The sequence below is a fragment of the Ctenopharyngodon idella genome, chromosome 5, assembly GCF_019924925.1.
Source record: "Ctenopharyngodon idella isolate HZGC_01 chromosome 5, HZGC01, whole genome shotgun sequence".
Classification (NCBI taxonomy): domain Eukaryota; kingdom Metazoa; phylum Chordata; class Actinopteri; order Cypriniformes; family Xenocyprididae; genus Ctenopharyngodon; species Ctenopharyngodon idella.
The window spans coordinates 38,701,715-38,830,053 of NC_067224.1; the positions used below are offsets into that span (position 1 = coordinate 38,701,715).

Below are 128,339 nucleotides of genomic sequence, written 5' to 3' on the forward strand. Positions count from 1 at the left end.
TCACCCAAAGCTTAATTTAATTCCTTCATACAAAGATGTATTATTTTAGCTGTAAACTTTCTAGACAATGAACCTTTGGTTAGGGTGCAAGGTATTTCTGACTATATAGTGCATAGCATAAATGAGTACACCCCCTCTGAAAGTTAATAAATTCAGCAATTACTCTTTACTTAGAAGACATTCTTTAGAAGATATAATGTTCCAGCAAGTCTGCTTGATCAGTTACCAAAGAAGCATGTCAAATTATTCAGGAAAATAAGATTTTCTTATCAAAGTGATAAAATGTTGTGTTGCAAAAATGAGTACACCATCCTGAAAGTTACTAAATAAAACTAAATATTTTTTTTCTGGTGTTTAAGGCAATTTTTGATCAACAGTTGAACCAAAACATTTAAAAAAGTGTTATAGCCCACTGAATCATTCTTAGACTTAATGCTGACAACAAAGGAACCACTTTGAGAGAGAATCGTCAGGAGACTTGTTTCTTACCACAAAAGAGGACATTAGTACAAGAGGATTACCAAATCATTGTTTTAAGTGTGAAAATATAGCAAAAGTAACGCAGAAATTCAAAAACAATGGACTTGTGACAAGACCATAATCAGGCCTTCATTTTATGCTTTAATTTAGTGATGAGTGATATTTTTAGCTAGACAAAGAGCAGGAGAAATACCAAGCGAGTGTCTCAGAGCCAGCAAAAGCTATGAATAGAATGACTGTTTTTCTCACAGAGTAAGATGCAGCCTGCAGAACTGACATGCATGGTTGTTCTCACTGGAACTATACCTACTGTAGACAAAGCACAATAAAGTCAATTAGCCTTTTTCAATTCCCATATTTTCAAAATATAGACTTCTGGGAATCAATACTCTGGTCTCATGAGACCAAGTCAATCATTTCGGATCTAACAGCATCCAAAATGTTATGGTGTTGCTAGAGGAGGAGTACAGTAAGAAGTGCCTGGTTCCCACAGTGAAGTTCAGTGGTAAAGCTCTTATATAGGGATGTATGAGTGCTGAAGGGAGTTGTGCTTTATCAATGCTGTCATGAATTCCCACACCACTGTGTGATGTAATACAAAAACATGAAACAGAAGATGATACCCTCTCCTTATTCCCTGCGTTGTTGGGCAATGACGATATGCATTCTCCCAAGGTGAAAAACTTTTGTGGGCATGAATTTTATCCAGTCTTAAAGGGTTAGTTCTCCCAAAAATGAAAATTCTGTCATTAATTACTCACCCTCATGTCGTTCTACACACGTAAGACCTTCGTTCATCTTCAAAACACTAATTAAGATATTGTTGGATAGCTCAGTGAGGCCTCCATTGCCAGCAAGACAATTAACACTTTCAAATGTCCAGAAAGCAACTAAAGACATATTTAAAACAGTTCATGTGACTACAGTGGTTCAAGACGAGAAATACTTTTTGTGCTCCAAAAAAACAAAATAACAGCTTTCGTTTCACGAATCTTTTGTTTCGAATCAGAGGTTCAGAGCATGAAAGTCACATGATTTAAGTAAATGAGGCTTCGTTACGTCCTAAGTATTTTGAAATTTCAATGGTTCACGTGACTTTGTCAGTTTGATTCACGCTCCAAACCTCTGATTCGAAACAAAAGATTCGTTAAGCGTCGAAGCTTCATGAAGCAGTGTTTTGAGATCGGCCATCACTAGATATTTTTGAATAAAGTCAGTATTTTGTTTTTTAACAAAAAGTATTCTTGTCGCTTTATAATATTAAGGTTGAACCACTGTAGTCACATGAACTTTTAAATATGTCTTTAGTAGCTTTCTGGGCGTTTGAAAGTGTTAATTGTCTTGCTGTCAATGCAGGCCTCACTGAGCCATCGGATTTTATCAAAAATATCTTAATTTGTGTTCTGAAGATGAACGAAGGTCTTACGGGTGTGGAACAACATGAGGGTGAGTAATTAATGACTGAATTTTCATTTTTGGGTGAACTAAGACTTTAACATTCGTGAGCACCTGTGGGGGATTCTGTAGAGACGGGTTAAGCAACACTCCCCATTAAAGATCAGGGCATCTAAGGAGGTCATTATCCAGGAGTGAAACAGGACAGATTTGTCATGAACTTCTACACTCCGTGCCAAGAAGGGTCAGAGCAGTATACTTAAAATTATGGAGGACATACTAAGTACTAGAATATTCTACATTTGTTAAATTAAATCTAAGGCGTACTTATTTCTGCAATCCTTCATTTAAACAAAATTTACTTATTTTACAGATATTAATGACATATATTTCTCTGTTTTTATTATGTATATGTTTAATACATTTCAGTCTTGCCATCTTTCCATGAATATTAGCGATAGTTAAGAAAATACATCTTTTGCATTTGTTTAGAGTGGGTGTCATTTATGTTGTGCACTGTATATATATATATATATATATATATATATATATATATATTAATTCTTTCATCCAAAATGTCATTTGAGCTTAAACTTTCTAGACGGATGAACCTGCAGACTTAATTCCTATGAGTGGATTTTCCTCTATGTAAAAGCCCTGGTATTCCTGGTGTTATCAGGTTTACTGGATTTACATGTTCATGACAGAAGTAAATATTGGATTTAACTTTCCACAGAAAATCTGTAACCACTAATCTGTCACACTAGTATCATCATGTTAACACAAATTATGTTTAAGTATTGTGGCTATAAAGCATGTCTGTATTTTATCATTTACCCCAGTGCGATGTCTTACACTTTGCATGTTTTTACAAAATAAAGTTGGAATCATGTTTGTATTCTATTTGAATTATATGTTGAGTTAAGTGAAAAAAATTGACAGAAAATCTATTCAAAAAGTAAGACCAGCCCTGAAAATCTCTGTATAATTCACACACTGATAGAAGTCTATGGGACAGGATATTTCTTTTGGAAATAATTATATCTAATAATAATAATAATAATAATATGAATTTATTTTTTGGTAAATCTTTTGGGTTTACCAGCAGAGGTGCGAAGCTCATATTTTTTGAATCAGTTTTTATATTTTCAATTTTAATTTTAATTTTAGTTTCAATATTTCTCTTGTGTGTTTGTCATTTTTTGTAATGTCCATATAGCTTTTAATAGTTTTTTATTTCCGTTTTAGCTTTAGCTACTTTAGTACATCAAAATTAAAATGAAAAATTCTGCCTTGGTAACTAGCTGAAATAATAAAATAAAAAAAATGTTTTTTGTTTTTTATATCTTATTTCAGTTAGTTTATTTTATATTATTACAAGTAATGGTTTTTGTTTTACATAACTACTAACCCTAAGTGTAAGTGCATAAATTTAGCATGTTTTTACAAACTGATGAATGACTTGGAATAATTGCTTATTGCTTAAAACTACTGTCAAGATGCTGTCAATAGGGCTGCACTTGTATTTAACCTGGAAAAAAGGTAGACCTTCTTAGACCTTTCTCAAAAAGACCATTACTTACTTACCAAAACTCAAAACTGTACTTAGTATCTTAGTCATCACGGCCTGTGTCCAGATTTGAACCCACTGCATGTGTCATCAGCTTGAAAGAGATACGTTACCTTATGCAATGGAATATTTGTAAAAAACGAAGGTATTCCTAGGATTGACGTGACGCCAGAAAGACTAATGGGAGTAAACAACACAGAGGTTCCTCTCACAGTAAACTGGACCATCTGGTGGAGAAAATTACATTCCCAGAATGCCTCTTCCTCGAGATTCTGCTCACATACTCGCACAGGACAAACCGCACAGACCAATTCACTCCTGAGAGCTGAGTTCGCAAAATCAACCATTCCCATTCATTTGTTTGGTGGGGCTGGCTTTTCATATGGCCAACACAAAACTAATAATGCTACTTTAACAGGAGAGATTGGTCCTAGAAATCAATTTCTTGAGATCAACTCACACAACAGAGCGAAAGAAGGAACTATGTCATTAACTCTATAAAGGCTACTGTTTCATATTTGATTATGCAAATTTCTAAGACCTCTGAATTATCAACATAACCAACATTTTGCTGAAAAACACAATCTACTACATGCCTCCTGTCATCTGATTGATAAGTAAAAGACCTTTTAATATAATTGTAAAAATGTCCACCTTCATGTCTTTCTGATGTGAAATCTTTACAGATTTTTATGTAACAGTAAATTTCATGTTGTTAGTAATATTTCAAGATGAACACTTATTGGACTGAAACAACTTTTACTTGATTATCTATTTTTAAGAAAAATCATGTTAAAATGTATCAAATATGATCCATCAGGCTTTTGAGGGGAGTTTATTTGTTCATCTCTTAATCATTGTTGTATTCATTACATGTTTTTTATGCCCCCAAAATAAAAACTACAGAGCTTTGATCTTAAGACTAAGCATTTAAAGTTCCCCTAAAAATCAAAATGTTTTTTAGCTTTTAGCATGACTATATATTAGCCTTAATGTTATGAATAAGCTGGTGTGTTCCAAAACAATGACAAAATTCACATTTAGGAGATTTAAGCATTCAAAACTTACAGTCTCTCACTTCCGCTAAAATGTTTCACGGATTTTCATGACATCACCGCGCACTTTAGCTTTTTATCAGATCTTCTGTCCAATCGAATGCTCTCTAGAATCTGAAGTCCCGCCCCTCCTACACTATAAACAGACGCTGAATCTGCAGCTAAAATCGGTCATTTGTTCACAAATTTACTAGTTTCTATATAGTGTATGGCACATAGTGCAATATATAGAGGATAGGGAACTATTCAGACAGTGTAAATATGCTTTCCATTGACGCGAATGAAGTCTGTTTTCGCGTTAGTGTCACGTGAACCGCTGCAGCGCGAGCAGTCTGCTCTGGTCTAGAGACACAAGAGCACAGAGCGATCATATGCGCGAGTCAGCACAGACCACAAAACGTATTAGACCCATTTGAATTCTGCACAGAATGCTGTATTTTAAAGTGATATAGAGAAGATTAGGAGGAGAAAAGGTTAGATTAGAAGAAAACCAAAGCTTTACCGAGCTCAGCGGCTGGCTAAGCTATGATATAAACCGTTAATAATAATTTCAACGGTTCTGATATAAACGAGACGCTATTGGCTATTTTAAAAAAAAGAGGCGGGGCTGTTCGATATATCCTGCCCTGTCTTCCTGTTTTAGTTGAAATTGTCAACACATTGAATAATGCTGCGCTTTCCAAGACTCTTTAGTGGGCTTTAAAATATCATATTATTGGGAGATATTGGGAGACAACTGATATTTATATGCTTTTTTCTGCAAGTAGTCTGTTATACTCACTGATTTACATTACAAGCTATCAGAAATGTTTGGCCATATAAATATATAATAATATAAATAATATAAATATCAGTAAATGAACCAAATTGCATATTTTTGCTCAGTTTCATATCATTATCATACTATATGAGCCATAAAAGCCTTATGTATCAAATATGATACTCAACAAAAAACACATATTTGATATTTGTCAGCCATTACAAGGTTAATATCTTGTATTTTTATCAAAAATCTTTTCTCTATAGAAATCTTATCTTCATCTCAAGTGATCTGCACCTTGCAAACCCTCTTTTACACTAAGCAAAGCAAACTGAAGTGTTGAGAGCATTTAGATGTGGTATTACCCTCAAAGCTTTCTTGTTGATGGTGCAAAATTCTCAAGACAGGTTGTTTTGTTCTCGTTCTTTTGCAAAAAAAAAATGAAGCTGGAGTTTTGAATCACTTTTCCCCTTTTGGCTTAAAGGAAGTCTCCTACTGTGCTGCTCAGAAATCATCTTTAAGCTTTAAAGTCTCACCAGGACAGCGTATCCTCTGTGCAATCTCAAATATAACATCAATATACCTTGTCCTGTGAACTTAGGCCTTGGTTTCCTAAAGGTCTGATGTTTATAAAAGCATGCACAAACTTCAAAGCATGCTTAAAAAAAACGTGGTCTACTGAGGATTGCATTGCAAATGAGCAAAATTGCACTTCTTATCCAAGTTTGAGAGTCTCCTGTAATGAATATGTAGTTTGGGATAGTGCAAAATAAAAGGCAGTGTCAATGCAAACAGATTAAACAAACTGATGTATCAAGATATTTCAGAAATGGTAACAGCATGTGCAAATTAATATGACAGAAATGCAGGTACTAATCTGATTTGAGTTATGCACCTGGCTGCTGTCATTTGTGGCAAAATGGAGACTTTGCAAACAGAGAATACAGAGCCCTCCACAATTATTGGCACCCTTAGTAATTATGAGCAAAGGCGGCTGTGAAAATAAATCTGCATTGTTTATCCTTTTGATCTTTCATTCAAAAAATTCACAAAATTATAACCTTTCATTGAAGGAAAAGAATTGAAAGTGGGGGGAAAATCACATTATGAAATAAATGTTTTTCTCCAAAACACGTTGGCCACAATTATTGGCACCTTTTTATTCAAAACTTTTTGCAACCTCCTTTTGCCAAGATAACAGCTCTGAGTCGTCTTCTATAATGCCTGTAATGTCTATAATGGAGAACACCTGACAAGAGATCAGAGACCATTCCTCCATACAGAATCTCTCCAGATCCTTCAGATTCCCATCTCCATGTTGGTGTCCAGGACCTCCAGCAGAAAAATAGGCCCACAACATTGATCCAGCAGTATATTTAACCGTGGGCATGGGGTCCTTTTTTTTCATGTGTGCACCAAACCCATCTGGTGGGTTTGCTGCCAAAAAGCTCTTTTTTTAGTTTCATCTGACCATAGAAGCCGGTCCCATTTGAAGTTCCAGTCATGTCTGACAACTGAATATGCTATAGAATATGCTCAGAAACCCTCCCGAACAACTTGTGGGGATGTAGGTGCTGTTTGAAAAAAATTTTTAGGCTTTCTGAGACTCAAGACTCAACTGATCTCTGTAATTCTCCTGCTGTGATCCTTGGAGAGTCTTTGTCCACTCAAACTTTCCTCCTCACTGTGCATTAGGACGATTTAGACACACGTCCTCTTTCAGGCAGATTTGTAACATCTTTAGTTGATTGGAACTTAATTATTGCCCTGATAGTGGAAATGGGGATTTCAATGCTTTAGCTATTTTCTTACAGCCATTTTCTATTTTGTGAAGCTCAACAATCTTTTGCTGCACATCAGAACTATATTCTTTGGTTTTCAATCCCAGAGTTCTTCTGATTGGTCCACTGTTTTGGAACTGACATTGATGAGCGGTGCTGCCTGTAAAAGTTGAAATTCTTTTAAGGGGCCGTTCACACAGAAAGTGTTTTTCTATTCCAATGCGTTCTTTTTCCATTGTTTTTCTATGTAAACACGGGCTAGAATGACATGTATGACTGTTACACTCACGTCTCACGTCTTTTGCAGTGCCTCACACATGAGCGCCATGTTTTTAAGATGCTGTAGCTGCGTCCGACATCACGTACTGTTAAGTAGTAAATTTACTTCACAAGCATTGAAAAAGTATGTTCTTTACAGTACGAATGCGTGTAGTATGAATGAATTTGGACGTACAAAATCCGCTATGGTGTTACTGTCACATGACCTACCAGCGTCAGTTACGTCCCTTCAACACAGACTATATAGTATAGAAGTATTCAATTTTGGACACAGCGCTTGTCAAGTTAAAAGAATTTCAACTTTTACACGCAGCACCGCTGATCAATGTCAGTTCCAAAACAGTGGACCAATCAGAAGAACTCGGAGGCAGGGCAAGTGTTGCGAGCTTCTGTTTACACTAGCAAGTTAGCATGGCAACTGTTTTATTTGTTCGTTATTGCATCATGTCTCAAAAGCGCGTCTCGAGACCCTCGTGTTCTGAGCTGCACTTTTTTTAAAACCATTCCTGAGTGCTGCGTCTCACGTTTTTAGACGCAAAGACATTTAAAAGTGCGAGACACTGGCAGTGGAATGGTGGAAAAAACACAAAGGTCTTGAGATGCGTTTTTTAAAAGTTCAACTGATTTTAACTTGAGCGCCGCGTTTTTAGAATGCCATACCATGCGTGAGACGCTGCAAAAGATGCAAATGCAACGGTTTTGCACGTCCATCTAGCGTGTTTACATAGAAAAACAATGGAAAAGTAGTGCGTTAGAATGGAAAAACAGAACGCGTCTTTGAATCTAAAAACGCGAGACGCAGCGCTCAGGGATGGTTTTAAAAAAAACGTAGTGTAGAACGCGAGGGCTTTTGAGACGTTATTGCATCACGTCTCAAAAAAGAGACACGCTTTTGAGACGTGATGCAATAACAACAATAACAGAAATAACAGAAATAGGCAAACAGCAGAATTGATAGTTACGAGTTTTGACTTGGAAAAAAAGAAAATAAGATAATAATGAGTGCCTCATTCGCCATATTGCCATCAAATAAAACAGTTGTCATGCCAACTTGCTACTGTAAACAGAAGTTCGCAATGCTTGCCCCGCCTCCAAGTTCTTCTGATTGGTCCACTGTTTTGAAACTGACATTGATGAGCGGCGCTGCGTGTAAAAGTTGAAATTTTTATCTTAAAAACGCAGCGCTCATGTGCGAGGCGCTGCAAAAGACGCAAACGTAATGGTCATGCACGTCCGTCAAGCACGTGTTTACATAGAAAAACAATGGGAAAGTAGCACACTGAAATAGAAAAACGTGTTCTGTGCGAACGGCCCCCAAGACTGCATTTATTGGATCAAAAATACAGTAAAACAGTAACAGTGTGAAACATTATTACAATTTTAAATAACTATGTTATATTTAAATTAGTGCTATCAAATTGATTAATTGCATAAAAGTTTGTAAATATTTATGTAGGTGTTTAATTTTTAATGGTAACACTTTGGTATGGGGAACACATATTCACTATTAACTATGACTTTTGCCTCAATAAACTCTTAATTTACTGCTTATTAATAGTTAGTAAGGTAGTTGTTGTAGCGTTTAAGTTTAGGTATGGGGTAGGATTTAGGGATGTCGAATATGGTCATGCAGAATAAGGCCTTAATATGTGCTTATAAACAGCCAATATGCAAGCTAATAAGAAAGTAGTTAAAAGTGAGAATTGTTCCCCATACTAAAGTGTTACCATTTTTACTGACCCCAAACTTTTGAATGATAATTTACTTGTAATGCCTAAAGTGTTCTGCATGGCCAACATTTGGTATTAATCCATGCAAAACCTCCCTTAAAATGTGGGTGCGTGAAAGATATCTGCACAATTATTCTTATAATTCACCCACAATATGCTTCCAAAGAGCACAAGCAATCTGTTAGATTGAACGAGTCAATTAAAGTTAACTTTATGCAAAGCAACTTTAATAAAGGGGATTGATAACTTAGCATTTTTGATCTTAGTATGCCAAGGTGTGTTGAGTAAGCCAGCCAGACCCAGTAGCTACTAATTAAATAAGTTCAATGAATGGTACATGACTAAAAGTAAAAGTAATAAATTGGTTCGTGGTCCCAAAATTCACTGAACCTGCCGTTCCTGACCCATTTAGGCTGTACTTCATCTCTGAAAAGAGCTGTGAAGAAAGAACCTCTTCTTGACTGGGTTGCTCTGATCCGTTGTGGTAGACATCGTTAAAGAACTTGAAAATACTAATCTGGCAGAGCCTTTGTCCCCGAAGGCTAATTTCATTCTCAAGAGTTTGTCACAGAAGCACAGAAAGGAAAGTGTTCAGCAGGGACACGGTGTTCTGTGAAGCAGCTCTCTCTGAGGGGTTACCGGGCCACATCTATTTAGTCTAGCAGCTGCAGTTGCCAGGTGTTCTGACAGCATGTTGAAGCAGCATATGAAGCCTGGACTGAAAAACTCGAACATCCCTTTAGCACCACGTTTAGCAAACAATGTTTGGGGTAATTCCTCCTAGCAGTCCAATTATTGCAAAGTTAAAAGCATTAAAGGAATAGTTCTCCCGAGAATGAACATTTTGTCCGTGTATCTTTTGGTCATTTGTTTTTTGATTTAATATTGAAATCAGAAAATGAAAAAACAGCACCTTTTTCGTTTTTCATTTTTTTCAAACAAAACTAAAAACAAGAATTCGGCTTGATTTTTCGTTTTTTGTTCAGGGGTAGAAAAGGAATAAATAACTTGAATATTTGATCTCAACATGTGGGCGGGAATGAACACCCCTTTCTGCTGATTGGTCAACCATACATTAAACGGTGCCGTCATCAGTTCTTCCGCAGTTCAGTGCAGCAGAATAATAGTCCTTTGCTGCGATGGATTCTTAACACGTTTATTGCAACTACATTTAATCTCTTTGTCATCAAACATCCAGACCAACGAATGGCTTGACACAAACCATACCGAGGCAGAGCCTAGACAAGGCTTTCTTCTGTGTCCATAAATTCGGCATCTTACGCGTGTTTATCTCAGAAATATTATCATTATACTAGTTTATCTCAGAAATAACACCTGCACTCACGACTACCTAATAGCCAACACTTTTGGCACACTGCCTGTTTTATTATTGCTGACCACCTATCAAAATCTGTGTGGCAACGCTTCGCAACTCACTGGACAGCACAGAGTTATGGTAGTGAAGCCCAGACCAGTATCAATTTAAGTCATAATGCACAGAAGTCAAAGTAAATTAAAGCTAAACATAGGGGTGAATTCAGGTTGATTGGGACACTTTATGCCATTGAGATGACTGGGAAAAAGTCCCAATCATTTTTAACAAATTTAACATGACGGCACATGCTAGTCGATGAGTTGAATCAACTCCACAGCAACTACATAAATTTATCCACACTGTAAAACTCAAAAAGTTCAGAATACTCAAAACATTTGAGGAAACTTATTACCTCAAAACATTTAAGTTAACTAACTTATTTTTTTTAAGTTGGTAGAACTTAATTTTTTTGTGACAAGTGGGGCGGGGCCGAGAGCCGTGGAGGTGGAGCAAGGCCAGTGTGGTGCACAGGTGTCTCTCATTAACAATCACATCACTGGCATTCCTTCGCTCCCACGGTTCTCAGCCTCGCCCCACTCAAGTACATATAGTTAATTTACATAAACATCACATTCAGATCTTGGTTAAATGTTAGTTAGCAAAAAACACATGCTATAATAACTATCAAAGAGACTGTCAATATATACTTGCATGTATGTAATCAAACAACATACAGTATATGTGGTCTTAAAAGTTTTGCAGCCTATCCTCAACCTAACCACACGGTCTACTCTTCACCAGAATGGTAACCCTACAAAACTAACATAACAGAACCCCTGTCAATCCCAACATAACACAACATTAAACACTAACTTATGTCTCCCTATGTTAATCTTATGCAAAAACACACAAAATAACACTTAATTTCAACATTTATACAGTCTGATGCAAAGCATGCTGGGAATTAGAAATCTGCTGCAACTCAACTCAATCATATTAAGTTAGTGGCATAGTGCCATGGGCCAAAACAATTTAGTTTACTTGAAATATGTCAGTGCTGTGAACTCAAAAGTAAAAGAAAGTTTTAAATACTCATAACAGTTAATTTAACTGAATTAATTTGTTTAATTTAAGTTTGTCCTACTCAAACGAATTAAGTATTTTGAGCGTTAGGGTTTACAGTGCACTAACCATTCAGAAACATCCATTCTAAAAGTTGTAACTTCTTCCTGAGCCTCTCCATCAGTGTCCGACTCCAGTTTGAACAATGTAAGACTCATTTTGGCTGCATGAGATTCTCCAGCTTTGTTGTTGTTGAGCAACCGCAGCACGAGCTGTTAAAGCTCCGCCCTCTTCTGGAAAGCGGGCCGGGAGCAGCAGCTCATTTGCATTTAGAGAGGAACACACAAAAACGACGTGTTTTTGTTCACACCCAAATGGGGCAATTTTGACAAGCTATAATAAATGATCTGTGGGGTATTTTGAGCTGAAACTTCACAGACACATTCTGGGGACACCAGAGACTTATATTACATCTTGTAAAATGGGCATTATACAGTAGGTCCCCTTTAAAAGCAGATGATGAGAGGCTGTCTCAGTCTGTGCGGGTCAGATCTTTCCTCTCATTCAATGGTCTCAGGCATCAAACTAATCAAAAGCATCTCTCTCGCCGAATGCAGACGATTAAAGATGAATGGGCCTTTTCTGACACGCACATAATGAGAGATCAAATTTGCACAACAGAACTGATTAGCGAGACTCAAGATCGCATATTACAAAGGTCTGCATCCATCTACAGATTGGATCAAGAGCCAGTTGAGAAAAAGAAATAAACTTTTGAAGCATGCAATCCATGCCTTCAGGTTGGACTTGTACCATTTCATAAGTCAGAAGCCATGGACAACACAGGTCAATAGCAACACATACTCCTTCAGGGCCTTCAATTTGAGTGTTGACAAGATTGAGTTATGTGGTCACTGTCCTGTCAAATGCAATAACTGCAATAAGGCTGAAGGAAAGCTGAAGGTTTTATTTTTTTTTTTTTCCCGTACTATGCCTCCTCCTCTCAACCGTGTAATGCTTCCGCTCAATACTAACCAGAGGCCCTGACACAATAGGCAGGTCTGATACGATCATATTCTCCAGATCTGTGTGTGTGTGTGTGTGTGTGTGTGTGTGTGAGAACAAGGAAAATCGAGAGAGTGCAGACATAAAGAGAAAGGGCTTCACAAAGGAAAGCAAATGTATTACCTCCTGTTAATGAGCCGATCAATGCGCCGGTCACTACAGCTGTCAGGATCCCTTATCAAAGCTTCAAAAGGACACCTTCGTCACGGACACACATAGACGCAGATGGAGGACGTCCTGTCTGATACGCCATACATTATCATCTTTCATCACATCAAATGACAAACAAAATCAATACAGGTGTGATGACTATGAAATCCATAATCAGCCTTTTTTTGTGTTTATTGTTCTGTGGAGTTGCAGGCAGACAGATGGAAGATGTGGTTGGCATGGAAACAGAGATTGCCAGAGAGGTTGCAAAGCTGTTGAACTACAAGGAAATGGCACAAAAGCTCGAGGCATCATTATCACGCCATCATCGTTCGGAAAGACCAGGGAGGCCGCACTTTGGTAATTGTTTATTCAAAGGCTAACACTCACTGTTGAAGTCTGGACCCCCCAGAGTCATTGGGCTGATTTCAGTGTTTGAAGAGATGCTCGAAGATGAGATGCAGTGGGCGGCCGGGATACAGGTAGTTTGGCATAAGCATCTGTATGTCATTACAAGCACAGTAGCGCACTAAGAATCTTTAGATATGCCAGACTTGTATGACAGAGTGTGGTACAAATATTTAATGAGAATTCTAATTTGAAAATTCAATTAAAGGAATTCAAAATTCTATTACTGAATTCAGTTTCTCTTTCTCTTCTCTTTCAGTTTCCTTGCCTTAAAGGGTTAGTTCACCCAAAAATGAAAATTCAGTCATTAATTACTCACCCTCATGTCGTTCTACACCCGTAAGATCTTCATTCATCTTCAGAACACAAATTAAGATTTTTTGATAAAATCCGATGGCTCAGTGAGGCCTGCATTGCCAGCAAGATAATTAACACTTTCAGATGCCCAGAAATTACAGTGGTTCAACCTTAATGTTATGAAGCGACAAGAATACTTTCTGTGCGCCAAAAAAACCCCAAAATTACGACTTTATTCAACAATATCTAGTGATGGGCGATTTCAAAACACTGCTTCATGAAGCTTCGAAGCTTTACGAATCTTTTGTTTCAAATCAGTGGTTCGGAGTGTGTATCGAACTGCCAAAGTCACGTGCGGTTTATTTATTTTGCAATTAAAATCAAATCCAGGTTTGCTGTGCTTTTGTTTAGGGCTACTCAATTTGGCCAAAATGTTGTGATTATCAGTATGATATCAATATGGCTATATAATAATAATAATAATAATAATAATAATTATTATTATTATTATTATTATTATTACTATTACTAAAAATATATATAAATGTTACTAAATAAAAATAAAATAAGAAAAATACTATTGTAACATTTAACTGTAAAATAAGTAAATAAAAATAATATAACAAATAAAAATGATAAATATTATAATTATTACTCAATAAAAACAAAATAAGAAACTAGAACAATGTAATATATTTTGCTGACTTGTGTACTTACATTATCCCATACGTTTCCAAGAATGTTTAAATACAGAGAAATAAGCAATTTTAACCAGCGCTGCGTCCGAAATCGAATACTTCTCTACTATATAGTAGGCGAAAAACAGTATGCGAACAGAGTAGTATGTCTGAATTCATAGTATTCGAAAAACTGTAGGCGAAAAGTACCCGGATGACTTACTTCTGGTGAGATTCTGAAGTGTGCATACGATGGACACTTTACTATCCCATGAGGCCACAGGAGAGGATTTGTGAATGGAGTTGAAGGGACGTAACTGACGTTGGTAGGTCATGTGACAGTAACAACATGGCGGATGTAGTACGTCCAAAATTATTCATACTTTATACTGTATAAAACATACTTTTTCAACTGTCGTGAAGTAAATTTAAATTCAAATGTAGTACTTATTCAACAGTACGTGATTGCGGACGCAGCTTAGGACACAGACCTTGTCCATGCGTTGCCTATCAATGACATCATACCTGCGTTACCCTCGATTTCCGGTTTTATTTTGTAGAAACCATGGAAACACCAAAGACGCTTCAATATATTATGTTTTATTAGACAAGGGAACAACTGTTTGGATATATTTATAGACAGAAAACTAATCATTGTTATATAGCTCAACATGTTTAGTCTTATTGTTCGAATCTCGTTTTCGTTTATATTAATATGATATTCTAATATTGATCTAGCTTACTGCAGTGTGCAACACGTGTCTCATAGCAGCCGCCGAGCAAACGCACAGAGTAACGTTATAACAATTTTCAACTCACTCAAATGTATCTAATATGATAAACAGCGCAGCGTTACCCCACATACGCTTGACCGGAAGAAGCGGAAGTGCGTCATAATAAAAGCTCCACTGTCATAATAAAAGTCCTGCTCTGCTTCATACTACAATAATGTTAATAATCTCATCCATGAACATGATTCCTGCCTGAGTCCCGTCGGATTCGTTTCCCCTGGCTGTGAGGTGAAGATGACAACTCCCACGATTCAGCGCTCAAACTCAACGTCATCAAGCTACGCCTTTGTTTTGAATAGGTGACCTCTAGCGGCGAAAAACTGCCTTTATTGTGCCAGTAAGCAAATTCTGAGAAATGCTGTTGATAGTGGATCAGACCGAGCACCAACACACTTGTAGTCAATTAGCAGTAAAGGGGGCGTGTCCACTCATGAGGTGGGAGGTGTCTGTGTTGCATAGCATGTTTGTGAATTTGGGGGTGGAGCTATCAAGATAGGGGTGTGGTCCTTTTGGGTAGGGGCGTGTTTTCAAATATCAACAGCGTTTCTCAGAAATCGCTTACTGCACCTTTAAACTGCCAACATCCCACCAACAAATGTTAAGCATTTAACAAATTACATTGTGGAGAGATTAAGACTCAGATTTAAGGTTTTCAGTTGGAAAATTTTTAAGATTTAGAAAGAGCAATCCAGACGTACTAGTTTTTAGGACTGATGCAAAAACTGTCTGGATTGCTGTTTCTGAATCTTTGAGATTTTTCAAATAAAAACCTTTATGTTTTGGTTCTGAGTGCAATAGTGCAGAAGAGTTCGTTTATTAAAAAAAAAAAAAAAAAGAACACTTTCACTTTTCTTTGACTCTGATCTTGAAATGAATGCATGTACCATGCTCTGAAACCACTAAAGCTTTATGTAATACACCCAAAAATGAAACCTCTTTTTTTCTGGGCCATAATGCTTTGTTGTTGCAGGCTACTGAGTTACTCAAAGTTTTGAAAAGCTTGAATAAAACTCTAGTGTACTGATAAGAACATCACAGGGCAATATATTCAGTGGTGCTCAGAGTTTACGGGTGGATTTCCTCAAAGCTTGATCTCACGGTCTGAGCAGAATGCTCAATGAGATCTCTATGAAAGATATTCAATCTATTACACTGGGCAAATAGAATTAGAGGACTTAATTTACTCCGCAAACGTAATGTGAATATGCCTTATCAATGAGTTACCCATCAATGCTTGATAACATCAGAGACTTGTGGGAATCTTATTTTGTGCCTTTTTTTCTCCAAAACCTGACTTTCAAAGATTTCCCCTCAAAACCTGGTACAATATCTCCTATATTTTCAAAAGAATAACTAATCATCTCTATTCTCTCTGATCCTTCCAATACTCCTTGAGGTTTGATGCCCTGCCAACCTTTAATTAAAATCCAGAGCAGCGTCCCCTTGGGCCATGATCCCTGCTGAGAGGAAGAGCTTTTCTGTCGCACTTCCAGCTATCTGATACTTCGCCTGAAAATATTACAGATATTACAGGTATCGTAAACCTCTTTTTGGAGATTGATTTGGTGGACAAGCAAATATGTTGCTTTGAAACTTCTCTGTCTCGTGGCATCAATTACGAGAAACTCCAGGGGACTCATGAATAAAATGTTGCGAAATCAGTATTGTTGTCTTGTTTCTCAGTAAAAACATCCTTAATACATTTACCCAAGAAAATCATTATTTTATAAGATATTAAGAGAATCTTGAAACATGTCCATATATCATAAAACTCAATTCACTGACCTTAGAAAAAAATATGTGAATGTTTTAAGGATGTTTCAATATTTTGTCTGGAAACAAAAGAGAAGCAGGTTAAAAATGTTTTGCAATATTTTAGCAAAATATACTGTCTAAAATTAGTAGAAATATTTTTGTAACAAATACACATTCCACTTAACCAATCTTATATTATTTCCAATTTTGAATTTGAATGGCAGTTATATAAAATAAAATGAGTATGAAAACTGTCAGCATATTACACCAGTAAAACACTTGGGGCCTTATCATACACCCGGCGCAATTTCACACCTGGCGTCAGAAGTGTTTTTTCTAGTTTCAGCCCGATGCAGTTATCATTTTCACGTCCAGCCCACATTGTTTAAATAGCAAAGGCACTCGCCCACATCTGTTCGCCCATGGGCGTGCTGGTCTGAAAACGAGTTGTGCAGGTGCATTGTTGGCGCATTGCTATTTTGAGGCAACTGAAAACGACTGCAATATTTTTTTGTTATTTAAAGAGTGCGTTAGTAATATGCACCTATATGCGGGTGCATGACGCACGTACACTCTGCTTATTACACACACAGGGATGCGCAGCAGCACACAAACATGCCAAATATTAAAAATAAAAGGATTACAATGTAAAATATTATTATTGTGTACATAAAGATAAAAATGCCTACATATCATAATGTATAGTCACTGCATGTATCAGAATTACCTATTTGCCGTAATGACGAATGAAATTGACTAATTATTTGGCCAATCGTGGCAATACACACTTGTATTTAAACTGAGTCGTCAGGTTGAGAATGTCTATATTACACCATGTAAATAGCGAATCCACCATGGTGCGAGCGCACCTGGAATGGGAGATGAGACTCTGATTGGTTTATTGCACGTTACGCCCAAAACACACCCATGACTCATTAAAAGACTAGATACAACACTTTTGGATGACGTGCCGACCATTTTTCCTGTTGTTAAAATAGCAAAAGTGGATTCAGACATGCCCTAAGTGCACCTGCGCTATGTGCTTCAGACCATGAGCTTAGATCATTAAAATAGGGCCCTTGGTGTGCAAGACAGTTAATTTTCTAAAATCCCAATGTGTGTGAGAAATGGCAGCTTTTGATGGCCATTTTGTTCACACGCAAAGTTTAAACATCAGGCTTCATGTAGAATGATCATAAATGTGAACGTGCAATAGTTTCTGAAATGAAATGAAATGTCCATATTCACATCTCATATATTAAATTCATGTGCAATGTGTACAAGCATATTAACTCCACCTAAACTATATATATATATATATATATATATATATATATATATATATATATATATATATATATATATATGCAAAGCAGTTAAATTGTTGATCATTTTCACATTATTATATAAATGCATATTGTGATAACCTATCTATCTTTGTATATTTTTACAAACAATGTTGGATTAATTTAATTGGTAACACTTTACAATAAGGTTCATTAGTTAACTACATTAGTTAACATGAACTAATAATCAACTGCACTTCTACAGCATTTATTAATCTTTGTTAATGTTAATTTCAACATTTACTGATACGTTATTAAAATTTTGTTAACATTAGTTAATGCACTGTAAACTAACATGAACGAACAATGAACAACTGCATTTTCATTAACTAACGTTAACGAAGATTAGTAAATACAGTAACAAATGTATTGTTCATGGTTAGTTCATGTTAGTTAATACATTACAATAAGGTTCATTAGTTAAACATTAGTTAAAGGGTTACCATTTAATTTTTTGGTATATGAGCACAAACAGTCCCTACATATTTTGGAACAACTGGAACAACATTCCGGTCCGAAAGCATAGTCTTATCCTCTAAACCTAACCCTAACTTATTCCTAAAATCAGAGTGAAATGATTAATAACACTGATGTAGAAGCACCTAACCCTGTTGTAAGCCTAAACTTAACATAAACTGTAAACTTGTCCCTCAAATCTGATCAGTTGATTGGAATGTTGTTCCAGGATCAACAAAGATGCTGATCCAGGAACATGTTGTACTGTTTGGTCAGTTCGGAACATTCGGAAAGAGAGTGAGGACCATAAAGTGACTGCCTTAAATTCATGACCATAATTGCTATCATAATTTGACAATATATGTTTAGAGAGAGACAAGCAAACTGACTTTGGTTAGCTGTTATTGAGAGACATTATTGGATCCACTTCTGTTTGCTGTTGTAAGTAAAAGACAATTTGAGAATCACACCTGTTGAAGAAATAGAGAATAATTACATCAATATCTAATTAAAAACCTACTTGTCTAACAATAATATATCATTAAAATATCTCATTCTTTGATCCCAAAGAAGTAATAAAGCCATGTGGTTTTAGAACGGCATGAGAGTGAGTAAATGAAACATTTTAGGTGAACTAAACCTTTAATAAATATGGTTGTCAATCTCAAACACTGACTGTGTGAACGCAGCCAGTAAGATGGCAAGAAATACCTCTGCAAAATGAAAGGATCTATATATCTTTTCATTGTAGAGATGAAACATGAAATTTGCTAGACTTTTTTCCTCCCTGGTAGCGTTCCAGTAATCCGTTATGATTTTGTGTTTACAAATGAGACATGTTGTGTCCAGGTAAGTAATTGGCAGGCTTCTTAATGACGCATGTTCTCGAAGAGATTACACACTGTTGGAGGACTGAATTGGAATGTCAAATAGGAAACGATGCTTCCTGAGTCACGTCGTCTACAAGAACTAACCTACCCACCCACCGGCTCTCTAACCCCCGCTGCAGTGTTCAGCCAGACGTTGCTTCAGCAACATTTCCCCTGAAATCCTCCCCACGATTCTCATTTCAAAAGCTCAGAGATGTGCCGCAGTGACGTGAGAGAGCAGCAGGAATATTATTCACAAAGATTGAGCAGCTCTGAGCTTCCTATTTCTCAGCTTGAGCAATTCTGGTTATTATTGTATTTCAAATTTAAAGACAAAAAAAGAAATCTCTTCTCATGAGATGACTCTGAACATGGGGCTGAAGTCTTTTGAAGTTAATGAGTGCAACAGTATTGAGACTATTTAAAACTGTATTGTTAGTCTTCTATTCTATAAACATACATAAAAATGGCCTAAACCTCACAACCTTTGACCTTTTAACCTTGACCTTTCATGTTTCAATTCGCACATGTTTCTGCAGCTGTTTAAGAGTTAAACTCACAAAAATTAACATGTCCAGGTTACATTTCATCCCAAAATCACAAAGAAAAAGAAGAAGAGACTGATTTTAATTCAAGAAAATGTATTAGCTATTATTTCCAACAATTAAGCAAAAATTTCACCCGAATTCAGTAAAATTCTGGGTGTTTTACTATGGAAGCTTGTTTCCGAAATAAAATAACAAAGGTAATTGCGACTTTTTTTTCTCACAATTCTGACTTTTTTTTCCTCAGAATTGTGAGATATAAAGTCAGAATTGCGAGTTATAAAGTCAGAATTGAGTGATATTAAGTCAGAATTGAGTGATATTAAGTCAGAATTGAGTGATATTAAGTCAGAATTGCATGATATAAAGTCAGAATTGCGAGTTATAAAGTCAGTATTGCGAGTTAAAGTCAGAATTGCAAGTTATAAAGTCAGAATTGCGAGTTATAAAGTCAGAATTTTGTGATATAAAGTCGGAATTGAGTGATATAAAGTTGGAATTGTGAGATATAAAGTCAGAATTGCGAGTTATAAAGTCAGAATTGCGAGTTATAAAGTCAGAATTTTGTGATATAAAGTCAGAATTGCGTGATATAAAGTCAGAATTCGGATATAAAGTCAGAATTCGGATATAAAGTCAGAATTTTGTGATATAAAGTCAGATTTGCGAGTTATAAAGTCAGAATTGCGATATAAAGTCAGAATTTTGTGATATAAAGTCGGAATTGAGGGATATAAAGTTGGAATTGCGTGATATAAAGTCAGAATTGCGAGTTATAAAGTCAGTATTGCGAGTTAAAGTCAGAATTGTGATAAAGTCAGAATTGTGATATAAAGTCAGAATTGTGAGTTATAAAGTCAGAATTGAGTTAAAGTCAGAATTGACTTTAAAATGTCCAATTGTGAGGGTAAAAGACTGACGTTTTTTCTCAGAATTGCGAGTTTATATCACGTAATTCTGACTTTATAACTCGCAATTGTGAGTTTATATCTCACAATTCTGAGAAAAATAGTCAGAATTGTGAGATATAGTCAGAATTGCGTGATAAAAACTCGCAATTATGAGAAAAAAAGTCAGAATTGTTAATTAACAGAATTAACTATTTAAATAATATATTGGGGATTTTTTTAAACATTTTAGGAATGAGAAAATATGCATAAATGTCTTTAAAATAATGTTGCAAAAAACTGTAAAGTTAAAAAAGGCTTTATTTATTAATGCAAAATATAATTTCTGGAGCGTGACCTGGACATGTTTTCAACTGATATTGTGGGATTTACAATAATATACAAAGTGGGGAATCACAAGTGAATCATATGTTGTTGTTTTTCTATACATTCATCTTGATTCAAACAGTTCTGGGAAGGATTAAAATAGCAGATCTGCATGCAGTATTAATGACTTAATGAAGAGCATCAAACAGCACGAGTTAAACACTGCTGAGGGTAAATATCTCATTAGCATTTGTAAGGTTACAAGGAAGGTCTTTTATAGATGAGTAATGGTGTAAAGGGTGCATATACTCTGATCTGAACGCTGCACACAAACAATCCGCGATGATCATGCTTTATAATCTAAGCTCATATCTGCTTGTCTGAATACTGGTATATTTGGGTTATGCACTTTAGGGAACACAGTCATGATGATGGAACCACACACAGCTCAATCACAAAAAAAAATAAAAAAAAAGAACTTGATCAAAAGTGGCACTGAAAGCTAACAATAATATATGAGCATGCCCAGAGGAAATCCACAAAATATTTCACATTTTCTGCACTAATCGAAGGAGAAAATCTGGGGAATGGATTTAGATGTGGTAAAATGTGTTAAACGGTCCTTAGGGTAATACTCTCTAAGGTCAGAAACATTAATACAGTGCACTGGTCCAACTGTGCTGCATTCTTAAAGGGATAGTTCACACAAAAATTAAATATCTGTCATTAATTACTCACCCTCATGTTGTTACACCCGTAAGACTTTCATTCGTTTTCGGCACACAAATGAAGATCTTTTTGATGAAATTTGAGAAGTTTTTTTTTTTTTATCTCCCATAGAAAGCAACGTAATTACCACATTCAAGGTCCAGAAAACTATTAAAGACATTGTTAAAATAGTCAATGGCACTACAGTGGTTCAACCTTAATGTTATGAAGTGACGAGAATACTTTTTGTGTGCAAAAACAAAACAAAAATAACAACTTTTTTCAACAATTTCTTCTCTACCCTGTCAGTCAAAACACAAAAATCGTAAATATTATGACACAGTGGCGCATTTAAAACATCCTACCAGCCCAAAATCGACAAACAATGGTGTATGTTTTGGGTGAGACAATCTGTTTGGCAAACCAAAGGCAGACAGGGAGCCCTCAGGAAACCTGTCATTAATTTTGCAATTTTATTTGTTGGCACTAGTGGAGTAAAACACTTCACCTTTAACACCATTTAAACTTGCCCTGATTTGAGAACATGCATCCTTGTCCATTTTCCCTCAAACTGTCCAACCCAATTTCCCTGCCACGGTAGTTTTAACTTGTTTTTCTCTTCCCTGCCCACCATCCATTTTTCACACATCCTTTTTTTCCTTTCAAACCAATTTCAAAGACAACGTGGAGACAGCAGTGGCTTCAGAACTGGTCGATCATGTTTTCCCATTAATTCGGCAGTGCTGGAGATGCCTTCCGATTACGGGATGAATAATAATCAGATCGCCACATTTCCTCCCTCTTCTCTTTCTCTCCGTCTGTGGTTTAATTCAAATGTATTAAGGAAATAGCATCTCCTGCGTGAAAGACTTAGAAACGTGACACTGTCGTTCTTGACATAATAAACAAGTGAGTCAAGTCCTGTTTTCAGAGGGACATCCACAGGGCAGTGCTCCAGTGGCGTTACATGGGTTTAAACTGAAGATTAAATGCAAACTGGCATGTCTAAGCTGTTTTTCTAACCTCCAATGAATTTTCTGTCCTTGTTTCTTTGGCTTTGAGTTGATGATGCAGCTGGACTTTCACTTTAAATTATGATAATTTCTACAGTACCAGCTCAGACAAAGCTGGGTTCAAAAACGCAAAGTCATCGTGATCTTTGTTCACTAAACGGCCTTCATTTTTAACACCAAAACAAATTTATTGGTTCTTGCATTTGCAAATTATACTGTATATATATATATACACACACACACATTATTATATACTCTACTTGAACCTTAAAATGTACTGATATCCACCATAATAAGAAAGCCACATAATAAACCATAGTTCATCATAAGCGGCCTGTCTATAAAACATGGCCAATACTCACAAGAGACTAAAATTATGCAATAAACATTAAATTAACAGAAACAAACGTTTTTCTTTACATAAAATGTAACAAAACTCCCTAAAGTGCATTACTGATAACAAAAATAAGAAGAAATTAATTTAATATGTGAAATATAATCATATCTATGGAAGTCCACCACAAAAGAAAAAAAAAAAAAAAAAAACATGCCCTGGCAAGTCATTATGACGTAAAAAGAGGAAATTATGACAAAGTCATATGACATAAAAAGTCAAAATTATGACATACTAAGTAGAAATTATGACTTAAAAAGTCATAATTATGAGATAAGTCAAAATTATCTCATTATTATAAATTTGTATCTAATAAATATGACTTTTTGGTCATAATTTTGACTGATTTGACTTTATAATTTCATAATTTCAACATTTTAAGTCATAATTGACTCACCAGAGTCATAATAATAATAATAATAATAATAATCATATCTATGGAAGCCCACCACAAAAGAAAAAAAACATGCTCTGGCAAGTCATTATGACATAAAAAGAGGAAATTATGACATACTAAGTCATAATTATGACATAAAAAGTCAAAATTATGACATATGACATACTAAGTAGAAATTATGACATAAAAAGTCAAAATTATGACATACTAAGTTGAAAGTATGACTTAAAAGTCATAATTATGAGATAAAAAGTCAAAATTATCTCATTATTATAAATTTGTATCTAATAATTATGATTTTTTGGTCATAATTTTGACTGATTTGATTTTATAATTTCTACATTTTAAGTCATAATTTTGACTCACCAGAGAGTTATTTTTTTCTTATATTGTGTAAATGGGTTTCCACACATATCTGATGTGTCACGTAGGGACTTCTTTCCTTTACTGTTTTCACTGTAAATGGTATGGTAATTCATTAATTTTTTACTTGTAAAAAACAATCAATTTTACTGTATTTTATCATAAAATTACATATAATGCAATGTTAAATTACTTACAATTTTTCATTCATTGTATAGGGTAAGGTGACATTTCTACAATGTTTTTCTGTAAAAATTACAAACTTTTTTTTTACAGTGGTATGGTTTCAGCCCCTTCTAAAGTTTAAGTATCTGGGATTTTTTGGGGGGGATCTGGGGGACTTGTTGAAAAATACATTACATGATTTGAGGTATCATTCATGCCCATACCATAAAACCCTAGTGTGAACGATACAGTACATGCCTTAGAGAACACAACTAATGAAATATGTACAATTATTGATCAGTGAAGGAAAAAGCTCAAAACTGAAGATTTGTAACTGATTTTCCATCTTAAGGGAACTAAAAACCATGCATTACATACATATTTAATTCAAAGTGTTGGAATACAGTAATTTAAAATCTACTCAGGTGATACTCTTCATTACAAGATGAATATACATGCTTAAGAACAAGCATTTCATAAACACAATTTAAACCTCTTGTGAGATTTTCTGCCTACCTACAGCACATCCTCCATAGTGAGGTGACATGCTTCCCCCTACAGCTCAAAGGAGGCATTTTCAGTTCCAGCATGCATACCTGACTCTGCCTTTCACATAAACACATGCATTCATAAATCCTGGATCGATAAGTGTGTTATGATGTAATTTAATTCATACCACACCATAAGCGACTGTACAAACTGGCGCAATAAAGAAATTTTGTCGAAGTGCTATCTAATAAGAGACTGATGTCAGACTGGACACAGTAATGTCATCATCTAGCACAAATCCAGCTCCAATTACAATTTAATGAATCAGCCTACATTAGAGAGAAATAAGACGCATTTATCACAAAGCAAGTCTTGTAGTAGCATTAAAGATTCAAATGGGGATTGGGCTAAATGAATCTTGTTGTCTTGCACAGTTTTTTTTTTTTTTTTACAACTCAAGAGTTTCATCATTTTGCAAGTTTCCTGTTTTCTCTCTTCTCCCAAAAGACCAGACCCAAATAATTATGGCACCAGCCAATCACAGTTTGACGCTGAACGCAGAAGTATTGTCTTGGGGAAGTTACATATTCTTTATGGAATGCCATCTAAGAGAATGTTTGCAAGTGTTTAGTTAGCAGATTTAGTTAATGCAAGCATTTCCATTACTATTGCACACATTTAGGGTTGGGATTTGAACTAACTTCTTTACCCAAAGTATTATGGACCAGGGTTATTATTGTTAACTAAATCTAAAACAAAAACTATTAAGCTGACATACAATAAAATATATAAAATATATGGTGTGGTATGAATTATATTAATTATATATATATATATTAAAATTCATACCACACCATATATTACATACATACATACATACATAAATACATACATACATATACCGCCCAAAAAAAAGGTCGCTGTTGAATGGATCATTATTACAGTGATTATTATGTTTCTAGCATGTTATATGTTTGGCAACGGTTCTTTTAACCCTTAAAGATGGAGTGTGTAGCTTTTCATTTCTTAAACAGCCATGTGTTAAGATGTATCATAGCCATATTCCAGGATGACAATGTCAAGATTCATCAGGCTCAAATTGTGAAAGAATTGTTGGGAGGGAGCATGAAGAATCATTTTCACACATGAATTGGCACTGACCTTAACCTCAGTGTAAGTTTTTGGGATGTGCTGGAAGAGACTTTACAGAGTGCTCACCTCTTGCATTGTCAATACAAGATCTTGACCAAAAAATGATGCACCTCTCGATGTAAATAAATGTTGTGATCTTATTTCCATCAAGAGGTGCATCAATTTTTTGTCAAGATCTTGTATTGACAATACAAGTCTCCTCTAGCACATCCCAAAGATTTTCAATGAAGTTAAGGTCTGGACTCAGAGGTGCCAATTCATGTGTAAAAATGATTCTTCATGCTCTCTAAACCATTCTTTCACAATTTTAACCCTGGTGAATCTTGACAGTGTCATTCTGAAATATGGCCATGATGTGTCTTCCTACATGGTTGTTTAAGAAACGAAAAGCTACACACTCCATCTTTAAGGGTTAAAAGAACTGTTGCCAAACACATAACATGCTAGAAACATAATAATCACTATAATAATGATCCATTCATAGACTCTTAAGTATTTGCCTATTAAAATCCAAATTTTTTTTTTTTTGGCCGGGCAGTGTGTATTTATATATATATATATATATACACACACACACACACACACACATACACACACACACACACACACACACAGTCAAACCAAAAATTATTCAGACACTTTGACCTGACCATGTTTTGCTTAAGTGTTATCTGACATAAGATTAATTTTTTTCTGACACAGTTTAACTCTGAGATCTCTTCATATTTTATTACCATTTTTTTAAACTATAGTGAATAAACTGTATTAATGAATGAAATGTTCAAGGTGTCTGAATACATTTTGGTTTGAAATATATATATTATACTGTATATACAAAATACTAAAATAACACTGCTACTGACATAAATGATACCTCAAATTACGCATCTTGGTGAGAAGATGTGTTACTCGTCTAAGAGCTCAAATTTTGCATTGAACATGGTTAAATATGCAAAAAATCCTATAAATTTACATTGAAGGATGGACTAGAGTCAAACGGTATCAACAGACCGGTAAGAATGAATTTGAATTGGTCCAGTAAGAAACCAAAGTCCCTTTAAGACAAGTCATTTCACTTTGAAATCTTTGAATTTGAAATGCCTCTCGGGCATGCAGCTCCAATCTCTTTGAATGGGGAAACATCAAATTCTCCAAAGCTGTTTTTGATTAAATTTCATATTTGAAATCACCAATGAAATCTGACAACAACGGTCTCATAAATTTTGTTTTTAAACGCTTAAATCATGACAAAAAACGGTATTATTCAGGCTGGATCAAGCTAATGAGCATGCGCAGCCCTAAATGCGCGTCTCTTGTGCCTCATTTCGGTGGCGCGCATCAGAGCTTCTAGCGGCCGCTGCAGTGACGCGATGACTTTACCAATCGGCGATTGGCTCTTATTTAGAAAGCAGGACTTATTCCCCCATATTGTGTGTTGCACTTTCTCCCATTCAAAACAATATGAGTGACGCGTCTTGTGTTATAGAAACCACCCAAAACATCCTAGCAACTACCCACCAATGCCATGGCAACCAATGACAACACTGTAGCATCACCGTAGTGAATTTTGCACATTCAGGATCCACTTAACTAACACAAAAAACATTGTTTTTGGCAAAAGATTAAAATAAATGTACTTTATTCAGATACCAACAATAGTCCAACATATTTACACTAATAACAATAAATATTACTATAAAAACGAGTACAAGCATGAAATCTCTCACTGAGCTGTGTCAGATGGATTACAATTGCAAATTCTTTACATTTTTCCCTCAGCAACCCTCTGTGATTCTGTCTTTTACCTTTTCCTCTATATTTGTGAAGTACTTCATCTGGGCCAGGAGCCCTTTGGCGGTCAGCAGATCCCCTGTGAAAAAGAGGCTTGTGAGGCAAAAACAGCTATTTTCCCACTTGCGTGCCATGGAAATGTGTGTGCAACAGGGAAGTTATGGAGAGAAAGAGTGAAAAATACCTTTGTTTAGGGATGAATTCATCCGTTCAGTCAAGTCTTTCAGTTTCTCTGGTGAAGGAAAGTAAAATACAGTATATAAACAGCAAATAAGTCCCACAACCACAATGTTTAAGCAGTGAAATCGCAAACATAAAACCACAGAACCTTGAACTTTCTGATGGAATGAATCTAGGGCCGCACATGGTCAAATAAACAAGCTGCAAGTGACATGAGTGGGCACAGAGCAATATTTCATCAACCACTTCCGGTTGGAGCTTTTCTTTCTGGCATACACACCTCGCACAGACCGCCCGATAGCATTGACCTCGTCTTGGCTCCGCGTCTCTGCAAGGCTCTCGTTGATCTCCATGACCTCTAGGAGAAACGCGGGGTCCGCGGTGGCGTCTGCTCCCTCCTTCAGCAAAACCCCTTGCAGCTCCAGCTAGAGCAGAACATGCAGGTTACGATGGGTAAAGCACGACTCAAACAGCACTACGGCCTCTTGGCAGCAGTCATAACAGTCTACAATATAAGATTCAATAGACATCTTTAGTTTCAATAGTTTCTGTGCATGGCAAAGTGTAAAAATATGGAAAATGGCAACTGTTTGTATATGAAGTGGTCACAAAATGTATTTGGATTAGTTCACCCAAAAATGAAAATTCTGTCATCATTTACTCACCCTTGTAGCGTTTCAAAACCATAAGACTTTCATTCATCTTTGGAACACAAATTAAGGTATTTTTAATCTGTCCTTCCATTGAAAGTCTATTAACCCAAAACTCTGACGAAGTTCACAGAAATCCATATGCAGTTTATTCCAAGTCTTCTGAAGAGACATGATTGCCCGGTTCAGACTACACGATTTTAGCCCGATTTTGCCACGATCTGCTTGACGTAGGGTGTCATGGGGATTTGTAATGGGTGTCGGGATGCAAGATTCGATCGTTTCAGCTTGTGTAGTGTGTCATAGTGGACGACAACTGATGCCACGTCTGTGATGCTTCACGACGTCATGACAGAAAGACTAGCATGTTAATTGTTTTGTTCTGTCATGCCGGTTTCAGAATACATGATATTTTTGTCAGTTACGATGGTCACTGTGTCAGATTATATACTCCTAAAATCTTGTCGTGTCATTGAAAAGAAACATGTCAGACTACACGTTGCTACCCGACCATTCATCGCGTTCCATGTTTAAAGGGTTAGTTCACCCAAAAATGGAAATTCTGTCATTTATTACTCACCCTCATGTCGTTCCACACCCGTAAGACCTTCATTCATCTCGGGAACACAAATTAAGATATTTTTGATGAAATCCAATGGCTCAGTGAGGCCTGCATTGCCAGCAAGATAATTAACACTTACGAATGCCCAGAAAGCTACTAAAGACGTATTTAAAACAGTTCATGTGACTACAGTGGTTCTACCTTAATATTATAAAGCGATGAGAATACATTTTGTGCGCCAAAAAAACAAAATAACTTTTCAACAATATCTGATGGGCGATTTCAAAACACTGCTTCGAAACTTTATGAATCTTTTGTTTCGAATCAGTGGTTCGGAGCGCTAAAGTCACGTGATTTCAGTAAACGAGGCTTCCTTACATCATAAGTGTTTCAAAATTTCAATAGTTTGCGTGACTTTGGCAGTTTGATACACGATCCGAACCACTGATTCGAAACAAAGTTCAATTCGTAAAGCTTCGAAGCTTCATGAAGCAGTGTTTTTAAATCACCCATCACTAGATATTGTTCAATAAAGTTGTTATTTTGTTGTTTTTTTTTGGTGCACAAAAAGTATTCTCATCGCTCTATAATATTAAGGTTGAACCACTGTAGTCACATGAACTGTTTTAAATATGTTTTTAGTAGCTTTCTGGGCATCTGAAAGTGTTAATTATCTTGCTGGCGATGCAGGCCTCACTGAGCCATCGGATTTTATCAAAAATATCTTAATTTGTGTTCTGAAGATGAACGAAGGTCTTAGGTGGAACGACATGATGGTGAGTAATTAATGACAGAATTTTCATTTTTGGGTGAACTAACCCTTTAACCAAATATCTCAAAATTTGACACACTTAATTATCACTTATCACTTACTTTTCAAATATCTCAAAATTTGACACACTTAATTATGGGCACGCATAATAAAAGAGGTGGGACTGCGCCTGTTGGTGGCGTTATAATTGAACAAAATATGAAATTGCCACTAACTACAATAAAGTATACAAAATAAAATGCTATATTTTACTTAGTTTCCTTCTTTGTGCTTGGCCCCTTAATGGCTGCTTGCAGCTATATTTGAACAATATATCCATTGTTTGCTCATTTAAAAAAATCTTTATGTGAAATACTTTATTTGAAAAGTATGTTTGGGTTTCTTTCTTTAAAAATACATGGTATATATGAAATTCTTATGTATCCAAATATTTTTTGGGCCATTGTTTACAACCTATGGCTGCCATATACACAACAAATATTTACTAAACAAATAATTACCATGTAGACGGCCCGACTCAGAGGTTTCTGCAGCGTTCTGTAGGCTTTGTTCACCAGTGCTGATTGTTCTTCTGAATATTCCTGCTCTTTCTGTAAACAGGATCAGACCACAAAGTCATTCCAAATTAAAGTCATTCTTCTTACAGGCTACAAAAACAATTTCAACAGCCCCTAAAGGCACAAATACACAAAGCTCCAGAGTATAAAGCAACCTAAAGAATACTGTGATTTTATTTAGTAACAAAGGAAGTCTCTGCCCAAGTTTTCTAACTTTTCCCAATGTTATATAATTATGTGCTGTCGTCACATTCATTTTAAGATATCATGACATGTTCTTTGTTTGTGGTAAGGATTTCCTCTTGGGAATGAGGAGAATTGTCAAAAAACGAAACTCCAGCAATGCTGATAATTGTGTGGGGGCTTTTTTCGCTGAAGGATCTCACTGTGTGGGCAGACGCAGAGGGTCTGAGCTGTGTTGGGATTCGTCAGGTGAAATAAGAGGTGAGAAATGAAAGAAATGACTTGCAGAGGAGAAACATTTTCAGCTGTCAGAGTTGCCAAAGCCTGGAGAATCAACATCCGGCTTGCTGCTGCTGTCAGGAGACCCAACTGGACACGCAAAGCATGAACCAATCACCAAAGAGCTGTCTGCTGCCTTATATGAACAATGATGTGCTGTATACCTTTTACCCGAGCATCTAAATAAACCTGGACATTGATTACTGAAAGTGTGCTAGTAAAGTTTCAAAAGAAAAGGGTGAGAAGGTGAATCTCACGTGTCACATTTCACAACAAAATTAAAAGACAAGAAAAAATACAATTTGCCTAAAGAAGATGCCTATTTTTAAGACTTTAGGATTTTCAATTATGACAATGCAAAAAAATAAAGATTATTATATTATTATTATTTTATTTATTTGTAGATTATTATTATTGTTATATTATACATTATCATACATTAATTTCTGCTAAGTTAAATAAAACCATTATCAATAATAAGAATTCTACCTTCCTAACTTACCTTCCTGAATAAAAGTATTAATTTCTTTCAAAAAAAAAAATCTTACTGTCCATAAACTTTTGACTGAGTGTGTGTGTGTATATATATTATATATACACTATTCTATATAATATATATATATATATATATATAAACATATTTTAACACAGTCAAACCAAAAATTATTAAGACACTAGATATAAGTTTTTATATTTTTTTACTAGTGGGTGCAGGACACTATAGTTAATTTATGTAGAATTGATAAAAATTTGGAACCAAAAATTATTCAGACACTTTGACCTGACCATGTTTTGCTTAAGTGTTATCTGACATAATAAAGATTCATTTTTTCTGACACAGTTTAACTTGAGATCTTGTCATATTTTATTACCATTTTTTTAAACTATAGTGAATAAACCGTAATAATAATAATAATGAATGAAATGTTAAAGGTGTCTGAATAAATTTTGGTTTGACTGTATGTATGTATGTGTGTATATATATATATATATATATATATATATATATATATATGTGTGTGTGTGTGTGTGTGTATGTATGTATTTATATATATATATATATATATATATATATATATATATATATATATATATATATATATATATATACACACATACTGATGAGCCAAAACATTATGACCAGTCACAGGTGAAGCAAATATCGTTGATCCTCTCCTACCAAAGGCCACATATTAAAGGGATAGTTCACCCAAAAATGAAAATTATCCCATGATTTACTCACTCTCAAGCCATCCTAGGTGTATATGACTATCTTCTTTCAGCCAAACACAATCGGAGTTATATTTCAAAAATATCCTGGCTCTTCCAAGCTTTATAATGGTAGTGAATGGTACCTGAGATTTTGAAGGCCGAAAAAGTGCATCCATCCATCATAAAAGTAATCCATACGGCTCCAGGGGGTTAATAAGTGCCTTCTGAAGTGAAGCAATGGGTTTTTGTAAGAAAAATATCCATATTTATAACTTTATAAACTGTAATCACTAGCTTCCGGTAACGACCGTCTGTGTGTTCACAAGAGAGTCGAGTTGCGGCGGAAGGGTGACCTCTGACCCGACGTATAACGTAGCTCCTCTTCGCTTATATCGAAATCCTCCAACAATTTACTTTAAAACTTCTCATTGTAGACTTCTAATTCGTGACTGGTGTTCTGTTTTGCTCTATCCTCTGCGCTTCCATGTTTGCCAATTCTCAAAGAAGCTTATGCTACGCCCATTTCATACGTCCCACATCATACTTTGGGTCAGAGGTAACCCTTCTGCCGGAACTCGGCTCTCTTGTGAATGCGCAGACGGCCGTGACCAGAAGCTAGTGATTATGGTTTATAAAGTTATAAATATAGATATTTTTCTTACAAAAACGCATAACTTCGCTTCAGAAGGACTTTATCAACTCCCTGGAAGCGTATGGATTACTTTTATGATGGATGGATGGATGGATGTGCTTTTTTGGGCTTCAAAATCTAGGGTACCATTATATGGCTTGGAAAAGCCAGGATATTTTTTAATATATCTCAGATTGCGAAGAAAGTCACATTCACCTAGGATGGCTTGAGGGTGAGTAAATGGAATAATTTACATTTTTAGGTGAACTATCCCTTTAAGGTCTGGGTAGATTAGATGGTAAGCAAACATTCAGTTCTCATAATTAACGAGATTGGATGCAGGAGAAATGGGCAAGAATAAAGATCTGTTACCAATGATTTCTGTCCGAAGTTGTCAGGATGGAGAGATCTTTGCAGCTCCAAGTATCTTTTCTGAAGTTTTTGGGTGTCCAAAGAAAATGTTTGTTCACTAAGGAAAGACAAACATGTTCAGTTACATATATGTCAGGATGTGAACTAATGAAGTTGAAATACAATGACAGTTACATATATGTCAGGATGTGAACTATAATGAAACCAAGATCTGTATCTGTACAGTTCTAACATAATGTAACAACAACTACATCATATACATTATATGACAACAATGTTATGGATTTTGAGGAATGAAAGTAAATAAAGAAAGCACCTTTTTGTAAGCTCAGGACCAAGAAGGCAGAGAATAAACAACCATTAATCCATAAGAGATACATTCATTACTATAACAAAGATTTATAAACTAAATCGCTAGTTAACTCACCAGTTCAAGATGTCAAAATAATTAGTCTTGTAATCAGCAGGTTGTATCGCATTACAGGAGGAACAGAAAAATAATTCAGCTGAAGATCCACAGTTCCAACAGAGTCTGTTGAGTGTAACAGTGCTGAATGATTTCAGATTCAAATGTCCTTTAACTGCATTCCGACCCTTCACATCTTTACTGTAAGAACTGACCGCTCTTTGTGAAGCGAAACACGGATGTAAGACAATGTTAAGACGTTGTCCGTCTGATATACATTTGTGTGCGTGATTAAATCCGGAAGATGTTAACAAAAATCGGAGCCTGTATAGAGTTATCATGGTTAAACCACAGAAAGAAACCGGGCTTATAGAATATGATTGCGCTACTTCCGGTTCTGAACAGCAATAATTTGTCAAAATAAAAGTTGTACTTTTAAAACACTTCGTCGCATTTATTTGACTTTATTGTATTATATTAATTTTTCTGTAGTTATCTGGGAGTAATGACTGTAATTACTAGGATGAGACATGATCTGTGAGGACTAACGTTATGAGAAGCTAAAAAATAATGCGTTAACTAATTCAGCTAAATAATTCATTTCCCTTCCACATTAAAATATAGTAAGTGAAATTAAAATATATAACTTGCGTTGACAAATATTTGAGAAGTTGTCGTAAACCCTTTTTTATACTTTATTTGTTTTACGATGGACGTTATTGCGTTTATTTTCTTGTTATTTTTTTCTGGATTTTATCTATCCTGAATTATACCTACTACTCTTGTATGTGTTCTTTATTTTAATCAAATGGGACGTTGGAACGTTTATAAACTACATTTCCCATGAGCCTTTACTCTCGCTTCTGATTGGCTGAATGATGTTATGGGAAGTTCGTGGATGGAAACGAGTGGCTTTCCCGGCAGATTTGATGAACCGTTCACGTGGCTTGCAGAACCCACATTTGTTCAACCCACTTTTGCAACATTGATACTTTTCAAAAGAGGACTTGATTAAGGTATGCATTACGATAAGAAATTTAAAAAAAACATCGTTTGATGTTCTGACGGACATGTGGATGTTCTATCAATGAATATTCTGAAAACAAGCAACAGTTTCCTTTATCGCTTAAGTGCTTTACAGTGCAGCTCTTATTTTCACTGTATTTGCGTGCTGTCATAAAGTAATGCACATTTGAACCAGCAAAAGTAACTAAAGTGACTTTATCCTCAATAAATATACAGTACAAATATATATACAAATATATATAATATAAGTCTTGTTTAATTTACTTGGCTCATCAATCTGTTTCCGTACCGAGTTTCATCTGATTGCATTAGTTTCGGTTGTGCATAAAATTAGTCCGATCTAAACACTTTCAGAAATTGAACTTTGAAAGGTCACTTGATGTAAAAGCAGTTAATTTCCTTAAAAGCACATCATTAATGCACATCTGTCAATCATTTGACCTTGACAAAAAATCACAGGTACTCTCCTGCATTCTAGGAGAAATGATTCTTCTAATAACATCGTATAAGGTCATTTGTTGTTATACTTTAAATATAAAGGAAAGGGAAACGTTATTTGCTGGGAAATTAATTGGAGTTTAATTTGAGGCCAGTTGTTAAGCTCTCAGTGAAACTGTTGCTTGTAAAATGTGCACTTTCACATTTGGGTTATGTGGAAGGGTCATTAATTGCAAAAAAAAATGTGCAATTGAAAAGTGTGATATGATGCACTGAACACCTTAAGTCCTCTAGTAAATGGGATTACTGTAGATAAAAAGTGTGTTTGTTTGATGTTCTTTTTTTGATCTGTTAAAACTAGAATATAAAGCATAAAATATGAGTCAACAAAACTTCTCAAGCCATGAAACACTGCAAAATGACTTGGATATGTTCAAAATAATACACTAGTATAGTAGTAATTAGTATACAGTGCACATATCTGTGTCATAGGAAACCTGGAAATATAAGGACATTTTTAAAGCATAATTATATAGGCTTGAAAAATCATGGCAATTTCTATAATGATTTTTTTTATTATTTTTTTTCTAACATGCTCAGATAATATTTAATTGGCAGAAATTGTTTGGGCTTGTCATTTTTTTAAACATACTTTTCATTTCACAAATGACTAGAAATCACATGCAACATGTTAACGACGACAATGTTATATGCATATACTGTTTGAAACGTTTATCATGTACAATATATATAAAGTTCAACAGTCCGGTTTCAAAAGTAGAAACTCTATTCAGTTTCTCCACAAGGAAATTGATTTTGAACGATAACTTTTAAACCTTTAAAGACAGACTTACTGTGAGACACAAGGTTGTTAATTGATGGTGCCTCTGCTGAAGCTGTCAGCCCACATTATTTCAGCTTATTTTTAAAGTAATCGTATTTAACAGCAGAATTCCTAGTGAAAAACTACATTACCCATGATGCTGTACAGAAAATTACACCAGTCAGTGAGTCGAAAAAAGCAACTTGAACCAAAATAGCTCTTTAGCTCCGCCCACTCCCATGAAGCACTGCGAATGGTGTAATCGAGTCTATCTCTCTAAGCTTTTAAAATACGTAAATATTTGTGTATATATATATATATATATATATTTATATATATGCATATTTGTTTATATATATAATCAACATTTGTACATGAGAAGTTTTATATTTCTCCATTGTTTTTAATTCAGTTATGCTTTTTGCAATGCTTCATGGGATTGTAGTTCTTTCCCTCACTAAAACCGTCTTGTACCTTTGTCATTTTGTCAGATTTTCAAAAACTTTTTTGCTTCAAATCAAAGTTTGTAATGTTATGATTCACCTCATAGTTGATTGGCTTAGTTCATGGCTTGTAACTCTTTAACAAAAAGTTAAAGACTTTTTTTAAAAATCCCTATGGGAAACATTAATGGAAAAAATACTTTCGGAACCAGCGACGCTGAAAAAGGGGGCGGAAACTTTTGAACTGTTTTGTGCAGAATTAAGTGAATTTTTTGTTTTGGGCTTTAATCTTATTCTTCATATGAGTTTTAGTATGTTGTTGACATTTTGTTCATTTTGCTGTCTGATCTTCCAGAGTGAAAAACATCATGTCTGACGAACCTGGACCCAGTGGTCAATCACAGTCCCAGAGCCAGTCCCAAACACAAACCCAATCCCAAACTGGATCCAGCTCCTCATCCGCTCCAACATCGTCAAGTCAGGGCTCTTCCTCAGGATCAGGAACTCTAAGTTCTGTGGATACTTTACCTGTACAAGAACTCCAATCTATTCCTGAAGACCAGGAGGAAGCCCAGCCTCAGGTGTGGGGCCGGATCATTCCCCTGATGCATGGATTCAGTGTGCTCAGTTAAGTGTATTGTCTTACTCGCTTGAAGAGACTGAATAATGTCAGTGCTATACAGTGCAAACATGAATTGTAAAGCATTATATTTAGTTTCACAAGTATTTTTGAGCAGGACAGGAGTGGCATCAATATCTATGAAAGATTGTTTCCACCACAAAATAAAATAATAATAATAATAAACAACTTTTTATCTCACAATTCTGACTTTTTTCTCACAAATGTGACGAGTTTATATCTTGTAACTGCAAGTAATTGTGAGTAATTGTGTAAATTTTGAATTTACATCTCGCAATTCTCAAAGTTAGTTTTTTTTTTCCCTCGCAATTGCAAGTTTATCTCTTACAAATTAAATTTGGGTTTTCTTCTCAGAATTGCGAGTTAAAGGATTAGTTCACTTCAGAATTAAAATTTCCTGATAATTTACTCACGCCCATGTCATCCAATGTCCTCCTGAGACCCAGGAATAAAATTTTGTCCTCTGTAGTGGACATTATATTTTAGTGAATTTATCTGACATCTTACATGCCACCATTTTAATTCTGGATGTCCTGTAAAGAGCACATTCAGGGCTTTGCAGAGATACCAAATGTTTGGAAGTTTCACCATGACAACTTCTCCTTGGTCTTTAAATATGACTGACATTAATTTAGTAATTAAATTTAACACTCTTATGGAAATATAATATTTTGTAATTATCATTTAAATCGGATTAATTTCCAAATTGTTTGTTATAAATCAACATCTCAGGAAAACGTTATGGGGTTTCTAATCAAAATGTGACTTTATGTTACAAAACAGGACATTGATTTCGTACATGACCTCTGTAGGAGTTAAATCATGATTATCAGGCATTTTGGGAGACACAACAAGTGAATAGCGACATAAATTATATATCAATATTCCTATTAATTATTAGATATTATTATGAAAATGTTGCCAATTTTTACTCCCATTATTACACTTCTTTTTTCATTACAAGTTGCTCCAAGAACACATTAATATGCAAATTAGATTCAGTGTATAGGTGCATTGCATTGAATGGGAAAACCGATGTATGGCCATTTTACCCACATATTGCATAAAGTAAAATGGTATATCGATTTATTCCGTTCTGTCTTTCATAACATAGTTGAGAATCATCTTTAAACAAAATTTAGTTAAAAAAGAATCCTGAAACCTAAAAATTGATTGCTGAATAAAAAAAATTCCATTGTTTTTCCCTATACATATCATTTAATGTCATTTTATTTTTTTTAAACAACTTAGTCCTGGTGTCCACTACAGAGGACATAGCATAAAATATGAATAAAATATAATTTTTCAAAAATGTTATTTTTAAATGTTTTCCTTATGCTCTAAACAATGTAATGATGTGGAAAAAAAAATACTAAATTCAAATCTTTTTTTCTGGGTCCCAGGAGGATATGTTTATGTCTTTCTTTCTTCAGTCGAAAAGAAATTAAGGTTTTTGAGGAAAACATTCCAGGATTTTTCTCCATATAGTGGACTTCAACAGGGTTCAACGGGTTGAAGGTCCAAATGTCAGTTTCAGTGCAGCTTCAAAGGGCTACAAAATACAAATTTACATACTTTTTAACCACAAATGCTTGTCTTGCACTGCTCTGTAATGTGCCACGCATTATATAACCGTGTTGGAAAGGTCACTCATGACGTAGGCGGAAGTACCGATCCAGTGTTTACAAAGCGAACGTGCAAAGACTAAGTCAAATGTCCTTTACAAAAAAAGGTAACTATCAGCTTTTTGAACCCTGTTGAAGTCCACTATATGGAGAAAAATCCTGGAATGTTTTCCTCAAAAACCTTCATTTCTTTTCGACTGAAGAAAGACATAAACATCTTGGATGACATGGGGGTGAGTAAATTATCAGGAAATTTTAATTCTGATGTGAACTAATCCTTTAAGGCTGGAATAGGCTGTTTTGGGTTCAGTACAAGTTAAGTGCTGTTGACAGCATTTGTGATTGTGAATTTTGATACCACAGATCACAGAAGATCACTTCACTGTCATGAACATGTAAAGCCATTAACTGATACAATACGTGCAAGCACTCCAGAAAAGCACATGACGGAACTATCTGCAAAGCACTGTTTACATGGTGTAAACTGTACCCACAAAAATAACATTAGAAATGTGTAACAAGTTTATCTGCTTAGCAAAGTATTCCAATAACAAAAAAGCATTTAAGTGCTTTAAAATAAACATTAGCCTCCCATTTTTGATTATAAACCCCCTAAAACGCTGGTCACATTGTATGTGCATTACTCTAATGGTGGATTTTATTTTATTTATCTACTGTATTCATCATGTGCTTGTTTGGTTTTAGGGCTCCAGAACATTCTAAAATGGCCAGTGTTATTTAAGTATTATTTATATACTATGATAGTATTTATTCATATTTTATTTCAGATTTATTTCAATTAACAAAAAGGATTTTAGCAATTTTAGTTTTAGTTAACAATAACAACACTGAATATGGCTTCTTTTTTATATTTTCCAGATTGCACAGAAAACCAGTATAGCTTTGGAAGGGATAGAGCATGTGATTATACTTTCTCCAACTCCATTTTAAAAAAATCAGCACATTTCAACACATACAGCAAGAAACACTTTAGGATTTTTAAGGTAAGACCGACAAAGAAGCTATTCATTAAACTTGTTTTCGTCTTGACGAGGGGTGTAACAATACCCTCATGTCATGATTTGATACATATCAAGATACAATATTATTGCGATACTCCAAGACATATGGTAGAAGGATAACAAAAACTGTACTGTTGATTAAAATGCTAAATTTGTTATTACATTGGGGTGGAACCTAATAGGTGCTGGTGCTGGTAACCTAATGCACGGGATAATGGTGACACCTGAATAAAAATATTCATGATTCTGAAGCTGAAAATACAGAAAAATTTAAGACAAGTATGCTTGCACTCTGTCACTGATTAGATATATCCAAAATAATGTAGGCCACTTTTTACTGGTAACATTTAAGACATTTGGCATTATCAGGACCCACAAATATTCCCCATTGCATTATTACACATTATATTCAACATTATATATAGTAGTTTAATGTAGTACTAAACTTGATTTTTGAAAGGCTGTTTTAGAAAGAAAAATGTAATAGATAAAGAAAAAAATAGTGAGAATATGTTTATAAAGGGTATAATTACACAGAAAATTGAGAGGCAAGTTTTTGTTTTATTTTGATATTTGTTTTTAAATGTTTTTAATTTTACATTGTTTTAGTTAATTACTTGAATTATTAATAATTATTACTTCATTAATTATTACCTTTACATCACCTTACCGAAATCCTATTCAAATATGACGATCACAAGTAATCAAAAAGTAGTCAGTTTATATCACCTAAAATGTGTAACGTAATAGATTATCTTATTAACTACAGGTTTCATCATGTAAATTGTATTTAGTAATGGACTACAATTTCTAAGTAATCTACCCAGCAATGCCAGTCAACTCAAATATGACTTGTTTTATCTCTGTAATCTCCCTGTTATGGGACAAATTTCTCTTGCTGAACAAATGAATCATGGCTGACTGTGAATAGTGCATTTCTGCGATGGAGTCAGGTGTCAGTCAGCACAACATGCATAACTATGCATTAAACATGTGGTCTATTTTACCTCCCTGCTGGTTCAGGATGAGAATCTGGTCTACCTCGAGGACCTCAGCGGGAACGGCACGTGGGTGGACGATGAGAAATTAGGACAGGGGAAGCAACGACTTCTTAGCAATAACTCCGTTATTGCCCTTGCAGAACAAAAACATCAAGGTTCGTGATTTTGGTGAAGTTTCTTCAGGAGTTTTTGAAAGTGGTAAATATGATATTTTTGGCACAAAAATGTATAGCTATGACTCTGAACTCTGATTGATTGATTGTTTGTTTTTCCACAGTTTTTATGTTCATAGATAAGATGGGGAACGATCAACCAAACCTTCCTTTAGAGTTCAGCAAAAAATATCATATTGCACGAAAGATTGGAACGTAAGTGAACTTTTTTTATGTACTGATTTTTCTGATGATAGTGGAGTTACTTTTAGCTTCATTATATTGCATGTATGCTTTTAGCTAACATTTCTTACCACAGTGACTAATATCAGGATATGAATAAACAGCAGCTTCCTGCACAATGCCGTTTTATTTGATAATTGAATACTTTTGTTTTTTGCAGTTTGTTGTACCTAAAAAAAAAACTCTGCAAGCCTTAGCCTAGCCTTAGTTTTTGTTTGGCTGTTCAAATAATTTTTTAATGTGGCCAATATCAGGTTCAGAATATCAGTCTGAACGTTGCTTATTTGTATTTTCTGACAGAGGTGTCTGTGGTGAAGTGAAGCTCGCCATTGAGAAGGAAACCTGTAAAAAAGTTGCACTGAAAACTATAAATAAACATGACTTCCCATCAATAGGGGTAAGAACCAGCTGTATTCACTTAACTGTGATGGCAAGTGAACATTTAGTACTTGTATATATGTATAGCGCTTTTCACAATAGGGTCAACTCAACTAGAGGTCCCCGGCTCAAATTTTTGATTTTGCTAATATATTTTTTCTGTACAAAGACAAACAAAAATAGTAATGAAAGTCAAAATTTTAAATGTCACAGATGTATATTTACTGAGTAATCCACTATTTTGTAGAGGGGGGTCAAAATGACAATTTTGTGTACAATTGTACAAAATGTGTACAATTTACTCATGGAGCCACATTAAGATCTCTGGGATTGAACCATTGAGGGCCTTTAAAATGAAGATACCAAAAGGAAAGTTTAAGAACCAGAATCTAAAAGGATATTAAGATATCTTTAATACTTCTTGTGTTTTTTGCCTCAAGTTTGCATTCCTGTAACTCAAGAAGTGTTTTTTGCCATTTTTGAACGATCACTGTTGGCATATAATGAAACAAAGATTGCTAAAGTCAACAGATTTTTCTAATAGACCTAACTTAACAATATCTGTGTAAAACTAAATAATGATGCTGCCATCTTTCTAAAGTAATTTTTACACCTCTCTAGTTTGGCTCCAAATCTCAGGTGAAAATTGTCATTTTGACCTCTCTCTACAAAATAGAGGATTACTCAGTAATCATACATCTGTGACATTTAATATTTTGACTTTCATCACTATTTATGTTTGTCTTTATACAGAAAGAATATTAACAAAAATTTGAGCCAGGGAAGTTTACGAAATTCGGTTGATTTGACACGGAATGACCCAATGCTAAGCAATTGTACAAAAATTCATACTTTTAATATTTATAATACTTTAATGCCTTATAGTCTACATTGAACAGTTTAGTACTGGGTGAGAAGATTATATCATCTATATTTAGTGATGATCAACCACTTGAGATTTGTGGGATGTTTAGGTTTTATGTTTTTGAAAGAAGTCTCTTATACTCACCAAGCCTGAATTTATTTGATCAAGAATACATTAAAAACAGTTATATTGTAAAATATTATTACTAACCGTTTTAAATAGCAGTTTTCTATGTTCTATCGGAAATCATTCTAATATGCTAATTTGCTGCTCAAGAAAGACATTTCTTATTATTATCAATGTTAAAAACGTTTGTGTTTCTTAATATTTTTGTGGAAACTGAGATACATTTTATTTTTCACAATTCTGATTAATTTAGTTTTAATTAATTTAATTTTAATAAAGTTTAAAAGTACCGCATTTATTTGAAATTTTTATACATATGATTTTCATACATTTTAGTTGTCTTTCACGTTCACTTTTGATCAATTTAAAGCATCCTTCCTTGCTGAATAAAATTATTAATTAAAAAATAATACAGTTTTATACGTATAATAGTTTTTGATTTGAAGTTAATATTTGTTTTTGCTGTGATATTAAAGATTATGGAATCTATGTTTTTGATTTATAATTTATATAACATTTTGGTATTGTGAGAAACCTATTTCAACTATAAGGTGATGTGTATCCATGATTAAAAAGATGGTCATATACACTTGTTTAAGTTTTCTCATACCTGATTGATATTAAAATGTTCTGTTTGCATTTCACAGACGGCCACACGGAATGCTGAACGGGAAATTGAAATTTTAAAGAAAATTGATCATGTAAGTCAGAAATGAGACTTTCAAATGGTCCTGAGCTATTGATAGAAGGTCTCATTATTTTTCTCCCTTCTGCAGCCGTGCCTGATCAAGACAGAAGATTTCTACCAGACAGAAGATTCCTACTACATTGTTTTGGAGTAGTAAGTCCTTGTGGTGTTTTATTAAGGAATAGTTAGGAACATGAACTCGCAGGTAGAATTTACTGGAGTACAAAGAATTTCTACCTGTATTATATTCATAGATACTTTTAAAAGTAGTTTGCCATGAGTTACTGGGGAGGGAAATACATTTTCATAGCACTGCATATTCTTAATCCGTTTATGGAAGCTTGTTTCCAGCACAGAATTAAAAAAAAAAAAATGAATAAAAAATAAATAAATAATAAAAAAGTAACTTTTTTTTTTTTTTTTTTTTTTTAAAGCGACTTTTTATCTCACAATTCTGACTTTTTTCTCTCGTAAGTCCGAGTTTATATCTCACAATTCTGACTTTTTTTCTTGCAATTCCGAGTTTATATCTCACAATTCAGACTTTTTATCTCGCAATTCCAAGTTTATACCTCACAATTCCGACATTTTTCTGGCAATTCCGAGTTTATATCTCACAATTCTGACTTTTTTTCTGGCAATTCTAAGTTTATATCTCACAATTCTGACTTTTTCTCTTGCAATTCCAAGTTTATTTCTCATAATTCTGATTTTTTATTTTTTTTTCCTCTCGCAGTTCTTAGTTTATATCTCACGATTCTGACTTTCTTCTTGCAATTCTGTGGTTCTCACAATTCTGAATTTTTTTTCTGGCAATTCCAGGTTTATATCTCACGATTCAGACTTTTTTCTGGCAATTCCGAGTTTATATCTCACATTTCTGACTTTTCCTCAGAATTGTGAGATATAAACTCGGAATTGTGATAAATTATATCACAAGATATAAAAAAAAAAAAAAGTTTATATTCCGCAAATCAGATTTTTTTTTTTTTTTTTTTTCAGATTTTGAGAAATAAACACAATTGTTATAAATCCGAATTGTGAGATATAAGCACAATTCTGAGAAAAAAAAGTCAGAATTGTGAGATAGTCACATTTACCTTTATTCATTTAGCAAGACCTTAAGCTTAATCATTTTGCTAAATCATTGTTTGTTTTCTCTTTACATGAACAATTTCTGCACAATTTGTAATCAAGAATGACTGCTAAAAAAATTCACTTTTTTTTTATGAATAATTTCATTAACTCTGTGCTGTGTATAGTATTGAAGGAGGAGAGCTGTTTGGCAGGATCAAGGCCAAGAAACAGCTGGAGGAAGAAATCGCTAAACTCTATTTTTATCAGATGCTCAGGGCTGTGGAGGTAAAACACCTCTAAAAGTGTTTTTTAAATGAACACAATGTACAAGGTTGTTGTACCTTAATAAAAAAATAAAAAAAACTTCCATCTTACTATAATATGTTGCTATTTCTTTTAAGTTAGAGCAAGATGATGGCAAAAGTAATCTAAATATTAAATATCTAGCATTGGCAAATACTGATATATTTTATTTAAAAATTTGCATATATTGTCTGAAAACCATTGCTGTGTATTCCTTGTAACTAGCGAGTTGAGTGTGGCTATGTAGCTTTTAAAAATGCATTTAGCAGATGCTTTTATCCCAAACAAATTTCAATAGAGAAACATAAGCAATTAGTCATAGAGCCAACAATATTCATAGTGTACAATGCATAGAAAAATGTAGAAAAATAACAAATGTTCTCTTTCATTCTCCCAGTATCTCCACAATAACGGGATCATTCATCGAGATCTCAAACCTGAGAATGTTCTGCTGGCTTCACATGACGACACCTGTTTGATTAAGGTGTGTTTACCAGTTCCTGACATCGCTTCTCTTTTAACTGTGGCAGTTCCAAAGTTCAGAGATCCAGCCAAGCCTTTGTCTTTGTAGTTAAAACAGGATGCACAGAAATAGTCCTGAACCTGAGATAACCTGCTTTCTCAATGCTTTGCAGATTACGGATTTTAATCAGTCCAAGATTTTGGAGGAATCCTCCCTGATGAAGACGCTCTGTGGGACACCCACATATCTCGCCCCGGAGGTGTTCACACATGCTGCGACTGTGGGATATACAAAAGCAGTAGATTATTGGAGCCTGGGGGTCCTACTGTTCATTTGGTTAGTGGAGATTAAATATGAATCAGTTGGCTCCAGCATTAGTTTAAAAGCTCTTAAAGGAGTAGTTTACCTAAAAATGAAATAAAATTGGCATCATTTAATAGGAGTGCACTGATATGAACATTTTGGCCGATACCGATAACCCGTAATTCTTTATATTTGAAAGCCGATAACCGATATATTGGCCGATAAATCTAAATAAAAAATAAAAAATTTAGATAATTTTTGAGAGATTACAAAAGCAAAAGTCTCACCATTAAAAGCCATGTCCCAAGCACACAATTATAATGTTCTCATTAAAATATTATGTAGCCTTTATGACAGATTTACGCTGTACATTGTACTTAACTGTATTTTCCTTTTTGAAGTGATTTCAATCATATTTCAAGCAATTCAAAACCATAACGGTGGACAGTGCGCATCTGAAGTGTCTCAGCTGAAGGAAAAATAATCCATTATTTATCGGCTTTAATATATCAGAACGTGAAAACGTGAAATACAGACATGTGGAGGATATACTCTCTATTCTTTTAAAATAAAATAATGAAAGTAAATGAGGACTGAGGCTGTTAAGCTTCATAAATGTAGCCAATTTGACAGGTACACTATATTCTAAGACTTTTGTATGAGGAACAGACTGAAATTTAAGTTGTTATTCACTGATAATCATCATCTCCAGTGAACTGATAATTGCTTTAACTGGATCAAATATAAAGAATTATGGGTTATCGGTATCGGCCAAAATGTTCATATCAGTGCACTCCTATTAAATGATGCCAATTTTATTTCATTTTTAGGTAAACTACTCCTTTAAGAGCTTTTAAACTAATGCTGGACCCAACTGATTCATATTTAATGATTAATTGAAAAAAAAAATGATTTTTTTTTTGTCATGAATGATTTCCAGTGAGTAAAATGGCTTCAATTTTGGTCTGTTTCTAGCATAAAACCAAAATACAGTACACAAGTTGTAAGGACTATTTATTTTATAAAAAAAAAAAAAAAAATCATAATTTTATTACTTTTTGTCTAATTAAAATCAACCACTTTTTTTTTATACTCAGAATTCACCTGTAAGTGATGCAATAATTGTTTTAAATCTGTTTATTTAAATGATGGTAACTTGCATAGAAATAGAAATCTACGGAATTCTCCATAAAAACGTTTACAGTATTATTATGATATTATATTTTGTGCCCATAATCAAAACTTGAATATGTATGATATTTATTTCTAAAGCTGTGTGTATCTCTCTCGTCATAGTTTGGGTGGTTATCCTCCCTTTAACACCGAGTGCTCCACCATGTCCGTGCGTGAGCAGATCATTAACGGCCATTATCGCTTCATCCCGTCTCAGTGGAAGAAGGTTTCAAACGAAGGTAATGTCTTTGCTCTGTACTAACAACTGGATAGTGATAGTCAAATAGTGTGTATATTATTTCAGTTTATATTGTCAGAAATATTTGAACTTAACAGCATACAGTGTAAGTTGTATATTAACTTTATATTTCAGCCAAAGATTTGATCAAGAAGCTCCTGGTTGTGGATCCTCAAAAACGTCTGAGTGTTGAAGATGCACTGGAACATCCGTGGTTGAAAGTACGTGCTGAATAACCCACCAACTACTGTAAAAAAAATATGATTTTTCGAGGTTGTAAATAAAACAAAGTATGTTTTACAAGAAAATACTATTTCAGTCTATTTCAAAATTTCACGTTTATCTCAATGTGTTACTTGCAGCTTCTTTGTAATTATTTGTGATACTAGCAATTTCTGAGTGAAAATCATTAACTAGTATTGAAAGTTGTGAACATTTAAATATTTAAAATGCAATTTATTTAAATACAATAAAAAAGTTTTAAAAAATCATTCTAATGTCTGTGCAACAGGATGATGGGATGAGAAACACTGCAAACCAACTAATGCACCCTGAAAACCAACCGATGCGCCCTGAAAACCGTCCAGTTGGCCCTGAAAACCGACCTATGCGTCCTGAAACATCCAAGGTACAACAACAAAAAACACAGCTCTTGAGTCTGCTCTTGGATTTTTATTTAAAGACCCCTGTGGTGAAAATCAAGTTTTTAATGTGGTTTATGTGGCTGTGTTTTTTTTTTTTTATATATATATATATATATGCTTAATATGCAACACATTATTAGCTGTCTTGATAACGTAGTCAAGCCAAAGGCCTTTCATATCAGTTACCGCTGTGTCGATTTATATTCAAATTCTGAATTGATTATATGTAGCCTAGAAAGCGTGCAAAGACAGCTTACTTCATATTCACTAAAAAGCTGTCACTCATCTCAGTTCGCAATCTCTCATAATTCCGTTCAATAGGGGCTTTCGCACCGCAGGAACTAGGAATGATTTCAGTTCTAGGAACTTCTTTTGGGGGAACTAAATTAGCTCCTACTTCAGAGTAGGGTCTAAACCAGCTCTATAGGAACTATCAGTGACGTAAGTGTACGTTGATTGGCCAAACACATGTCAAACACCGGCACCCGGAATTTTTAAAAAGCTGTGTAAACATACTTACTTCATGAACATGGAAAACAGCGATAACGGCATTTACCTGTCATCTGCAGGGTTGTGTTCTTTTCTCCGCCTCAATGATATGTACTGAAATTTGTCATAGGAGATTTCGTCTCTTAGCCCCACTTTTTGTTCTTTCAGTCGCATAAATTATGAGTTTACGTTCCATCTCCGTTATCACGAAACCCACGACACACAACAAACACAGCGTGATCACGGCATCCTCCATCCACTGGTTTTTAACTTTTGTAAATTTCCTATCCCGGTGCAAATGCAACCAGAAACATGGCCCGGGGGAGAAATTAGTTCTCGGGGAACTATCCTAGTGACTATTTCCTATAACTGAGATCCTAGAACTATTCAGTGCGAAAGCCCCTAATAAAGTTGTCTACACTGCACAATGAATCTCTAATTCACATTGTGTCTACACTTTGTTAATGAGAGGATTCGTGAACGTGCAGAACTCAGTGCTGAACAAAAACTCTGCCGATTTGAGCGGTGAGTGGACTCTGACTAAATTAAACATCCCTGATTGGCCATTCAAGAGATCAGAAACATGTCTGTGATTGGCTACATTGCTCACTGCTGCAAAAACACGTTGTAAATAGAAACATTCTCCAGAGCCCAAACACAAATACACTCTGGAGCGTTTACCAAATCTGTTTAGTCAATATTTAACAGTATCAACTGAGGGTACCTTTGCTTTTGTTTGAGGGTGAACCGGGCCTGCCTGTATAATTGACTCTTCGTCGTCGTCTTCTGAATCAGTTTCTGGTTCAAACATATATGGCTGAATTAAACCTAAATTCCACTTGCCATTGTGCAGCATTTACTACAGTAAAGTTGACCGAGTGGATCTTTGAGCTGGTGTGATTGAGTAGAGGCGGGGCTAATTTGCATATTCATGGTTCCGCATAAACTAAATGAAGCAAAGGTGTAGGGTTACATTCATGCTTTAAGTCATGAAAAATTATTTTCACTGGAAAAAAAAAAAAAAATGTTTAAATGTCATTGTGATTATCAAAGATGAGTTTAAGGGATAAAATGATTGAGATACAAGTTAAACTTGAATTGTTTTACTCTTACAGAGCTGAAGTTCCTTACAATGAAATGTGGCAAAATGAATTTATATATTTGCTTTTTACATTTTACAAGTCAAAACACATTACAAAGCTACATTTGTTATTAAAAACTGAATGTGATTTTAACTGGACATTTTCATCACAGAAACGCAAGGCACAAGAGGGAGAGGGTGAACCGTCATCCAAGAGGAAACCTGGGCCTTGATGTTCACACACTTTTATTTCACACACCTGGTGGCCTTTTAAAAGTTCTTTCATTTGACTAATTAATCCTAAATGTCTAACACTGTACTGCTCTTGTAAATATGTATTTTTACCATTTCCTGCCAACAATAAAATGTTTTTACATTTTCTACTTTTCTGATTTTGAGTACTTTTAACTTGTCACAATCCATTGTTTATTAATTTAGCAAACTATTCTAACACAATGTGTAAAAAGGCACAAACTACAGCCACAAAAAGTTACAAAGTATACAAAGCTGTGAAGGAAATCTTTAATTAGTCATAACTAACATTCCTTTTTCTTACAGGATTAACATTTATATGATTTTGAAAACTAAATATCCCCAACACTTGGGCCAAAGGTAGTGTGTCTGAATATAACAAAAGAGGAAACAAAACTAGACAGCTATCTGAATATTTATATTTAACCTCATGACCCTATCAACAAGATGAAGTATCAAGGAATCCAAATTTGCTTTTACCTAGCAACAGGGAATTATACATATGAAGAACCAATCATATTAGAGAAAAATGATGTAATGCATCACCTTTGCCATACACTTATTTTATGTAAACTGTTGTACCCTTTTGGTTGTGGGGGATACTCTGATTGGTATGAGGTCCTTCCGGCCATGATTAAAGCATCCGAAGCATAGACTGTAAAAAAAATATAGTGTCTGTGACATCACCCGTAGATTTCTGAAGAGCATTTTTGAAGCGAAAATGAGGCTGCTGCCATCTTAGCAGCGCGTCACCGCACGTCACTCCCGGATAACTGAAAATGGGCAAAGAGGCGGGAACTGAGGTGCCTGGTTACTGAAACCACGCCCGCCTAGCTTGATGTGATCATGTTAGCAGGCAAAGGAGCTATCTATCTATTTAAGATAGATAAATAGATAGATAGCTATCCCGACTAAGCCTGGTTTCTCCCAAGGTTTTTTTCTCCATTTAAACACCTATTTGCCACTTGTCTGCCACCTGATGTCACCTGATGGAGTTTGGGTTCCTTGCCGCTGTCGCCTTTGGCTTGCTTAGTTGGGGACACTTGACATTTGACTTGACATTTGATATTCAACAGTGCTTTGATCTGCCTGCATTGACACTATTCTTTTAAGAGCTGCTGTGCAGCCAAATAATGTACCAGTTATCAATGTAAAGCTGCTTTGACACAATCTACATTGTAAAAAGCGCTATATAAATAAAGGTGACTTGACTTGACTTGACTTAAGATACTATCTAAAATATTAATCAAGATAAGTTATATCATTTGAAAATTCTAAAGGTTTACTGTCAATCTACAGTGTCTTTTTTACGATATAGATGCTCCAACACCAGTAATTGTAATTCGTGTCAGGTGTGCAAATAACAACATGAAAAATCAAACGGGACTCCATACCTTCACAATGAAATAGCGATCGCGAGATGCATCCGTGGCACATGGAAAAAATGTCCATGTGCCACATGGCTGTGTCCGAAATCGCCCCCTATACCCTTAAATAGGGCACTATTTGAGGGGACAGCCATTTGTAGTGGTGTCCGAAACCATAGTGGACGATGTTGAGAGCGCTCATTCAATCCCACAATGCACCGCAATAACGAGTGTACAGCCGATGCACGCTCAACGGCTTGAGAATACCCATAATGCACGGTGAGAGTCGCGCGCTGAATGAATTCCCGCGTCTCGCCAGGAGATGGCGCCCGCAGCTGAATCAATCATCCATTCATTTTCCAAACCGCGCTGGTCTAACATAGTATAAATTCTTTTTTAAATTGATCATTAAATCGTTTAATTAAGGTTTGTACATGCTAGTTTCCATGGCAGAGTTCAACATAAATATTCATTACCACTGGAGCTGCCAGTTTGCTATGTTTCAAATTATTATTATACAGCAAGCACAAACTATGCGAAAATGGCAGCCCTTCCGGCGCACTCAGTGTCCGAATTCACTCACTCATTTCATTCACTTCTTCAAGTGGACTATATTAGTGAAGTAATGTAAGGAATAGTGAATGAGGGTATAGGGGGCACAGCACATGAGTGTCCATTGAAAAACAAAAAACAGTACTTTTTGTCCACAAAAGCGTTAAATCCATGAAATATTGATATATTATCCATTGTTTGCATCACATTTCTTCTAAATGATCTGCTCTCCATTATCTGTATATGATCGTATATATCTCACAAACAAATGAGCCCGCGTCCAAAGTATAATTTTTCAAAATGCAGCAGTTTTAGTAATAATAACTAAGCAATGCTGTCGGAGTTTTACATCCTCCCGCCATTGTCATTGTAGTAAATCTCACGAACAAAACTTTTAGCCAATGCCAAGACCCAACAACGTGTGTTTTGTTTATCTTCCGCATGCGAGCACATCTAAACAGACTCACATCTGTCTCGAGTATCGACCATTAACGCAGCAAGCCATATTATTTTATAATTGTATATATTATTATTTTATAATTGTATAAAATAATCCCGAAAAAAAGCACAAACACGGCAGAGATGCCAAATTCTGCGGCTGGAATTAGCTGAAGTGACGGCTCAGAGACAACAGCGACAAACCTGTCACTCAAGTGACCACGTCCTTAATTATGCAGAACTTTAAGGCTTAATATAATTTAAACAGACGAGTTATAAAAAAAAATTGTCATGAAGGGCAAAATTAGCTGTTTAGACCAAAACCACAATTTGATCTAGGCTGTAAACATGTTTTTTTCTGCTGTAAAGTTGGCCATTTTAACATGGGACTCAATGAGATTCTGCTCTCTTTTGGAGCCTGTCCCTAGCGGCCAGTCGATGAATTGCAGTTTAAGTCACTTCCGTATTGGCTTCAAGAGAAACTGGGAGAGGTTGCCGCTTGATCCGAAGGTGTCTGGAGTCTGTCTGTTACTGCTGCGCAGCGGGTCAGTGGAACACTAGAGAACTCAATGTATACAATGGGCACATATGAAACAACAGTGCATAGGAATGCATACACTGATATGAAATAAACTAATGTCTCAAACTGTATACTGGATCACTCAAATTATATCAAAAAGAAAGATTAACAATAAGTACTTGCAACATAGAAAAAATGTGTGCGTGGTAGTTAACGCATGGTAAATGTACAATACACATCAGTATGAAGATTCAAATTAAATCTTGCGCTAAACACAAAATAGAATCAAATATTGTTTAATCATATCTTAACATAAACATACCAACGATGATTCCCGACAGACAAGAAATAGCAGATGCAACCAAGGTGAACTCAACCAAGACACCTGAGTTCACCAAACTCAACCCCATGCAAAAACTGCCAGTGCTGGAGGACAATGGATTCGTTCTCACTGAGAGGTAAAGAGAGAGTGAAGCTAGAAAAACAGATGAAACCTTTGCTTAAAAGAGCAAATGAAAGCCTGGAATATAAAAACATGAAGCCATAGAGATCAATAAGCATTTAAAACACTGAGGACATATGAATTCTTATGTTATTAGGGCCCGAGCACCGATGGTGTGAGGACCCTATTGTAATTGCTCAGTCAATTATTCTTCTTCTCCAAAATGAATTGTATTTTTGAGGGCCTAAACATGCTCGAAAATTCATGAAACTTTGCACACGTGTCAGAAGTGGTGAAAATTTACGTCTGATATTGTTTTCAGAATTTGGTGTTACAAAATGGCTCGATAGCACCACCTACAAAATTTCAATTGAGCGCCCTTCGCGCTATGTTTCACGTACAGGTATGAAATTCAGTATACACATGTAACAGCCCAATACCTACAAAAAAGTTCCTGGGTGCAAAATCTGTAAACCCAACAGGAAGTGAAATATTTTGAATTTTGTCTGCAAAATTTTTGCAGTTTTTGCCAAACGTTGTACTTTAACAAACTCCTTCTAGAGATTTTATCAGATAAATGTCATATTTGGTCAGCCTAATCTTAAAAACATAAAAATGTTGATGTTTCAACCTTGAAACAGGAAGTTGTTGTAACTTGGGCATACAATTATTACATGTCTGATCTACACGTTTTATTAGAGTCCTGGCCTGAAGACATCTACATGCCAATATTCAGTTACAGTCACAGCGCCACCTGCAGGCAACAGGAAATGACTTGTTTCACACTGTGATTAACTCCTTGTAAAGATTTAACCAGATCAACATCATATTTGGTCAGTCTAATCTTAAGGCTTAAGTGATGTTAAATTGCAAAGATCTTGAGTTTTCAATGAAGGCCTTGTCTGTGGCGGCCTGACAAAGTCTAATGTTTCACCATGAATGAGGAAGCTTGCATACAATGTCCGATCAGCCCCAAACTTCACATGTGTGATAAGAGCCCTGGCCTGAAGACATCTATATGCCAATATTCAGTTAGTCATAGCGCCACCTGCTGGCAACAGGAAATGGTATGCTTTGCACTGTAATTCACTCCCAGAAACACATTTCAATATGCCACGAACTTCCAAACATGCTAAAAACACGTTAAAACTTGAAACACTTGGCTAAGTGCTAATGTGTGCGATGAACGCCACGAAACAGGAAGTTGTTGTAACTCAGGCATACAATGTCTGATCAGCTCCAAACTTCACGTTTGATAATAGTCCCAGCCTGAAGACATCTACATGGCAATATTCAGTTGTAGTTAAAGCGCCACCTGTTGGCAGCAGGAAGTGTGGCACGACGAAATGACTTTGCCATATTTCTCCTGTATTTACTCGCTTACATGCATGTTGCCCACTGTTCACTGTTTTCCTAAGGCCACAGGTGGCGGTGGCCCCGGGTGCAAGGGCCCTTTCATCGCTGTTTGCAGATATCTGTATTATTAGTACAAACCTGGAAAAAAATGATCATTTCTCATTCATTTACTCAGAATGACACAAGGCTGAATAAATTATGACAGAATTGTAATTTTTGGGTGAAATATTCCTCTGTCACAGTGATGCCATATTGAAGTATCTGGCGACAGCCTATAACGTCCCTGATCACAGGTACCCCAAACTGCCGGAGAAGAGAGTGCGTGGATGAACAGTGGATGCATACACTGCCTGGAATCATGCGAACACACATTTCCACACTCTTCTTGCATGAGGTACAGGGTTTGAAATGTGGCTCGTTGATTCAAGCATTTCAAACAGTGACTTTATCTCCATCTAAAACTATTTAAAACAACATTCACTGTTTCATTCTGGCAGACTTTACAGGTTTTGTATTCCTATACAGGTTTTACTGCCACGCATGGGACATCCAACAAATCCTGCGAAGCTCGAAAAGGCGCTATCAGACCTGGATGGCACACTAGACAAGCTAGAAAACATGTTTCTGAAGAGACAGGCCTTCCTGTGCGGTGATGACATCTCATTGGCTGACCTGTTAGCAGTTTGTGAGCTCATGCAGGTAAATACTGCTAAACATACTGTGAATGATTACACAGACCAGTTAACAAACAGTCAGCCCCTGTGTGGCGGGAGGGACATTCTGGAGACCAGACCCAAACTGCTGAGCTGGAGGAGTCGAGTCCAGTCAGTGCTCTCTGACTCCTTTGATGAAGCTCACACCATTGTCTAAGAGAGAATCTAAACGCAGCTAAACTGTATACCGCTATTCAAAACAATCCGCTATGTAAATATATATTTCACAACTATTTATAATTAACATGGCAAAGTGTTTCTGCAGTTTACCTTATGGGATCAGTGATGAAGGTGTCTGACATGTGCAGTTTGCTCAATGTCATGTTTGAATAATATGTGCTGTGAATTGAAACATGTTGAAATATGTGCACAAAACATTTTGTTAGGAAGGGGTTTTTTTATGTATAAGTGCTATGGTTTGCAATGATACATTTTTAAAAGCAGAGAAGTATAAAATGTAAAAACACTATTGTTGACACACAAAACTGTACAAATATGTATATAATAAAGTGGTACAGTGTCAGACATTCAGGATGAATATACATTGTAAGATTTTCCAAAAAATTAAACGTATAAATGAAAATCAGACTCAGTGACTGGACTGATAGATTAGTTTGCAAAGCATCACAGTTTGCTGTACATTGACAAGGTTCACAAACAATGTTCATATTGGTAACAACACCAATATCCTATAAACTTCTTTGATCTATTTTCCAATAAATAGCCTATACTAGACAAATTATAATAACCTCACCTTTTTACCTATGATACTGTATGAATAGCAAAAAAGTCTAATGTCAGAGTTGCCAAAGTTTTGTAATGTTATTTTAAAATGATCAACATTATTATACTACATTATACTCTATATTATACTACTATACTAATTGCTTAGTTGCTAATAAAACGTATTTAAAACACACACACACACTCACACACACATATATCATATATATATATATATATATATATATATATATACTTTATTTATTTATAGGCCTGTATGCGTTACAATATTGTAAAAGTATTATAACATAAAACATTATAAAAGTAATAAAATATTGCATTACTCCCTAAAAAAGTAACTAATTACATTACTTAGTTACTCTTTATAGAATGTGATGTTACGTTACTTTTGCATTTTTCTCACCTAGGCATTCTTGTTTGTTTTTTAATAACAAGAGTTCTATAATTGGCAAATGTAAAGGCCCTTTCATCAAAAGTGAAATAAATAAGCCTCAGGCTGACGGAAATGCAAATTCACGCCTGTACAGTAGAACAGTAGAGGGCACAACTCAAATAAACCTTTCAGCTGTGCTGCCATTCTGGATTGAAGAAGAATAGGATTTTCACCCCCCGGCTCTCAATGCATCATGTTTCCTTCTGGAGCATCAGTGAATGTTTGAACCTTTTTTAATAGTTGTGTTTGAGTCTCTCAGTTGTCCTCGGTGTGAAAAGATGGATCTCAAAATCATTCAGTCACTGCTGGAAATGGTTCAAATACGCAAAAGATGCTGGAAAACTGAAGAATTTTTGGGACCTGGAGGATTTTTCTGAAGAATATTGGGCAGTTTAACTGTTCAGGACAAACAAGCGTCTCATGAACAACAATCACAAAATGAAAAAACAGTCGTGGATCATCCAGGTAACCACACACAGTATTAAGAATCAAGGGTTCATAAACTTTTGAATGGGGTCATATTTATAAATTCAGCTATTTTTTTTGTTTTGTGGACTTTATGTAAACATTGTTTATGTAAAATATCTTATTCAGGACAGTACTAAATAAAAAAATAACATGCACATTGTATGATCCCTCTTATTTTGTTAAAATTATTCACATTTTCACAGATTCTACAAGGGGTTCACAAACTTTCAAGCAGCACTGTATATATAATATATATATATATATATATATATATATATATATATACACACACACACTATGATACACATAACATGATACAACCATAATATTTGACCACTTTTACCCTCAGTTTCACAGGCAAGGCTTAAGCTAGTCCCAGACTAAAATGCATGTTTGAGCTTATTAACTGAAAGTAACTTGTACTGACATATCTTAAAATATGTCAGAGCCATTGTTTTGTCTCAAGATGCACATCAGTAATGTTTTTTTCTAGTGAATGAACATAAAAGCTACTTAAATGTCCTAATCCAGGCTTAATCTAAGCCCTGTCTGTGAAACCGGGCCTTAAAGTTTTAAAACATTTTGAATCCACACTGAATCATCCCAACTTGCACAGAACGGTGGTGCCAAAGCACAATGTGTCTTCATATCAACGTCTGATATTAAAAATCTATTCTACTGTTAAAAAAAGAAAATTAAAACACTAAATCCGATTTTGGAGGAATGTTGCTCATTAATTTTTGATATTTCATTTTTTGTTTCTCATATTCTTGTGTAGAAACCTAAGCACTTTTCCACATTAAAAAACGTTTTTTATAAATATGAACGTTGGTGTGGATTTTAACACATTTTATTAATGAGGCCCCAGAAGTTCTTACAATGTCTTTAGAAAAATTATTTTAAAAATTTACTTTCAAAAGCCATTGTTTACACATCAGGAAACATTACAAAATTTTGCATATGGATATTATGTCATAATTACCCTAAATAAAGCTCCGTATGCTTTCAAATCGCAGTACTCTGATGTCATACACCATACACGACATGGCGTGAACACACCTTTACTACAGTTCGCATCAAAAGTGAATATCATATGCAACTTTAATTTTATTAACTGATACAGTTTTAATTGGACATTTTCATTACAGAAAGATAAGGCACAAGAGTGAGAAGACAAACCTGGGTCTTGATGATCACAAACATTCACTCTTGTAAATACATATTTCTACCATTTCCTTGTCAACAATAAAATGTTTTTACATTTTCTTCTCCTTAGATTACAAAAATGTATTACTTAAATCATCACAAACCATTCCATTTATTAATTTAGCAAACCATGCTACCATTTATTATATCCAAACTTATGGATAATTAATGCCTCACTTCAAATCATATATTGATCGAACTGCATATCCATGTTAGACAGATACATCCTTAATCCCATTAAGTAAATGGCAGAAACGCCTTGCCATGTTAGTCATATTGAATGAATAGTTTGTGAAATATATCAACTGTATAGAATTAATTGCTGTGAATAGAGAGACTTGATCTTTCATAGTTTAGCTGTGAAATTGTCTCTTAAACGGTAGACAATGGCGTGAGCTTCATCAAAGGAGTCCGAGAGCGCTGACTGGACTCGACTCCTCCAGCTCAACAGTTTGGGTCTGTTCTTCAGAATGTCCCTCCCGCTGCTCAGAGGCTGAAAGAGACAATCAAATGATATCAAAGATGCAAAGGCTTGTAGGAACATGGGTCTATTTATGTTTTTACATGTACAACTGTGGATGAGTATTCAGTTTCGTCTTAATGAATGCCACATTACTATGGAGGACCACAAGCGTCTCAGAAATAGTAAATACTGAGTCTGTCACAACCTGTCACATGAGATCCACCAACAGCAAACCACAACCATCCAATCATTTCCCCATGGACAATATCAAGTACCGCCCTTCTTGTTCGAGAAGCCGTTTTACTTAGATATGCATCACAATATGGAAAAAAAGACTATTGCAACTTCCATTTCATGCTGACGTAGCTTAAAATTAGGTTGTTTTCTAATAGCAATAATTTGTTCACTATTCGCCACGTCATAGAATAGCAGCTCTAAGTATTTACCTGCATGAGCTCACAAACTGCTAACAGGTCAGCCAATGAGATGTCATCACCGCACAGGAAGGCCTGTCTCTTCAGAAACATGTTTTCTAGCTTGTCTAGTGTGCCATCCAGGTCTGATAGCGCCTTTTCGAGCTTCGCAGGATTTGTTGGCTGTCCCGTCATGAGTGGAAATAAAACCTGTACAGGAATACAAAACCTGTGAAGTCTGCCAGAATTAAATGTTTTAAAGGTTAAAAGGTTAAATTAGGTTAAATGGTTTTAAAAGTAAAAATTTTAAATGTAGTTTTTCACTGAATATTTCTGTCATGAAAAGTCTCGTGTTTGGCATTGTAAGGGTTGACAATGTTGATATGTTTGGTCTTGGCGGAATAGATATGCAGAGCAAGTACGGGACTTGCTACTTCCAATACATACACAACATACTGCTGTGAGCAAGTAAGACATGCTGCTGCTGTACAATATAGCATACATGAATTACCCATAGCAGATCTATACAGGTGGAGCTGGGGGAGGTGGAGGGTTTCTGAAAGCGTGCAGCAACTGCTACAGGAAATGCTGAACGTTGAAGGTTGAGCAGCGAGCTCATTGGCTACTGATACAGCAGGAACCAATTAGCTGTGCCCTATAGAGAATGATGTGATTGCAAGCAGATTGAGTTAGGCTATGTTCACACTTGGCATCTTTTTTGAAGCTGCCAGAATCTGTTTTACATCATAATCCTATGGAGTAAACAGTGTTTTTTAAATGCCACCGCCGACGTCTTTTTCTGCAGCTCGGAGCGTCTTTTCTGAAAATTTTCTGAAAAAATGCCCTATTTCAAGCACCTTTTTGACAGCTGACCAATGACAAGTGAGTAGCGAGACCTGACGCTTCCATAACGACAAGAAAAAAAATGGAGAAGGTGCCGGTAGATGGACTTATTGTCAACTTATAAAGAGGCTGTATGGGCACAGATTGACGGATCCTTGGTTGTTCAGTTAAGTGTATCATCTACTACTTGTTGTTAACAAAACTATCACCTGCTCAGCAACAGTTATTAATACCATAACCAGCTGATTAGGCGACGCTTGCCGTTATACGCTAGCTGTTGTTATATCAACAAAGACGCCCTTGTCAGCTTTTTCTTGTCAAAAAAGACGCCAAGTGTGAACACGCCCTTAATGGGTTAGTTCACCCAAAAATGAAAATAATGTCATTTACTACTCACCCTCATGTCGTTCTACAGCCGTAAGACCTTCGTTCATCTTTGGAACACAAATTAAGATATTGTTGATGAAATCTGATGGCTCAGTGAGGCCTCTATTGAGAGCAAAGTCACTGAACCTCTCAAAATCCATAAAGGTACTAAAAACATATTTGAAACAGTTCATGTGAGTTCAGTGGTTCTATCTTAATATTATAAAGCGACAAGAATACTTTTTGTGTGCCAAAAAAACAAAATAATGACTTTCAAAACACTGCTTCATGAAGCTTCTGAGCTTTATGAATCTTTTGTTTCGAATCAGTCATTCTGATCTCCTATCAAACAGCTAAACTGCTGAAATCATGTGACTTCGGCGCTCCGATCCACTGATTCAATTCGTAAAGCTCTGAAGCAGTGTTTTGAAATCGGCCATCACTAGATATTGTTGAAAAGTCGTTATTTTGTTTTTTTGGTGCACAAAAAAATATTCTTGTCGCTTTATAATATTAAGATAGAACCATTGAACTCAAATGAACTGTCCAAATATGTTTTTAGTATCTTTATGGACCTATGAGTGTTTCAATGGCTTTGCTCTCAATAGAGGCCTCACTGAGCCATCGGATTTCATCAACAATATCTTAATTTGTGTTCCGAAGATGAACGAAGGTCTTACGGGTGTAGAACGACATGAGGGTGAGTAATAAATGACATAATTTTTGGGTGAAATAACCCATTAACGACCCATCAGCCTGTGCCAGTTTCATGACAGAACTTTGTATGTAAGCTATTTAAAATCCTTTTTTGATAAAGTATAGCCTGTCACTGACTGCTCAAACCCCACCTCATGCAAGAAGACTGTGGAAGCATGTAAACGTGTGTTCGTATGATGCCAGGCTGTGTATTCATCCACTCGCGCTCTCTTCTCTGGCAGTTTGGGGTACCAGTGATCAGGGACATTATAGACTGTCGCCAGATACTTCAATATGGCATCACTGTGACAGAGAATGATAAATAATAGAATAGGTTAATACCAGAAACAATAATTCTAACTACTACTACGAATAGCAATAATAATTTCCAATTTAAACTTCCAAATGCTCTTTTTTCCAACTACACTCACTAATTACCTCTCAGTAAGAACAAATCCATTGTCCTCCAACACTGGCACTTTCTGCATAGGGTTGAGTTTGGTGAACTCAGGTGTATTCTGCTGCCCTACAATTTCATGTTTAAGGGCATTAAAGTTGTGAATGGTTAATTTAGAATAAATTAAGTTAACATTAAATGTATGCAAAGTTTTGAAATATATACAGGACTATATAAATCGGAAGGTTAACCTTTGTACAGGCTTGGATTCAAGCCATCTGGACTTTACGAATGCATTGCACTGCCTCCACTGAACAAATTCCTCACAATAATGTTGCTCACCTTTTCGTAACGCAATGTGTTCCACCGTATGTGGGATTTTGTTGTTTTTCAGAAATATCAGCACAGCCCTGCATGGCTGCGACATGAGATCTAAATAGGCTTTCACTGCCTGTCTGCCAGCCATAGTGAACTTCAAGTGTGTCCCCATATACCGTAGACAGAAACAACATGTATTCCTGCTTTGCCGCGTCACTGGTCGATAGTCCAATCACAACCTACTTAAAGAAAACGACATAAAGGTGTCTTCCTGCAGGGGGCGGATAGTGGCTCACAAACGCTAAACGCATCAAAACCGAAAACGTTATTTGAGACATTTGAACTCTAAATAGTATATTATTTTAAATATATTAAATTCAGTGATTAAAATTGTTATTCTCCTCCTGTAATCTCTATAAAATTGTATATTTAAAAAAAAAAAAAAAAAAAAAACTAAAGTAATTGTAAACTACAGTGATTGGTCGATCCTTATCAGCGTTGAGAAAAATAACAGATACCACGCGGGAACACGGCGCTCTGAATAACTTTCGTCTGAAAAAGACACTGCCAGACTTTAAATTAAACGTTGATTATTTCCTATTACTGTTAAAAATTTGGGAAAACGTTCAATAATTTTAGAATAAAACATTTATGAAAACATATTTTGTTTATTTGTCATAGTTTTCTTTGTTGACATTAAAATGAAGCAAATTCAAGCAGGATTCATGCAGTGATATTTAGAATGTTGAGAGTAAAAGATAACTGACTGAAAAAACAAAGCATCATGTGTTGTGCAAACATTTCCTTTATTGACAATTTTTGTTGACATTAAAACAATTTCAAGCATGATTCATGCAGTGATTTCATGAAATGTATGTTTCTCGCTTAAGAATATGGATCCATTTTACAGAATTAGAGATGAAAAGTAATTACAGAAACCTGTATCATACAAGTACACTGATTCTAAATAGTATCACTGCATAGAGTTTTATCCATATTCATTTCTTTTTAAAACACACCTAAAATGTAATACTATTGAAAGTCCCTCATCATGTGACTCTCCTTGATATAAAAGACAGTATTCATTTTGAAGGCACATGATTTAGTGCAGTCTGTGTGTGTGAATAACTGATCACACACTTACAAATTACTATATATATATAGTACAGCATTACTTGTTCAACATAAGTATCTTTATTTCGGATATTTGCTGGTCTTACATTTCCATGTATTTCTGGTACATTTTTTATGTATTTAAATACACTGACTTTATAACGCCCTTTCAAATATTAAAATACTGTGCGTTGTGAATGTTTTGTGTGTTTTACATTGGTGTGGACAGTAGAGGGCCGTCAGGACCATTGGTAGCAATGATTTTCTTTCTAGAGCGAAACTCACTCTGAATCTCCAGAAATGTCTTGTTCTTGGTCTCAGGGACCACAAAGAAGATGTACGTGGCCACCAAGCAACAGATAACCAGGAAAACAAGGAAGCAGTACTGCTTCAGGCCATTCTGGGAGAGATAAAGAAAAATTTACCACTGTTAAAAACAAACCCTTTAAATTCACTTTTTTTTTTAATAACCATCATGTGTAAGTAATTAACGCTCATAATTTTACAACATATGCATGGTAATAATATGGTCCAGTATCTTAGACAAATACAGTTGCTTTTGTGAAATTCTGAATAATACAAATTTAGGGTAACCCTTTTTTAGCACATAATACACAGTGTAGCACCAGATTTTTGTGTAAACTTGCCTCACTTATCCAGCCCTGTTAGAAAGAAAGACCAATCATATGCACTTCTCTAAAAAGAGGAAAAAAGGCATATGTATATACCACAATAAATGGGAAGATCATGCCGATGAAGAAGAAAGAGATCCAATTGATAGAGCCACCAATCATGTATGCAGCAGGCCGATCGGTTTGGGTAAACAGCTCCGTTGTTAAAATGTTTGTCACACCACCTACAGCACAAAGCACATTGATATCACTGATCACTCTAGTGTGTGTTTACACCAGTGTGTGCCAATGCACCATAATACAACAATAGTGTAGACAGAATACAGATGAGTTTGTATTAAAGGTAGGGCAATTTTTCTCATAAACACTTTGTTCTCTGGTTAAAACTTTCTTCACATATAGCAATTTTATAATATAAGTGGTCTAAATATTAAAACATGTACATATTCTTCCACTTCAAGTAATTTAATGGTGTCTCTCGTGATGCTTTACAGAATCTGCTCTGACTGTGCGTTCATGTGTTTTGGAGGAGGCGTGGCTTTGGAGAGTTCTGAAAGGGTTAGTTCACCCAAAAATGAAAATTCTGTCATTAATTACTTTCCCTCATGTCGTTCCAAACCTGTAAGACCTTCGTTCATCTTCGGAACACAAATTAAGACATTTTGATAAAATCTGATGGCTCAGTGAGGCCTGCATTGCCAGCAAGATAATTAACACTTTCAGATGCCCAGAAAGCTACTAAAGACCTATTTAAAACAGTTCATGTGACCACAGTGGTTCAACCTTAATGTTATGAAGCGACGAGAATACTTTTTGTGCACCAAAAAAACAAAATAACGACTTTATTCAACAATATCTAGTGATGGGCGGTTTCAAAACACTGCTTCATGAAGCTTCGAAGCTTTACGAATCTTTTGTTTCGGTGCGTGTATCAAACTGCCAAAGTCACACCCCCCAGTGGTGAACCATTGAAATTTCGAAACACTTATGAAGAAATGAAGCCTCGTTTACTGAAATCACGTGACTTTCAGAGTTAGCTTGCTATTCGTAGCCTCTATGAAATTGCTTACCTTACCTTTAATGTTAAAAGATGAATAAGTTATATGTAATTTTCTGTCTTTGCTTTCTTTCTTTTTTTACTCATTCATTCACCTGGTCCAAGGCCAAAACTGAGGATGAAGGCAAAAACACAGACCATACTAAGGTAGGGAACCCAAGGGCTGGACTCCTATAAGGGAGAAACAACAAACAACAGGCTTTTGACAATATGTATTGCAAAAAGCTCTACACAAATAAACTTGAATTGAATTGAAAACATTAAATTCAATCTGCATACATTCAAATATTTGAAACAAATATTAAGATCACAAACTTTATGCCATTTTTCAACGTAACCTCATACAGTATAGTTTACTGAGACATGATACACTCTTAAAAATAAAGGTTCTTCATTGGCATTGATGGTTCCATGAAGAACCTTGAACATCCCATTCCATTCCAAAAAGATTCCTTAGAGGAAAAAGTTTCTTTAGATTATTAAAATGTTCTTCACACTAATAAAAAAAAGTGTTTTAAAACTTATTTTTATTTTTATAAGTGTAATTAAATATTGACATTGCACAAAATAAATATATTGAGTAAAACAGCAAATATATTGAACTTTATTTTACAGTCCTGTTCCCCATGTACATACGTACTTATTATAGTTATTGTAATAACTATTACAATACCCAATACCCAGTTATTGTAATAATTAGATACTAACCCTTAACCTACCCCTAAACCTACCTTAACTCATGTAGTTACCTTATATTACCCAGTACTTTCTTAGGTAATTACACCGTAAGTGCATATACTGTACAATAAAGTGCAACCAATATACAGTATATTTATAGTATAGTATAGTATAAGCATATAGAACTTCTTATAAAGTATCAGGTCACTATTAACCTGAAAAGTCAGTGCGATGGTGAAACAGACACAACACAGGCTCATGAGAGAGTATCCACCGATAATCAGAGCTCTTCTTCCCAAAGACTCGATCAGAAGACCCTGAAATACACACACACACACATACAACGCCTGTGTTTAAAACACCTTTCAAAAAAGTGGTTCATATAGTGAAATCTCCAAACAACTAATTCCAAAGTCTGAAGCACAATTTGTCAGATCAGCACTGTGATTTGTGGGACATGTCTCTGGATGAACAGGAATATGCCAAACAACTTTATGCCAAAAATGCTTTCTGAGATTAACGTCTTTGTGCTGGTGTACAAATCCCAGACTTACACACGTCAGTGCAGTGATGCACTCACAAGCTCCGGTTCCCACTGTAGCGTACGGAATCTTGTCAGCTGGAATCCCAGCCTGGGTGAACACGTAGTCTGCATAGAAATAAATCTGATGGGAGAGAAATCTCTATCAACTGGGGTCACATGGACACATATTGATGTACATTAGATCTAAAATTGAAATCCAGTCATTTTCAATAGGAATCTATACGATCATCCCCACACAGATTACACTCATTTTGAAGTTGGTCACACGAATTAGAATTTTTTTTAAGTGATTTCTGTGTGAGTAGTGCACTCAAGTCCCCCTGGGAAGTTCGTATTTACAAATTGGGAAGTACAACGTCAGGTGCGTTTAAGTCACTTTCATCAGAGTAAGATGCAGTGTACCTTCTCTATATAACTACACTAAAATACACTTCTAGAAAATGAAGAACAAAGAATGTGCATCAGGTGTGTTTTGCTTTTTTATGTTTTTAATTAATTTATGAAGCCACTAAACTTTATTGTTCTTCTCTAAAACAGATTGTAATCATATCGTGTGGAAATGCAACTGGAACCGTTCGTCCAATGGTGGAAAAGCACTGCAAGTTAATAAGGTAAAGTTAAATCTAATTTAAAGGATTCAGAATTAAAATTTCCTGATAATTTACTCACCCCCATGTCATCCAAGATGTTTATGTCGTTCTTTCTTCAGTCAAAAAGAAATTAAGGTTTTTGAGGAAAACATTCAAGGATTTTTCTCCATATAGTGGACTTCAACAGGGTACAACGGATTGAAGGTCCAAATTGCAGTTTCAGTGCAGCTTCAAAGGGCTCTACACAATCCCAGCCGAGGAATAAGGGTCTTGTTTAGCGAAACGGTCGGTCATTTTCTAAAAAAAATAAATGTTATATACTTTTTAACCACAATGCTCGTCTTGCACTTCTCTGCGATGTGCCACGCATTACGTAATCATGTTGGAAAGGTCACACGTGACGTAGGTGGAAGTACCGATACAGTGTCTACAAAGTGAACGTGCAAAGACTAAATCAAACAGCCTTTACAAAAAAAAAGGTAAAACAACGATGTCAGACAATTTCGAAGGTGGAGAAGAAAATGAGTTTTTTGCCCTACCGCGGTACTTCCGCCTACATCACGTGTGACCTTTCCAATGTGATTACGTAATGCGTGGCGTATCGCAGAGCAGTGCAAGAGAAGCATTTGTGGTTAAAAAGTATATAATCATTTCACTAGCTAAGACCCTTATTCCTCATCTGGGATCGTGTAGAGCCCTTTGAAGCTGCACTGAAACTGCAATCTGGACCTTCAAACCATTGAACCCTGTTGAAGTCCACTATATGGAGAAAAATCCTGGAATGTTTTCTTCAAAAACCTTAATTTCTTTTCGACTGACTGAAGAAAGAAAGACATCTTGGATGACATGGGGGTGAGTAAATTATCAGGAAATTTTAATTCCGAAGTGAACTTATCCCTTAATAACAAATTGTAATTTCCCAACAAAGTCATAAAAAGTCATATAAACTGTGTTGATTATGTCATGAGAGTGTTAGGGGATGATTTATGCATTCAAGTTTATATGTAAGTTTAAGAATGTGTCTTATATTGTCTGTCTACTTTTAAAAGGTCACATAAACAACATAAATTTTTTATGAAGATCAAGTCAGTTTTGAACAGCATATCTATTTTTTATAAGTGAAACCTAACAAAAAATTTTCTGAAATGTACAGGTTTGTGCTATCTCTTGGTTTGATGTTTTATCTAATGCAATGACATTCATATATTTACTTTTTAGTAGTGCTTTAATAAGTGTCTAAATAACATTTGGGCTACTGTACATGGTTCAGAATTGGCTTTGGTTCAGATCTGACTGTCTCACATGACATTCCAGAAAAGCTTTTAAGTATGTGTGAAAAATCACTTTCATGCCCATTATATGAGCTGAGGTAAATGTCACAGCCTCAGAGATTAAATCTGAACGATTTCATATTTTTCCCCACTTTTATAATCATTTGTCTTGAGAAAAGATCAGGGTTTAATCCACAGCAGGCCGGTCACATGCTATTTTGGCGAGAGGGTGTGTTTTTTTGTTTTAATAGTGCACATATCAGCAGTCAAGGCTAATCATGTTATATTTCAAGCCATTAATGTGACATTGTTCACTGAATACACACCGCATTGATGCCGTTGAGTTGCTGGAACGTGTGAATCACGAAGAGGGTCAGTAGCTGCCAGCGAAGACTGCGGTCTTTAAAAAGCTCCCAGGGCTTCTTGGGTTTAATGCCGACTGAGCTGTCCCTCTCTCTCTCTATGTCCTCCTTCTCTCCATGGTACTTATCCTGGCCATGGAACCATATTAGAGCTGAAAGAAAGTGGCAAAGGGCATAACATTCCTGTACTCACGAGATTCTCTTCTCCTCGCTTCTGTTGTTGGTTACGGCTCAACTGGTTTGATTTAGCTTCCTCTAGAGAGCTCACATCCCGACATCCATTCAAGTGTGATGATTTCAATGAGATTTTTCGCTTCAGTCTTTTAAATGTTTTGATTTTCTGGTTATACACGGCTGAGATGACAACATCATATTCACTTCAATGGAGTCATGAGTTTAAATGTGTCTTATGACCTTAGTAGCCAGCAAAACATAAAAAAACAGATAAAAATGCAGGAAACAGATGATGTAGGCTTCTTTTTTGAACAATATTACATGCTTATTTTCTGGTTTGTTTACCTGGTTGTTGATTAACTACTATATCTATCTTTATCTATTCATTCATTTAAAAAAAAAAAAAAATCAGTTAATGCAATCTTAATGCAATTTTTTTGAATTATCACTGAATTCTGAAGAGAAAAATATACATATTTAAAACTTTATTAACTATAATAACTAGCTTCTGGCAGAAGGCCTAAGGACATATACTCTAAACTTTATCATTACCTTTAACAAGAAGTAAAATTGTATATTACCGGGTATATCCAACCACATCCCACAACACCTTATTGAAACAATATTGTGCAAACACAGTTATTAAACCAGTCTGTACCCTTTTCGCAGGCAACATCATCTCCACGGTCGATGAGCAGGTAGCGAGGGCTCTCAGGGAACCAGGGCAGAATCAGCAGCTGCAGTACGGCTGGAATACAGATGGTGGACATGAGGATGGGCCAGTACTCCTCTTTACCTAACAACTCACTGACAAACACAGAGAGAGAGAGAGAGTATTAAAAACCTTTATGGCATGTTGATTTAGTGAATGTTCTTTAGTACAATAAGAGGAATCTTTTTTTTATGCTACACTGCCAGTTAAAAGTTTAATTTAATCAAAAATACTGTAAAACAATATTGTGTAATATTATTACAATTAGGGGTGTGCACAAATAGTCGAATATTAATATTCGGGGGGAAAAAAATACTATTCGAATTTTACTACGTTGCTTTGCTGGCCGTAAATGCATGAATCCATGATAAATCCAAAGCACTAAAACTAGCAGTTATAACTAAATACACTGGGTGGCGCTGCGGAGCGTGTTTAACAAGTTTATTAAGTTCTGCCTCGCGAAGTTTGGAGTTGCTTAGATGAAAATGATCTTACAAAATGGAATTACTTTTGATCAAATGAATTAATGAAACCGAGTTATCATAATATCACCACCATAATGAGAAAGCACATTAAATCCAAACACCCATCGAATGAGGAAAGACAGCTGTCCATCACTGCATTCACGTCAGGTAAGCGCAGCGAGTGAGCCGAGAAGATAACTTGTCTTATCTGTTAGCAAAATGATCTCGATACATATGCTTCCTTAAAGTTTCGTCGAGGGAGACATATTACGAACAGAAAACACAAAGTGCTGCTGTTAGAAACTTAGCTTAGTTATCTTTGTGCCTCTGCAACTTCTGTCAGCGCAGCGCGTTTTCTTACCCGAGCCATGTGGATATTATTGTTTTTCTCAACATGAACATGTGAAACAATAATGAACACGATAACTATATACTGACTCGAGTGTATTATGTACGTTCTGTACGATAACTGGCAACTGTTTTTCCTGTTCGCACTGCTTGAGCTTAAATGCTTTTGTTCTTTATATTTTTTGTTTACACATATTGTTTAATGCTTTGAACTAAAAGAAAACCTTAAGATATAATGTAATATTGCCTAATCGTAAGCTTGTTCAGAAATGGTTACAAAATCTTGATGGGAAAAAAAAAAAAAAAAAAAAAACGTATTTCTCGTTTAACTTCATTTAAATAAACGAATATTCGTTTTTTTGAGGCCAAATATTCAATAACTTTGTTATTCTATAGTCTTTGACATAAGTCTATTTTTCTGTCACTTGATCTCTGTAACCCTCCCATATCAGACATTTTGAGTTGAGGAATAAATTAATAATGAGTGATAAATACTTCTGGGAATAGGGTATTTTATGTAAATAAAACTTTTGCTTTTACCTGACGCTGCTGCATACACTTTGTCATGTGACAGGATAAAGTCAAAGATTGTTCTATCGGACAGCAAATGAAAAATTGCTAAAAGGGATAGTTCACCCAAAAATTTAAATTCTGTCATTAATTACTCACCCTCATGTCTTTCCAAACCTATAAGACTTTCGTTCATCTTCGGAACACAAATGAAGATAATTTTAATGAAATTTGAGAGCTTTTTGTCCCTCCATTGACAGTCTTTGCGTCTACCACTTTGGAAAAAAATCAACAGGAGACATATTTTAAACAAATGTTGACCTTTCTCTTATGTTTTATGTGGTGTTAATGCCTTTGTTTCTTACTTGAGGCCAATTACTTGTCCTGTTAAGATCCCCCCGGTGATGAAGATGGAAGTTCCCATGGCCATGGCTCCACGCAGAGCTCTGGGTGCGATTTCACCAATATACAGAGGCTGCACACATATTCCGATACCTGTCATTCAAATAAGATGTCAGTTATGGGATCACAAACAAATGCTCATAATGTTTTGCAACTTATTTAATTCAATAAGCTTATCTTTTATGTTTAGTCATTTAGCAGATACATGCAAATGAAGAAAAACACATGCAAATCACTTATAGAAATTCAAAAATGCAATGACTACATTTGAACCACTTGCATTTATTTTGGGATCGCTTTGTTTCAGGTACAGCTTTTTCACTGTTGTGGGAAAAAAAACTTTTGGCTTTACTGATTATTCAAAAGATGATGAAAAATATTCTGACGAAATTTTATATTCACGAATCCAAATGTACTAATTAAAAAAAAACTAGTTATGGTTTTATGGAGTAAAGCAACGCTGTTGTACATTGATATTAGTAACTCTCTGAATTAAAAAAAACTATTAAGACTTTAAATATTTGTGAGTTTTATAAGGTATTTTGGCCTTGTACTTTTCTTTTTTATTTCTTTGTCAAAAGTTTGTGGTCAGAAATTTTTAAAAATTGTTTTGAAAGAAGTCTCTTATGCTCACCAAGACTTCATTTATTTGATCAAAAATACTGTAACAAACAACAATGTTGTGAAATATTATTACAATTTTAAAAAACTATTTTCTATTTGAATATATTTTAAAGTCTAATTTATTCATGTGATGCAAAGCTGAATTGTCAGCATCATTACTCCAGTCTTCAGTGTCACATGATCCTTCAGAAATCATTCTATTATGCTGATTTGCTGCTCATGAAGCATTTCTTATTATCAATGTTGAAAACAGTTGTGCTGCTTAATATTTTTGTGGAAACCATGACACTTTTTTTTCAGGATTCTTTGATCTTTTTCAGGATTCTAGAAAAATCAAAAGAACAGTATTTATTTGAAATAGAAATCTTTTGTAACATTATAAATGTTATGACTGTCACTTTTGATCAATTTAATGCATCCTTGCTTAAAAAAAAAGTATTATTAGTAAAGTATTAATTTTTTTTTTATAGTGTATGTTGTTGACTGAAATAAAAAAAAAATGTATCAACCTTCACTAATTTGATGTGCTTTAAACCTTGAGATACCTGCATTTACTCCTGTCAGGAAGCGTCCAATAATTAAAAGCTCAAAAGTGCTAGAAGGATAACTCAAGCCCATGAAGAAAGCAGCCAACAGAGCAAAGGTGTTGTTAAACAATAGTGTCCCTTTCCTGAAAAATAATATTGAAAAATTAATCTCAACAGGGCTGTAACATCCCTAAAAACTTCATTTGGTTGTATCCTTCAAACACATTCTATACAGTAATTTTGTCTTCCGTTCACCTTCCAAATCTAATGGCCAGAGTTCCCCCAACGGACGCTCCCACAAGTCCGCCAAGAGTGAATATGGACACTATAGTGGACCAGAGGAGAGTGAGCACCTGTGTGGAGATTTCAGTGTTGTAGCGCTCTGTCCACGTCTGATTAATGAAGCTCTGTACAGACTGATAGAAAACACACAAGCAAAGGGGATAAATAAATACTGTATTACATGAAAAGAAAGAGTGCATTTAAAGTTGCAGTAGCGATTTTTGAGAAACGCTACTGTCGATATTTGAAATCGACAACCAAACACATCCTTCCCTTCATTGCTCCGCCCCCAAAATAAATAACATAAAGGGGTATGCATTCAAGCAACGAGCTGCCGCTTGAGAGCTCGCGCAAGTATAGGTGAATCAGCTGTGATTCAACAACAGCAGCATTAGTTCTGTAAAACAGCAAAACCAATGTTACTCACGTATCGAGCAAAAACAAAGCAACCTCGTCGTCCGTTTTCAGGCCTTCCCGCTCTCTAACGTCTCTCCAGAGCTGGAAGGCTTTTCTAATATTAATGCAGGCCCTGTAGCTCTTGCTTCACCTGGCTTTTTCCTCTGGTAATATCTCAGCCATCTCTCTTTCTACAGTCTTTCAAATGTCCCGGTTGTTCACTCTCCTCCCCATCATCATGAGTGTATATGCCCCCTATAAGTTGGTGCAGGTATGACGTCACTTTGTAGGCCAATCGGCAGTTAGCATAACGCTGGTTCCCTCAACAAAAACCCAATATGATTTTTCAATAGGCTTTTGGATTATCGCAAAAAAAAAAAAAACAAGCTCTGTGATCAACAAAGGTTTATGTTACACGTTTTGTCCATAAAGATCATTTTCACACATGAAAAACTTTTATGAATTTTGAAGCCTAAATGCAGAATTAAAAAAAGCTAAAGGTAGGCTATAAGCGAACTATACCACGGTCCCACGAGTTCAACGTCACCATCACTAAGCTTCCCGACAACACTTTCAGTTTTTGTCTAAAAACATTTTCCCAGAACGTTTGAGTTAGGCTAGTTTATAAGAATTATGAGCATAATTAGGCTTTAAAAGCGGACTGAGTTTACCTTTTCGGCGTAATGATGTTTAATCTCCCTGACAGCCTCTATAGTCTCATTTAGCCACTTGTTAGCAACTGCCTTTTTCAAGACACATAACAGCTTAAATAAATCACGAGTGGGGTAATACTGATGTATTTTATGTTGTAGAATAAAATGTGAAAGTGTCTTGAGCTTGTGTTCACCACAGACCTTATTTCAGCCATTTAACCAAAATCCCATTAAAAAAAAAACATTGACTTCAGAGCGATGGAACCGGAAGTGCTAAAACGCTAACTCGCGTCCGCGTTTTGGCCTACAAAGTGATGCCATACCTGCACCACTCTATTGATGCTGGCTACAAGTGTTCTGGTGATCGGTCTGATCCACTTTGTTTTTTCTCCAATGCAAGGACTATGTACAAATAGGGCTGGGCGATATCTCAGTATTTTTTGGCTAAATGGCGATATACGGTATATATCTCGGTATTTTCTACATTTTTCTATTTGGATTTAGAAAAAAAAAATCTGTATTTACTTTTTAAAAATCTTAATTTAACATCCTGCTTAATGTTGTCCTACAAACAGAGTTTATATTGAAAGCTATTAATTCAAATATAGTGAATGTAACCATGTAGTCTGGCACACTAATAGGCCTACAGTATGTGCAAAAAAGAGAAAGTTACTTCACATTCTAACATTGTAACATTACAATCTAAAAATAAAAATAATGCTTTTTAAAGCAGAAGTTAAATTCACTAGACTAAAAATTAAAACAAAAACAGACTAATTAGCTATATATATATATATATATATAGTTACTGCTATCATAAAAATACACTTACTTGTAGGTTTAAAATTCTACATATGGCAAATTTATTGCTCAACAACAAACATCTTATCAAAATGTATATTTTAGTCCGAATTATGGCGATCCCATTCTATTGAGCTCCGTCTGTTTGGCGCGAATGCGCGCGGTGGCGCTCGTTCACGGAAGTCTATGAAGTTTAGAGGAGAATGAGATTCATCCACTCCTGACAGCAAAATGGAAATATTTGTATGACTTTCTAACATTTACAGATGGAGAATATACCTGTGAAATGTAAGTTATGCGCTTAGGAAAACACCACATCACAAAAGCATTAAACAGCGCAAATATCTGTCGGCACATGAATCTGTCAGAGCATCTGACGGGGCAAGCCGCTTTAAACGATAGGCCTTCGTGTTAACTATATCTTAATCTTACGAGTTATTTTTAAAGCCCTTAATATTAAGCATGTCTCATGTTTAAGCCAAACTGTATTATGAATTTCCCCCGCAGCAGCACTCTCCGACGTCCACCGCTGTTTTTCAGATGCGCTCGTATAAAACTACTGTATATCGATATGAACGGTATCGCCTCATTCCGTATCGCATATTAAAAATATATCGGTATATCGTACAAACTCGATATACAGCCCAGCCCCATGTACAAACAGTATTTTTTTCAGCACACACACAGAACAGACATCTAGCAAATATTCACAAAATTGTTTGTTTGGTTGATTTCAATTTTCAATAGCTTTTAAATCGCTTACTGCACCTTTAACTTGGATAACAGTAACATGGACAATATTTTAATCAAAATATGTTCTTTCATGTTTCACAGAAGAAATAATGTCTTAGAAAGTCAATTACTAATCTAGGGTAATATATGAACCCTGTGAAAATTGACCCTGGGTTAACGATTAAAAAAGTGCAAAAAGCCCAAATGTGGGTTTTGGATTTAGTAGCCTACATTTTGTCACATTTTTAGCAAAGACAGTGCCAGGGACCAAAATCCATATTCACGTAATATATTAACTAACTAAAGATTTCATGTGACTTTAAATCTGATGAGCTCCTGCAATAATAACTTATACATCAAACGCACACACACATACTGTACTTAACCAAAGTCTTTGACTTAACTCCACTTAATGTGACTATAATGCATATTATGCAAAGTTTGTAATCACAAACAGGCTTAAGCAAAGTGATGAATAATCAAGTAAAGAGTTGATGCACAATCTCACACATTTCTTACCTTGGTAGGTGCATTTATGATTGATATATTGTACCCATACTGAAAGGTTCCACCAATGCCAGCCGCCCAGACAGCCAGAAGAAGAGACTTACTGGGAACCTAACACAGTACAAAAGGCAGAAGTGTTCAGATTTTGATCTAAACTTGCTGTTAACAACTAATATTTATACTGGTTAGGAGAAGATTAGAGTATTAAAGTGAGGAAAACTGCAGTATTGCAACAGCAACTGAAGATCTTCGAAAAAAAGGTTTGTTTGTGTTAGTTCACAGTGCATTAAATAATGTTAACAGATATGATTAGTAAATGTTGAAATGAACATTAAGATTAATAAATGCTTTATTGTTTATTGTTCATGTTCATGTAAACTAATATAGTTATATAATGTTAATAAATGGAACCTAATTGCAAAGTGTTACTAAACATTGTTGGGGGTAACGCATTACAAGTAACTTGGGTTATGTAATCAGATTACTTTTTCAAGTAACTAGTAAAGTAACGCATTACTTTTTCAATTTACAACAAAATATCTAAGTTACTTTTTCAAATAAGTAACAAGTTACTTTTTCACATTTATTGACTGACAGTTCTCCTGTCCCCATGTTGAGAGAAATAAAGTGCAGAGGTGTTTTGTGGTTATGGTAGTTCTAGACTAAATGTGAACATGCATTTGCTCATCTCACTTGCATTAAAACATTAACTATTCCTCAAAATGAATAAAAACAGTCTCAGAACCTGTAATAATTAACTATATTAAATTACTCTAATATACTTTATGTATTTAATCTCACTTTGTTAACCTTTACATTTGGCAAAAATAGAACTATTTTGATGTTATTAAAAAACAAACAATCAAGCTCAGCCCAGGTGAGAAGAAATAATGCAAAAGTAATGTAACACATGACGCAAAAGTAATGTAATGTTAACAAACATTAACAAAAGTAATGTAACAAGACATGACGTTTTGAAAGTACTTGCTATGTTTATGCATCTTGCATATTACATTCTTTTTTTTTTAGATTGTTGTATAATTGTTGTATTTTTTTACATACCTTTTTTGCATATCTTTTTGAATATGCATATGTTTAGTAACAGTGTTGGGGAAAGTTACTTTTAAAAGTAACGCATCACAATATTGCGTTACTTAGGCCCCGTTTACACTAGTGTGTTGTCATTTTAAGTTTTGCTACGGTTACGCCTGTCGTTTACACTAACCGAACCTCAAAAACGGAGACTTTCGAAAACACTGCAGACCCCGTTTTAGTTTGAAAATGCCAAAGTTAACACATTACTTTTCATATAAAGTAACTAAGGCCCCTCGTTTTAAAACGGCGTTTTAAAATGAAAACGATCCTCGTCTACACTGGCGTTTTCAAAGCGTTTCAGAAACGAGCTCCATCTATAGGCCTACTACACAACCGAAAACGCATGTCACGTGACTGTTCATGCACACTGGGCATGTGCGTACAAGTGTAAACAGTTGCCTCTTTGTAGGTAGCTGCAGTATTAAAAAATGCAGAGTTTAACTGCACAATGGCCAGCAACAAAGCCAGCAAAGATTGCAGTTCAGTCTCCATGCTAAAACATCGGCGTAGTGCAACGACAGGCGTAACCGTAGCAAAACTTATGCAGTTTAAAATGAAACACACTAGTGTAAACGGGGCCTAAGTAACACAATTAGTTACTTTTTTCGGGAGTAACGCAATATTGTAATGCATTACTTTTAAAAGTAACTTTCCCCAACACTGTTACTAAATATATCCATATTCAAAAATATATGCAAAAAAGATATGTAAAAAATACAACAAATATACAACAATCTAAAAAAAAAAAAAATGAATGTAATATGCAAGATGCATAAACAAAGCAAGTATTTTCAAAACGTCATGTCTTGTCCATCACTGTTCATTATAACTAGTGCTGAGTACTATAACCTGATAGTACTGATTATTTTTAATAATAATAATTATAATAAAACAATTTGTCATGTGTATTTAAAAAATAATAATAATTCCAAGAATAATTTTAAGCATACCTTTATTTGTTGAACTGGTTCTTTGAAGTCTTTAAGTAAAGGTTGATATTCCTTAAGCTCTTCATTGTCTTTGCCCATTTTTGAAACTCGTCCAAAATATTTTAACATTTCACTTAATATTCCAAACGTCTCTTAATCACAGATCTGAAATATGAACTCATCCTAGGACAGAACTGCTCTTAGAGCTGGGGTCCATAACAGATATACTAGCAGAAATACAATCATGCTGTTGTTAAGAGCATGAACAGTGAAAACTGCATGGGTTCAGAGTTGATTCAGGATGAAATTCCCTTTAGAGCCACAGAGAAGCTCTGTAGGACGTCTTTGGGATATTTTTGTCTTTTAACACATGCATGTCAATTGCTTTTCCACACTTAGTCCTGTGGATAATGCACTGAGAGAACTTGTGGTGGACCGTAAATTTAAAATTCAAATGAAAGCTTACCTTTCTTCTTAAAGTCGTAGACTCTTCTGGCCCATTCATTTTAAGTTCATTCATTTATAGCAACTTTAGAGTGCTAGAGAAAGGAGTTTATTCCATCATGCCTTATAGGTCTCACTGCAAAGATTAACTTTGAAGGAGCGGTAGGTCTGTGTGCAGTCATTTGTGTAATCATAAGATCCAGTTGACCACTGGACAAACCCCAGTTACTTGAGGAGCAAATTCAGAATTCTGCATGTAAGATGATGTGATTACAGTTAGATTGTCCTCTAGTCATTATTTGTATTGATGACTAATGAAATACTTCATGTTAATGTCTCATGGCTCTTATATGTGTGAGAAGAAACGTTTATTCAACTATATCAAGCATTGTGTTGTTTGGCCTTTGATCACAAAGAGCACATTGTTGCTGTTGCAGTCAAGTGACCTGCAGAGCCCATAAGCCTCTTTCTGATTTATAGAGAACTGAACCAGTTTGGAAGGCTCTGATCATACCAGTGTCATCATATTAAGTGGGCATTTAAAGTCTATATTTCATATAAAGGCATGGTAGTGGGTAGGCTTATGTTATATAGGTCAATAAATGATTATCTGAAATGCTTGTGACAGAAGAAAAGGTTGTGTTGCATCACCAAACTCAAATCTTCAGTAGCAGATCCTAATGCCTAACCACTATTTAGACTCTAAACTGTTCAGTGATGTGTGTGTGTGTGTGTATATATATATATATATATATATATATATATATATATATATATATATATATATATATAAAAACACACGCTGATCAGGCATAACATTATGACCACCTTCCTAATATAGTGTTGGTCCCCCTTTTGCTGCCAAAACAGCCCTGACCCATCGAGGCATGGACTCCACTAGACCCCTGAAGGTGTGCTGTGGTATCTGGCACCAAGATGTCAGCAGCAGATCCTTTAAGTCCTGTAAGTTGCGAGGTGGAGCCTCCATGGATCGGACTTGTTTGTTCAGCACATCCCACAGATGCTCGATTGGATTGAGATCTGGGGAATTTGGAGGCCAAGTCAACACCTCAAACTCGTTGTTATGCTCCTCAAACCATCCTTGAACCATTTTTGCTTTGCGTCAGGGCGCATTATCCTGCTGAAAGAGGCCAGAGCCACCAGGGAATACCGTTTGCATGAAAGGGTGTACATGGTCTGCAACAATGCTTAGGTAGGTGGTACGTGTCAAAGTAACATCCACATGGATGGCAGGACCCAAGGTTTCCCAGCAGAACATTGCTCAAAGCATCACACCTCCTCCGCCGGCCTGCCTTCTTCCCATAGTGCATCCTGGTGCCATGTGTTCCCCAGGTAAGTGACGCACACGCATGATTCATCAGACCAGGCCACCTTCTTCCATTGCTCCGTGGGCCAGCCTTCGCTCCCCTCATGCATCAATGACAGGGTCATGGTCACCACTGTTCCTTCCTTGAACCACTTTTGATAGATACTGACCACTGCATACCGGGAACACCCCACAAGAGCTGCAGTTTTGGAGATGCTCTGATCCCATCGTCTAGCCATCACAATTTGGCCCTTGTCAAACTCGCTCAAATCCTTACGCTTGCCCATTTTTCCTGCTTCTAACACATCAACTTTAAGAACAAAATGTTCACTTGCTGCCTAATATATCCCACCCACTAACAGGTGCCGTGATGAAGAGATAATCAGTGTTATTCACTTCACCTGTCGGTGGTCATAATGTTATGCCTGATTGGTGTATATATACTGTACATACATACACAAACTCACACACACACATACATATATATATATATCTCACTTGGTAGTACGCTACTGGTTTAGACAAAAATGGCCTATATTGAAAACATAAAACTGTAGAGTAAAAGATTTGTGTACATCAGTGCACAACATATTGCCATTTTTGGGATTTTTAAATATTAATTTAAAAAATATATTCTGAATAGGGGGCACATAATGAGGCAAAATGAGTCTGATTTACTTTTTAGCATGACATTTACAGATATTTTGTGCCTAAACATTTTTTCCCCATTCAGAGCATAATGTCTTGAGCTTTCCAATGAATCCTTTTGATTCTTTAATTTCTATAAAGAACAACTGTAAAGCTTTGAATACATCTTTGTTGTTGAAAAAGAATTTATGTAACAGTTATATGATATTTCTAAGAGATATTTCCCCTGTAAAATAATAATAATAGTACAATGTTGTAATAATATTATTATTTTGTTTGATTTATTCATTTTTTGTTTTGTTTTCTGTTTGTTTTATTGTTTTCTCTGTTGTATATAAATTAATGGTTTGATTTTATCCAGAAAATCCATGTGACCTGAAGCCCCGCCCCCTGTGCGCTCACGTGATCTCCGTGCGCCTGGTAACAGCGAAAGCGTCGCTCATGCCATGGAGATTGAGAAGCTGTGCTCGAGGAGCCGCGGAAGATTCAGAGCCGAAAGGGATCACGATGCGCGATAAATCCTTCGTTCACGTACTTTCAAACAGCTCCGACATCACACACACATGCGAGCCGTTCACGATAACACTGGCACACTGATTGGGATACCCGAATAAGCGTCTTAAGGCTTGGGACAGTAAGTTTTGTTTTGTTCTCGCGAACTTAACTGAATTTAATATGCGTCAACGTGTGTCTGATGTAGTTTAATAGTAGAAGCAGGGGCTAATATCAAACGATGTTGCATGTATGTCATGCAGTACTTGCTGGTTTGCCTTCAAAAGAGCAATTCATTTTGCACTGGCACGGTGGCACCTATATATTTACACCTAAATATGAACGTGTGTATATACGTTAGCTGTTTCATTTCATATGAAGGTTTATTGCAGAAAATGTCCACTGGAGATATTGGTTTGGCCAAATATTGCCATATTGCATCTTTCTTGTTACCTAATGCGATGAGGAACTAATGCACTTAATAGGATTCAGGTCGCCCTCCCTGTCTTCCTGTAGCTCTCAGAAGCAAGCTGTGCCCATACATAACTGAGCCCAATACATAACTGATTACCAGCTTATGCTAGAGACAACATCAGCATCTGTTCTTGGCAGGTAATAGCTCCCTTGTGAGGTTGCCACGGACCGATGTCTTCATCAACACAAAAAAACGTGTAATTCTCACAGGTCCCCAAAGAGTCTGTAGATGGCTTGCAACGTGGGGAGATGAGAAAGGCTTCCTGATATCAGGTGATTGGATGCCCATACAAACATGGGGAAACTACAGAGCAAGTTCCGGCGACGCTCAGACCTTTACAAGTGAGATATGATGAGAAATAATGATTTGACAGATGATTGTGATGAGTTTATGGTCATTGAGGCTGTATTGTTGTTATTACCTTAACAGGGTCAAAGAGGGGGCGGATACTGCACTTGTGCCCCAGGTAGTGCAGTATGAACCCGCTCACACGGATGCCATCAACTGTGTCGTCAGCCTGACCTCTGACCTGTGCGTGTCAGGGGGGCATGACCAGGTGAGCTGGAGAAGCATTGAATAGGAGGGAGGTTTTGACATTAACTACTGTAGTGGCGTTGGATGTCAAAGGTGAAGTAATTGCTTCAGCACCCAATGGAAAAACAATTGACCCTTTACTGCTCTGCCCTGCTGGTTAATGTTGCTGACTGATAATAAAGTAGTTAAAATTGAATGGAATGAATTTCAAAGCATTTTATCTTTAGTTTTTATTTAAAGAACCTGTTAAATTACACGGTAGTGTTATAAAACTGCAGCAAAGTGAGCCATAAATGTAGTCAGTGTTATTGTAAATTAAACTATTAAAAACAGTATTTGTTAACTAAAAATAAAACTGAAATAAAATAAAATAGAAATATTAGATGACAACTTTGAGATGATAATAATTAGTGTTTTTAGAGAATATTAATAACTGAAATTTAAGAAATTATCCAAAATAAAAGTTTATACATAATATATGTGCGTGTGCTGTGTATAATTATGTATATTTGAATACACACACATACATGTAGGCTATATATTTAAGAAATATTTCCATGTATTTACTGTATAATACATCTACATAATTTATATTATATATAAATATTTGATATATAAATGTAACACATTTTTCTTAAATATATAACATGCATGTGTGTGTGTGTATTTAAATACATACATAATAATTATACACAGTACACACACATATATATTATGTAAAAACAAACTTTTATTTTGGATGTGATTAATCACAATTAATCATTTGACAGCACTAAAAATTACTAAAACTGAACTAAAATTATAATAGAAGAGAATAATAGAAATATATATTAAAAAAAATCATAATAAAAGTACTAAAACTTAAACTGAAAAAATGAATGAATTAATAAATACTATAATAATATATAAATAATACTAAAATAACACTAGTGAAAATGAACTAACTCTTATTAATTTACTCTTAGTTACTATCAATACAAAAGTAACTAAAATGATAGGAACTATCCAAAGTTACTATCAGTACATACATTAAATTATGTACATTTTTTATGGTCTCAATGGACTTGAGAATGGACTTGGTATGTTTGTAAAGCATCATTACTGGTGCTTTATTGTTCATAGTAACTTGAACAAACCTTTAAATCTTGATTATTACAGCTCTGTGGAATACATGATTCTGATTGGTCAAAAGCAGCATGGTCAAAGGCAGCAAGCATGGTCTGTGATCAAATATGTTTGTATATTGACATTGTGGCTGTCATTATAACTGTAATTTTGACTGTTGTCCCTGACTTCTCAATTTCCTGCACTGTGCTAGAGCTTCATGTCTCCCATGATGACTACACATTCTTCGTTCACACATATTAAAACAATGTGTCAAATCAATCTTTCATTGAAATACACTGCTATTAAAAAGGTTGGGTTTAGTAAGATTTTTTTTTTTCTTTGAAAGAAATGAATACTTTTATTCAGCAAGGACACCTTAAATTGATCAAAAGTGACAATAAAGACATTTATTACAAAAGAAAACTTTCTATTCATCAAAAAGTCCTGAAAAACTGCTACTGCTACCACAAAAAATATGAAGATCTGTATCATCCTGTTAGGTTTATGTTGCAATAATGACATTAAGTTGTACACATTAAACTTTGGCGTGTAACTCGTCCCTCACTGTTTGTGAAATGGACATGAATGATTCCTTAAATCACGCTGCTCGTTGAGGAGAGATGTGCTAGTATTTTTGCCTGGGGTGTGTTAAAACTGGGAAGCAGCTACCTAGCAACCACCCGGAACACCATAGCAACGTGCTTAAACTACTCTGAACATCATAGCAACATCGGACAACATGCTAACATCAAGCATGTAAAAATCTACCTACTTTTGCAGTTCAGTTTGGTGCCACTAGGAATTACATGCTCCACATTTAAGGCTTTATATAAACTGGCAATAATCATAATAATATCATGTTCAATGCTTGATTGAAATATGCATTTTAATATGATTTGTGGTGTTGTTTTTTGGTCAGGCTGTTGTTGTCTATGACTGGAGAGCTGGAAAACTGTGTAAATCATTCCAGGGCCACAGCAGAGAGATTACAAAGGTAATAAAACTACAGTAAGTCTTTCTAATTAGATTCAACAAGCAATGCCGGATCCTGCTTTGACTTGTTTTGAAACAGTTTTCATTGGTGGTACAAAAATAAACACAACAGATTTTATTAAAAGGTACACTATGTAACTTTTGGCCCTACTTTTGGCAGTTAAAAAACAAAACTGTATGCATTTTGCAAAGAACATTGTTTTGGTTGTGCTTCGGCTCTGTGTGACTGTGCGGATGAATATGGTTATCCTGCTGCTCATAAAACATTCACTACTAAGCTTAAAGGTGGACTCAGTATTATTTCAGATACACTGTTTGGAAGTTAGTCGGGCCGATACCAACAACAAACGTCTAACCAATCAGCATTAGGGGGCATATGACGGTCGAGGAGAGAGAATGAGCAAGAGGGAGATTTAAAAAAACAAAAACAAAAAAACTGCAGAATGAGAGATGGTACACAATACAAAAGAGCTCAAAAGAATATCACTGGAATGAAGGGTTATGACTGGGCAAGCGCTTTAGGACCCGCGTTTATATTAGAAAAGCTTTCCAGCGCTGGAGAGAGCTAAGCGGGAAGGCCTGAAAACAGACGCGGAGGCTTTCCTTCTCATGTAAGTAACACTGGGTTTTGATTGTCTGGAGCTGCTGTGCTGTTGGCGATTAACAACAAACTCTTGTTTGTATTTACTCTTGTGTACTGTACGTTAATTTTTTTGTGCTTCCTTGTCATTCGTTCATCATCTGCGCTTTATTTTTCATGAAGCATTTTGTTGCGCGTCAGCTGTGATAGACATCCACTCTCGCATTGCGTGTGTAACAGTGGCCAGATAGTGAGAGTTTTGCAGGTAAACCACTGCGCACTGATGCCCGCTAGAGAATGCAGTGTTTAGCATCATTAGTAGTGCATTCACCTCCCATTCCAGCAGCGATCGGGCTGGGGTTCGAGATCGACTCAAAGCAGGGTGGTTAGGATTGGAGTGTGAGTTTTGGAGGCGGAGCAATGAAGAGAGGGGTGGGTTTGTTTGGGTTGATTTCAAAAATCAACAGTGTTCAACAACGAATTTGAGAAATCGCGTACAGCTCCTTTAAGAGATACAGTATAACCAGTTTAGAAAGGATCTCAAGCTGACTATCTGAAGACATTGCTGTAGCTTTACCCATTAATAGACACTGTACTTCCTTAAAATAAATGAATTCCAGCACAGCGCTACAACAACTATAATGAAATGAGCCTTCACAATAGATAATGCTTTACAATGAACTCTGTTAGAGAGCTACATATGGCAGTGTATCCGTTCAATAAAATACCTTACTCACCTGTTGAGTAATAAAAACTCTCTCTCCATGTCACCTTTACAACTTTTCAAATCCCTTAGTTCTCGTCATATCAGAAAAGCCAAGCCAATGTTGAATGTCTCGCACCATGCATGCGTCAAAGTAGCCGGAGCAACTTTTCTCTATTTACGTATATAACGAGACACACTCTAGTGATGTACTGTATGTATGCAATTTCCCACAAAAACCATTCTGACTGGTCTAAAATATAAACACTTATAATAGGCTTACCTTAATGAATAAGGGTAAGACAAAAACACGTTTTTTAAGAAGGACTGATGATGCATTGACTCGTTATTTAAATTTTGTTAATTTTGAACAAAAAAAGTTACATAATGTACCTTTACATGTTTTGCACACATAGAGATGAAGTAATGAATAAGTGTGTTTTTGATATATGTACAGTATAAATCTCTCTGTTTTCCTTTAGTTGTGTTGTCTTAAAGGAAGTTCCTTAATCTTCAGTGCGTCCCGGGATAAGACGGTGCTGATGTGGGATTTGGGTCGAGATACAGAACCCGTCCAGGAGTTTTGTGGCCATGAACTCGTAGTTAACGGGGTAGCGGTCAGCCCAGGTGAACAAACGCTCAAACGATAACATGCAGCGTCCACAGAATCTCAAACACGATCCTGTAATGTGTGTCTTTTTCTTTTCTTTTTTTTGTCTTGTAGATGGCACAAAGCTGTGCACGGGCTCTCGTGATAACTCCATGTCCCTTTGGGACATTGAGTCAGGAGAATGTCTGCAGAGAAACACCATCTCACGTAACCTGGTTAGAAAAGCTAGTCTTGAGAAATATGCTAATATTTATGTTCTAATATTCTTGTGCATGTATTAGTGGTTACTTATACTATGTGGCTGTTGAATGCTTGCTTCTGATGGGTTGACGAACATTCTAAGGTGTGCAATTATTTTCCAGTAAACGCACAGTTAAAGTAGTTCCAGGCAGGTTTTGACTGCATTACAATTCCATATAACTTTGCCAAATGATTTTAGCATTTTCAAAGGTCCTTACAGAATACAGCAAATGAACCAAAACCCACAAAGACACTGACCAAGCAAGTAAATAGAACAAACAATAGGATAAAAATGAAGAACTATTTGTCATGTTTTCCTCACGAAATTATGTTTTATTATTTATGGAAAGCACATACTCTTTCTCCCGCTCTGTCTCCCATACAAACACACACATACAGTATAGACACACAGACGGAAACATTCGCATGCACAGAAACTTGTTGTCTGCGCTGCCCTGTGACTTAATCAATAAAATAGTTTCGCATCTGCAAAACTACATGACGTTTCTCAGTAGCGAGGTAGTAACGTCGCTGTTTTTGAAGCAGTTAAACTTACAGCGTCACTATTAGTAGAGTTGCTGCTGCCGAACACCGTTGGGTTACACTTTATTTTACAGTACTGTAGTTACATTGTAATTACTCAAATAAGTACTGAGTACTAGTAATTAACTACATGTACTTACTATAGAGTTACAGTTAGGGTTAGGGTTTGGTTTAGGGTTAGTTACTTGTAATTATGCATAATTTACTGTTATAACTATAGTAAGTACATGTAGTAACGTGTAACTATGGCACTGTAAAATAAAGTGTTACCCACCGTTGAGAGACACACAGAAGCAGGTTATTCATATCAAACTCTCTCCAATAACTGCATTAGTCTGGATATCAATGGCTCAAGCCTCCGTTACTAGCTCTCAAACAACGTTTTGGAATTGGCAACGGAGGTTTGGGATGAGATGCATAAGAAATTAGTCCTACACACAAGAGCATTTTAAGGACAAAAACCAGACAAATGTCTTGAAATAAAACATCTGAACAAGTCTTGAGATATGGTAACCACTTATTTATCTAATAATTCAATGGCCCGGAGTCAATTATTCCTTACTTGTGCATTAATATTATTGTTAGTCACTGAATATGAATGTGTCTTGTCCTGTTGCCCTCTGTTTCAGGTGACCCATGTGTGCTGGGTACCAGGAAGCACATCTATTGTCCAAACCTCAGAAGACAAAACTATCAGGTCAGATGATCATGATATGTCATACAATCCTTTATGTTACAGTCATTGTTTGCAGAGATGCGTTTCTCTGGAAATATTTACTAAACAAATAACAAGCTACGTGATTATATCATCGCAAAATGTGAACTGTATCATCACACAGCATTAACATTATAATGCATTAACTAAAATTAACTAATAATAAAGCATTTTTAATCTTAGTTGATGTTAATCATTAAAATACAACCATTCATTACAAAATATATGTTAATTTACAATAAAGTCCCATTATTTAGATTTAGGTAATGCATTAACTAAAATTAACAAAGACTATTCATTTGATAGAGTATTTTTAATCTTTGTTTATTTATTAAAATACAACTGTTCATTGTTATGTCCAGTTCATGTTTAATAAATAATATTAACAGATACAACTTTTGATTTTAATAATGTATTAGTAAATGTTGAAATTAACATTAACTAAGATTAATAAATGCATTAGAATTACTTTTCATTATACTCATGTAAAGTGATATATACTAACTATATAGCAGATCTCAACAGCTTGATTTCTTGTATCATCGCATATTGTAAACTATGCTGTGTAACACTTTATTTTGATGGTCCACTTTAGACATTCTACTATCTATAAGTAATTTTGCAACTACATGTCAACTAGTTCTCATTAGAGTATTAGTAGACTGTCTGATTAATATCTGCTAACTCTTTATTTTGATGGTCAACAGACATTCAACTGACTATAAGTAACTTTGCAACTACATGTCAACTAATCCTACTAATACTAACTCTTAACCCCAACCTAACAGTCTACTACAGTCTACTAAAACTAATGAGAGTTAGTTGACATGAAGTCGCAAAGTTACTTATAGTTAGTAGAATGTCTAAAATGGACCATCGAAATAAAGTGTAACCATATATTGTCGCACAGCTCTAATCTGCTAAATACGACTATAAGGCATGTAGATATTTAGAAATTATAAACATTAAAGGGGACCTATTATGCCCCTTTTTACAAGATGTAATATAAGACTCTGGTGTCCCCAGAATGTGTCTGTGAAGTTTCAGCTCAAAACACCTCACAGGTCATTAATTATACCATGTTGTAAATGCCCATTTTGAGTGGAAGAAAAAATCTTGTATCTTTAAATGCAAATCAGCTGCTGCTCTCCACCCTCGCTTTCCAGAAGAGGACGGAGGCTGTACAGCTCGTGCCTCAGATACTCTGCCAAAAACTAACTAAACATCTGTTTGGTTTTGATTATCTCTATCGCAGCCACACTTATGTGACATTACAGTTCTTCATCATCATGAAAGTTTATTATTTGCATGCGTTTTAAAGCCATATCAGTTTAAATTTCTGATATATGGTTTTCTGAGCATACACATCCAAAGCATGCACACAGAAAGCTGTCTGTCAGACGCCGCGTGCCGTGAGTATTATTAACTAATTTCTCTTTGGCGTCTTATTGTGCTTAAACTGTCAAATACACACAAGGTTATGTCAAAAACACACAAAGTTCACATAAACAGTTGGTTATGTCTGTGAACGTAAACAGCAAGTAAAGAAATTGCATGTGTTTATTAGATCTGTCTATTAAAGTGAAAGCAGTGTAATATACAGTACCTACTGCTGTATATGCTGTTAATATGAATCAAACAACATAAGAAAAGCTGAAAATCACTCACTGCTCTTGATTAAATAACTTTAGTAGCTTTAATAAGAATACATTTCTTACTTAAATGCTGCTGTTAAATGCTCTGGCGAGGAGATATACATGGCAAACTGTGTACACCTCACTTAGGGGAGGAGCTAAGCTAATCAGGCAGATTCTGTCACCAGTTGTGGGTGGGGCCTGTTTCAATGTGACGTCACATTGGAGTACATTCCTGAACGGCTTATTTTGAGACACTGTTTCAGATTTATGAGGAAAATAACAAACGGAGTGGATGGATTTTTACCTAAATAGGGTGGTTGTGTACACACACTGCGGACAAATAAATGTTTAAAAACAATATAAAAGTGAATTTTGCATAATAGGTCCCCTTTTAACATCATTATTTTAATGTAAACCTTTGAAAAAATGTGTGTGTGAAAAGTGCTATATAACTAAAATTGACTTTACTCTGTTAGTGTGTTGATGTGTACTGTCTGTCTCAGGGTGTGGGATAGTCGTACCTGGCAGGTGACTAACACGTTTCCTGCAAAGCAGTACATTCAGACACACTGTGACATCAGCTCCAACTGTTACCACCTGCTGTCGTCCAGCAACGGTTTCGGTGGGCAGGGTTGTGAGGCCACGGTGAGTGTGTGTGTACGGATACTGCCAGGACACAGCTGTGCATGTGCATAAGTTTATGGGTCAATGACATGACGTGCATATTTTTGTGTCCAAGTGCATTATTTGCTTTTAAAATAATTTGACAAATTCATGACATACATCACTTTATTCTATAAAAACCTATTTAGTTTGTATTCATTTGTAGTACATTTAAATAATACATATGATTTTATGTTTTGCTATCTTAAACCCCCAAAATGTCAGGTGATGCAACTTGAACACATTGTTCATGAATATGCATTCCATCAGATTTGAATAGATTTTTTTTAAAAAACACTTTTTTTTTTAAGCTTTATTTGTCAGTGTCCCTTATATGTTTGTGTGTTTATGCTTGTGTGTAGCTGTGGGACCTCAGACAGCCTGGCTGTAAGGTGGCCGAATACAGAGGACACCTGCAGACCACAGCATGCTGCGTGTTTGTGCCTCCCCGTCCCGGGTGTCCTGCCCTTGTGGCGTCGTCATCGTATGACAGCTCAGTAAAAATATGGGATCAGAACACTGCAGGTAACACACACACATATGCACTTGTATTCTGTTTTTTAAACACAAGAGGATTAACCAGGTGGCTTGTGGGTTCATAAGCCAGTTTCCTGTTTTTGGAAGCCAAGATGTTTAGGTAAAAGGATGAAAATGAAACTTTTAAGGGGAGGCAAACTCAGCTGGGGAAGCCCATCTCCTTTGGTTGGCATATATTTAAATAAATATAAATATTTAATAAATATATGCCACATATTAATTAGCTCAGTAATGAAAATAAAAATGATATAGTATACATAAATATATAGTCTTAAATGTATATAATTACAATACTGTTCAAAAGTTTGGGATTAGTAGGATTTTTTTTTTTAAGAAATTCATACTTTTATTCAGAAAGGATGCATTAAATTGATCAAAAGTGACAGTTAAGACATTTTTATAAAAATTATATTTCAAACAATTGCTGCTTTGAACTTCAGGTTTTGATGACATGTGGAAATTAAATGCAAATGATTCCCTGTTTCCCAAATACCAAAAAAAAAAAAAAAAAAGACACTTTATCAATAAATAACACTTGCTATGTTTGCATCCAAAGTTGCAACTTTAACTTATTACTTCCTGGGAAATTGGTGCAAAATATCTGTAATATCTGTAATAAAAATGGAAGTTGCTGCAATCGGGGAAGCCACTGTGACTCTTTTTTTGCGTCTCAGAGCTCGCAGATGAAATGCAATAAATGCTGTCATGTTATCTTACGTTTGGTACCTGGTGTTTGGGAATGCAATCATGTGAGACAGTTCTAGGAGAGAATAAAAAAAAAACATTTTGATGACAGACTTTGGCTCAGGCTTTTCAGAATGACCAAACCAACAGAGATGCTGTGCGATGAAATTGGTCTGCTGTGTTGAGGCAAAGTCACAAAAGTTTTTTGTTGAGCTTCGAGGGATTTATTCAGTAAATGTGCTTCCATCGTAGTTTAGGCGCATCTTCTTATCAGATAAAACATTTATCCACCTCACGTGAGTGCGTGTTTTTTTTTTTTTGCACATTTTTAGAATTTATGCACATAGCTTTTCCTAAAAATGTCAGGCCGGGATAATCGCAAAAAAATGTGTCACATCAGCTTTAAATCCACATGGTTTGATTCTTGTCTCCTCCATATTCTCTCTTCAGCATGTTTGTACACATTAACATTGGATGGTTCAGGACCTTTGGTGTCTCTGGCTCCGTGTGACTCCAGCAGTCTCCTGTGTGCCAGTTTTAACACAGGACTGCACCAGCTGCATCTGGATCAGGGAGCAGTGCCCAGCCTCGCTGAAGTGGCTCGCTTCTGACTTCCATCTGGACCACCTGCAAAATCAAACTGACAAGTTAAAACAAACAACTTTAATAACTGGAACTCCTGGAAATTAAAATGTACACTACGTTGACAAAAAGTATGTGTACACCCTATTCTAAACAGCTTGGACATTTCAGCTACACCCATTACTAACAGAAGCATAAAATCAAGCGTGAATCCATGCAATCTGTTCGCATCCATGTTCAAACATTGTCTACATGTTTTTGGCCATGTAGCGCATGATCACCTGACCACATGAAACATTAAAGAGTGTAAAAACTTAATTAACTTTCCTAAAGGAAAGAGACTAGGTGGCTGTAAAACTCCCTACCCGATAGGTGCTGTTGTTTGTGTGTGTGTGTGTGTGTGTGTGTGTGTGTGTGGCTGCTGAATATGCTTGAATATGTTAATTGAGGCCAGGGGTGTAAAGTACTGGAGTAATTGTACTTCATTAAATGCTAAAGTATTATTTTAGGAAATGTATGTTACTTTGACTACTGTTGAAAAAAAATTATATTTCCAAGAATTTAATTTAGATCTTCAAAATACAAACATATTTTGCATTATCATGGTTTAAAATCATTTCATTCTTCTTTTTTCTTTTTTTTTTCCTTAACTTTTATTTGAAACGTCCAAATCCATTCCATTGTGAAATATGACCACAACAACATTTAACATTGCCAAGAATCTGATTAATCCATTTGGATTATAACCACCATTTATAGGCAGGATTAACTCAAATAAGATAGGCCAACTTAACCAAACGGGTTTCAGAATATAAATTTTGCTTTAACTAAGTACTGTGTGGAGTCAGCCTTTGTCTTTAGTAAGAAAAAAATATGATTATATGATTAAGTTTTTATAGTCTCATGATTTCGTCAGTTTGAAGCTATAAAATGTTTACTTTTAGTTTTTCTAATGCATAACTACAATGAAGCATTGTTTTATGCGTTCCCACATATATATATGGCAGGATACTTTGACCTGTAATTGAGTAAAATTTAGAAGAACAAAAGGAATATGCTTACTCTGCCTTGAGTATAATTTCTCTTTACTTTTACACCCCTGTTGAAGACCTTTTATTTGCACTAGGTAACGGCTAATGGGTCAAAATGGTTCACTGCCAAAGTCATGCAGAAAGTAGCATAGAAAGATAATAAATCTCAGGCTCTCTCTCCCTCTATCTCTCTCTCTCAGTTACACATACACAGACTCAGGTTTTGGCATGAGGCAGAAACTGAATCATATTCTTCTAGAGGTTACATACACACACATTTAAACATTTATGTAAAGAGTCTGCTCTTGTATTTCCTGAGGCCACTTATGAGTTGATGTGACCATTTAGAGAATTAAATACAAAAACAGCAGAGTGGCCAAAAAAAGTGGCCAGACAACAGAGAATGTAAAGTCAATGAAAATCAGTGATGCAATGTGTGTTGTTGTTGTTGTTGTTGTTGTTGTTTTTAATATTTTTTTCTTTAATTTTAGTACTATAGTTCTAGAATAAAAAGAATATTGCAGCTTTTTTCAGTGAATACTGTCTTGCCAACACCGGCAGTGTTGATTCCATATGTATTTAAAAATGAGAAACTGTCATTGTTTTGAAACTTTTTTTTCACAAACATATCAACCAAAGAGTTTTTGTTTAATGTATTGTTTTATTTCTGCATAATGCACAGTGGTCCCAAAGTATTTTTACACTTAAGTCACACTTAAAACTGCCTGAATGTCACTGCCTCAGATACAAAATATCAAATAAATGTTGCTACACTCTGAAAAATAAAGGTTCTTTAATGGCATTGATGGTTCCATAAAGAACCTTTGACATCCATAGAACCTTTCCACTGCACAAAAGGTTCTTTAGATTATTCAAATGTTCCAAATATGGTTCTTTTTCACTGAAAGGTTCTTTGAGGAACCCAGAATGGTTCTTCTATGGCATTGCTGTGAAAACCCCCTTTTGGAACCTTTATTTTTAAGAGTGTAGATCTTTTCTCAAAACTGCATTTCTGAGGCATTTTTATCAGGTATTTTATTTAGCTTTTATTTAATTTTATGTAGTGTAAAAAAACAGGTTGTAGTTCATCACATTAAAGGATTAGTTCACCCAAAAATGGAAATTTTCCCATGATTTACTCACCCTCAAGCCATCCTAGGTGTATATGACTTTCTTCTTTCAGATGAACACAATCAGCAGGGTTACCAGGTTTTCACAACAAAACCTGCCTAATTGCTACTCAAAACTAGCCCAAAACGGTAAAAATTGTGTTCCGGGAAATAAAATCTGCGTTTTTGGTGGGGTTCCTCTGGTAAAATTCGCATTGCGGGGGCTAAATATCATGTTATTTGGGGTCGCTTCAACCCGTGGACATGAAAACAACCTGCGGCAACAGTGTTAAAGTAGCCCAATTTTGTGGGAAAACCGCGGACTTGGCAACACTGACAATCGGAGATACATTTAAAAATATCCTGGCTCTTTCATGCTTTATAATGGCAGTGAATGGGGGGCGCGATTTTGCGATGCCTACGGCAGTCTGCCGGAAGTAGTTATTATAGTTAATAAAGTTTTAAATATGGATAATTTTCTTACAAAAACCCATAACTTCGCTTCAAAAGGCCTTTATTAACCCCCTGGAGCCGTATGGATTATTTTTATGATGGATGGATGCATTTTTTTTTTTTTGGGCTTCAAAATCACGCCCCCCATTCACTGTCATTATAAAGCTTGGAAGAGCCAGGATATTTTTAAATATATCACCGATTGTGTTTGTCTGAAAGAAGATAGTCATATACACCTAGGATGTCCCTAAGTGACCCTAAATCATGGGATAATTTTCATTTTTGAGTGAACTATGCCTTTAACGTTTGTCAACGTTTGTTGTCTTATGCAATGACAAGACATTCATGCAAGTGTCTGAATGCTTTTTTCAGCCACTATATAACATTAGCAGCATATTGATGAACAAACAGCGGAAAGGACAGTCATGTATTGTGTAATGTTGTTTTAATGATACAGAAGGATGTAAAGGTTACACTGATGTGTTTATTTGAATATTATGTAAATTCTGTGGTGTCAAGATATCAGTTTGAAGGAAATTTTAATGTATTTGCACGTTACGTGATAAATTATTTCAGTTCAATGAGGAGAATCCTTTTTTTGGCTCTTTGTTTGCATAAAGACACAACAGGACATGGAAACACCTGTGGAATAATACGTGTAGCTTGATCTTTGCTGTACTTTTTCAAAACCATATCAAAAGATGGTATCATGATATTTATTAACAACTTAAAATATATCTTATTTGATCAGAATTAGTTGGTTATATATATATATACTTTTACTAAATAAACACTTTTATTATGAATTTATTATGATTATTATTTTAAAATACTAAAACGATACAACCACGGTACTAAAAAAATACCATAAATCGTCTCTGTTCTCATCATGGTACTGTCACAGTGCTTTTCTTAAAAGGTTATTTTTAAAATACGCTTTTCAGTGAGTAAAGATGGAACGCTTTTAGGCACACAGTCTTCACTTCAGTCTTCAGATCAGGTATGTATTCCCTATTCCCTCTTTGTTTCTCTGTCTTTTAGGCCAGGATTGTAGAGTTTACACTGCTGATCTTCCTGGCGGCCACATTTGACTACTCACTGCATTTCCTCCTGCCTGCTGCTCCAATATTCAAATGCTGCCATTCTTTATAGGACAGTGGTAGAGAGAGGCTGAGAAAGAAAGCTGAGCAAAAAAAAAAAAAAAAGTGGCAGAGTGACTTTTGGTGTTTTGTTTTTTGTTTTTCTATGTAAAACATGTCAGGAGAGCTGTGGTAGATGTCCAAAGAGAAAGAGAGCGACACGGACACATCTCATTCTCTCTGAAAGGCGACAAAGACGCAAACTACAGCCTCAACTTTTCAAAAAAAGAAGGGACATCTTTGCAGAAGATGAGTGAGTAATTGTGAATCTACATATCGTGTAATATAGGGTGAATTCAAGTTGATTCAGACTTTTACTGAGTCATATCAATGGCAAAAAGTGTCCCAATCACCCTGAATTCACCCTATTTGTGTATTTTTATGTCTGCTGCCTTTATACCAAGTAGAGCTGGTGATTTTAATACATAAGAGTGGCTTTATATGCTTGATAATAGTCGAGCAAAAATATACAGCTCAAAGTTAGCACTTTATTAGGCTAATCTACCATTGAAATTGGAGGTTAAATGAGATCATGCCATCAAACTTGTAGACCAACAAAAATGTTGGAGTTTTTGAAATCTACAAATGTGTTATGCATCTTCAGTCATAAATTTCAGGTATGTTATCTGAAGTCAGATGTGCATCATTTGAAGATTTAAGATGTAGATATTGGAAAGTGTCTTAGCTTGGTGTGCACATGCTCAAACTGACATGACAAATAGATTAAGGCAATACATTATCTTCCTCCCATTTGCGTTTTATACTATGCAGCAATCATCTCAAATCCATTAGAATATCTCTGTAGAATAAGAAACAAATTGTAGTTAAAAGCCAAAGCCTTGAGCTTCGTTTAAACGCATCATATTTGACTATACTGGCATCATAAATGTAAACTATGATCAGTTGAGGCTAAATTGACCTCTAATGAAGTAACCCAAACCTTTCTACCTGCATTATGGGTATCAGTAATGGGACACCCTTCTGCTGCTTTGCATATTTGGAGCTGTTCTGTGATGGAGACGTATAATCATTTCCAAGGCAAATCTGTTATTGAGAACAGGCCAGCGTGGGTAGAACGACAACAAGTCTGTTTACCAATCGTGCTACGTTTATTTCATTTTATTTAAGATATAGATGGGGGACAAGGATGATCCTTCTGGAGCAATCTGAAGTCAAGAGAACAAATGTGTACCTTGGTCAACCAGCACGTTATTTCTACTGAAGCTGGTAGAGCAAGCGAGCCTTGCTAGCCAGGGCTGTGTTTCCCAAAAGCGTCGTAAGCCTAAGTTGATCTGGCTAGTTAAAAAGCCTGGTGTGGAATCTGGATCACCAGCTTCCAGAAACACATGATGAGCATATGCAGGACTCATAAATCATAAAAAAAAAAAAGTTTAGTTTGAAAGCAACTTACAATAGAGGAACATAAGCAATTCACCATAGAGCCAACAAAATTCAAAGCAAGATTATTTTATTATTTTGCAGATGCTTTCATCCAAAGCAACTTCCAACAGTAAGTAATGTGTCAAAGAGCCAACAATATTCGTAGTGTACAATGTTTTATTTTATTTTATTTTATTTTATTTTTTTATTTTATTTTATTTTATTTTATTTTATTTTATTTTATTTTATTTTATTTTATTTTATTTTATTTTATTTTATTTTATTTTATTTTATTTTATTTTATTTTATTTTATTTTATTTTATTTTATTTTATTTTATTTGCAGATGCTTTTATCCAAAGCAACTTCCAAAAGAAGAATATAAGTAATGTGCCAAAGAGCCAACAATATTCGTAGTGTACAATGCCAGGTTTTATTTTATTACTTTTTTTTTTTTTTTTTTGCAGATGCATTTATCCAAAGCAACTTCCAACAGAAGAATATAAGTAATGTGCCAAAGAACCAACAATATTCGTAGTGTACAATGCCAGGTTATTTTATTTTATTTTATTTTGTATTTTTTATTTTATTTTATTTTATTTTATTTATTTTTTTTATTTATTTAATTATTTAATTTTTAATTTTATTATTTTTTTATTTTATTTTATTTTATTATTTTATTTTATTTTATTTTACAGACGCTTTCATCCAAAGCAACTTCCAAAAGAAGAATATAAGTAATGTGTCAAAGAGCCAACAATATTCGTAGTGTACAATGCCAGGTTTAATTTTATTTTATTTTATTTTATTCATTTAGCAGGCACTTTTATTCAAAATGACAACCAAAATAGGAACAGAAGCAATTAGTCACAGAGCCAACAATATTCATAATGTACAACGCCAGGTTTTTGTTTTTATTTTATGTATTTATTTATTTTGAGTAGTGGTAGAAAATAATAGCACACACACACAAAAAGAAAAATTAATGAAACAAATCTGTTCTTGTACTTCTCCAGACTTGCCACATTGCCATGGACCTTGAAGATGCCCTCTGACTTCCCTCTCCCTCACCTCCCCCCTTTGTCATGGAGTCTGACCCGAACCATCTCCGTGACCCCTACAAACCTGACGCGGATGACGGCGGCGAGCCGCCCGATCTGGAGTGCGCCATCTGTTTCTGCCAGTTCAACAACGTCTTCAACACTCCTAAGGTACTGGAATGCAAGCACACCTTCTGCCTGGAGTGTCTTGCGCGGATGAACGTGAAGTCTACCCATCCCAACACCATCCAGTGCCCGCTGTGCCGTGCCTACACCCCGTTACCAGACTTGGGTCTTCCCAAGCTTGCAAATGACTCCACGGTGCTGTCCTACCTCCCGGCTGCCATGCAGCACGTCTACAGCATCCGTTTTAATCGCAACAAAGGCAAACTGCAGGTGAAGAGAGTGCCCAGCTCTGCCCCGGCTCAGAACATCAGCCAAAGTCTGGACGTCGGGAACCCAGCAGGCGAGGAGGGGGAGAGCGGCTCGGCCAGAGAGAGGTCTGTAGTGATCACCATACTGCGGACGCCACTGTGCAAAGCTTTTATAATGAGCACGGTGGCCATAATGACGGTCATTCTCGTCATTACGATCATCCTCATCCTGAGGCGTACGGGTTAGATTATCACTGGCACTGAACATAACTGAACTGGCATAAACAACAAACAAGCAACATGATGAGCATATTTCTGAATGTTTCCATATGCAAATCAAACTGTCCCTCATATCCTGGAAGACTACTGCTGTATTTAACAGCTGAGAGGGACAGTGGTTGTGGAAAAAAGTACTGTGAAGCTACCATGGTCTTTAGTTAGCAGGCCTACTACCATGGTACATTTGCAAAACAATATAGCACCTTGTATCTTTTTATTCACGTCCCTTATCGAAAATACAGTGGTAGCCTACTTTACAATATATCATATGATACTTTTAGGTCATTTTTTTATTATTATTCTGATTTTCAGAAGGCACTCATAACATTAATCCTACAAAATATCATATGGTAGAGTCAGGTTCCACTGATAATGGTACTGACTATGGTACTAAAATGTCCAAAATGTTTTTTTGATAATGTATATTTTAAAATGTTATATTTTAAAATGTATGTTATGATGTAATATATGTTATGATATATAAATATAAAATCAGAACTATACTTTCATACATTTTAGAATACTGAACTGTTTTTGTATTCACATTACTCTTTCTCTCTCTCCCTCCCTCCTGACTACCAGCTATGGAGTTTTGTCCTCTGTAGAGGACATTATATTTTAATGAATTTGACCTTGCATGTCACCATTTTAAGTCTGGATGTCCTGTAAAGAGCACATTCAGGGCTTTTCAGAGATACCAAATGTTCGGAAGTTTCACCATGACCACTCCCTCTCCATTAAAGGGTTAGTTCACCCAAAAATAAAATTTCTGTCATTAATTACTCACCCTCATGCAGGAGCGCCCCCAAGGGGTGGCCAGTGGTGGCCACGGCCACCCCTGTATAAACTCTGGCCACCCCAGTATGATTTTGCAGTTGGTACTATTAATTTAAATGCATAATGTAAATTCACAAGTTCATGAAGTGAAAGAAAATAAAATGCCACCAAAAAGAGCTGTTTCACTGCCACAAGAGTCTAAATAGAAATATCTACAGACCAAAATTTCAAATGTTATTAATAATTACTGTGAAGAGGCTAGGGGTGTGCGATATATTTAGTCTGCGATTTTATCATAATTGTTGTTTTAACGATGCACAATCGATCTGACATCTCTCTACGTGATGTTGTCTTGTAGATTAGACTAGTGTCGGTGCGCATTTAGAGTGCACGCTTTCACTGTGTGACTTTAATATAGTTAATAAATATCACATGAAGAGTGCCGTTTTTTGGGATAGTGATGCTCCACAAACCACCAATAGTGCATATAAAATACCAAAAATAAAAATATCTTTAAAACATCGCCAAGTAAAATGCTGCGTTTATATAGAACTGTCTATTTGCGACCACAACAAACGGGACACTTTTCAGACGCGCATTCCGACTTCGCCTCAGCGCCAGGCGCAAGTCAAACAAGCGCGGGAAAGGTACAGGTGACGACAAGTTGAGTTGAACAACAGTGAACTGCGGTCAGATGAGATGTCAGGCCATGTCAGTAAAACTCAGAAAAATGAACATGACTGTCCAATCAGCTGTTATACTGTGCTCGCCGCGCGCACTAATTGCACGCGCAAATGCAGCGGCGCGCTGCATAGGCATGCACTGTGATCAAAAATAAATGGGAGCGAACGCGATTGAATGTAGAAGTTTGTCTCTCGGTATTCTGTTCAGAAGATCAATAACTACCGATTGATTTTGCATTCCTAACAGAAATTGTCATTGTAAATAGTGGTGCAAAGATCAAAGCTGTCTAATCTATAAATCTCAAGGTTAAATCAGAAGATTTATTGTAAAAATGTTTCTGTAACAGCTGCCAAAAAAAGAGTATAGCGCACTGTGGTTTGTGAACAAAAGACAAACAACAACAACAACAAAAAACTTTTCATATCCCTCCTCAGTTTTTTTCACAAATCGCTATATATAAATATATATATATATATATATACAGGTGCTGGTCATATAATTAGAATATCGTGAAAAAGTTCATTTTTTTATTGTAAATTATTTTAAAAAATGAAACTTTCATATATTCTAGATTCCCTACATGTAAAGTAAAACATTTCAAAAGTTTTTTTTTTTTTAATTTGTTGATTAGAGCGTACAGCTCATGAAAGTCCAAAATCCAGTATCTCAAAATATTAGAATATTTACATTTGAGTTTCATTAAATGACCATCCCTACAGTATAAATTCCGGGTATCTTTTGTTTTTTGAAACCACACTAATGGGGAAGACTGCTGACTTGGCAATGGTCCAGAGACAATCATTGACACCCTCCACAAAGAGAGTAAGTCACAGAAGGTCATTACTGAATGGGGTGGCTGTTTACAGAGTGTATATCAAAGCATATTAAATGCAAAGTTGACTGGAAGGAAGAAATTGGGTAGGCAAAGGTGCACAAGCAACAGGGATGACCGCAAGCTTGAGAATACTGTCAAGTAAAGCCAATTCAAACACTTAAGAGAGCTTCACAATGAGTAGAATGAAGCCGGAGTCAGCGCATCAAGAGTCACCACACTCAGACATCTTCAGGAAAAGGACTACCAAGCCACTTCTGAACCAGAGACAACGTCAGAAGCATCTTACCTGGGCTAAGGAGAAAAAGAACTGGACAGTGAACAGTGGTCGAAAGTCCTCTTTTCAGATAAAAGTAAATTTTGCATTTCATGTTGAAATCATGGTCCCAGAGTATGAAGGAAGACTGGAGAGGCACAGAATCCAAGCTGCTTGAAGTCTAGTGTGAAGTTTCTGAAGTCAATAATGATTTGGGGGGGCCGTGACGTCTGCTGGTGTTGGTCCATTGTGTTTTATCAAGTGCAGAGTCAATACAGCCATCTTCCAGGAGATTTTGGAGCACTTTATGCTTCCATCTGCTGACAAGCTTTATGGAGATGCTGATTTCCTTTTCCAGCAGGACTTTAGCACCTGCCCACAGTGCAAAAACCACTTCCAAGTGGTTTGCTGAGCATGATATTACTGTGCTTTATTGGCCAGCCAATATGCCTGACCTGAATCTATGGGATATTTTCAAGAGAAAGATGAGAAACAGTCGATCCAACAATATACAGATGATCTGAAGGCTCAATAGTGCCTCAGCAGTGCCACAGGCTGATCACTTCCATGCCACACTTCAGTGATGCTGTAATTTGTGCTAGGAGCAAGTCATTTGCTGTAATATGTCCTGCCGATCAAGTATTGAGTGCACAAAAGAACATACTTTAAAGAACTTGAACTTTTCTGTTTTGCAAATCCATTTTTTGATTGATCTTAGGAAATATTCTAATATTTTGAAATACTGGATTTTGGACTTTCATGAGCTGTACGCTCTAATCATCAAAATTAAAAAAAAAAACTTTTGAAATGTTTTACTTTACATGTAGGGAATCTAGAATATATGAAAGTTTCATTTTTAAAAATAATTTATAATAAAAAAATGAACTTTTTGATGATATTCTAATTATATGACCAGCACCTGTATATATAAGCCTATATATGTATATATATATATATATATATCAGATTTTTAGGTATCTATATAAAAATTTTATATAATCTATATAATTTTTTTTTTTTTTTTTTTTTTTTGGCCACCCCAAGATTTGCTGTGGCCACCCCTAATAATTTCTGGTGGCGCCACTGCCCTCATGTCGTTCCACACCCATAAGATCTTCATCGTTCATATTCAGAACACAAATTAAGATATTTTTGATAAAATCCGATGGCTCAGTGAGGCCTGTATTGACAGCAAGACAATTAACACTTTCATTGCCCAGAAAGCTACTAAAGACATATTTAAAACAGTTCATGTGACTACAGTGGTTCAACCTTAATGTTATGAAGTGACGAGAATACTTTTTGTGAAAAAAACGACTTTATTCAACAATATCTAGTGATGGGCGATTTCAAAACACTGCTTCATGAAGCTTTACGAATCTTTTGTTTCGAATCAGTTGTTCGGAGCGCCAAATTCACGTGATTTCAGCAGTTTGGCAGTTTGAAATGCGATCCGACCCACTGTACTCACATGAACTGTTTTAAATATGTTTTGAGTACCTGGATCTTGAGAGGTTCTGTGGCATTGCTGGCAATAGAGGCCTCACTGAGCCATCGGATTTCATAAAAAATTTCTTAATTTGTGTTCCGAAGATGAATGAAGGTCTTACGGGTGTAGAACGACATGATGGTGAGTAGCCTAATAAATTACATTATTTTCATTTTTGGGTTAACTAACCCTTTAAAGTCATATTGTCTCATTGCCCAAAGCAATTACATAGCTTTAGCATTATTATCAAAGTTTATAAGAGTCATATAAAAATACTGCAAGTCTGTTAGCGAGCCGCCACTACTCTGCATATCCACCAGATGGCGCCTTCTCGCCAGAGTTCATTCACGAATCTGACCCGAACTTCACCGCGCTTCAGTAATGCGCGGCCTACGCAATGGAAAAGTACCAGAGCTTGTCAAGCAGACGCTGACTCCCTTACCTTGTATGGCTGACAAAACCAAACAAACCAGTGAAAACATGAGTGCAATCCGATTCTTGAAACCGCAGAAATGGGGAAATTAATTTCCGTGTAACTTCTGTGACTTCAGCTAAAAGGATGTGATGAAAAAGTTTAGAAGGAAGTAATACTTTGCACTAAGCGATTTGGAGATTTTCCGAATTTTGAAATCAATACATCATAAGCAAAAGCTCCAAAAATAGCCCTTTGCATGAGCACAAAGGTGTCTTTTGTTAACATTAGTTAATGCATTAGCTGTGCAATATTTACAGCATTTCTGTTATTAGCCATCTTTAATAAATTTGGTTAATAAACATAAGCTAGGTACAACATGGTGCATTAACTAATATTTGATTTTAAAAATGTACTATTGAAATTAACCATAAGTATGGAAGCTGGTTTCACCACAGAATAAAAATAAGGTAATTTAGAAACTTTTTTTCATATCAAAATGTATGACCTTTCCTCCAATGATCATGATTGCGAGTTTATATCTTGTAGTTCTGACTTTATTTCTCACAATTGCAAGATATAAACTCACAATTGTGACAAAAAAAGTCTAAATTGTGAGATAAAGTTAATTATTGTTTTTATTTAAATAAGATTAACAGGCATATATACATGCTGTAGAAGTATTGTTCATTGTTAGTTCATGTTAAATAATGCAGTTAACTAATGTTTAAAAAAGAGGCCTTATTGTAAAGTGTTAAAGACACATCTGGTCTTAAAATAAATGTTGATTATAAGGTGTGCCCGTTGTGTCTGTGTGGATTTGGATCAGATATCCACAGACATGACCAGTTCTTTTCTTAGAGTCAGTTTGATTGTACAGTGAGATGATTTTAATGTACTGTATTAAGGTAAATGTTGGGTTAGTCTGATCACCACTGATTCTTCCAGACAGTTTGGGTGAGCAGTGATGTCATAATGCGTTGTCGCACTTATGTGACACATCTCTGCCTCTGTATTGTCGCAGCTAATGCTAATGTACGTCATCTGATGTTTAAACTAGCATGGAGACTGTGACCAGACCGGACAACAGTAGTCATGTTTGTGTTAGGCCTACTATTCTTGTTCTTGTGTACGGCATGTGAAGCTACAATGCGCTACTGTGCTTTTGCTTTGAACTTGTTACCGGTGTAGAAAGAGATTTTGACAAAAGAATGTGTGTGTGTGTGTGTGTGTGTGTGTGTGTGTGTGTGTTATGAATGTCTGCTTCAGCCAACTGGTTATGTCTGTCTTTCATGGGAACCGGCAAGAGTTTTGTCTGTTCCTTATCTTTGTTTTTGTTGGAGGTCGTGTTGAGTCTGCGTGTTTGAGTTTTCGTACTGTATGAGTATGAGAGTCATTGTGTATCTGTGGCACACCAAACATAAAGAGTTTATTGATATTCAAGACCCAAGTGCTATAAAATAATGTTTACCACAGCTCTTACTTCCTTTATGTTTCCAAGTGTTTTTATTTTTTTTCTTACAACAGAGCGGTTTCCGTAAGTCAAAAAAAAAAAAAAAAAAATCTGCCTGCTTCCGAAAACACATACTCTCTTGAGTATGTATTTATTTTGAATAAGTAGTTACTTAACGACTGCTAAATAAGTATGATCTATATATACACTGCCAGGAATTTACAGGATTAAAGAGTATTATTTTACAATAAATGACTGTAGTCGGAAATTTACAGTGAAATTAATGCATGCTGGGTCATTTTCTTACGAATTACTGTTAATCAACAGCAAAATGATACATCAAAGTAATTCACTGCTCTTGTTTTACTGTGAATTAACATTATAAAGTTGTCTTTAACCATGCCACTGTAAGAAATTATATTGTTTACCACTGTAATTGTTTTGAAGTCACCATTATGGTGATCAGTGTTCTATTTGCTTGGGCTCTTGGACCTTGTATATTCATATGCAAAATTCTGATCTAGCCAAGTCAGAAGTGTGACAAATGGAAACATTTGTTAGAACAGTGACAAGCTAGAATAAAAAATAAGCTAATTGGCTGATTTTCAGTTAGTCAAACTATTCTTAGCATGAATATGAAGATTTCGCTTTAGAGTTATTGTAGCATGAAGATTTACCCGTATCTTATTTCAAATTCATAACAGTTTGTAGATTGATCAAATAGTCACAATAGTAAAGCAACTGCTGAGATTTATCTTTGAAAGGTGTGACATCATCTTGCAACACAAGACTTTTTTTTTTTTATAAGCATCAAATATGCACAGACATCAATACTACAAAACACAACAATGGTGACACTAAACAAATTATACTATAAAAAAAAAACACAAATTACTAAAAGTGGACCAAAAATAAGATCAGCAGCACAAATAAAACCAACAAGTATCAAAAAACTCTACAGCATAACCTATTCATGCTGCATTGCATGCTGGGTACCTTCATAGTACACATGCACTATAGAAATAGAATGTGATATTGTTTGTTTACAGTCATTTTTGTTTTCCAGTACTGTAAAGTCACTTTACTTTTTACAGTAAAATTGTAAAAACTTCACTGAAATTGGCAGTACTGTAGATTTTACAATACATTTCTGAGAGTGTTAGATACAAGAGAAGTCCTACTGTGAAATGACTGTGAAAGTAATGCAAATATTAACCTGGAATATACTGTAATTTCACAGTAAAATGTTTAACAGTGGTATGAATGTGTGTAGAATGTAATCTGGACATACGCCATGTTGTCATTATCACGAGACCTACCAGCATCAGTTGCGTCACATCACCACCATTCACAAATCCTCTCCCGTGGCCTCATGGGATAGTAAAGCATTCATGGTATGCACACTTCAGAATCTCACCAGAAAAAGTAGGTCATCAGGTACTTTTTGCCTACTCTTTTATGAGCACTGTGAATTTAGACATACTTCTTTTGTTACATACTGTTTTTCGCCTACTATATAGTAGGGAAGTTAAGTATGCGATTTCGGATGCTCCCAACCCTTTATTTTCTCTACTGAGAAATTGATTTTTACTGATTAAAGGTACACTATTTTTGTTCAGAATTAATAAAAAGTAAATAATGAATCAGTACATTACCAGTTCTTCTTCCAAAACGTGTTTATGTTTTACCCTCATTCACTATGGTAAGCCTGTTATAAGTGTTTATGCTTTAGACCTGTCGGGATGGTTTTTTGCAGGAAATTGCTTAGATACGTCACTCACCTGTGTGTGTCTTGTCATATCTGTAAATAGAGAAAAGTTGCTGCTACTTTGATGTGTGTGTGGTGTGGGAGTGGCATATGTTAGTGTCACAACTAACGAGAAAGGTTGACTTAGAGCCGCTAAATCTCGAACCTCCGGTGAATCACCCATTTTAAAAAAAAAACGCAGAACAGAGGAGAGTCTGTTGGATATAAGAAAGTGACAGAGCTCGTAATAAAACAAGAATCAACATTGGCTTGGCTTTTCAGAGATGGCGAGAACTGAGGGATTTGAAATGTTGTAAAAGCAATGTAGAGATGATGTTTTAATTACTCAGCAGGTCAGTAAGGTATTTTATTGAACAGATAAATTGCCATATGTAGCTCTCTAACAGAGTTCATTGTAAAGCATTATCTATTGTGAAGGGTTGTTTCATTATGGTTGTTGTATCACTGTGCTGGAATTTATTTTCAAGGAAGTACCATGACTATTAATGGATAAAGCTACAGCTAATCAGATTAAGATTCTTTCCATTTAAACTGGTTATATCTATTAATAAAATAAGTAGTGAATGTTTTGTGGGAAGTATGATAACCATATTCATCCGCACAGTCACGCAGAGCAGAAGCACAACCAAAACAATGTTCTTCCGCAAAATGCATGCAGTTTTGTTTTTTAACCGCTGTAGGGTCAAAAGTTACATATAGTGTACCTTTAACCTGTAAACCTTTCAGATAACATACATTGTATAAAAGACAAACCTACAATGAGCTCTTAGATTGAAATGATATATGCCAAAAGTCACTGTGAGGTCAGTAAGATTTTTTGATGTTTTTAAAAGAAGTCTCAGGTGCCTTTTTTAATCAAAAAAATAATGTAAAAACAGTAATTTTGTGAAATTTATATTTGCAATTTAAGCTAAGTGTTTTCTATTTAAATTTATATTTTAAATTGTAATTTATTCCTATGATGTCATAGCTAAATTTTCAGCAGCATCATCACTCCGGTTGTGGGCGGTCACTGTCGTGCTCTCTTGAACAGCAGGAACAAAGAAATATTCTATGTAGTGTATGGAAATGGCACAGAAAACAAGCTTCCTCCCACCATGTTGTAAATATCACCGCTCTTTCAGGCAGATGAAAGAGTCGCTTTTACTTCTGTGAGGCCAAGGCCAATATAATTTACCCCAAACACACAAGCAGCGTTACTCACCAGCCCTCCCACATACAGTGTTTTCCTGCAGGCTCCTCCAAGTGGGTGAGTAATCAGTCCCTTTCCTTTCTGATGCAATATCATGTCAAATACAAACAGGAATCACTCTCTAGTAAACATATAACTAGACCAATGATTACTTAAGATATAATTATATATTTGACCAATAATCTGCATACATTTTTTCTGCTTAATTTTATATTATATATTAATTTAATTTATTGTTAATACTAAATTATGTGTTTTGCAGAAAAGTGCACCACTGGCAGTTTTTAATGTTGCCATGGAAACAGAAACTCAGTGTCCACTCAAGATTGTGACGCAATTGGTCATTCAGTTTTGTGTACAAACAGACATACAGATGACGAACTTTGTGACAAACGTCCCTCAGGTGAAATATCAAGGATATGGTTAAATTTGTGTTCTGTTTCTGTCTGGATGCTTGGACGTGGAATACCTACTGCACTGTTCATTATTTTGTTAGGAAAGTTGTTCCTACTAAACTACTCTAATTGAATAATTAGTGAATTAGACTGAAAATAATCCAAAATAATACCGCTGTCTGTTCCACCCACAGATCAGTTATGTAAATTTAATTTAGATAATTTGTGAACAATGTACAAATACGCCAGTGGTGTAGAGATGGGTCATTCCTCAGACATGGTGGCCTCTGATTTATTTATTTATTTATCCATCCATAAATGATACTCATCTATCTTAATTTACTGTGTTCTATTAATAAATTCATACAAGATTATTATATTATAGGATTAGAGAAGGGTACTATTGGCTGTCATGCTTTTTGTCAGTGGTGTTACACTAAATGAAATATGATGGGAACCAGTAACATTACTGTATCTCCAGGTTTACAGCCTATCATGTTTGATACACAAATTTCTTAAGGCCTGTAAATTATAAACATGATCAAAACTTTGCTTTAAAACCTGTTGAACACTATCTAATACATGTCTTCTGTCGTCAGATTGATAGTTTATACTTTTTAGCAAGTAAAAGGCATTTTAGTATGAATAATAACCCTGGGTTAAGTGCAGGGTGAAAAGCCTTTTTGTGTGAAGAAGAGACCATTTCATTCCTATATTTATAGTCCGAAATGTTCATTCAGTATAAACTCGATATACAGTTGGCTATACGAGGATGCGCGATGCTAGAGCCTTCATGTAAACAGGTCGTGTGCTGCGTTCATCCAAACAGTGACACTGACATCGCAAATATGCAAATAAGAACATTAACCCAGGGTTAGGTTAGGAATGTACAGTGTGAAACGTCAGTTTATGAATACCCATGATTAATTGTTAACCATTTAGAATGACCCAGGGTTAAAGGATTAGTTGACTTTAAAATGAAAATTACCCCAAGCTTTAATCACCCTCAAGCCATCCTAGGTGTATATGACTTTCCTCTTTCTGATGAACACAATCGGAGTTATATTAATATCCTGACACATCCAAGCTTTATAATGGCAGTGAATGGGAAACAACGACTATGAAGCTCATGAAAGTGCATCCATCCAAAGCAAAACATACTCCACACGGCTCCAGGGTTAATAAAGGCCTTCTGAAGCGAAGCGATGCGTTTGTGTAAGAAATATATTCATATTTAACAAGTTATAAAGTAAAATATCTCGCTTCCGCCAGACCACCTGTGTTCATCAAAAAGAAGAAAGTCATATAGGGTGAATTCAGGTTGATTGGGACACTTTTTCCAAATTATCTCAATTTCAAAAAGTATCCCAATCACCCTGAATTAAAGGATTAGTTCACTTCCTGATAATTTACTCACCCCCATGTCATCCAGAAGTGAACTAATCCTTTAACCCTACACCTAGTATAGCTGAAGGGTGAGTAAAGTTTGGTGTAATTTTCATTTTAAAGTGAACTAATCCTTTAACTATTTCAAGTAAAAAAAAAAAAAAAACCCTAATTTTGCTCAATTTGGGCTTCTGAATAAAACAGCTGCGGTGTTTTTCAAATATGAGCTCCATATTCTCACTATATCATACTAAATGAGCCATAAAAGCCTGAGGTATCAAATATAATACTACAAATGTTTTCAACACTTTGTCTAAAGGTTTCTGATTATTATTTTATATGGCAGGCTTTACATGGTTATAAGAGATTTTAATTAACAGTCATACATGGCATACTAGCATCAATGACTGCAAACGGCAAACCAACTTTCCTTGCTCTAATAGACTTAACCTGAAACTGTAAATATTCATAATACGGTTATTTATACTATTTCAAATTACAGTCTAAAAGTTGCTTTAAAACATGCATGATTTTCTATATGAACTCCATAGTGACTTTTTTCCATCTGAATCTGAATGACACTGATATAGGCTGCTGTTTGTGGTTCATGGGACAAGGAAAGGAAAACGGAAAGAGAGACGTGAAGTGACAGTGGAGCGAGAGGGTGGAGCTCAAACACAGAGATGGTGTGATGGACATAGGAGGAGTGAACAGGTAGCCGAAAGGTGTGCATGTGTGTTTGGATCATCGTCTACTTCATATCAATCATCATCATCAAAATCACCATCTTTGAGGACAAGAACCAACACTCAAGGAGAAGGAAGCAAGTAGACGGCCTCATGCAGCTTTGAAGGTAACAATCTCTGTTTTCTGTCTCATCTTCTTTTCTTTCTTTTTTTTCAATTTTTGGTTTGATCTCGTTGTTCATAGACCATCACGTATTTCTCTTTATCACAGTGATATCGTTGCAGGTGGTACCAGACTCATCCATGCAAGGTAAAGGCCCATGTTGTATTTCATATCTATACAATCAGGCAAGTTCAGACATCTGACCATGATGTTGACAAAAAAGAAAACCATAGCATGTTTTTTGTAATCCCCTGTCTCCATATTAATTTTTTACGTTAGTGCTTCTGTGCAATGGTCACCATTTGCATGGTGAAGTTTGCATAACTGCCCTCACAGAGCTGCATGCAAACAAACACCATTCTTCATCCATCCTTTGAAAAATGGAAATATACAGTTATGTTTTTATATATGCATCTGTAGTGGCTTCAGAGTTTTCATGCTTAATGAATGTCTTTGCATTAGATCAGGGAGCATTTATATTTAAGGCAAGACATGCAGGTGAATAGGGTAAAAAAAAAAAAAAGAATATCACCATAACTTTCCAGTTGATTGATTGATTACATTAAGAATTGCATTTTTTATATCACAAGTTTTCTGAAATGTTACATTTAAATATACAAATAAGGCAGTGTCTAATCAAATATGCTCTAATTTGCATACATTTACATACAGAAATCTAAACCTTGCGTAAATCCAGGTTCAAAAATTTTCTTTCATTTTGTCAACTTCTTTGAGTTAAAGGCTTTTGCAGAAGTGTACATTTATATTTGCTATGTGTAGATGATTTTTATTGTATTTTATCTTGCTTTATTGGTTTGTGTGTGTGTTTGTGTTTTTGCTGCTGCAACACCATAATTTCCTTTCGGGTATCATATTGTATCGTATCTTTTTATCACTCCATGGGTCAAGGTTATTGTTTTCAAGCATCAAAACAATAAGTGTAATACAGCTTTGAATTGTGTTTTTCAGTACATCAGAATGGGTCCTGTTTAATTTGTTTGCTTTTTTCTGAGCAAAAATTAAATATCATAAATTTTTACCATGATTTACAGAAGACACCCACTAAAATGTCATTCAGTGTAACAATCTTGTCAAAAAAATCTATTTATGCCATATTAAAAGCTAATTAAGCTCCAAACCACTGATTCGAAACAAAAGATTCGTAAAGCTTCATGAAGCAGTGTTTTAAAATTGCCCATCACTAGATATTGTTGAATAAAGTTGTTATTTAGATTTTTTTGGCGCACAAAAAGTATTCTCGTCGCTTCATAACATTAAGGTTGAACCACTGTAGTCACATGACCTGTTTTAAATATGTCTTTAGTAGCTTTCTGGGCAGTTAAAGTGTTAATTATCTTGCTGGCAACACAGGCCTCAATGGGCCATCGGATTTTATGAAAAATATCTTAATTTGTGTTCCGAAGATGAACGAAGGCCTTACAGGTGTGGAACGACACAAGGGTGAGTAATTAATGACAGAATTTTCATTTTTGGGTGAACTAACCCTTTAAAAGTAGACGTTTTATTGCATTTAATGTGCTTTCTATTTCTATTGATGCATACATCTCAATGTCTTTGACCCCCATATATCAGTAAATACTGTCAACAACCAGAAAAAATAAATGCACTATGTTTTTAGGAATAAAATGTATAAAATCAGGCATGAACAAATATATTATATATGAACAAACTCCACCGTAAAAATCTTCAGAATATAGATTAAATTAGAGTTAATCTGTAAAGTTGTGCAGGAGGAAAAAAAACATTTTGAGAAAATGGCCTTTAAAGATACAGATGATAAAGTACAATAAAATAAACATTTAAAAGTCTATTTGTATGTTTTCTTTCAACTAGTCAGAAAAAACAGATTATGAAAAGCCAAATAGCTCAAATGCATTAAAGTGCCCCTATTATGCTTTTTCGATATTACCTTACATTTAGTGTGTAATGTAGCTTTTTCTGAGTGTAAAAGTTCTGCAAAGTTTCAAAGATCAAAGTGCATGACAAATGGAGTTATTGTCTCCTAAAAGAAAGAATTCATTCTAAACTGCCTGAATCGAGTCGTCAGTAATTCCAGTCTTACTTCCTGCACAAATCTATAGGTTTGTTACAAATCATTTTGTTATTGGCTGCCTGCGATTAACATCTACTTTGACTCGCCCTCAAATGACTCCTGGAAGAGTTTGGTTCATGTTGTCGACATATCGAGAAGACACTGTTTTCAGTGTTACTGTTCGTATCACTGTGTATCAAGTGCTCCGGAGCGGAAATTCAGATATGGTAATGAGCGTTTAGTTTCTAACGTGTGATGACTGGGCCGTCTGACCAATCAGAGCAGAGTAGGTTTTCAGAAAGGAGGGGTTCAGAGAGACTGATTCCTTTATCGAACCATTTCAGACAGTTATGTTTTTTGCCTGTAATGTCTTGCCCTAAAGGGTTAGTCCACCCAAAAATGATGTGTAAGAAAAATGATTTACTCACCCTCAAGCCATCCTAGGTGTATGTGACTTTCTTCTTTCAGCCAAACACAATCAGTGTTATATTAAAATATTCTGGCTCATCCAAGCTTCATAATGGGAGTGATTGGAGGATGAGTTTTTGAAGCCCAAAAAAGTACATCCATCGATCATGAAACGTACTCCACGCGGCTCCGGGGTTTAATAAAGGCCTTCTGAAGTGTATCAATGCGTTTGTATCAGACAAATATCCTTATTTAAAACTTAGCGCCATACGCATTCGACTTGTGTCCAAAAAACTTTACTTAACTTCCGCGACGTAGTACACAATCACATGATGCTCTACGCTACGGCCTTGACGTACTATGCTTTGTCCTACATTATAATGCATAGTACAACATATCATTGTGTACTACTTCACGGAAGTTAGTGCTTTCGTCGCGCCGGAAACTCGTTACTTTATAAAGTTTTAAATATGGATATTTTTCTTACACAAATGCATCAATTCGCTTCAGAATGCCTTTATTAACCCCCCTGGAGCCGTGTGGATATCTTTTATGATGGATGGTTACACTTTTTTTGGGCTTCAAAAAGTCATCCTCCAATCACTCCTATTATAAAGCTTGGACGAGCCAGGATATTTTTAATATAACTCTGATTGTGTTCGTCTGGAAGAAGAAAGTCATATACACCTAGGATGGCTTGAGGGTGAGTAAATTATGGGGTAATTTTCATTTTTGGGTGAACTATCCCTTTAGGATAGATAGCACATGCACTTGAGTATGCATCTGAGTGTAGATATAGACACTTACCTAATGCAATGACATTCAGTGAGCCAGAAATCTCCACTTCAGTAGCACTTACATACACCAAACTTTTACAGTTTTAAGCATTCTAATAATTTTTGGGGCCATTATTTAACACATAAGTGGTATATTGTTATACAGATAGAATCAAAAGCTCAGTCTTTAATTTCAGTGCTGTAGTATACAGTACATTAGCTTCCTGTTTGTACATTTGTCATAATGCAAAACAGCAGTGTGAATGTATAGACAGTTATGCAAAATGATATAGTCATCACACACACACATACATCCTGTATGACAACATATCCCTCTCTTTCTCTGCCCGGACATGTGTAGCTCAGAATGATGTGATTATAATACACACGAGAGCAATGTGTTGAAAACTTTAGTGAGAAAAATATGGACTTTCCCTGCATGCATACGTATGTATCTTGAGTAAACAGAAACAATATTATTACATTTTCTGAAGAAAATTTTTATTACAAAGTTTGAGTGGTGTTTGCTTATTCAAAAGATGCCACCATGATGCTTGTATAGGTGATTTCCAGGGCATTGCTGTGCCATTGCTAAGAGGTTCTGAATAGAGTACCTCAGGGATGACGAGTTTTTGTAGGCCAATCCGGAAGTTAGCGGCGCACGGGTTCCCTCGATCAAAAGCCTATGCATTTTTCCCATAGACTTTTGGAAAATCACAAAAAATAAGCTCTGTGTTTAACAAAGGGTTATGACACTTAGATGTTTTGTCTATCAAGATAATCTTTACAAGTTAACACCACATTTATACATTTTGAAGCCTAAATAAAGTCGTCAGATATAAAAAGCTAACAGTAGGCTATAAACGGACTACAGCACACTATGGTCGCAGATCAACGTCACCACCACCAAGCTTCCTTAAACTTTATTTTAAAAAAAACTTTATTTAAAAACATGCTCACTGTTTATGATCTGCGCTGTATATGAATACTTATGCACTTTTTCATGAGAAATACTGTCCGAATGTCCTGTTTGTCATGATGACGTCTAAAGTCCCCGCCAAAGGAAGTAGTCCCTTTTAGCAATTTGTTAGCAACCACCGTTTTTAAAACACAATAAAGGTTTTAAAAAGCGGGTTATAACTGGTGTGTTTTATGTCATAGACCAAAACGTGAAAATATTTAGAGGCTTTGTTAACCACAGACCTTATTTCAGGCGATTTAGCAAAAACCCATTCAAAAAACCCATAGACTTTAGGCCGATGGAACCGGAAGTCCTAAAACTCGCTTCCGGGTTTTGCCTACAAAAACACATCATCCCTGAGGTACTTTATAGGGCTGGGTTAAAAATATCGATCATTTTTACGAAACGATATCGATTCTTAAATCCCAAGAATCGATTAGTCTAGTCTGTTTTCAGTTGATGAATGAATAGAACATTGTAGCCCTCTTCCAATCTAATAAATGGCAATAAGCTTTGTCCTTTGTTACTTTTGATATGAAACAAAGTCTCAGATTTAAAATTCTGTCTATTTTATTACGAAATTAAAAAAATAATCGTTTTGGCGCTGTTTGATGTGGCGTGACAGATAGCTGTAGCCTCAGATCAAGAGAGGCGGCAACGCGAAGCGCGCGTGAACTGATCATCTCTTCCGCTTTAATACCAGTTACACTGCGAAATAAACATGAATGAACACCCAAAGGTACGTTCAAAGATACAGTACAACTTACCGAAATCCGTATCCTGTCTCATGGAATAGCTCAATCAGTGTTTCAAACGCGAAAGACGTCAATAAAACAGCTTGTAAGCAATGTCACGTAACGTCACATTTACCTCAGAAACCATATTCAGTGAACATAACTTGTTAGTCAGCTAGAAAACTAAACTCCAGAGAATAGCATTTTGTTAAATATGCACCATATTACACATTCGTTATAATTTATAATGATGTTCAATATTTAATGCATGTTTGAATAAATCCGTCAAGTTTTTATAACAGCCACCATTTAAATAATGTATTTCAAAAAACGAATTGGAGTAGAAATATAATTACATAATTGTAAAGTTAGTATTTTTAAGTTAGTAACTTTATTATTATAAAAACTTCCTTAACTTCCATTAATTTAAGTGTTTGTATACAAATCAGTTAATTTTAACCTTCAATATTATAGTAATGTAGAACTGATTCCCATGTATTGTTTACAGCATTAGTTGAGAGATTTTTTTTCCTTGAGAAAATGTACTGTTCCTTATATATATCCAAAATAATCAATATTGAATCGAATTGAATCAATATTGAATCGAATTGCAAGCTTGTGAATCGAAATCGAATCGAATTTTGAAATTTGTGTCAATACCCAGCCCTAGTTCTGAATAAATTTAGCTCGTTGCTATGCAGTTTCTAGGATGTTCTGATGGGTTGCCAGGTGGTTTGCCAAGTCAATTGAGTAATAATAGTAATAAAACATTTTCACCTTTTTTTTTTCAATTTTAACCCTGATTCAGAGATATAGGAGAGCTTATCTCTGAGATCAGAAATAAATTTATAAGATCATTTAACCAATTAAAATTGTATGTTTCTATTCAAAGTTGCGAATTTAACGTATGTGCAAAATTGGAATATCGCATAAAGCACATCCATTGAGCCGAAGAGAACAAAATCGTCACTTCCTGATAAACTGGTGCCAAATATCACTAAAGCCGTTTTTCCACCGAAATTACCCGGAACGATTTGTCCGAGGAACTTTTTTCCCCACAGACCTGTTGCTGTCTGCGTTTCCATCGCGGTCTAAAGTACCATGAAGATTAAAGGGTTAGTTCACCAAAAAATGAAAATTCAGTCGTTAATTACTCACCCTCATGTCGGTCCACACCCGTAAGACCTTCGTTCATCTTCGAAACACAAATTAAGATATTTTTGATAAAATCCGATGGCTCAGTGAGGCCTGCATCGCCAGCAAGATCATTTCCTTTTTCAATGCCCATAAAGGTACTAAAAACATATTTAAAACAGTTCATGTGACTACAGTGGTTCAAACACTGTAGTGATGGGTGATTTCAAAACACTGCTTCATGAAGCTTCGAAGCTTTACAAATCTTTTGTTTCGAATCAGTGGTTCAGACAATCAGACAATTAACACTTTCAATGCACAGAAAGCTACTAAAGACATATTTAAAACAGCTCATGTGACTACAGTGGTTCAACCGTAATATTATAAAGCGACGAGAATGTTTTTTGTGTGCCAAAAAAACACAATAACGACTTTTCAACAATATCTAGTGATGGCCGATTTCAAAACACTGCTTCATGAAGCTTCACGAATCTTTTGTTTCAAATCAGTGATTCGGATCGCGTATCAAACTGCCAAAGTCACGTGAACTATTGACATTTCGAAACACTTATGATGTATCGAAGCCTCATTTACTGAAATCATGTGACTTTGGCGTTCCGAACCACTGATTCGAAACAAAAGATTCGTAAAGCTTTGAAGCTTCATGAATCAGTGTTTTGAAATCGGCCATCACTAGATATTGTTGAAAAGTCATTATTTTTTATTTTTTTATTTTTTACAAACACGATCATGTTATCTTGTTTTCGTAGGCGGATGCTTCCGTTTGGGAACAAAGTCATGTAGGACAGTTGTAGGAGGTAATTATACCGGACCACTTTGATGACAGACTTTGGCCCTGGCATTTCAGAATGACCAAAACAACAATTCAGATGATGCGCAACAAGATCGGTCCGCTGGTTGGTCCAGTTATGCTGTCCCATCGTGCAAAGTCACATGACTTTTTTTGATGTGCATCAAGGAATTTATCAATTGAGCGCATACATTTTTTAAGCACATTTTTAGAATTTATGCATATCTTGGTGTTTCCATCCAGATTTTTTATGCGATATCTCAAAATGTGCATAAAAATAGGTGGTTGGAAACATAGCTGGGGCATTCCTTGGCTATTTCTCAGCATGAAGATTTGTGTGATTCTCATTATTTTTGTATTTAATTTACATTTTGTATTTACAAATGTTTTTTATTTGTGCAAAAATTTGTGTAAAATTTGCTTTGTTATATTAGATGTGTGGAGATTCATCACCAAATGTTTTGGTGTGGAATTCTCTGGAATTATATCATTTGGTTTATAGCAAATAATACCATGGTCTGTCTGAATACATGACTCTGATTGGCTGGAAGGTGTGCTTTAAAACTGTTTAATGCACAGGTAGTTCCAGTCAGTTTAATCACTGTATATTAATGTGCAGCTTTCATTGAAGCGCGCACACACACACATTACTTACAGCCTGTATCAGAAATGTGCTTTTAATGTGAGCATAATTTAATATCAGAACTTTCTCAATGACCTTGTAAAGCCATGAAAGTGAAATGCATTTTTGAGCTGCTATTTAACCTTTAAAAAAACAGTTAGATTGATTTAAGGCCAAAATGCCCTTTTTCTTGCCTTGTACTTTCCTTGCCTGAGGTTCATGCTTTACAATTTACATCCACTCTCTATATACACACATCTTTATTGCTGAAATCCAGCCTCTTATTTAGCCTCTCAATCTTAATTACCTCTAATTATCACGCGTTTGCCAAGAGACAGCAAAATGTAAGACTGTTCAAAACCAGTCACGCTAACTGACTTGACCTGAAGCAGAACTGCATGAGCTTTGAGTGGATATTTTGCCAAGTAAGACATGTTCCTGGTTCAACAATGATCCTGGAACAACATTCCTGCTCGAAAATTTAGTCCTAGCCCTAAACCTAACCCTACCAATTACTTATCCCTAAGTTCAGAAGGAAAAGGTAAGTGAATAATTAATGCAAGTATATAACTATAACAAGGTCTTGTTTGTTTCTCTCAGTATTCTAGACCGGTGGTGGACTTTGAAGGGGTTACAATGGATGTTCAGGTGGAAAAGGAGAGAGGAGATGAGGAAAAAGAAGAAGGGCAAAGAACGTCTATCTTCTCCCCGCAGCTGAAAGCCATGATGCGAATCAAGAAGAAGTATCTAAAGAGATCTAATTCAGTCAAATTGGCTGTCAACTCAGCTGCCTCTGATCCTAAGAGCCCCCAAACCAGAAAGTTCAAGCGAAGGAAGTCCCGTGTGCTGTTCCCTAATGACACTCTGATCAAGCCAAAGAAAGAGCGCAGCCGAGCGAAACCTTTCCTAGTGCTCTTTAGCGTGATCGTCTTCGTCCAGGTAATGCTGCCTGTTCTTTTCCTTGGGTGTTAATTCTTTTGTGCCGGAATTGAAAAAACTTTTAAACATTCATTCTGTCTACCATTGGCTGGCTAAACAGGTTATCACACCCTAAACGCAATGTTATTGTATGTCACAGACTGCTTAAAAATATACTGCAAATCCGTTTGGTGCCACTTTACCTTTAACGTTTGTTAATTCTCCAGAAATTTCAATTTTATTCCATATATATATATACACATACACACATACATACATATATACATATCTGTCATATCCTCTGTGTTTGTTTTCATATCTTCTGTTTGTTTTTGTTAACTGAAATAAAGCTGAAATAAAATAAAATATAAATATTAGATGGAAAAACTTGATCTTAAAAAACAATCAAAATTACAAATGTTGCCTTGGCAAATAACTAAAATAAAATAAGTGAAAAAGTGAAACTGAAAAATAAAAAGTAAATTTTATATATTTATATATGTGTGTATATATATATATATATATATATATATATATATATTGGCCAGGCAGTATATATACTGTACTGCCCGGCCAAAAAAAAGTTGCTGTTTGGATTTAAATAGGAAAATACTTAAGCATCTATGACTGGATCATTATTTCTGTGATTATTATGTTTCTAGCATTTTATATGTTTGGCAACAGTTCTTATAACCCTAATTTATGGAGTGTGTAGCTTTTCGTTTCTTAAACAACCATGTAAGGAAGACGTATCATGGCCATATTCCAGGATGACAAAGACAAGATTCATCAGGCTCAGATTGTGAAAGAATGGTTGGGAGTGAACATGAAGAATCATTTTCACACATGAATTGGCACCTCTGGGTTCATTGAAAGTCTATGGGATGTGCTGGAGGAGACTTGACAGAGTGATCACCTCTTGCATTGTCAATAAAAGATCTTGACCAAAAACTGATGCACCACTTAAACCCAAACATATAACATGCTAGAAACATAATAATCACTGTGATAATGATCCAACTATAGACTCTTAAGTATTTTCTCTTAAGTATTAAATCCAAACAGTGACTTTTTGTTTTTGTTTTTTGGGGGCCAGGCAGTGCTGTGCATAAGTCTTAGGCACAAACAATCTTTAAGATGCTTCAAGATATCAGTTTACATGTCCAAACATACATTTTGTCATTAATAGTAATAATCCACTGAGATTTTTGGATCTGTATTTTGCAGTCTGACAATAGATGGTATTGTCCACAAAGATCCACAAGAACTGTCTTAAAACAATGTTTTTGATGAAAAGTCTAGCATGCCTAAGACTTCTGCACAGCATTTTCTTTGGCAAAGTTTTCTTCCTCAAGAAAACTACAGGAAAAAGTTGCTGTTATAATAATTTCTTGTTAGTTAATAGTAGTTACTAGAGTGTAAATAATGCATTACTCATTTGTTCCTGTGTAGTTATTCATTAACGAAGGAACAGTTTTCTAAAGTGTTACCTAAATTTTTTACCCAAAGTTACTAGCCACTCAGCATTTTCACTGGCCACAGTTTTGACATTGACACCATGGGGAAAAACTGCCATATAGATATTTTTAATATTATCTCATAATTTGGTAGCAGGTATATTAAGCTGCTGTCACTTTAAGGCCTGACGCACGGATCCATTATACTGTTACACATGCATTTTCTTTCTCAACTGTTTACGTTCACTTCAAACATAACTGTGTTTATGTGAATAATCACCAGGACCGACATTTTGACATTATTTTGTGTGTATTTGACTGTTTAAGCGCAATAAGCAGTGAAAAAGAACTCAATTTAGTTCTGAGAGGCGGCTTTATGTGCGCACACTTTGGGTGTAAACACAAATTCTGCAGGAATGAGTAAAATTATGCGCAATACGCGCAATCCCACGCCGAAATTCAAGCCCTGTATAACCAACCATATTCATCCAGAGCAAATGAAACAAGTGAAGGAGGGGAGGAGGAGGGTTTGTGTGTCAAACTCGCTGTTGGAGAGATGAGAGAGTGAGAAAGAGCAGCTGGTATCGTGTATCTATTCTGCAGAAAAAGAGTATTGGGAGCGTTTCAGATATTTCAGTATTGATATGTATCGAAAAATCGATATTTTTGACACTACATTGCACTTAGTTTATTATTTCAGATGCTTTTTTAAAAGACTACAGTTGAAAATAGTAAAATATATATAAAATTCGACCCTGTCTAGTAGGAGTGACGGCGTTATACGCCACTGCTGAAATCCGCCTGCATTTGGCGAGTGTTAATGTCAATTCCTGGTTAGTATAATGTCTAAAGTGGACCATCAAAATGAAGTGTAACCAAAGCGTTAATAAAAGTGGCTTCCCATTCTCTTTTGAATTATTTCCTGTTCTCCCAGGTCTACAACGCCATTGAGAATCTGGACGACCATGTTGTGAAGTACGATCTTGAGGGTTTGGAGAGGACGTTGCACAGGGAGGTGTTTGGCCAGCCAGAGGCGCTAGAGGAGCTAATGGACCATCTGAACGATTACCTGTCCACTTATGCCCACCAGCAGCCCCTCGCCCTGTCTTTGCACGGGGCGTCTGGTATCGGGAAAAGCCACCTGGGTCGCCTACTGGTACGGCACTTCCGCTCCGTGGTGGAGGACAAGCTAGTGGTGCATTATTTATCCAAACACCACTGCCCCCTAAAGGAAGCAGCGCAGCACTGCGCCTCCGCACTTGCTCGGCGTATAACTGAGGTAGTGACTCAAGCCGAGGAAGAGGAGCAGATTCCCTTCTTCATTCTGGATGACGTAGAACTAATGCCGCCTCCGCTGCTGGACATCTTGCAGACGTTTCTTCAGTCAGATCAGACGAATGAGTTTCTCAATGTGGTTTACATTTTCCTCAGCAGTCTGGGGCAAAGTGAGATCACAGCTCATGTTCTTCAAAACGCCTCCACCGCTGGAGCCCATAAACCACTCCGACGGGCCCTGTCTCTCATCCATCCTCTATGGACGGAGCCAGCGGTCGAGCTTATACCTCTTTCCCTGCTGGAGCGGGAACACATCATTCAGTGCTTTTTAGAGGAAATGACCCTGGAAGGGTTTTACCCCGACCTCAGTCATGTAGAGAGACTGGCGGATGAACTGGCCTATCACAGAGCGGCTGGAAGACAGTATGCAAAAACTGGATGCAAACAAGTAGTGGGAAAAGTTAACCTGCTTTGAGAGATCTGAGAGAGTTCTGTTTGAAAATGTGCACCATTCAGCTATTTCCAGTTACGCAAATACAGCTCCTATCTGAAGAAATACTGAAAAACAACTTGCCAAACTCACATTTCAAAGACACTACCATTCAAAAGTTTGGGGACAGCAAAGAAATTTATATTTTTTTATTCAGCAAGGATGCATCAAATTGATCAAAAGTGACAGTAAAGACATTTATAATGCTACAAAAGACTTGTATATCAAATAAATGCTGTTCTTTTGAACTTTTTATTCATCAAAGAATTCGGAAAAAAAAAAAGTATCAAGGTTTCCACAAAAATATTGAAAAAAAACTGTTTTCAACACTGATAATAATAATAAGAAGAAATGTTTATTGAGCAGCAAACCAGCATTCAAATTCACCAAAGTCACCAGATCTCAATCCAATAGAGCACCTTTGGGATGTGGTGGAACGGGAGATTCACGTCATAGATCTGCAGCAACTGTGTGATGCTATCGTGTCAATATGGACCAAATCTCTGAGGAATGTTTCCAGCATCTTGTTGAATTTATGCCACAAAGAATTAAGGTAGTTCTGAAGGCAAAAGGAGGTCAAAACCGGTATTAGCAAGGTGTACTTAAAGGGGTAGTTGATTATGATTTCACTTTTTTAACTTTAGTTAGTGTGTAATGTTGCTGTTTGAGCAACAACATGTGTAAAGTTACGACGCTCAAAGTTCAATGCAAAGGGAGATATTTTCTTTTAAAGAATTCTCTGCTTAAGGACTACAACGAGCTTCTTCACAGGTTAGTGACATCACTAACCCTAAAATTTACATAAATTTACATAACAATGAGGGTGAGGTCATCTTGGGCTGCTTTAGAGAAGAGGAAGAGTTGTTATAGTAGAGTGTTGTTACCATGCCGTCATTTTACGCCGGACTGCTTCACAAATGAGGGTCAATTCAACACTGGATTTGCACAAAAGATTAACATGACGGCACATGCTAGTCGATGAGTTGAATCAACTCCACAGCAACTACATAAATTTATCAACTAACCATTCAGAAACGTCCAGTTTCATTCTAAAAGTTGTAACTTCTTCCTGAGTCTCTCCATCAGTATCCGACTCCGGTTTGAACAATGTAAGGCTGAACACCGTTACTGACAATCCTCATTTTGGCTGCGTGAGATTCTCCAGTTTTGTTGTTGTTGAGGGACCGAAGCACGAGCTGTTTAAGCTCCACCCTCTTCTGGAAAGCGTGCCGGGAGCAGCAGCTCATTTGCATTTAAAGGGACACACACAAAAACGGCATGTTTTTGCTCACACACAAATAGGGGCAAATTTGACAAGCTATAATAAATGATCTGTGGGGTATTTTGAGCTGAAACTTCAGACACATTCTGGGGACACCAGAGACTTATATTACATCTTGTAAAAGGGCCATTATAGGTCCCCTTTAATAAAGTGGTTGGTGAATGTATATGTATATCAAATATAAAAGCTATAAATGCATTGATTGCCTCTGGTAGTTTTCTTGTGTGCAAAACTGTGATATATTGGTGTTTGGTGGTGTGCTTGCTGTTTTTACTTGGTTGATGTTTGGGTTTGTTTCCTCTGATTGGCAGGTTGATCTTGATTTCACCTTTGTGTGTATATATTCGTGTGAGACAGAAGCCTGGTTACCACCACAAATAATTTTGAATCCCAAATACACACCCCGTATCTGCCTACAGCCCTCTGTCTGAGAATGCTGAACATAACAAGATTCAATTTTAATCACTTCAAGACACGGCCGAAAAGTATATGTCACGCGATCACCACACATACACACACTTTCCATGTAAAATGATTTTCAATTTGGAGAAAATGCCTTGAAATATGAGTGCTTTTGAGTACTAGCAAAGGATTCATGATATATTAAAAGTTGATATTCACACTGCAAACAATGACGTTCTTCCTCAGTATTTTTGTCTTCTTTTCCAGAACAAATATCTAAACATTCTTAAATCAAGATACATTTACTTAAGAAGCAAAATGACAAGATATTAAGTCTTGTTTTTAGTAAAAATTGACCAAAATTAAGTGAGTTTGAGCTTAAACCGAGAAATAAAAAATCTGCAACTGGGGTCAGAAAAAAGAAACTTAATTCAAAGGAAAAACAAGATTATATTCCTGACACCACTGTCAGTTGTTTTTTCTTGCTTTAAGCAAACTCACTTCATTTTGATATATATTAGAAAACAAGACCTAAGTCATTTTGCTTCTCAAGTACATGTATGTTAATTTAAGAATGTTTAGACATTTTCACTAGAAAAGGAAGAGGAAGAACAGACCATCATCTTTTCCACTTAAAATGATTCAAGAATCATTTTAATGCAATCCTGGCTTGTCCCATATTTCACACTGTTCATATCCTGTTTTTAAACTTTTTTAATCTATACCTTTGGCACCGCAATTCTGAGTTAGCATTAACCCAGGGTTAAAATCTGTGCCAAATGTATTTCAAAATTAACACTGGGTTAAAAAAAAAAAAGTGCTATAGCAGTTTTAAATACATCTACAATTCTTAGCATGATTCTGTCAGTTCAGTCTGTTTGACTCAATAAATTGATTCATAACTTTTCGAACGATTCATTTGTGCCAAGTCTCCACATGGCATTTTTTTTAAATGTTTTATAATGTTTTGTTATAAATATTTGTAGTTAAATATTCTGGTGTATTAAAATATATCTGAAAAATTATTCAATATTTTATTAATATTTTAAACAGTATTGAAAAAATGCATATTGGTATTGATGCGTGTCTATATATATATATATATATATATATATACAGTAAATAATCTTTATGTTTTTGTCAAAACACCCTGCCCCAATTTTGCTCAAGTTACTGTCACTTTTTTCACTGCACACTTTCCTACCTTCTTATTGCAAAGAAAGCACGTGCCATGGGGAGTTTTAATAATATCAGCAACAATGTTGAGACATGCATAATCTTGACATCTGCACTTACAGACAGACAGTTTAATTATGTGCTTTGAACTTTCTGGTAAATCAGTGTAATTTAAAATAGTTACAAGGGTGGAAAAGGGCAATGGAGGTGCTGGAGGGGTCACATTTCCATGTCTCACACAAACTAAATACAGTACTGGAAAGTACAGCAGCGAGTTAGAGTTTGCAAAAAAGCACATCTGTCCTTTGTATCATTTGGTAAAAAAAGGAGAAGAAGAAGAAAAATAATGAAAGTGTAGCTGGTCAAGCATGAAGGTTTGATTTTGTGTCTGATCTCAGTGTTGCTTGCAGCAACTGTGAACAAAGAGTTAATATCCGAAGGAAGGTGGAGACCAAGGCCAGTACATTCCTTTGTTTTGTGGTTCAGCCCAATGCCAGACTAACTTCGTATAGCTGCCAGCAATTTTACTGCTACAGGATCTTTCAGCGCACCAGAACTTTCCACAGTTCCACTACTGTGGCCTTTATGTGCATTATACAATAGATTTGCACATTTACTGCTTTATTAAATTGATTTTAAATACAGAAGTTGTTTGAAATTGTGGATTGCATCAGTGGAGCAAACCGGATAAGAACTTACAAAACATCCTATTAAACCAGGAACTGAAAAAACATGACTCCAGATTTTTTGTAACCAGAGTTTCATTCAGAGCGACCAATCACAGGCCGGTGTGGAAATTAAAAAGGAAATTTCCTGACATTCACGTGAATTCTTTCACTGAACTGACTCAATCACTCTATCTGATTTTACTAAGGCAAGCATCACTATTATAACTGCTCAAACTTGGGGTTAGTGATTTCAATAAAGTTTTTAGTTTGTAACTCATCCTGCACCTTATGTGCTATAGACGTGAAGTGGATTTGTGTAGATTATTAAAATGTTCTTCACACTAATAAAAAATGGTTATTTTAAAAACCGTTAAACCAAAATGGTTCTTCTATGGCATTGCTGTAAAAAACCCCTTTTGGAACCTTTATTTTTAACACTAAAAGAGGGTCCCAAGCCATATTTAGCAACCTTAATACCATATAAAGATATAGGGATGGGCTCTTTTAAGTTGGGACATGAAGTAACCACCCAGAACTGCATAGCAACACACAAAAAACCATGCACTAAGAACACCTTAGCAACTGCGAAGCAATGTCTTGACAACTACAAACAACACCATAGCAGTGAGTTTTTGCCTGGACTAGCAACATACACTAGTTCAAAGAATAAGTAAACATCTGGTATGTTTTGTGATGGATCATCTTGAACCAAGCACATTCTGTTTATATACAGCAGGCTGTTTATAAGACTATGTAGCATAACCAGCTTCTTGGCTGGACACACCAGTACCACACTTTGAGCTTAAGAAGTACGTTCTGAATATGAGACATTTTATATATAATTTACATATATATAGCTTTTCGTTTATTAAACAACCATGTAGGATGACACATCATGGTCATATTCCAGAATGACAAAGCCAAGACTCATCAGGCTCAAATTGCGAAAGAATGGTTGGGAGGGAGCATGAAGAATCATTTTCACACGTGAATTGGCACCTCTGATTCCTGACCTTAACCTCAGTGTAAGTCTTTGGGATGTCCTGGAGGAGACTTTACAGAGTGCTCACCTCTTGCATTGTCAATTCAAGATCTTGACCAAAAATTGGTGCACCTCTTAAACCCAAACATATAACATACTAGAAACATAATAATCACTGCAATAATGATCCAGTCATAGACTCTTAAGTATTTGCCTATTAAAATCTAAACAGCAACTTTATTTTATTTATTTATTTGGCTGGGCAGTGTATAATTGGACAATGAAACTGAAACACTGGCCCATAGTGTTGGAGGCTTCACGCCTATATTCACGGCCTGGTGGCCAACCTTCACTGATTTTACATTCCCTCAGTAAGAGCAGAGTGTGAAGGTTGAATTAACATCCAACATGTGCAGAAAGAGGAAGCTGTCTGAAAGGGATATGCAGGTACTAAACCACATAAAACTACAGCTGCCCAACTCACTGCAGAATTAAATGCACACCTCGACTCTCCTGTTTCCACCAAAAATATTCGTCAGGAGCTCCACAGAATCATGGTCGGGCTGCTATAGTCAAACCTTTGATCACTCGTGCCAATGTCAAATATCGGTTTCACTGGTGCAACACTCTAAAAAAATGCTGGGTTAAAAACAACGTAAGTTGGGTTAAATAAGTAACAAACCCAGCGATTGAGTTGTTTTGACCCATTAATTGGGTTAAATGTTTGACCAACTTGCTGGACAGTTTTAACTCATCTATTGTTTAAAAATACTATATGTCTGGCTTAAAATGAACCCAAAATAAGTTGGAAATTAAAAATCAGACACATAACTACTAGAGGCAACAGTAATAATCAAAAGGTGAACATTTATTAATAAGCAATTTAATAAATGTTTATTATTTAATTATCATTTATTAAGCTGATTAAAAAAAAATTCATTTATTAAACATATTTATAAATATATGAACCTTTTCATAGTTCCTAGGACTACTGGCTGAAGTATCCGGATTTTGCTGTGTTCACACCGACAGGAACTAGGAACGATTTTAGTTCTAGGAACTCCTTTTGGAGGAACCAAATTAGCTCCTACTTCCTTAAATTAGCTCCTTTCATTAACTCTACAACAAGTAAATCCACTTCACCAGCTAGTTATTCGGTAACACTTTACAATAAGGTTCATTAGTTAACATTAGTTATATTAGTTAACATGAACTAATTATGAACTGCACTTATATGCCTACAGCATTTATTAATCTTTGTTAATGTTAATTTCAACATTTACTAATACATTATTAAAATCTTGTTAACATTAGTTAATGCACTGTGAACTAACATAAACAATGAACAACTGTATTTTCATTAACTAATGTTAACGAAGATTAGTAAATACAGTAATAAATGTATTGCTCGTGGTTAGTTCATGTTAGTTATAATGTTTAATTAATGAACCTTATTGTAAAGTGTTACCAGTTATTCTTTGACAGCAATGCCATAGAAATATACATAGCTACCGCAAAAATGGAAATTCAAAGACAATATTATAAAGATGGCAGCGCACTTGTTTCTCTGGCGCATTTTTTATTTATTTATTTATTTTTTGTTTGTTTGTTTCTCTGGCGCATAAGGTCTATATAGGAACTATCAGTGACGTAAGTGTACGTTGATTGGTCAAACGCACCTGGAATTTTTAAAAAGCTGTGTAAACATATTTATTTCACAAAAATGGAAAACAGCGAAAACGGCATTTACCCATTGTCTGCAGGGTTGTGTTCTTTTCTCCGCCTCGATACTTAAAGTTGTCATTGGAGATTTCGTCTCTTAGCCCCACTTTTTGCTCTTTCATGACATCTAGACTAGATTACTGTAATGCATTACTAGCTGGTTGCCCTGCTTCCTCAATAAACAAGCTACAATTAGTACAAAATGCAGCTACTAAAGTTCTTACCAGGTCAAGAAAATATGATCATATAACACCAATTTTATCATCTCTTCACTGGTTACCTATTAAGTTCCATATCGATTATAAAGTACTGCTAATGACCTACAAGGCTCTAAATGGTTTAGCTCCTGTGTACTTAACCGATCTTCTATCACCCTACAATCCTTCACGCTCTTTAAGATCACAAAACTCTGGACTTCTGGTTGTACCTAGGATAGCTAAGTCCTCTAAAGGAGGGAGAGCGTTTTCATATTTGGCTCCTAAACTCTGGAATAGCCTTCCTGATAATGTTCGGGACTCAGACTCGCTCACCCAGTTTAAATCTAGAATAAAGACTCATCTCTTTAGCCAAGCATTCACATAATGCATCTCATATCAGATCAATTGCCCATGACTATCTTTGCTTAATGTTATGAACAGCAGCTATGCTAATTATTCTCCATTTGCTTTTCTGTTTTATCTCGGGACACCTGTCCCGAGGTGACTAGAGAGTACATCGGCTTCAGTTTGGAACCAGCCTCTTAAGAAGACCTAAGATGACCAACACCTGTGAAGAGACGGTGCCAACTCCTGCGAGGACTTCAGAAGACGCAACATCTGGATCAACACGCACATTCCCAAATTTCTATATAGCCTAATTATTGTTAATATGTAACTCATTTTTCCAGGAGCTCATTGCTTCTACCTTCAATAAAATTGCTAACATTGATTGTAAATTAATTGGCTAAATTGTTACATTATTAGCTAACTGCTTTCTCTAAATTGTAATGTTGACATGCACTCTCTGTAAAGCTGCTTTGAAACGATATGTATTGTGAAAAGCGTTATACAAATAAATGTGAATTGAATTGAATTGAATTTCAGTCGCGTAGATTATGCATTTACATTCCATCTCTGTTATCACGATACCTATGTGCTTCACAGTTCCTATTTCCTGCGAATGCAACTACGGGCATGGCCCGGGGGAGAAATTAGTTCCCGGGGAACTATCCTACTTGCTAGTTCCTATAACTAAGTTCCTAGAACTATTCAGTGCGAAAGCCCCTATTGTTCATTTCCAACCTATTTTGAGTTTATTTTAAGTGAGCAATATAAGTCATTTAAACAATAGTTGAGTTCAATAAAACTACCTAGCAGGTTGGAACAAATATTTAACCCAACAACTGGGTTTGTCCATTTATTAACCCAACATTTTTTTAGAGTGAACAGTGCAAAACTTGGGCTGTGGACAATGTGAAACATGTATTGTTCTCTGATGAGTCCATCTTCACTCTCTTTCCCACATCTGTGGAGACGCCCTAAAGAGGCTCAAACCTGGACAGATGCTGCCCAGAGTGAAACACGGCGGTGAATCAGTGATGGTTTGGGCTGCAATATCATGGCATTCCCTACTGTGCTTGATGGGCGCATCACTGCCAAGGACTACTGAATCATTCTGGAGGACCATGAGCACATAATGGTTCAAACATTGAACCCTGAAGGGGGTGTCGTGTTTCAGCATGATAATGCACCAATACACACAAGACTTGTAACAGAATGAACATGAAGGCGACGTTGAACATCTCCCAAGGCCTGCACAGTCACCAGATCTACATATTTTTGAGCCACTTTGGGGTATTTTGGAGGAGCAAGTCAGAAAACGTTTTCCTCCACCAGCGTCACATGGTGACCTGAACAATGTTCTGGAAGAAGAATGGCTTAAAATCCCTCTGGCCACTGCGCAGGACTTGTATCTGTCAAAGACGAATCGAACATCTTGTGTAGGGGAGAGTGGGGTAAGATGAGCCATTTTTTACTTATGTGGTCCTCAAGATAAGGGAAAATGAGGCAGAAGTACAAATAAAGTATTTAAAGTAATTTCAGGATGTTTCCTATCATTTTAAATGATCAGAATAGATCTATGACAAAGGGTTCTAAAAATATGGCTTCTTATAAAAAAGTGTTCCTCTGGCCCAATTTACCCCAGGTTAGGGGTAAGTTGAGCCGAGTCAGTAGGTGGGTATAAACTGACCATCTAACTAAGTCTGAATCAACCCCCTGTGAAATTTTAAAGCTAATGTACCTATTTTAAAAACTAATTTAATAATCAAATTTCCTTTTACAAATATTCTTTGTAGAAATATTTTACAAATATTTATTTTTTTAAAGCTAAATTAAACAATATAAAACCAACCAAATGAAGTTTCAGTATCTTTAATTGTTTGCATAACCTTCCCATAAACAGACTAAACAGAGAGTTTGTTGAGTAAAATTAAATAAAAACTAAATAAGAATGAATAAATGTCACTGAAACTAATAAACATTTTAGTCAAAAGGTTCTTGACATGGTAGTTTTTCTGCAATGTCGACCATGTTAGGCCATTAGAGACTACAGGTGGAAAGATATATATGATTAAACATCCTCTGGTTCGTATCAGAGAAGGATTTGGTGTACTTGTACACTGTTCCTATCAAATAAACTCGAAAATAAAGTTAAACTAAACCAGTTGTGTAATATTACATTGAAATGACACCAGTTTATACTTCAGATTT

The 128,339-nt window shown here is 35.7% G+C and overlaps 7 protein-coding genes and 1 pseudogene across 13 annotated transcripts; 5 read left to right on the forward strand and 3 right to left on the reverse strand.

Annotated features, from left to right (window-relative positions):
* Nucleotides 1–27,303: 27,303 nt before the first annotated feature.
* On the reverse strand, nt 27,304–33,689 carry hscb (HscB mitochondrial iron-sulfur cluster cochaperone). The gene is made up of 6 exons (XM_051895009.1): nt 33,298–33,689; nt 32,871–32,967; nt 30,137–30,226; nt 27,933–28,077; nt 27,657–27,704; nt 27,304–27,551 (listed from the first exon to the last, which is right to left on the reverse strand). The coding sequence occupies exons 1-6, from the start codon at nt 33,615–33,617 to the stop codon at nt 27,457–27,459; spliced, it is 795 nt and encodes a 264-aa protein (XP_051750969.1). The 5' UTR covers nt 33,618–33,689; the 3' UTR covers nt 27,304–27,456.
* Nucleotides 33,690–34,126: 437 nt separating this feature from the next.
* On the forward strand, nt 34,127–48,900 carry chek2 (checkpoint kinase 2). Of its 2 annotated transcripts, XM_051895007.1 has the most exons (15): nt 34,127–34,292; nt 36,362–36,633; nt 39,151–39,275; nt 40,317–40,449; nt 40,572–40,662; nt 40,990–41,086; nt 42,706–42,759; nt 42,835–42,899; nt 44,009–44,108; nt 44,524–44,610; nt 44,762–44,925; nt 46,189–46,304; nt 46,439–46,524; nt 46,815–46,931; nt 48,691–48,900. In XM_051895007.1, exons 2-15 carry the CDS (start codon nt 36,375–36,377, stop codon nt 48,748–48,750), a joined length of 1,554 nt encoding a protein of 517 aa, XP_051750967.1. In that variant the 5' UTR covers nt 34,127–34,292; nt 36,362–36,374; the 3' UTR covers nt 48,751–48,900. The 2 variants fall into 2 exon arrangements, with proteins under 2 accessions (XP_051750967.1, XP_051750968.1); XM_051895008.1 differs by lacking the exons at nt 34,127–34,292; nt 39,151–39,275 and having other exon boundaries at nt 36,389–36,633.
* A 3,073-nt stretch (nt 48,901–51,973) lies between these two features.
* LOC127512896 (glutathione S-transferase theta-1-like) lies at nt 51,974–54,314 on the forward strand (annotated as a pseudogene).
* Nucleotides 54,315–56,889: 2,575 nt separating this feature from the next.
* On the reverse strand, nt 56,890–60,736 carry gstt2 (glutathione S-transferase theta 2). The gene is made up of 5 exons (XM_051895413.1): nt 60,529–60,736; nt 60,228–60,315; nt 59,942–60,092; nt 57,918–58,094; nt 56,890–57,501 (listed from the first exon to the last, which is right to left on the reverse strand). Exons 1-5 carry the CDS (start codon nt 60,674–60,676, stop codon nt 57,355–57,357), a joined length of 711 nt encoding a protein of 236 aa, XP_051751373.1. The 5' UTR covers nt 60,677–60,736; the 3' UTR covers nt 56,890–57,354.
* A 555-nt stretch (nt 60,737–61,291) lies between these two features.
* slc2a11b (solute carrier family 2 member 11b) lies at nt 61,292–76,479 on the reverse strand. Of its 2 annotated transcripts, none has more exons than XM_051894292.1 (12): nt 76,374–76,479; nt 73,896–73,994; nt 70,768–70,928; nt 70,531–70,655; nt 69,325–69,454; nt 67,584–67,732; nt 66,716–66,903; nt 64,539–64,649; nt 64,200–64,301; nt 63,402–63,477; nt 62,346–62,473; nt 61,292–62,017 (listed from the first exon to the last, which is right to left on the reverse strand). In XM_051894292.1, the coding sequence occupies exons 1-12, from the start codon at nt 76,425–76,427 to the stop codon at nt 61,829–61,831; spliced, it is 1,512 nt and encodes a 503-aa protein (XP_051750252.1). In that variant the 5' UTR covers nt 76,428–76,479; the 3' UTR covers nt 61,292–61,828. The 2 variants fall into 2 exon arrangements, with proteins under 2 accessions (XP_051750252.1, XP_051750250.1); XM_051894290.1 differs by lacking the exon at nt 76,374–76,479 and adding an exon at nt 75,929–76,096.
* A 2,235-nt stretch (nt 76,480–78,714) lies between these two features.
* On the forward strand, nt 78,715–91,051 carry wdr31 (WD repeat domain 31). Of its 4 annotated transcripts, none has more exons than XM_051895399.1 (10): nt 78,715–78,960; nt 79,431–79,634; nt 79,723–79,849; nt 81,854–81,928; nt 83,693–83,837; nt 83,935–84,035; nt 85,233–85,300; nt 87,432–87,600; nt 87,981–88,143; nt 89,290–91,051. In XM_051895399.1, exons 2-10 carry the CDS (start codon nt 79,588–79,590, stop codon nt 89,448–89,450), a joined length of 1,056 nt encoding a protein of 351 aa, XP_051751359.1. In that variant the 5' UTR covers nt 78,715–78,960; nt 79,431–79,587; the 3' UTR covers nt 89,451–91,051. The 4 variants fall into 4 exon arrangements, with proteins under 4 accessions (XP_051751359.1, XP_051751358.1, XP_051751361.1 ...); XM_051895398.1 differs by having other exon boundaries at nt 79,503–79,634; XM_051895401.1 differs by having other exon boundaries at nt 78,716–78,960; nt 79,503–79,634; nt 87,459–87,600.
* Nucleotides 91,052–92,863: 1,812 nt separating this feature from the next.
* LOC127513536 (E3 ubiquitin-protein ligase RNF183) lies at nt 92,864–97,138 on the forward strand. 2 transcript variants are annotated; one of them, XM_051895402.1, is made up of 2 exons: nt 92,864–93,406; nt 95,549–97,138. In XM_051895402.1, exon 2 carries the CDS (start codon nt 95,618–95,620, stop codon nt 96,191–96,193), a length of 576 nt encoding a protein of 191 aa, XP_051751362.1. In that variant the 5' UTR covers nt 92,864–93,406; nt 95,549–95,617; the 3' UTR covers nt 96,194–97,138. The 2 variants fall into 2 exon arrangements, with proteins under 2 accessions (XP_051751362.1, XP_051751363.1); XM_051895403.1 differs by lacking the exon at nt 92,864–93,406 and adding an exon at nt 94,234–94,962 and having other exon boundaries at nt 95,084–97,138.
* Nucleotides 97,139–101,903: 4,765 nt separating this feature from the next.
* Nucleotides 101,904–121,296, forward strand: tor4ab (torsin family 4, member Ab). The gene is made up of 5 exons (XM_051895672.1): nt 101,904–105,491; nt 107,460–107,722; nt 107,827–107,865; nt 115,818–116,156; nt 118,527–121,296. The coding sequence occupies exons 4-5, from the start codon at nt 115,854–115,856 to the stop codon at nt 119,340–119,342; spliced, it is 1,119 nt and encodes a 372-aa protein (XP_051751632.1). The 5' UTR covers nt 101,904–105,491; nt 107,460–107,722; nt 107,827–107,865; nt 115,818–115,853; the 3' UTR covers nt 119,343–121,296.
* Nucleotides 121,297–128,339: the final 7,043 nt, after the last annotated feature.

Excerpts from the sequence above, each read along its gene's own strand:
- wdr31 (XM_051895399.1), top strand. The coding sequence starts at position 79,588 with ATGGGGAAACTACAGAGCAAGTTCCGGCGACGCTCAGACCTTTACAA. Across the intron at positions 81,929-83,692 it reads ACAGCAGAGAGATTACAAAG|TTGTGTTGTCTTAAAGGAAG; the intron begins GTAATAAAACTA and ends GTTTTCCTTTAG. Across the intron at positions 87,601-87,980 it reads GGCAGGGTTGTGAGGCCACG|CTGTGGGACCTCAGACAGCC; the intron begins GTGAGTGTGTGT and ends GCTTGTGTGTAG.
- chek2 (XM_051895007.1), top strand. The coding sequence starts at position 36,375 with ATGTCTGACGAACCTGGACCCAGTGGTCAATCACAGTCCCAGAGCCAG. Across the intron at positions 42,900-44,008 it reads TACTACATTGTTTTGGAGTA|TATTGAAGGAGGAGAGCTGT; the intron begins GTAAGTCCTTGT and ends TGCTGTGTATAG. Across the intron at positions 44,926-46,188 it reads GGGGTCCTACTGTTCATTTG|TTTGGGTGGTTATCCTCCCT; the intron begins GTTAGTGGAGAT and ends CTCTCGTCATAG.
- tor4ab (XM_051895672.1), top strand. The coding sequence starts at position 115,854 with ATGGATGTTCAGGTGGAAAAGGAGAGAGGAGATGAGGAAAAAGAAGAA. Across the intron at positions 116,157-118,526 it reads GCGTGATCGTCTTCGTCCAG|GTCTACAACGCCATTGAGAA; the intron begins GTAATGCTGCCT and ends CTGTTCTCCCAG.
- slc2a11b (XM_051894290.1), bottom strand. The coding sequence starts at position 76,036 with ATGTTAAAATATTTTGGACGAGTTTCAAAAATGGGCAAAGACAATGAA. Across the intron at positions 70,656-70,767 it reads CTGGCCATTAGATTTGGAAG|GAAAGGGACACTATTGTTTA; the intron begins GTGAACGGAAGA and ends ATTATTTTTCAG. Across the intron at positions 69,455-70,530 it reads CCTGACAGGAGTAAATGCAG|GTATCGGAATATGTGTGCAG; the intron begins GTATCTCAAGGT and ends TTTGAATGACAG.
- LOC127513536 (XM_051895402.1), top strand. The coding sequence starts at position 95,618 with ATGGAGTCTGACCCGAACCATCTCCGTGACCCCTACAAACCTGACGCG.
- hscb (XM_051895009.1), bottom strand. The coding sequence starts at position 33,617 with ATGATAACTCTATACAGGCTCCGATTTTTGTTAACATCTTCCGGATTT. Across the intron at positions 27,705-27,932 it reads TATCGGGCGGTCTGTGCGAG|AGAAACTGAAAGACTTGACT; the intron begins GTGTGTATGCCA and ends TTCCTTCACCAG. Across the intron at positions 27,552-27,656 it reads GAATTCATCCCTAAACAAAG|GGGATCTGCTGACCGCCAAA; the intron begins GTATTTTTCACT and ends TCTTTTTCACAG.
- gstt2 (XM_051895413.1), bottom strand. The coding sequence starts at position 60,676 with ATGGGGACACACTTGAAGTTCACTATGGCTGGCAGACAGGCAGTGAAA. Across the intron at positions 60,316-60,528 it reads ACACATTGCGTTACGAAAAG|GGCAGCAGAATACACCTGAG; the intron begins GTGAGCAACATT and ends ATGAAATTGTAG. Across the intron at positions 60,093-60,227 it reads GGATTTGTTCTTACTGAGAG|TGATGCCATATTGAAGTATC; the intron begins GTAATTAGTGAG and ends TCTCTGTCACAG.